This window comes from Medicago truncatula, chromosome 4, assembly GCF_003473485.1.
Source record: "Medicago truncatula cultivar Jemalong A17 chromosome 4, MtrunA17r5.0-ANR, whole genome shotgun sequence".
NCBI lineage: Eukaryota > Viridiplantae > Streptophyta > Magnoliopsida > Fabales > Fabaceae > Medicago > Medicago truncatula.
This window is the reverse complement of record NC_053045.1, coordinates 11,598,135-11,742,313: the sequence shown is the minus strand read 5'-3', so window position 1 is coordinate 11,742,313 and position 144,179 is coordinate 11,598,135. Positions and strand designations below refer to the sequence as shown.

Genomic DNA, 144,179 nt, shown 5'->3' with positions numbered 1-144,179 from the left:
CTTCCTTTAGCAAACTTGGTCCAGACTTGAGGGTCTGTTTTAATATTAGAGTGGATGCATAGACTATAATGCTAGTGTCTCACACATTTAAAAATCAAAATAATTGTTTACTCACATATGAGTAATGTCAACAATACACTCTGTTTTCCACACATTGTCTTCTAAAATTTCTAAAATACACTCCCTTTTCTACACATTGTCTTCTAACAATTGTCACTCAAATCAGTTTTGGGAATGAGTCCCACATTGTATTTCGGGACGAGTCCCGCATAATTTTGTAGGACACATTTCAATTTCAATAAATATATCAAATCCTATGCATAAAGATTTATATCAATCAAAACCCATACCCTCAAATTCTCTTATTTCTCCTTATTGTCCAATGATGTAATTAGAATCTGTTTGAATTGGATTGTATATTTTAGTTTATCCGCTGACATAAGCACTTGTGACACTGTTTGGGGGAACTCATGACATGGGGCCGTTTGGATTGACTTATTTTTTTAGCTTAGTTTATGAAAAACAGCTTATGAAGATACAATTTTAGTTAGCGAGAACTTATGAATTAACATAAAAGCTTATTTATTTGCATAAACTATTTTTCACAGATTACCCTAAAACAGTTTGACAATATTTAATTTTGTTTTATAAAAATACTTAAGTGATAAGTGCTTATGCCATAAGCTGCAAAATAAAAATGGTTTATCCAAACAGGGTCTTAACGAGTTTCCACATTTCTACCACGTACTCATAGTTTCAACACTCAGAAATCAAAATCAACAGAATGAATAATTAAGCAGAATTTGAAAGCGAATAATTGAAAAAAGAAGAGATAGGAGAGTGGGTTAGAACGTACTTTGGGATTGTTGGAGTTTGAGGGTGAGAGAGTGGTTGTTGAGATAGAGATGATGGGTAAAGAAGGAAATGAACTTGAAAATGAAAGCGACGATGGAGACGAAGAAGGTTGAAGTTTTAGTTGCCGAAGCTTATTATCGCAACAGAGCGATGCTGATGCTGATGCTGAAGGTGATGATGCCCAACCAACACAACTCGTTATCATTTCCACTTCTTTCTTCCCTGCTCCTTCCTCCTTCCTTAGCTGCTAGAGAAAAGTGAGAGAAGTAATATCTCCACTCTACTAAGATTTTACAACATTATTTTTATTTTTATTTTTTTTTTCAAAAATCGACCAAATTTGTTCATGAATTTGCGAAATATATTTATTTAGTCCTGAATTTTACCCATGTCCATCAAAAATAGTCCCTCCGTCCAAAAGGTGATGATGTGTCCTCTTACATGCTGTGTTGTCTTGTACACGTGTCAACAAGGCAGCCACGTGTACAAGGACTAAATTGATGGAAATTGTAAAAATTCGAGATTTAACTTTTCAGTGTAATTTTTCCTGTGTTTTCAATTATACCCCTCTATTACATGTGTTGTCCTGGATCGATTTGAGACTTACTTTCATAATTTGATGGATTTTGTTATAATTTAAGGGCTGATATGATTGATTTTATTTGCAGAGAATGAGTACAAGGAGATATGACATGAGAGGACCACTGATTTCAAATGACATGCATAAACAAACACCACTCAGGGGTCCTGCTCCACAAAATCCAACTGTTCATGGAGTTATTAGAGTTCCAAATTCAAATTACGGGTCATCAGCTTCTACTCAACCCCAATACATGGAGTTTATCCCAACTCCAGAATTTCCAAAGCATTGATGCATGTTTAAATTATGCTTTTGGACTAGTTTAATTAATGCTTTTTGGACTTGTTTAGTTTATACTTTTTTTGATATGTAATCACTTAAGAACATCAAATAATTTGATGACTTGATGGCTATGTAATGTTATTTTTTTTTGCCTATGTAATGACTTATGAACATCAAATATATGACTTATGATGGTATGCAAATATCTGTCTTTTTATAATCAAAGTGTCTGTCTTTTACTTTTTACTTTGCTCAGCAAATGTATGCACTAATGATCACAGTGATATCTGTTGTGAAAATTCAAGGACCTATTTGATGGTATTTTCACTAATTTGAGGATCGATATGATGGATATGTATATAATTCAACGATCAATTTGATTGAAATTTTTTGACATAAAGGTTTGATTCATTCATTGACAACCTCTTTTCATTACAACATTACATGGACTTGGCACAATATAATAGCATTTTAAACAACTCAATCAAACAAAATACTCCTATCAATATCTTAATCAACCTAAGCTCACTTCCTACACAATTAACTTTATCCAACAACCTTGCCCTCCAAACCTCTTCTCTCCCCCTATCCTTTGGCTTCTCCATCAACCTTGCATTTCTTCCATGACCAGCACCATTGTTTTTAAAATAGCATAGTTCTTCGGCTTCATCAACCACACAAAAAATTTACAATTTTCACCATCATCCTATACAATCAAAAGACAAAATCAGTACTATTTAAACAAATCATTCACACATCACATAATCATTGTTGACAGTGTTGGCTTTTCTTACAACACAAATTCTAGGACACCAACATTGAAGCTCTCTCACCTCATCATTGTACATAGAGCCTGAAGATGAAGACCGACTGTTGTAGTTGTTTCTGCCCATACGCCCACCACCCATCATTTTTGAACACTGAATCTTCAACAATGACCACTAATTTTTGAATTTCGAATTGAATCAAAAAAATTAGGGTTTTGAGTTTTTTGAATTGGGGAAGAACATTGACATCAATTAATGGAAGAATTTTGGGGGATTTTGAACTCTAGGTGACAAATTATAACATTAGGGTTTCAAATTTATATATTTGGGGAAGAAAGAGCTGTTAATGAGGAAGAGGAGAAAGAGCCGTTGACAATTTTATGAAAATCCATCAATTTGGTCCCTGCTTGCATGGCATCTGACGTGGTAAGCCTTGTAAGAGATAACGTTACACATCACCTCCGTTAACAAACCAACTTAACGGAGGGACTGATTTGATTGACATTTTGTAAATTCAAGGACAAAAGAGCTATTTCGCAAAATTTAGAGACGGATTTGGCCGATTTTTAAAAATTCAAGGACGAATTTGAGGTATTTGTCATTTTTTTTTATTCAAAGAAGATAACTTTTTCTTTTCTTTTAGGAAAGTAACAATCATACTATAAAAAAAGTATTTTTTTTGAAGGAAAATGAAAATAGTCTTTAAATGGATATCACTTGTACAAATAATTTATTTATAATTTTTTAATAAAAATATATAATAAGAATTCAATGTATTAAACAAAAAAAAATCTTTAAATATGTATATTTATATGCAATGGGGAATTTAACCATATTGTTGGAATGATTCAAATCACATTAAGTGTATGGAAGCAACATTGTCTTAGCATAACCCACTTGTGTTGGTCTGATGATGTTTACGTTAAGACCTTGAATTGTGTTTCTCTCTAGTTCATAAATCATGTCTGGTGAATTGGGATGCGTGTGTTCTTGCTAAGAAGGATGATACCCTTGGCATAATCAAAAGAGAATAGCAAAATTGAAAATGATAAATCGCAAATGAATCAGCGTATATGATTCTTTGAATCCCCTCTGTATATTAGTTGTTGGATAATACATAATCTAAATGTCGCGTTTATTTATCTTTTGGTGACTATAAAATTGATAAGGTCGTTGGGAGTTTCCTAAATACGTAGGGCACCATCTGACCCAATGGGTTCTAGCCATTGGGTACCTAATTAGGCCTTTCCCTCCGATGGCTAACTGCACCTGTTGATCACATGGTGATCCTTACGTGCGGGATCTTGCTAATTCAAAGGTAATTGAGACATAATCTTTATATTGGCTTTCGAGTGTTTCCCAAGGCAATGAAGGCCAAGGTTCCTGTAGGTCTGCCCATATATGAATCTTAGGACATTTATAACACACTATCTCTAAGCTTACTTAGTAGTTCTACAAACGGGAATCCCTAATCTATGTCTACCTTACTAAGGGGTTTCAAGAGAATGGTCTTACTAGGTTATAGCTTTAAGTCGGACAGCTAGGTGCTTGTTTCCCTAATTACGAACCAGTTAATTCTTAGCTTCGGTTATTGATAGAAATATCAAGATATAAGCATCTAGTTATTAGTAAAGGGATATAAATATCAAGATATAAACATCTAGTTATTGATAGAAATATTAGGTCATGTCACAACCTAAGTACCTAATATAGGGTTGCACCTATCATAGAAATAAAACTACTTCCTAATAAAACTCTATTGTGGACAAAAGCATAAATAAAATAAATAAACGACAAATTAAATTAAATAAATATCCAACAAAAATATACAGAGGTTCATCTTAGAACTCTAACCTAAAAATATTTAGTTACACATGGTAACTAAAAACAAATTACTAAAGATAAACACATACCCTAGAAAATTAAGGAGAAGATAGATTCTCTCTCGAAGCTCCAAAGTCACCTTCTTCTTGAACTACTACAGTTCTGAACGAGAAATTCTGAATGAGGAAGGCTAGTATTTATAGTGGAGATTTTCTAACTGGGTTTGGACTAAAAATGCAAGCTGTACCCAGAAAAACGAATAAAATGACGATTGCGACCCCGCATTTTCATATGCTTGGGGCGCATGACATATGCTTGGGGCGCATCTTGCATGCCATGGGGGCATAGTAGCATACTTCCATGCCCTAGGCGCATGCTCTTGTGCTTCCTGACCCAATTTCTTCGATCTTCGTCGCTTTTAGGTTTTCAGATTCAAATAATTTGTCTCGGAACTTGGAAATAGAATTCATTCCTATGTAAAGTCTCTTGAGGCCTCTTGTATATTCATTCTTTGTCTTCCCAAAGTCTTGACAATCTTCAGTTGCTCTTGATTTGCCGATTTGCATGATTTCTTCGTGAATTACTTCAAAACCCCCTAAAATTGCTATGTTTCGGAAAAACTAGAATCACAGACTCAAATATAGAAAATATTACAAAAGTCCCGAAATCATAGGCAATCGTTCTAATACTCCTTTTTTTTTTTGCTAAATCCTACTAAAATAAACTGAAAAACATGCTAAAAATAACGTAAGATGACCTGTCATCACCTGCCTATTTGTATGAATGAGTAGATGGTTTGCAGGATTAGTTGCTTTGCTTTACTTGTGAGTATGCTTGAGGACTGTCTTGGATGCTACCTCATTTCCTTTATGTTGGAGTTTTAGTCTAGGGCTCTGATTAGGATGTCGAACCTTTTGTCGTTTATTTATCATTTCATTATGAGATTATCACTCAGTATGTTGAGATTTGAAATTTATATTTAGTGATGTATCATGATACATGTGACATGGCTATGTTGGAGATTTTATTATCTGTTTATGAGTTGTTATGATGTTATTCCGCGGCGAGTTTTGAAAAATTATTTATGCATGTCTTGGATTTATTGAAGATGTAATATCTAAATCTTTATATGATTGTATCATTTGCATGATTTATCGCTTTAAGGGTTCAGGGTGTTACATTAACAACCGCCGGTTAGTTCCTTCGACAGTTAACTACCGAGACACATTTAGGTCTTTTACTGGTGTTTTCTATCCTTGTTTCAAGTGTGAACAACAATTTTCCGGTGGAGATGGAGTCTAGGCGTGCTCCAACGTTGTGATCCGCAATTGACTTTGCGTGCTCTTTCATAGTGCCTTACCTTGTTTGTCTTAAGTCTTAACTTAATGGGCCTTGCGATATTAAGCTTCTAGCCGGTCCAGATGTAACACCCCGTTTTCCCAATATGAAAATTTCAAAACTATTATCAGAGTAAACATCAATTAACGGGATATCACGTTCGAAACATAATCCAAAATCAGTTAAATAACAATTTAACTTCAACAAATATCTCAAACATTGCAGCGGAGTTTAATTCAAAATCAATAAATCGTTTTGGCACGTAGGCCCCATCTAAATATCTCAAATGAGTTAATCAATATCAGAAAATAACATATTGTTCACGTAAGAGAATGAAGCATGCATATCATAGACCCCATCCCGTTACGTATCAGAGCAACCTAGACGACACAGTGAGGCAAGGCCACTCACGACAGCAAACTGCACACTAAGCACGATCACCTGCAAGTTACTCATACGAAGAGCAACATTTTCAAGCAGAAGGGGTGAGATTTCATAACACAATAATATTAATCAATATAATTCAAAATCATAATTAACAACATAAACAATCTTAAGCATCATTGCATCTTCAATAAACAATTAGCAAGTAATCACATCGTTCAATCATCATCAACAACATAACATCTTTTAACTCGACAAATGCGACAATGCAAATCTAAACCTCTTTATGCATGTGGTACCAATCAGGGCATGAGCCCCCAACAATCATAGTATTAATATACTATTAAGGCATCGTGGTGAGGACAAAGCTCAATTCGTGGTGAGGACAAAACTCCAGGGCATGATCCCCCAACAAGTATGCTAATGCATGGAGTCAATCAATCTAAAACAATCTTAATCAACATCTCAATATGCATCCAATAATTTGGAGCTCAACAACATCTATTCATCTTATAATGACTCATGCAACTTAGTTAAATAACAGCAGCAACATAATCAGATCACAACAGCATTATAATTTCATAACAACAATTCATTTTCAACAACATCAAGTTTATTCAAGAATAATTCATGTAATGCATTTAATCGTTAAATCACATTACAAACAACTTAACAGTTCTTAACAACTTCATAGGTCTCAGTTAACATCTTAAATAGGTTTCATTACTACCTAATGTCCATTCCTAATCAATTCATTCAACTCAGGTCACGACATTATCAAAAGCACTCAGTTCTGGAAGTGCTCGCGAGGCGAGAGCATCTGCTCGCCATGGCGAGTACTTGCCAGATTTCCAACTAAGGTTGTTCCAGGTTCAATCTTGTTCTAAATCATCCTCTAATCTTTAGTAAACATCTAAAGGTACTCAAAAGCATCTAAGGTTCAACTCAAAAGTCCAAAATACGAAAATCAACATGCTCTCTGGTCATGCTCGCTATGGCGAGTAGGGTTGCTCGCTGTGGCGAGCTACGACTTGTAACTCGCGAGGCGAGGGGTATTGGCTCGCGTGGCGAGCGATGAACTTCATCACTCGCGAGGCGAGGATCATCGTTCGCCAGGGCGAGCGATGAATGTTGGCTCGGGCAGAATGCAGTTTTCTTCAAAAATTCATCTAAACTCATGGTTTTAAGCCTAATCTCGATTCCAGAATTCATCATAAACATATTCTAAGGTCAAGGGACGTTTTCTACAACAATCTAATCAATTTCTACTGTTTGATCATCAATTTTAGGGATTTGACCTAGTTTTCGATTTCTCCAATTCAATCCTAATTCTTGCTAACTAATCATCAGAATTATAAGAATTAACATTACTGAATTATTAGTCTCACCCTTACCTTAATGTGAAGAAATCGCAACACTCTCTTGGTGATTCTCCCTTCTATGGCTTTTTCCTCATTTCTCCAAAAACAGTCGTACGTACAAAACGTTTTCTAAACCTAGGTCTTTCCTTTTTATATCTCTTCCCAATTTCTTATCTTATCTCACTTTCTCCCTCAAAACTATCTAAAATCTCAAAACAGTCCTCAACTAAATATTTTATTTTATTTTCAAATCTTATTTTATTTAACAATAAAATAAGTCTCATAATCTCATCAAATCATCAAAACACATCAAAATCATCCAAATCATCTAAACCGTCATAAATCAACAAAATTCACACATATATTATATAAATATAATATAATCGTCTAAACTCGATTAAATAATTAATTAAACGAAAGTGGGCGTTACACAGAACAAATGGTATGCCAACAAAGTGTCATTTTACAGCTAAAAAATGGATGTTGTGTGTATATGTGTGTGTTTATATATTAAGAAAAAACAGTTTCTAAAGATAATATCAATAAAATAATCAAGCACCTAATAATTCTTGATAATATGATATAAATATAGTATATCATAAAACAAAAACTTTTTCTTTAATGAATAAAAATCCTTATTTATAATATCATAATATACTAATATAAATATATGATTTTAAAAATTAAAAGGCAAACAAATCCTATTGGAATATCTAGGTTCCTTACTACTATACTATTGAGAGTAAGATAGACCTCTTATTCTTATATCTATTGGAAAATCCTACTCCCTCCGTACCATATTGTATGTCACTTTAGAAAAAATATTTGTCCCAAATTGTATGTCACTTTAGAATACCAATGAAACATTAATGTTACTTTTCCTATTATATCCTTAACTATTTATTACTCTTTCTTTTTTCAATTCTTTCATTTATCTTTCCCATATCATTTATTAAGGATAATTTTGTAAAACAACTCATAATATCTCTTTCCCACACAATATTAATTACATTTCTTAATATGTGTGAAATGCCCAAAACGTCATACAATTTGGGACGGAGGGAGTATTAGTGATACATCATTTTTTTTGTTACACTTAGTGATACATCATCTCAAAAAGCAATAAAAAATTTATACATAAGGTAGCCCTCCAATACCAACTAATATATAATTAAAGGCCATAAATGCACTTGAATTTCTATCCTTCTTTGATGGTAAGCCAAAATAGGACATTTTACAACTAATTATGAGTAACACACAAAGTAGCATCTAGAACCAAACCTGGTATATCAAATTTGTCTATATAAAAAAATAGCAAAACATTATTCACAGCAAGAAAAACCACACCAATAAATATTTTTTCTCAATTCTCGTTTTCGTTTGTTATTTTCACAACAATGGGTAGGAAAAAGATGAAACTTGCTTTCATTGTCAATGATGCATCTAGGAAAGCAACATACAATAATAGGTGGAGGGGTCTACTGAAGAAGGTTTATGAACTAAGCACTCTGTGTGGAGTTGAAGCATGTGCCATAGTCTATGGACCATACGAGCCTCAACCTAAGATATGGCCATCATCACAAGGAGTTCAAACAGTGCTCTCAAAATTCAGAACAATGACTGAAAGGGATAAGAGCAAGAAAATGGTGAATCAAGAAACATATATGAAAGAAAGGGTTCTAAAGGCCAAAGAGAAACTGAAGATGCAAAGGCATGACAACAAAGAGAAAGAGATGGCAATGCTGATGTTTCAATATCTTTATGAAGGTAACTTTATGCAGAGTAATATGTCATTGGTTGATTCAAAACATCTTTGTTGGTTGATTGACCAGAAATTGAAGGAGGTTGGTAGAAGGTTGGGAGAAGAGGATAATAATGGTCAACATGAAATTCAATTCCAAATGGCACCACCATTGACATCCAGGAACGAAGAAATGGCAAGGATGGGTCATGGCCATGCTGGGATGACTGTGAATAATGGTGAAATCATTGAAAGTCAACTTTTGATGGGCTTGATGATGAATGGTAATGGAGATGAGACAGTTCCATTTGGCGAGGTCGATCCTAGATTTTTGCCCAATATAATGCCTTGAATGAAATCAGGTATTTGTTTTGCAAACCCTTTGAGGTGGATCTATCATAATTTATTTTTTATTTTGAATTTTATGATGATTTAACAAAAAAAATTAGGTATGTTAAACACAACCTCAAGTCATTATTCTTTGTCTAATCATTCCATCTTTGATTCATATGTGTGATTTAGTCATCATGTGTTATAACGACCCGATTTTTAGGATATTATTTATTCAATTGTTTTGTTATTTATTTAACTGTTGAGATAGTTCGTTTTTAGTAGAAACAGAGGAATTAAGGGTATTTTGGTAATTTTGGGAGTGAAGGGAATTTTAGTAATTTAGAGGTGAAGATTTTTTAATGAAGTGAGTAGTAACTTTAGAGAATTACTAGAATATAGGTAAATGGTAAAAATGTAGAATTACGTGAATTAGAACTAGTAGTGTTATTTGTTAGTAAGAATAAGACTAAGCTCAATATGAGTAAGTGAACTAAGCCCAATTGATGAGAGTATATAAGATTATTAGTAGTCATAACCCTAGTTTGTGCAATCATTTGTCAAGTTTACAAATTGGAGGCTAGAGAGAGAATAGAGAAAGGAAAAGAAGAAAGAAGAGCTCAAGGGGAGAAAAGAAGAAAAGCTTAAGAGAATCAAAGTAGAGGGGAAGATTGGAGTTAGGAAAGCTTAGATTTTGGAATTATAAAGTATGAGTGTGAGAATTATTCTTCTCTAGGAATGAGTGTTAATATGGGTAGAATCTTGGTTGTTGTGTTTAATGTGATTTCATCAATTAATGATGACTAAAGTTAATTGTCATGCTCCATTAGTTATGTTAATTTTGGGTATGATAAAAGTTGTGAAATTATGTCGTTGTTGTGCTAAAATTTATGTTTGGTTATATTGAATAAGTGCTTTTGAGATTTTAACTTAATTATGTGATATTCATGATGTTGTTAATGGCTAATGTTCAATTCACGTTCTATCTCTTTGATATGCTATTAGGTATGTATTTATGTTGAAGTTCATGAAGTTATCATTGCTAAATGTGGTGTTTGGATTAAATTGTTGTGTTGTGGTGAATTTTGTGAGAAATGGGTAATAATCATGGAAGTTGTTGTTTTGATGAATTGGAGTACATGATTGAATTGGTGAAGCTGTTGTTATGTTGAGGTGAATATGATATGGTGTTTTTGTTGTTAACTTGTTTAGGTGTGGGGCTGAATTGAATTCGTGGAAAATGGGTTTTTAAGCTATAAGTTTTTTAGGTGATTAATTGAGTTAATTGATGTTGAAGGGAGTTGAACTAAGTTGATTAAGGTGTGATTAAGGTGTAAGTAATTAGATAATGTTAGTTCGAGGTTTTGGGACAAATTTAGCGCGAATGGGATCAAAAACGGTTTTGAAAACGTAGTTTTATGCGCGAAAAAATAAATTTCATAAATTCTGTCCTGAGAGGTTGGTACGATCATGCACCTGCTTGGCACGGCTGTGCATGGATCGGCTGTTAAAATCTTGACTTTTTCAAATAGTCAAGCACGACCGTGCCTCTGAAGGGTACGACCGTACTTGACCCTCTAGTGTCAAAACCCCCATTTTTTGACTTTAAAGTGTATCCAAAGTGCATAGTTGGTTCCCAAACCTTCAAACTTGATTAATATATATGGATTAATTGAGGATGTGTGAGTATGATTAGCATGGTCTAGGTGAAATAGACGAACTTTGGAAATAGACAGACTTTGTGATATAATGAACCATGCCATGTTGATTTCTAATTGGATATAGGATAATGATTAGGTGATGAATATTAATTGAATCGGTTAATGATATGTGAAGGAAGTGTTGATTAATTAGGTGTAACTAGTAAATTGTCTAAAACGTAAATTGGCTAAATGAAGTAATATTATTTTATCGATGTGAATGATGAATGTTGGTGTGATAAATATGATAGTGTGGCATTATGATGATGATGATGATGATGAATTGTTGATGTGTGGTTGTAATGATTTGATAAAGCAATGGTGAGATGATAGTGCGATATTATATAATGGTGTGAAATATATACTGATGAGTTTTTGGTGATGTGCAATGCCTAGTTTATACTTGAAGTCCATGCATTCATAGTCTTGTAATCACGAAGATGAGGGATCACTCGGTAATAGAATTCCGATATCCAAAATGGTACCACATGTATGTAAAGTCGTGTCTAGAACATTACATGCATATGAATCTATGTGGGAGTCTTATATTTGATTAGGTGATCATATGTCAAGATGTGTATATGACTACGTGAATGTCCGATGATAATTGTGTACTTATAATGGTGGTAATTAATTGTGAATAATGTGGATTGAATTTTTGGTGAGAAGGTGAATATGTAAATGCTTGATATATCTCGAAATCATAGTTTGAGAATTGATATGTCTATTTATATGAGGATATTGTTTGATGAATTGAATTATGAGTATATGATATTTGTTGCCTTGAAACTTTATGTTCATGATTTTCTTTTGTTGAGTATTTCTCACCCTTTTGCGGGTTTCCGCCTATGCCACTTGTGGTATAGACATGCAGGTTGAGTACGCATGTTCAACGTGAGTACCTGAGGATAGCTTGAGGCTTCTTCGCTTTTATGCTTGCTTTTGGAGTCTAGTAGTAGGCTATGATTATGATTTGTCGGGAGTTTATTTATTTTATGAATTCTATGTTTTGATGAAACTTTGATGTCTTATGATGATGTATTTGAGATGTTGAGACAATGAGTTTATGTTGTTTTATGTTATGAATCCGCTGCAACCGTTTTATTACACTTCATGCTTATGATTAATTATGATCGTTTATGGATTTAAAAATGAAGTGGCACCTTGAACCTTAAGATTATATGTTGATTTATTATTAAATATTGCATGTGGGGTTTGAGGGTGTTACATGTGTGGTTTAGGTTTCACATATTTACTTATATGCTTCTAAATTACGTTGTTTAAAAAAATTACTTGTTTGATTGCATAGAAAAGTGTATTAGTGTGTGGCTTTCAATACTTTTTTGCATTAACAATTTGTCTTGACCACCATCAAACATAAAAGTCGTCCGAAGATTACAACCTTGATACTCGCTCGATGTTTGCAATCAATACAATGGTATCCCAAATATTCAGACCCTTCAAAGTCCTTAACTTGACCAACAGGCCATTTACTTGGGGGATACATTTTCGTACCTAGCGAAAGCCGCCAAGGAAAAAATTGACAACCCTAATTCTCCCAAACACACTTCGGCAAAGAAAATAGCACTAGAAGCTCCATCACTAAAAGAGGAATAGAGCAAGAAACATCTCAAACTGAAACAACTCAGAAATATGGGAACCACCTAAACCCCCCGCATAGGTTGAGTCCAACATTGACACTTATACTGAGCGCTATTGGTGCCAGCAGATCCGTTCATAACAGGAGCAGTGATGTCAATGGTGTATACTGAAGAACAACTTCCAAGAGAGGTATTAAATCATGTCTACTATTTGTAAAACCCAACTGTCTTTCTCACAAAAGTAAGATCATTTTGGGCCTTCAAGAGAGTCCACACAGTTGAATGCTAGATAAAAATAAGACTATTACTTTTTCCAACCTACTTATTTCTCACGTGTTCTATTTTTTTCAAAAATACCCTTGGTTCAAATTATATAATTCGAACTAGATTGCCAGAAATTTTTGAATTATATAATCTGAAATAATTCGAAGTAGATTGCCAGAAATTTTTGAATTATATAATCTGAAACTGTCTTTTACCAGAATTTTAATTTGACATTGGTTTAAAATCATAAAATAAATGCAAATATAAATAATAATAATAATAAAAGGACAAAATGAGAAAAAAAGGCTAAATTACATAAATGGTCCCTCAACTTATTTGTTGTTTTAGATTTGGTCCCTTAACTCTAAAATTTTCTTTTTCAATCATTCAAATATGTTATGTCAGTCAGTTTGATCCATGTTAGTTAACTTTAATCCCAAATGTCTTAGGTGGACCAACCTTGTAGGTGGTGGTCCACCATATAACTTATTAATTTTTTAATTTCAACCTTTTGATTTTTTTCTTTCAAAAAAGGAACGGCTAGATCATTTAGGTATATTGTATGTTAAAATGAATCATCAACACATAATTTTTTCTCATTTTCTTCCTCTTCCACCCTCCTTTCTTTGAATTTTGGAGCCAAGAAATTCGAATTCAAATTAAATTTGAATTTCGAATTTGTGTTTTTATTGTTGTTGCTGGAATTCACTATTCCCTTCATTATGGAATTCACTATTCCCTTCATTATGGAATTCACTTTGTGTTGTTGTTGTTGTGTTAATAATGTTGTTCTAGAAATCACTTTGTATTGATTGTATTTCAGGTAAAAGAAAGGGAAAGGGAAATCGAAGGAGGTGATACTGTTGTTATGGAATTTACTTTGTATTTATTGTGTTTTTTTTCTTGTGCGTTTGTTGTAATTTTCATTAATAAAAAGATTCAATTAATTTAAGAATTATTTTTCTGGTTGTGTTTGATTTCGAGAGATGTACTTTCTGAGTTTGAAAATGAAGAAATTGGAAATGATTTTTCACATTTATGAGTTTTAAAATGGAGGTGAAAAGATTAATTTTCTGGGTTGATGAATTTCTAAAATTTTTGCTGAGATTGTTTGTGAAAATGATGATTTTGTTGTTGATTGTTGTTGATGAATTTCTGGATTTGTTGTTGTTGTTATTGATGAATTTCTAGATTTAAGGATTGTTGTTGTTGATGAAGATGAAGAAGAACAAAAAAAATTGGTGTTGGTGGTTCACCATTACATATAATGGTCCTGCAATCTAATGGCTGAAATCATATCTGAGATATTAGACATTAAAAAAAAATGCTAAATTACATTTTTGGTCCCTTAACTATTTAGGTAGTATCACTTTGGTCCCTTGATTAAAATTCGATTTATTTTGGTCCCTTAATTTCTTTCCGTTATATATTTTGGTTATTTCCTTTTAATTCAAAAACGTTAGGTTTTCTTCATCTTGAATTTCTTGACTTGTCAAGAAACCGTTTCATTGATCGAATTCCTCATCTAGGTCAAATTGATCGCCTGTCCTTGTTGAATCTGTCTGGAAGAATTCCAATAGGCTGGCAGTTGCAGAGTTTCGACGCCTCAAGTTATGAAGGAAATGTTGATCTTTCTGGGAAACCACTTGACAACATATGTCAAGAAGATGAAGAAATTGCACCTCAAAAACCAGAAACTTTTGAAGAAAGTAGTCCAGAAGATATGAATTCAATTTATTTGAGTGTGGCATTAGGATTTATTACAGGATTTTGGGGCCTTTGGGGATCATTGCTGTTTATCCGGAATTGGAGACAATGTATGTGGGCAACAAATGTAGGCTTTACTTCAAATTATTGAATCATAAAATTACACATGATTGAAAGGTGAGTGGACAACAAACTGCACCGTTGAGTCTTTTTAGATGGCAAAACCAATCCACATATTGTAGTATTATTCTTTTATGCTGATTGAATTTTTACTTGCAAGGTATTAATGTTGTTCTCTATCATTTTGTGTAGATAAGAATACATGGATAACTTTGAATACATAGGAACCCTGCCAAGTTTTGTACAATATTACAGCGGTTAAGTATAGTTACCATATTCCAAGCTCTCATTTCCATCTGTAACTTCTTTATGTAGATGCTGTTGAATATGTGAAATTACTACATTCCATATGTTTTAATATCTTGAAATTACTACATTCCATAGTTTCTGCTTTTATATTCAAAACTTATTGATGACAGCGAAAGATATTTAACAGAGGACCAAAATCACAGATATGAAATATAACATATTATTAAACAGTGTTAATTGACATCGTAACTGTGTACCTTGAATAGTTGAATAAGAACGGTCCAACCCATCATGGTCGCTCACAATAAGCCCAATATAAATATCAAGTACAATAACATTAAATAGTTAATACTATATAATTCATTTATATTTTAATAATTAATTAGGCTTAATTGTACTTTTCCCCCTATCTTTTGCCAATTGTGGGATTTTGCACCCCATCTTTTTGCCCCCTTTCTGATTTTGCACCCCATCTTTGTGTTCAATTTCACTTTTGCCCCTTATCTTTTTGCTAATTGTGCGATTTTGCACCCTCACTTATAATTTTTGAGCGATTTTGCACCCTATCTTTTGCCCCTTTTCCCCTCTTTTAATGATGATTTTGAACAAAACACAGTTGGCAAAAGATAGGGTGCAAAATCGCTCAAAAAAAAGAGGGGATGCAAAATCGCACAATTAACAAAAGATAAGGAGGAAAAGTGCAATTAAGCCAATTAATTAAAGTAAATCCAAAATATTCAACAACTAGCATATGAATTGATAATGATTAGCAAGTTATATAGATTTATGTTTAGCAAGTTATATAGATTTATGTTGATACTGACATATCCAAAACTTACTCTCTGATTTCATTCAAATCTTTTTAAATTACATTAGTAATTACTTATACTTGGAATATGCAAGACTGATGACAAATCATCTTACATAATTCTCAACATGTTTTTCAGATATTTTTATTTAGTTTTAATCTAGAATGGAGGAGTATTAGAACAATTGTTTATGATTTTTGGGACATTTGTAATGTTTTCTATTTTGAGTCATGTAATTCTAGTTTTTCCCGAAACATAGAAATTCTAGGATGTTTTGAGGTAATTCAAGAAGAAATTATGCATTGGAATGCCATACTATCAAGCATTAAATTAATGTATCAACAACGACACTTTTAAAATTGAAGAGGTGGTGGCTTTGGAATCCCATACTATCAAGCATTTGATTGATGACGAGTGTGTCAACGACATTGGAATCAAAATACATTGTCAAGTGGGGGTTCCTTTGCGATCCCTCAAGGTGAAGTTTGAAAAATTTAGGATTAGAAATTATAGATTTCCAAGACTTGCATATCCACCTCATGTGCAATTCTTGAAAATCTATACCTCATGCATTTCTTGGAAATCTATAGTTTCAGATCCTAAATTCGTGAAACTTCACCTTAAGCAATCCACAAGAAATTTTCACTTTACACTGTATTTTGCTTAATTTAATTTTCTTTTTCTTTTTATTTTAGGCAAACTTACATTAATGGTCCTTTATTTCACTTATTTGTAACACTTTTTTTTTTTTTTTTTTTTTTTTGTTACAATAAGGCTAACAACAACAAAAGAAAAATAAGCAAGGAAAAAAAAACTTACAGAACCAGAAACAAAGAAAAAACAGACTGCTAGCTTCTAAGAAAGCAAGCTCCTATCGCATCAGCTCTAAGAAGAGGAATGAGGTCAGCTAGAGGCGAATGGTGAACGAGCATATGAGAATCTGAACTAGCACCTAATTTAGCAAAGTAATCCAAACATTGGTTCCCCTCTCTTAAGGTGTGATGGAGAGAGATGTTCCGATCAACTAACAAGTCTTTAATATTTTGAATGAGCACGACGTAGATGTGGAATCTCGGGGTATCATTCTTGATAAAATGAACAACAATCAGGGAATCCGAGTAGCACATGAGGTCAGTCACGTTCAATTCAATAGCCAAATTCAGATCTTGATGGATAATAGTTAGCTCAGCCAGCAGTATGTCCGTCGAGGTCAGAATGAAACTAGACAAACCTGAGATGAACAAACCTGCACTATTGCGGAGGACACAACCGTAACCAGCGCGGGGGGAACCAATGAAACTTCCATCAACATTAAGAATGTGGTCCTCATGATTTATGCTGTTCAATTTAACAAAGCGGTCGGGCTGATTCGAATTGTCCTCACTATCAAAAACCGAACTGATATCGGTGGCTGCTGAGATGATGTTGCTGCACAACCGGTTTAGAGACAAGTGTTTGTTACTAAGGCACATTAAGTTTCGATGTCTCTAAACCCACCAAAGACCAGCTAAAAATGTATTCGAACGAGGGCTAGACAATCCGAGCTTGATCCAGTCATAGGCTGAAGCGGCTGTGACGAAATCATTACAAGTAAAACCAATTTTCTGCCAGATGCTTATGGAAAAGCGACAGTCCCTGACACAGTGCAGGAAGGTTTCATCTTCCTCGCTGCAGCGAGCGCAAGTGGGAGAGTGAGTTTTGTTTCTATGGTGAAGCAGTGAGAGAGTAGGTACAACATTTTGACAGGCGAGCCAAATGAAGAACTTATACTTTTCCGGGACCTTTAACCTCCAAATCCAAGACCAAGAGTGATGAGGAATGGGATTAGCTGTCGGTTCTCTAACGGTGAGAAGCCATTTGAATCCGCTTTTTGTAGAATATGTGCCATTTATGTTTTGAGACTAGATTAAAGCATCCTCAATGTTATCATTAAACTGGATGTGAATGTTGTTGATGTGGTTCTCGACAGCTGATGGGAGATTAGTGTAGAGGACCTGAGTGTGGTTACCTGGAGCGGAAAGCACATCTCTAACAGATAAATGAAGGTCATGGATATCGATAATAGGAACATAGCTACCGATAGGACCGAGAGAGTTCCAATTACTGAACCAAAAGGAAGATGAACCCGAACCAATACGCCAAGTGTACCCTTCCTTGAGAATATTTTTAGCACGGATAATGGAAGACCAAGTCGGGGAGCTGTTGCTGCTGGCACTAGCGAGAAGGGTGTTGTGACCACCTGTGTATTTGTTTGAAAGGAGAGACACCCATAATTTATTAGTAGACTGAACCATGTCCTAGACAAGTTTACCAAGGAGACTAGTATTCGCTTCTCTAGCTGCCCGGATACCCAATCCACCAAGATTCTTAGGAAGAGAGATTTTCTTCCAATTAACCAAGTGGATTCCCTTATTATTAGTGCCACGCCATATGAATTTTCTTGTGGTTTGAACTATGCTATCACATATGCTTTGAGGCAGCCAATTAATTTGTAACACTCTGATCCTTATCTTTCTTTTTTTCCTGTTTAGGTCCTTTATCTCTCATAGAAGCACATATAAATCCTTTTTTTCTTCTTCTCATTTTTAATAAAAAAATACATAATTTTATTTTTTAAAATATATTTTTGTTATAAAAAAAAATAAAAAAATTAAGATGAACATGTTCATCATCTTATTCTTCTTCCTTTGAATCTTCATCATCTTCTTTAAATCAAAAAACTTTATACGCAAATATATCTCCAAATATCATGAATCTATGTTCCCTCCTTACTCCTCCATCTTCTTGTACCACAAATTTAGCTTTAGGAGTCTAATAGTTTGTTATAATAAACATTATGTTAATATAAATGTCTTATGAACTATTGATCAAATAATAAAATGTATTTAATTATTGATAATTTGAATCATATCTCTTTAGATATATGTCATTGTTTTTCATTTTCATTTATACAATTTTCATAATGTATGTAACTGTTTTGAAAAGTTGATTGAAAATATGAACCATATTATTGCTAAGACAATCTACGTGCCGCTGTTAGACCATAGAAACAACAAATTTTTTAACAACTAGATCGGCCACCCGTGCTGCCGCACGGGTCATATACATTTAACACGTAATATTGATCCAATATTATATAAATATTTTGGTGTACAAAAATTCATTTTTTCATCGTATCGGTGCATTAATTAATACACATTTCAAAAAACTTCTCTGTATAATACGTTGGAAGTCGTAGTCATGCAATCACCATTTTCATCTATTAAAAGAATCTTCAATCCCTTCCTTAATATAACCCTTGATACTACAACATATAGTTGATCATGAAAAAACACCGACTATGTTAAGTATAAGCCAACTTCACTAAGTGATTGTTCTTAACTTTTGTTTATAGTCAGGAAATTGTCTATGTTGAAAGTTTGATATTTCATTTTAAGCTAGTGCAAAGTTAATAAAACAAATATAAATATATTGTAAAAAAAAAAAAAAAGGTCTAAGTTCATACCTATTTTACTTATCGTTGTTGTTAACATTGTTTCTTTACACAACTTTTTTTGAACATGTTACAACCTCATTGGTTAACATGATGGTTCCCTACAACTAAGAATGAATTTTTAACAAAGTAAACTCACTTTGGGTCATAACTCAGTATTCCTATATGAGTTTCATTATATTAACATATTCCAGATTTAGTAATAACATTATGTTCGGCAATGCCGTATGGACATATAGATTAAAGCACAGGCTCATAACTCAGATATATTCATCAATTGATCTATCAAGAATTTTGTTGTTGCATATCTCCATAACTCATGAGATGTTTACAATCAGTAATTAAAGGATCAATGACAGCAATACATAAATTCAAATTCAGACAGTTTGTGACATTGACTACACCAGTTGAGATTGTTATTTTCTGCATGTTGAGCTCTAATTTATTTTAAGCATCTACATAAAGTCAATTGCGTTTTTTTAAGCATTTCAATATCTTGCATATACCTTGCGTTTACAATCAGTAATTAAAGGATAAAAAGAGTTGATTCTATTGACCCAAAAAAGGTTCACTCCAAAAAAAGAAAAAAAGATGCAGTAGATAGTTGATGCTGCCAGCAAAAGTGCACCAGACAAATGCAGAGGTTCGCTGTGCAACAACCTGAAACAAATAATTCGCGTTTGAAATTCAAGACATATGTGCTAGTATAGCTTCAGAGGCAAATAGTTCAGCATATGAAACTTGGTTAATCTATGTAAACATACCAGGTGGGATGACTTCATTTTCAAACCAGCAACATAATTTAGCTGCTATTAATGTATGGTAATAATGCAAAATGTAACCTGGAAAGTTGGATCAGATTCAGTACAAAAAAATCAGCTTAACTTTATGTTAGAGATATTCAAAATCTGTATTATGTTGAATATGATATAAACACAAACCTGACAGTCCTCTAATGCTACTATTTGAGAATCACTACCATGGTAAAACGTGGTGTTTGACAGATCACAAGTTGCGGAAAACTTCATGGAACACAACATTTGATGTAGTGCTGATACAATTGCTGTCTTCATCTGTCAATAGCAATTTCAATCCTTTCCTTGATGTTACTCTTGAGACCGCAACATATAATTGGCCGTGTGAAAACACAGGTTGAGGAAGGTATATCCCAACTTTTTGTAAAGATTGTCCTTGGCTCTTGTTTATAGTCATAGCGAACGAAACTGAAATTGGGAATTGTTTGCGTTGAAACTTGAATGGAATCCTTGTATCAGAAGGTGTCAATGACAATCTAGGGATGTATACTATATCCCCAATATTACTTCCTGTAATAACCTTGGCCTCAAGCACGTATCTGCCCATCTTAGTAACTATCAAACGCGTTCCATTGCATAGACCTGCTGTCGGGTCTAAATTCCTTAACAACATGATAGGGACTCCAACTTTCAGCTTAATTTTATGGTTTGGAATGCCAGATGCTGTTATTGTGTTTAAAAATTCAGGTGTGTGAATGTCATCGGGCCTAGTTGCTGATGAATTGGTTGAAAGTGGAGAATCACAACTCAGATAAGTTTTTTCCTCCCCAGGAATCAAAGACATAACATACTCATTAATTTCTTCGACGGTGGAATTTTTTGGAGTTAATATGGCTCTATCTTGGAAAAAAGATGGATCGTGCATTTCATCTAGAAGTGATGGATAAATCTCATTAACAATAGCAGCGATATGATCACCTGAGCTTCGAATAAGAAGGTCCTCTGGAATTTCTATATCAATATCTTCATCATTGGCAACACCAACAGTACCATCTCCGATACCCAACACCCATTCACTAAACTGCTTTCTTTCGTTAATATCAGAACTTGAAGAACCATGTAAAAGGCGCATGTTAGTTGACAATGTTAATACCTCGCAGAACTGCCATAAATATGAAGAGTTGATGCTTGCATTTACAACCTCTTGTCTATTTGCTTTAGGCATGACTGGGAGTACTTGACGGAAATCGCCACCAAGTACCACAACCTTACCTCCAAAAGGGATATCTGTTCGGCCGTTATTTTGGACACGAAGAATATCTCTCAAACTGCGGTCCAGCGCCTCAAAACAGTGTTTATGCATCATAGGTGCTTCATCCCATATAATAAGTTTTGCCTTAGAAACCAACTCAGCTAATGGGCTTTTTGGATGTATCCCACATGTTGATATTTCATCGACAATTATTGGTATACCAAACCTTGAATGTGCTGTTCTTCCACCAGGTATAAGCAAGGCAGCGATTCCGCTAGACGCAACTGTTAATACGATTTCCTTCCTAGAGCGTATTGCAGAAGACAATGCTCTCCAAATAAATGTCTTGCCTGTCCCACCGTAACCGTAAAGAAAGAAAATACCAGGAAGGTTAGCATCTACTCGGGAAATAATTTTGTCATACACACCTCTTTGTTCCGCCGTCATAGTAGACATTAGTTGATTATGTTCAATCTCAAGCATATTCTGGTTGTAGTTCATCTCATCATATATCAACCTGTTGCGGGACTCATGTATAAGGGATATGTCCGTCCGAGGCATGGTTGGGTAGTCTTCTTTCAAACTCTTTCCATGGCTGTGCAACAATCTTTCTATTTCAGCCAGTGTGTAACTTTTAAGTTGATCATCATCCAACACCAAATCTGGACGCAAGAATTAAAGAATAAGTAAAAAATAGAACGTGCATTTTGTTGAACAATTGTGTTTATTATATACAGCACAGTGGATCAAATGTATATGTATCAAAACATAAACTGCCAAAAAGTATGGTATCTTAAACAGGATGAATAAACAAAAATATTGGCTAAATCTATATTGGCATTCATCAAACGTTATAATGCACTATAACATGATAAAAACAAACACAAACAAATTAGGAGTATTATAGAATGCTAATCTAATCATCAAAGCTAAAAATTGCTTGAAACATAACTACCTGGAACACGCATTGCCCTTCTTTGTCGATGTAGCATATCATCACTCAAATTCTGCCATGTCTTGTTCCACACGACCTCTGGTTGAGAAAATTGGTTTGATACCAACAATTGGACAAATAAATGGCGCATGTAACTGGCAGTTCCCCAAATAGAAGCTTGGTTAATTGCGTCTATAAACTCTTTATCATCATCTATTAAGCCTAATGCAAAACATGCCTCCTTAAATGTGTTAAACTTTTTTCCATTGACCGTGTAAATGTCATTATAGCAACATGGACCCTTCACAAAGTTAAGTAAAAGCCGGAGATAAAATTTTTCGCCACTTCCTGGAGGGACAAAATGTATTCGTCCAACTGAAATTCCCCTTTGTCGCGGTGACCATCTACGCTCTGAAGCCTTCCAAACAAATTTCATCGGAAACTCACCATAAGTCAAATCCTTGGCTTCAGGATACTTTTTGTTTGCCTCAAACCATGCCAGGAATTTAGTGTCACGAATATGGGGTTTCTGTATGACATCTTCAAGATTTTCATGGTCTTCGAAAACAACAGGCTCTTCGCCTTCAAGATGGAAACTAAGGCGCTCAACGGAAGGCTCTCTATAATTAATATCGAATGAAAAAATCCTCCATGCAGCTTCACATGCTGAAAGGTATCTGCAATCGTAATACATTTTGATTTCGTCGTAGGTATCAACTCCTCCTTCATAAAAAGTAGCTGTAACACGATCATGACCCTTGTTTACATACTTAAACAAATATTTAATTGACCTAGACTGATTGCACCATTCAACATTTATGTGGGCATTATACTTCAGGAGTAAAAGACGGTTATAAGGCACTACATATCTGTTGTCAACAAATGACTCCCCCTTTTGGATAAAAACACCGTTGTTTCTCCTTCGGTAAACTGGGTAACCATCAGAATCAATAACGGTACTGTCAGTGTATTTTTTCGGAAAATGTTTGGTGCAAAATTTTTTATTAAGCATGCATGGTGATTTAGTGTTTTGTGGACCGCAAGGACCATGTATCATGAGGGATGCAACAATGTCGTACAACCTTGGGTCACGGTTTTTGTCTGGAATTTCTGCAGATATAATCTTGTCGATCTGATTAGGATGCTTGCATCGGGACTCAGGTCGCAAGAAAACTAATATGTGAGCATGTGGTATGCCGCGCTTCTGAAACTCAATGGTATATATTACTGCACATAAATATGCCTAGTAAGTGAACAAACATACAACAGCAAATATATATATATATATATATATATATATATATAATAATAATAATAATAATAATAATAATAATAATAATAATTCACAAAAAATAAGCACAATATACCTGCTTTAACCTTCCCAAAAATCTTCCCCTTTTTAATATACTTTATGAGATGATCCAACTTTATTTTGAAAAGACGACTGACCAAATCAGGTCGATCTTCCGGTTTAAGATTATGTTTCTTAAGAAAGTCAACTAACTCCGGCCATTTATGGTTGCACGTAAAAGTGATGAACAAATCAGGGTAACCAACCCAACCACATATTGCCATGGCATCTTGATAATTCTGTATCATGTAACGTGCCCCCCCGACAAATTTTGACGGCAATACCACTCGCTTCCCTGCACTGGCTGGACTGGTCTCACCTCTAAGAACAGCTTCTGCGAGTCCCTTGTACAAATCAGCTCTCACCTCTTTTTGATGATTTCGATACCACATCAATCGCCATGACTCTATCATGCTGAATGCATCGACTAAAAATTGTTGGAACAAACGCCTGGCATATAATAAATGTGATTGATATATATCTCTCTGTTGAATCTTGTAAGCAAACCACTCTTTCATCGAAACAAATATTCGCTTAATAGGTTTCTTTTTAGGTCTATCTGTAAACCTGATGTCTCTTCGAAACCCATCTTCTCCTCTTGGAAATATTAAAGGGTATTGCAATGGCAAATAAGACGTTTCAAAAACAGAAATACGCTTAAGAAGACCTGACCTCTCCTCAACAACTACATCCCTTTCGAAATCTGCGGCGTCATAATCACCTACGACCAATGCTGCAACTTCCGAAGCTGTAGGCAAGTTGTAACGCCTACCATCATAACCCCTCTTTCCCAGAATTCGTAATTTAATTTGAGGAGCATTGTCTTCTAATAACGTGTCCCTGACCATTCTATATGACTTTACAAACGAATTCGAGTTGTCTAAGATATGTCGTAGTTCTTTGACGATAGTTTTCTTAATCGATTTCTTGTCATCTTCCATTCTGCACATTCAATTACACAATATTAAATTCATCACAGCCAATATACGTTAAGGTACATCATTGTGCAACCTGATGCACAATTTAGTAATGACATAACTATATATAATATGATATGTACCTGACTGATAGCATACGGTTGGAAAGCTCGTTGTCCGTATCATAGATATACAACTGAGCGAACCTCGGTTGATCACCATGTTTGGGCAGTAGGCTCCCGATTTGGTGGTAATTCTCTCCATTCAAAACGAAAACAGGTGGTGCATTACCATTGTTGTTGGTGCTGTTAATATTGGCTCCCATAGATGTAAAAGCGAACATGCTATTGAATGACCTTATATTCTCCAGAAAAATTTTGCTTTTCTTGTCATTATTGTGGTATAAATCATACAATCCTCGAGGAAGACGTTTGAACGGTGCTATTTCTATTCGTCCTTGCATACAACACAATGAAAATTCAGGATTCGATGTATCAGTGCGTTTCGATACCCTTTCCTCGTACCACATAATTGCACCACACCATGGACAAATAAAACGCGGCTCTCCAACGCTATAGTAATCTGCAAGTAAATCACATTATTTTCCAACATGCCTTTACATAACTGAATAAAGATATTGGCATATTAGCATGCTGCACGACATTGGTGTTTAGTCTTTCGGTTGATATTAAATTTCTGCTAACCTGTGTCATTTGCACCATCCATCACATCTTCCTCTTCGTCATCATCTGTCAATAAGTCAATTGCATAGAAAGTTAGATCATGTTCAATTCAACAAAGTCTTGGTCAGTAGTAATAATACGCAATTAAAAGTGATTATAATACGCATACCCAACTCATTAAAGGGAACATCATCCCCTTCATTGTTCTGATAGCACTCTGTTTCGAAATCTTCATCCATGTTAGCACTTAATCCATTATCCACAGTTGCTGGTATATTGTCTTCTACGTCTGAAATTACATAATTGACATTCCTATCACAGTCTGGATATAACTGGTGCATATATTTTGTCACAAAATAAAATGTATTCATAGTTTAATATAATTTTTAAATCTTATATATTACCAGATGAATTCTCAGGTATCTCTGAAGCTTCCCCATTCTCATTGCACTCCATATCAAGGTCCATCTCTTGAATGGAAACACGTCTATCACGAAGTTCTCCATCTTTTATTACTCAAAAATTGATAGAAATAATTACAATTAGAAATTTGACTCAAAAACATATAACTGTGAAAAATTACACACAATATGCAACCCACTGATGTTTTAGCTTACCTTGCGTATTATGAGGAACTTCATTCTCTTTCCCACGTTCAGAGACATATTCCTTTAATACATTGTTTTCTTTTAGTAGTTCTGAATTTTCCTTACCATATAAACCACCTCCTTTATGTTTTAGAATGTGTTTCCCAGGTTTTACAGGCATGAGTTTCCGAAACGCAACACCACCTGAAATGTAATGTTAATCAGAGGATGAATGAAACTAAAAGAATTACAGTTAATAATAGTTAGCAAGTGATACCGTTTGTTATGTCAGACAAAGGGTTATGCCCATTGTTAACCTTGCGCCTCTTGTTGGAGTTCATTTTGATGCAGTCAGATAGCTGGGATAAACACAATGGAAATGAAGGAAACTTCAATGTTTTAGATCTAAACGAAAACGGTATCAGTTAGGCAGCTTAATATCTCAGGACGTGAGCAAACATACCTTTGCTACTCATTTAAAAAGTTAACTTAGTGTCTTCCAATGTGATAAAACTATATGGAAAGGTAAATAGACAAATAGCTATTGATGAAGACAACGATTGTTTTAATGTGAATTTCTACAATTAAATTTATTGCTCCACTAAATGCTCTATGTATCATGAGAAACTAAACAGACTCTTTATGACAGTGGCTGCTCCATAAGCACATCACGTTTACACATGCCATCTAAAATCTACCTTTTCATCTCCAATCAATTTTCAAAAAAACACTCACAAAAATTATTGATTAGTTTAAATGCTATATATATTTTTTTTATGTATTGACAAAAATATCAATTAAAATATCAAAGATTTGTTTCAATTATATATTTAAATTTATTAATTTCACAAACAGACACACACACACACACACACACACACACACATATATATATACACGATTTGTTTCATATATTAAGATTTGTTTCATATATATTTAAAGTTAAAATATGATTTTGGTCCTTAGATAATCTTTTAAGTTTCAAAAAGGTCCTTGCAAATTTTTCTTTTTTTATAGTTGATACAAATATGCCTCATTTTTTTTGGTTTTCGTCTCTGGCTCCACTTTTGTGATGATTTACACACGTGCACATGATGACTGAATTTATTTATTAGAGAAATAGTCACTGGATAATCTTTTAATTTTGAAAAAGGTCCTTGCAATGTTTTTTTTATAGTTGATACAAATATGCCTCATTTTGGTTTTGGTCCCTGACTCCACTTTTGCTTGAGATTTGCACACGTGACAAATGATGACTGGATCTATTTATTAGAGAAATAGTCCCTGGATAATCTTTTAATTTTGAAAAAGGTCCTTGCAATGTTTTTTTTTTTATAGTTGATACAAATATGTCTCCACTTTTGTGATGATTTGCACACGTGGGACATGATTTGCAAAAGTGTTTGACATTTCGAAGTTCATATGAATATCATATTCAACTATTTGCACACTCAACTTGCAATGCATTATAATTCCCACCATCGGAATTTGCATGAATGTTTCTGCTTCTTAAATTTTAAAACAGAAGAAAGATGTATATTTCAAGCAAAGTAATATCAGATAAAATAGATAATTTGATTAATCCATAATCACCACAAACCATTGTTCAAAACAGTAAAATCATTTGTAAACTAACAAAGTGTCTCGGTGAGACTTGATTTAAATAAAGTAGTTGATCCAGACAAAAGACTATAGCTGGATTCAATCTAAACATAAAAACGGCAACAGATCAAATGAGATTATGAGACATCAAATTAGGGATTCTTCTCAATTTTGACACTCTTCAGCTTCACAGGTTTGTTGATGGACCTTTCTCCCACTTCAGCAACGATGGCAACATCAGAAACATCTTGATCAGCAGATCTCTTCCCTCCAACTTTGCTACATGGTGTGAGCTCACCATCTTGTTGATTAACCAATGATTTGTTTGAGTCATCGCCCTCAATAGCTGGACCCTGTATATTATGAACAAATATTATGATTAGCAAATTTTTGAGATGGGAACAACATCATAAGTTACGGAAAGGACATACACATATAGTACTAACCTCTAGAGACTTAATCATGTTAGAGTCACCTCCCTCAATAGTTGGAACCTTCATATCACGATCAAAGAATTTGATTAGATATAGTATGAATTGGGAAAAGGATCATAATCAACGGAAAATTCTTAAATATAGTTGAAACCTCTTTTGCCAATGCAACTTCCTGTGTCACATGAACATCTATGGCAGCAGCTTCATCATCGTCTTCTATAACCTATGTTCATATGAACAATTAAGAATTGTTTAACTATTTCAACATCACATTTATGGGAGGAAACATTGAATCCAACGATCCGGATGCCATGATTACCTTCACATTGTGTTTCTTGATAAACATCTGAATTAGTTCAGCATCGTCGGAAGTTCGTTTCACACCATAATTTCTCCAATTGTGAAGCAAATTCCCATTTGTAATATCCACTTTGAACAACATCTTTTTCCCAACCAAAACTTCTAGATCAGCAGGGTATCCCAGAGAATTATCACCCTGTGTGACAGTTGTACAAATAGTCAATGCCATCGCAAACTGAAGAGCACAATCATTTACCACATGATGAAATGCACCACACTTGTTAATATACCTGTCCTTGAGCATCAATAAGATCCTGAACACTCCTCCCCACATAGTTGGAAACATTCCGATCAAAAAGAATAAAACTTGTTGACCCTGTAGTGTCCATTACCTGCACATGTAGCTTAAACCTGCAGATACCAGCAAACATTATTACTTGCCGATTACTAAGACAAAATTTTGTTCTTGGAGAAATTGCACATAGTGATTGTAGAAAAGGTACAAAATATTTACTAAACTTGCGTGTAGGCAACTAACCTAGGCACAGCATTTCTGCTCTGTTTGCACCTTGGACAGAACATTCTACCAGCAACAATCGTAATCCTTCCAGCACATTTGGTGCATGCATCATAATACCAACCATATTCTGGCTCAATCCCGCATATAGAGGCAAAAACAATAACATTACCCAACTGCACATTAACATATTCATATGGTATCAACATTAGAAACATTGTGGTATGGCCAATTGCAACATATTAGTGTTTATAAAAGTCAAACTAAAAAATCCGCAAGGTTCATCATACATCAGTAGACTCAATTAAATCCTCTATGGTCATATTCTTTGTATTCATCATGTCATCTGCCAGCGGCACGATCAAGGATCCAGACATTTGACTTACACCTTGTGTTAGTTCAATCTCTGCATCACCAAGCCTATTTGAAAAAATCAACAGATAAGAAAACTCAGAGCATGTTAACAACAAAGATGAATGTAAAAAAAAAATTAGACATGGTGACGCGCGTGGTATTTTTTATGTGTTTGGCTTTGAAATGAATTAAGGTAGATTGTAACATATAAGTAGCTCTTTATATAGAAAAAATGTGATCAGTTTACAAAGCTTGATAATGAGACTTTTGCAATTCCTCACATGCTAATCTACGATATTAAAAGCGCACACCACTCAGCTATATGGGAAAACATCAATTCACAATAAATTTAAAACAACAATTCACGATGCCACTACACTACTAATTATATGTGACCTTTCAATATAATAATAACACACTTTTTTGAAAACTACACGTTAAGCATTATTAGTAATACATATAGATCAAAAGAAGGTCTTGGTTTGTCAATTTTAACCTATCATTATCAGTTTAACTTGGGAGAGAACTTATGAATAACATACCTAATGATGGAGAAACATATATAAGTTAATCTTAAAATCATATTTTATTAACCTTTCAATAACATTGTAAGATTTCATTGTCACTATAAATTTGTTCAACGAATTACTGAAAGATTAAACACAACAAATGGCCCTAAATTTGTAAAAGTAGCATCAAACACTTCCATTAAACATAATACATAAAAAAAAAAAAAAAAAAGAGGCCTAACATATATAAGTTAATCTTAAAATCATATTTTATTAAATTTTTTTTAAACGATCTATTAAACATAGTACACCTAAAAAAGATGCACAACCACTTTCTTATTTAAATATTAACCAATTATTTGTTTTATCATCCAATTTTAAACTGATTTATCTACCATTTTAGTTCAATTTTATTGAATTATCACAATAACCAAAAACAAAAACTATTTATCTCTCAACAATTTACCACATTCACCCAAAGCATGCTAATGAACAATGAAGACTTAATCTTACTTAAATATCCAACATTTCTATTTGTTTTTTTTTTCTTTTCGGAAGATCAAATTATCCTTTATATTTAACTAAATTACTGAAATTTTCATTGTCAAAATTTTATTCATTAACATTGTAAGATTTCATTGTCACTATAAATTTGTTCAACAAATTACTGAAAGATTAAACACAACAAATGGTGCAAAATTTGTAAAAGTAGCATCAAATACTTCCATTAATAATGATCATTACAGCCAGTCTCATGATCCAGATGATTCACTACGATTTGTCATCCATAAAAATAAAATAAAAAAGGCCTAACATATGGCCAATGCAAATAACCATCAACAAACAAAATGATAAATTTTTAATTCAGCGAATCATCTTCCAATAAAGGGTCTCGTTGCTTCCAGCAATGGGTGCACCAATGACAACATGTGACCCCCTCTTAATTCTCCGCGCGTCAACCATTCGTTTCCATCCACCACCGATCTTAAAGTGCTCATATGTTTGTGTTCCATAAACCACAGTGCATAACCATGCATTACCATAGTCATCAACCAACTTGACTGAAGTAGAATCCTTATTCAAAATCATCTCACATACGCCTCCATAAGCAAGCATCTGTACCAACATTTAAAACGATAAATTAGATGTAAACTTTGAAACAAAATATCAGCATCAGGAAGAAGCAAATGAACTCACCATCCATCCAGAATCTATTTCATCTCCAGTCAACCTCTTTTCATATGTAAATTGAAATTTTAGTGGGTCATGAACATATGGCCTTGGCACAGCATCAACCATAAGAAAAGGAAGCATGTCATGATCAATTTCAAATCTAAGGGATGGGCTGAAGTTCGGTGTACGCACCTTCTTTCGAAACCTATTCTGAATGGTTATCTCAAACCTTCCTTCACCAACAAAAAACAAATAAACCCAAGCCCCCAATCCAATTTTATAAAAATCACGCAGCGCGTGCCACCCCCTGGTCAGATAGAGTCCGGTGTTGTTTCTCTCCACAAGCACCTCAAATTGGTTATTGTTATCATCAACCAAAGTTGCAAACCGTCCAATCTGGTCACCAAAGTCATGACCAAACATGGTTGGTAGTTGAACAACACCCTGCATAATGAACAAAAAGTCAGTGCAAAAACATCAGATCTTAATTCTAACAAACACAACTCCAAAAACATACATGTTCAATGTCGTAACCAACAACATAAGTTCTATATTTTCTGCGAAGGTCATTGACAAAGCGGTCCAATTCAGTCAAGGGGTTGGGATCCAGAGGTCCTGTAACGTGTAATCCAAATAAGTTACGTGCATCACCACCAGAAATAATTTCTGAAATGAATAGATATTTTAGAGTTTCATCATCACCAGTCATGCTATGATAAGAAATCAACGTCTGGAAATCTACATCTGCCATGTTGAACGAACTTACGGTATTAGGATGTTTTGAGTAATTACTGACTGATGGTTATTAACATCCTTATATAGGCATAATTAGCATGCAAAAACGTGTACATAGGTGCATGGAAAATATAACGTAATAAATAATTGTTGAGAAAGCAATTGATACTCCCCTTTGCCATTCCGAGGCATTGGCTCCAAAAAATAGAGGAGGGAGAATGAAGCAACATAGATTAATCTAACGGTTGCAATGATTTGGAGCCAAAAATTAGGATTAGGGTTAAGAAATTAGGGTAAGCATCACTGCTAGGATTAGATATAAATTGAGTTGATGCTTGCATTTACAACCTCTTGTCTATTTGCTTTAGGCATGACTAGGAGTACTTGACGGAAATCGCCACCAAGTACCACAACCTTACCTCCAAAAGGGATATCTGTTCGGCCGTTATTTTGGACACGAAGAATATCTCTCAAACTGCGGTCCAGCGCCTCAAAACAGTGTTTATGCATCATAGGTGCTTCATCTCATATAATAAGTTTTGCCTTAGAAACCAACTCAGCTAATGGGCTTTTTGGATGTATCCCACATGTTGATATTTCATCGACAATTATTGGTATACCAAACCTTGAATGTGCTGTTCTTCCACCAGGTATAAGCAAGGCAGCGATTCCGCTAGACGCAACCGTTAATACGATTTCCTTCCTAGAGCGTATTGCAGAAGACAATGCTCTACAAATAAATGTCTTGCCTGTCCCACCGTAACCGTAAAGAAAGAAAATACCAGGAAGGTTAGCATCTACTCGGGAAATAATTTTGTCATACACACCTCTTTGTTCCGCCGTCATAGTAGACATTAGTTGATTATGTTCAATCTCAAGCATATTCTGGTTGTAGTTCATCTCATCATATATCAACCTGTTGCGGGACTCATGTATAAGGGATATGTCCGTCCGAGGCATGGTTGGGTAGTCTTCTTTCAAACTCTTTCCATGGCTGTGCAACAATCTTTCTATTTCAGCCAGTGTGTAACTTTTAAGTTGATCATCATCCAACACCAAATCTGGACGCAAGAATTAAAGAATAAGTAAAAAATAGAACGTGCATTTTGTTGAACAATTGTGTTTATTATATACAGCACAGTGGATCAAATGTATATGTATCAAAACATAAACTGCCAAAAAGTATGGTATCTTAAACAGGATGAATAAACAAAAATATTGGCTAAATCTATATTGGCATTCATCAAACGTTATAATGCACTATAACATGATAAAAACAAACACAAACAAATTAGGAGTATTATAGAATGCTAATCTAATCATCAAAGCTAAAAATTGCTTGAAACATAACTACCTGGAACACGCATTGCCCTTCTTTGTCGATGTAGCATATCATCACTCAAATTCTGCCATGTCTTGTTCCACACGACCTCTGGTTGAGAAAATTGGTTTGATACCAACAATTGGACAAATAAACGGCGCATGTAACTGGCAGTTCCCCAAATAGAAGCTTGGTTAATTGCGTCTATAAACTCTTTATCATCATCTATTAAGCCTAATGCAAAACATGCCTCCTTAAATGTGTTAAACTTTTTTCCATTGACCGTGTAAATGTCATTATAGCAACATGGACCCTTCACAAAGTTAAGTAAAAGCCGGAGATAAAATTTTTCGCCACTTCCTGGAGGGACAAAATGTATTCGTCCAACTGAAATTCCCCTTTGTCGCGGTGACCATCTACGCTCTGAAGCCTTCCAAACAAATTTCATCGGAAACTCACCATAAGTCAAATCCTTGGCTTCAGGATACTTTTTGTTTGCCTCAAACCATGCCAGGAATTTAGTGTCACGAATATGGGGTTTCTGTATGACATCTTCAAGATTTTCATGGTCTTCGAAAACAACAGGCTCTTCGCCTTCAAGATGGAAACTAAGGCGCTCAACGGAAGGCTCTCTATAATTAATATCGAATGAAAAAATCCTCCATGCAGCTTCACATGCTGAAAGGTATCTGCAATCGTAATACATTTTGATTTCGTCGTAGGTATCAACTCCTCCTTCATAAAAAGTAGCTGTAACACGATCATGACCCTTGTTTACATACTTAAACAAATATTTAATTGACCTAGACTGATTGCACCATTCAACATTTATGTGGGCATTATACTTCAGGAGTAAAAGACGGTTATAAGGCACTACATATCTGTTGTCAACAAATGACTCCCCCTTTTGGATAAAAACACCGTTGTTTCTCCTTCGGTAAACTGGGTAACCATCAGAATCAATAACGGTACTGTCAGTGTATTTTTTCGGAAAATGTTTGGTGCAAAATTTTTTATTAAGCATGCATGGTGATTTAGTGTTTTGTGGACCGCAAGGACCATGTATCATGAGGGATGCAACAATGTCGTACAACCTTGGGTCACGGTTTTTGTCTGGAATTTCTGCAGATATAATCTTGTCGATCTGATTAGGATGCTTGCATCGGGACTCAGGTCGCAAGAAAACTAATATGTGAGCATGTGGTATGCCGCGCTTCTGAAACTCAATGGTATATATTACTGCACATAAATATGCCTAGTAAGTGAACAAACATACAACAGCAAATATATATATATATATATATATATATATATATATATATATAATAATAATAATAATAATAATAATAATAATAATAATAATAATAATTCACAAAAAATAAGCACAATATACCTGCTTTAACCTTCCCAAAAATCTTCCCCTTTTTAATATACTTTATGAGATGATCCAACTTTATTTTGAAAAGACGACTGACCAAATCAGGTCGATCTTCCGGTTTAAGATTATGTTTCTTAAGAAAGTCAACTAACTCCGGCCATTTATGGTTGCACGTAAAAGTGATGAACAAATCAGGGTAACCAACCCAACCACATATTGCCATGGCATCTTGATAATTCTGTATCATGTAACGTGCCCCCCCGACAAATTTTGACGGCAATACCACTCGCTTCCCTGCACTGGCTGGACTGGTCTCACCTCTAAGAACAGCTTCTGCGAGTCCCTTGTACAAATCAGCTCTCACCTCTTTTTGATGATTTCGATACCACATCAATCGCCATGACTCTATCATGCTGAATGCATCGACTAAAAATTGTTGGAACAAACGCCTGGCATATAATAAATGTGATTGATATATATCTCTCTGTTGAATCTTGTAAGCAAACCACTCTTTCATCGAAACAAATATTCGCTTAATAGGTTTCTTTTTAGGTCTGTCTGTAAACCTGATGTCTCTTCGAAACTCATCTTCTCCTCTTGAAAATATTAAAGGGTATTGCAATGGCAAATAAGACGTTTCAAAAACAGAAATACGCTTAAGAAGACCTGACCTCTCCTCAACAACTACATCCCTTTCGAAATCTGCGGCGTCATAATCACCTACGACCAATGCTGCAACTTCCGAAGCTGTAGGCAAGTTGTAACGCCTACCATCATAACCCCTCTTTCCCAGAATTCGTAATTTAATTTGAGGAGCATTGTCTTCTAATAACGTGTCCCTGACCATTCTATATGACTTTACAAACGAATTCGAGTTGTCTAAGATATGTCGTAGTTCTTTGACGATAGTTTTCTTAATCGATTTCTTGTCATCTTCCATTCTGCACATTCAATTACACAATATTAAATTCATCACAGCCAATATACGTTAAGGTACATCATTGTGCAACCTGATGCACAATTTAGTAATGACATAACTATATATAATATGATATGTACCTGACTGATAGCATACGGTTGGAAAGCTCGTTGTCCGTATCATAGATATACAACTGAGCGAACCTCGGTTGATCACCATGTTTGGGCAGTAGGCTCCCGATTTGGTGGTAATTCTCTCCATTCAAAACGAAAACAGGTGGTGCATTACCATTGTTGTTGGTGCTGTTAATATTGGCTCCCATAGATGTAAAAGCGAACATGCTATTGAATGACCTTATATTCTCCAGAAATATTTTGCTTTTCTTGTCATTATTGTGGTATAAATCATACAATCCTCGAGGAAGACGTTTGAACGGTGCTATTTCTATTCGTCCTTGCATACAACACAATGAAAATTCAGGATTCGATGTATCAGTGCGTTTCGATACCCTTTCCTCGTACCACATAATTGCACCACACCATGGACAAATAAAACGCGGCTCTCCAACGCTATAGTAATCTGCAAGTAAATCACATTATTTTCCAACATGCCTTTACATAACTGAATAAAGATATTGGCATATTAGCATGCTGCACGACATTGGTGTTTAGTCTTTCGGTTGATATTAAATTTCTGCTAACCTGTGTCATTTGCACCATCCATCACATCTTCCTCTTCGTCATCATCTGTCAATAAGTCAATTGCATAGAAAGTTAGATCATGTTCAATTCAACAAAGTCTTGGTCAGTAGTAATAATACGCAATTAAAAGTGATTATAATACGCATACCCAACTCATTAAAGGGAACATCATCCCCTTCATTGTTCTGATAGCACTCTGTTTCGAAATCTTCATCCATGTTAGCACTTAATCCATTATCCACAGTTGCTGGTATATTGTCTTCTACGTCTGAAATTACATAATTGACATTCCTATCACAGTCTGGATATAACTGGTGCATATATTTTGTCACAAAATAAAATGTATTCATAGTTTAATATAATTTTTAAATCTTATATATTACCAGATGAATTCTCAGGTATCTCTGAAGCTTCCCCATTCTCATTGCACTCCATATCAAGGTCCATCTCTTGAATGGAAACACGTCTATCACGAAGTTCTCCATCTTTTATTACTCAAAAATTGATAGAAATAATTACAATTAGAAATTTGACTCAAAAACATATAACTGTGAAAAATTACACACAATATGCAACCCACTGATGTTTTAGCTTACCTTGCGTATTATGAGGAACTTCATTCTCTTTCCCACGTTCAGAGACATATTCCCTTAATACATTGTTTTCTTTTAGTAGTTCTGAATTTTCCTTACCATATAAACCACCTCCTTTATGTTTTAGAATGTGTTTCCCAGGTTTTACATGCATGAGTTTCCGAAACGCAACACCACCTGAAATGTAATGTTAATCAGAGGATGAATGAAACTAAAAGAATTACAGTTAATAATAGTTAGCAAGTGATACCGTTTGTTATGTCAGACAAAGGGTTATGCCCATTGTTAACCTTGCGCCTCTTGTTGGAGTTCATTTTGATGCAGTCAGATAGCTGGGATAAACACAATGGAAATGAAGGAAACTTCAATGTTTTAGATCTAAACGAAAACGGTATCAGTTAGGCAGCTTAATATCTCAGGACGTGAGCAAACATACCTTTGCTACTCATTTAAAAAGTTAACTTAGTGTCTTCCAATGTGATAAAACTATATGGAAAGGTAAATAGACAAATAGCTATTGATGAAGACAACGATTGTTTTAATGTGAATTTCTACAATTAAATTTATTGCTCCACTAAATGCTCTATGTATCATGAGAAACTAAACAGACTCTTTATGACAGTGGCTGCTCCATAAGCACATCACGTTTACACATGCCATCTAAAATCTACCTTTTCATCTCCAATCAATTTTCAAAAAAACACTCACAAAAATTATTGATTAGTTTAAATGCTATATATATTTTTTTTATGTATTGACAAAAATATCAATTAAAATATCAAAGATTTGTTTCAATTATATATTTAAATTTATTAATTTCACAAACATACACACACACACACACACACACACACACACACACATATATATATATATATACACGATTTGTTTCATATATTAAGAGTTGTTTCATATATATTTAAAGCTAAAATATGATTTTGGTCCTTAGATAATCTTTTAAGTTTCAAAAAGGTCCTTGCAAATTTTTCTTTTTTTATAGTTGATACAAATATGCCTCATTTTTTTTGGTTTTCGTCTCTGGCTCCACTTTTGTGATGATTTACACACGTGCACATGATGACTGAATTTATTTATTAGAGAAATAGTCACTGGATAATCTTTTAATTTTGAAAAAGGTCCTTGCAATGTTTTTTTTATAGTTGATACAAATATGCCTCATTTTGGTTTTGGTCCCTGACTCCACTTTTGCTTGAGATTTGCACACGTGACAAATGATGACTGGATCTATTTATTAGAGAAATAGTCCCTGGATAATCTTTTAATTTTGAAAAAGGTCCTTGCAATGTTTTTTTTTTTATAGTTGATACAAATATGTCTCCACTTTTGTGATGATTTGCACACGTGGGACATGATTTGCAAAAGTGTTTGACATTTCGAAGTTCATATGAATATCATATTCAACTATTTGCACACTCAACTTGCAATGCATTATAATTCCCACCATCGGAATTTGCATGAATGTTTCTGCTTCTTAAATTTTAAAACAGAAGAAAGATGTATATTTCAAGCAAAGTAATATCAGATAAAATAGATAATTTGATTAATCCATAATCACCACAAACCATTGTTCAAAACAGTAAAATCATTTGTAAACTAACAAAGTGTCTCGGTGAGACTTGATTTAAATAAAGTAGTTGATCCAGACAAAAGACTATAGCTGGATTCAATCTAAACATAAAAACGGCAACAGATCAAATGAGATTATGAGACATCAAATTAGGGATTCTTCTCAATTTTGACACTCTTCAGCTTCACAGGTTTGTTGATGGACCTTTCTCCCACTTCAGCAACGATGGCAACATCAGAAACATCTTGATCAGCAGATCTCTTCCCTCCAACTTTGCTACATGGTGTGAGCTCACCATCTTGTTGATTAACCAATGATTTGTTTGAGTCATCGCCCTCAATAGCTGGACCCTGTATATTATGAACAAATATTATGATTAGCAAATTTTTGAGATGGGAACAACATCATAAGTTACGGAAAGGACATACACATATAGTACTAACCTCTAGAGACTTAATCATGTTAGAGTCACCTCCCTCAATAGTTGGAACCTTCATATCACGATCAAAGAATTTGATTAGATATAGTATGAATTGGGAAAAGGATCATAATCAACGGAAAATTCTTAAATATAGTTGAAACCTCTTTTGCCAATGCAGCTTCCTGTGTCACATGAACATCTATGGCAGCAGCTTCATCATCGTCTTCTATAACCTATGTTCATATGAACAATTAAGAATTGTTTAACTATTTCAACATCACATTTATGGGAGGAAACATTGAATCCAACGATCCGGATGCCATGATTACCTTCACATTGTGTTTCTTGATAAACATCTGAATTAGTTCAGCATCGTCGGAAGTTCGTTTCACACCATAATTTCTCCAATTGTGAAGCAAATTCCCATTTGTAATATCCACTTTGAACAACATCTTTTTCCCAACCAAAACTTCTAGATCAGCAGGGTATCCCAGAGAATTATCACCCTGTGTGACAGTTGTACAAATAGTCAATGCCATCGCAAACTGAAGAGCACAATCATTTACCACATGATGAAATGCACCACACTTGTTAATATACCTGTCCTTGAGCATCAATAAGATCCTGAACACTCCTCCCCACATAGTTGGAAACATTCCGATCAAAAAGAATAAAACTTGTTGACCCTGTAGTGTCCATTACCTGCACATGTAGCTTAAACCTGCAGATACCAGCAAACATTATTACTTGCCGATTACTAAGACAAAATTTTGTTCTTGGAGAAATTGCACATAGTGATTGTAGAAAAGGTACAAAATATTTACTAAACTTGCGTGTAGGCAACTAACCTAGGCACAACATTTCTGCTCTGTTTGCACCTTGGACAGAACATTCTACCAGCAACAATCGTAATCCTTCCAGCACATTTGGTGCATGCATCATAATACCAACCATATTCTGGCTCAATCCCGCATATAGAGGCAAAAACAATAACATTACCCAACTGCACATTAACATATTCATATGGTATCAACATTAGAAACATTGTGGTATGGCCAATTGCAACATATTAGTGTTTATAAAAGTCAAACTAAAAAATCCGCAAGGTTCATCATACATCAGTAGACTCAATTAAATCCTCTATGGTCATATTCTTTGTATTCATCATGTCATCTGCCAGCGGCACGATCAAGGATCCAGACATTTGACTTACACCTTGTGTTAGTTCAATCTCTGCATCACCAAGCCTATTTGAAAAAATCAACAGATAAGAAAACTCAGAGCATGTTAACAACAAAGATGAATGTAAAAAAAAAATTAGACATGGTGACGCGCATGGTATTTTTTATGTGTTTGGCTTTGAAATGAATTAAGGTAGATTGTAACATATAAGTAGCTCTTTATATAGAAAAAATGTGATCAGTTTACAAAGCTTGATAATGAGACTTTTGCAATTCCTCACATGCTAAACTACGATATTAAAAGCGCACACCACTCAGCTATATGGGAAAACATCAATTCACAATAAATTTAAAACAACAATTCACGATGCCACTACACTACTAATTATATGTGACCTTTCAATATAATAATAACACACTTTTTTGAAAACTACACGTTAAGCATTATTAGTAATACATATAGATCAAAAGAAGGTCTTGGTTTGTCAATTTTAACCTATCATTATCAGTTTAACTTGGGAGAGAACTTATGAATAACATACCTAATGATGGAGAAACATATATAAGTTAATCTTAAAATCATATTTTATTAACCTTTCAATAACATTGTAAGATTTCATTGTCACTATAAATTTGTTCAACGAATTACTGAAAGATTAAACACAACAAATGGCCCTAAATTTGTAAAAGTAGCATCAAACACTTCCATTAAACATAATACATAAAAAAAAAAAAAAAAAAGAGGCCTAACATATATAAGTTAATCTTAAAATCATATTTTATTAACTTTTTTTTTTTAAACGATCTATTAAACATAGTACACCTAAAAAAGATGCACAACCACTTTCTTATTTAAATATTAACCAATTATTTGTTTTATCATCCAATTTTAAACTGATTTATCTACCATTTTAGTTCAATTTTATTGAATTATCACAATAACCAAAAACAAAAACTATTTATCTCTCAACAATTTACCACATTCACCCAAAGCATGCTAATGAACAATGAAGACTTAATCTTACTTAAATATCCAACATTTCTATTTGTTTTTTTTTTTCTTTTCGGAAGATCAAATTATCCTTTATATTTAACTAAATTACTGAAATTTTCATTGTCAAAATTTTATTCATTAACATTGTAAGATTTCATTGTCACTATAAATTTGTTCAACAAATTACTGAAAGATTAAACACAACAAATGGTGCAAAATTTGTAAAAGTAGCATCAAATACTTCCATTAATAATGATCACTACAGCCAGTCTCATGATCCAGATGATTCACTACGATTTGTCATCCATAAAAATAAAATAAAAAAGGCCTAACATATGGCCAATGCAAATAACCATCAACAAACAAAATGATAAATTTTTAATTCAGCGAATCATCTTCCAATAAAGGGTCTCGTTGCTTCCAGCAATGGGTGCACCAATGACAACATGTGACCCCCTCTTAATTCTCCGCGCGTCAACCATTCGTTTCCATCCACCACCGATCTTAAAGTGCTCATATGTTTGTGTTCCATAAACCACAGTGCATAACCATGCATTACCATAGTCATCAACCAACTTGACTGAAGTAGAATCCTTATTCAAAATCATCTCACATACGCCTCCATAAGCAAGCATCTGTACCAACATTTAAAACGATAAATTAGATGTAAACTTTGAAACAAAATATCAGCATCAGGAAGAAGCGAATGAACTCACCATCCATCCAGAATCTATTTCATCTCCAGTCAACCTCTTTTCATATGTAAATTGAAATTTCAGTGGGTCATGAACATATGGCCTTGGCACAGCATCAACCATAAGAAAAGGAAGCATGTCACGATCAATTTCAAATCTAAGGGATGGGCTGAAGTTCGGTGTACGCACCTTCTTTCGAAACCTATTCTGAATGGTTATCTCAAACCTTCCTTCACCAACAAAAAACAAATAAACCCAAGCCCCCAATCCAATTTTATAAAAATCACGCAGCGCGTGCCACCCCCTGGTCAGATAGAGTCCGGTGTTGTTTCTCTCCACAAGCACCTCAAATTGGTTATTGTTATCATCAACCAAAGTTGCAAACCGTCCAATCTGGTCACCAAAGTCATGACCAAACATGGTTGGTAGTTGAACAACACCCTGCATAATGAACAAAAAGTCAGTGCAAAAACATCAGATCTTAATTCTAACAAACACAACTCCAAAAACATACATGTTCAATGTCGTAACCAACAACATAAGTTCTATATTTTCTGCGAAGGTCATTGACAAAGCGGTCCAATTCAGTCAAGGGGTTGGGATCCAGAGGTCCTGTAACGTGTAATCCAAATAAGTTACGTGCATCACCACCAGAAATAATTTCTGAAATGAATAGATATTTTAGAGTTTCATCATCACCAGTCATGCTATGATAAGAAATCAACGTCTGGAAATCTACATCTGCCATGTTGAACGAACTTACGGTATTAGGATGTTTTGAGTAATTACTGACTGATGGTTATTAACATCCTTATATAGGCATAATTAGCATGCAAAAACGTGTACATAGGTGCATGGAAAATATAACGTAATAAATAATTGTTGAGAAAGCAATTGATACTCCCCTTTGCCATTCCGAGGCATTGGCTCCAAAAAATAGAGGAGGGAGAATGAAGCAACATAGATTAATCTAACGGTTGCAATGATTTGGAGCCAAAAATTAGGATTAGGGTTAAGAAATTAGGGTAAGCATCACTGCTAGGATTAGATATAAAAAGATAAGGGAAAATAACAACGAATTTTTAAATTGAACAAAAAAGTTCTAAACAAATTTTTTAATTAAAAATAAAATATTCTAGATACAGACATTTTAATTGAAAATAAGATAATCTAGAAACCAATCTTTTTTATGAGAGGAGAAATAACTATTTCTATTGAAAATAAAGTACTATAAAAGCAAATATTTATGAGGGGAGAAACAAATCTTTATAATTGAAAATAAAATATTATAATTTTTTTTCATTGAAAATATAGTATTCTAGAAACAAATTTTTTTAATCAAAAATTCTATATTCTAGAATTTTCTTTTTTAATTAAAATATTTTTTGTAAGGGGAGAAACAAACATTTTTAATTGAAAATAAAATATTCTAGAGTCATTATTTTTAATTGAAAATAAGATATTCTAGAAATCATTTTTTTTGAGAGGAGAAATAATATATATTATTTTAGGTAAGCTATAGGAGAAATGAGATGCAAAGAGGAAACAACGACATTCCAATTAGGTTGGAACTCCGCAAAGCCTCCATCCTATGCCACTAAACTCAAAAGATTGTATTGAAAAAAGGAAAAAAAATATATACACGAGGGGGGACAAGACCAAAACCCTCAAAAGCTGAAAAACAAAGAGAAAAAAAAAGGCGACTATGGAAATCTGTAGTTAGGTGGACCAGACCGCGAACGAAATCAGAGTGTAGCTCCGGCGGTAAAGTATCAACCCAAACGGATTCTTGAACAAAATGACCCATATTGGCCAACCTCTCAGCACAACAGTTACCTTCGCGGTAAATGTTAAAAGAAATAACTTGAACACCAATATTACCGGCATTATGCCATCTGTTTCGAAGCATAATTGGGACTAAAGAAGCATTTCGAAAAAGCAACATAAGCCTGGCGAAGCGCTCAACCTTTTTTCTTTTTTGCACTGAAATTAGAAGCAAAATCCTAGTGAAGATGCCAAAACCACTTAAGGAATATTTCCTTTCTACCTGTCCAGATAAACTCAGCATGCACTAACTTTGCCTTATTGATATTCATATTCTTCTACCATTTTTTCAAGCAAAATGCCAACAACTCCTTTGATTCTAACTGCAGTTTGACCTAAGTTCTCGGTGGCTGCAAGTAACTTTCACACTCAGGGGAATGAACAAGCACCAAAAGCATCAGTAACCCTTCCGTGATATAAACTTCTGAGCGCAAACACTTCACACACATATTGGCTGCATTTGGTTGCATACAAATCCTGGTGCATTCTCTAGAGCAACAGTTCCTGTTAATCTTTTAGCGATGGTGTCTGCAAGTGTTATCTGGCCACCCGAGTCCTTGGAATCAAATAATGCCAATATTTTCTCATCCTCCGGAGTAATATCAGCAAATTCACCATCAACATGGCTTTGATTTTCATCAAATCCACCAAAATCATCAATAAAATTTGGAACCTCTTCGACGCCGCGAAAATCAAAGGTTCCGCAATAATAATCAACAATGATTTATGAGACAGAAATAAATTTTTTAAAGAAACTTTTGTGTCTGAGTTGCCAATACCTTGAGTATTCCAATATAGGACAATCATTGGGCACTTGGAGATGAATCACCCCTTGAACGGGTTCTATACCGCAGTTTCCCAAGGACACGTTGTCGCAATTTCTGTTTTTGCTTCTTGGATAAAACCGGTGTGATTGGATCTCCCGCTGCCTTTTGATCGTACTCCCGAATTCTATTCCACAATTCCATATCACGTTGAATATTTGGGTTGCTCTGATGAACTAAAATTTCACTTTCATGAGCATGCTATTGCCTTCGGACATGACAGAACCTGCGTTACCATCTACCGCATCTGCCAAAGAATCAGGCTGAACCGTGAGCATTCTACTGTTTTTGGACATGACAGAACCTGCATTACCATTATGGACTACCGCAGCTGCCAAAAAATCAGACTGAACCGCGAGCATGCTACTGCCTTCGGACATGACAGAACCTGCGTTACCATTAGCCTGCTGAACTACCAGAGCTGCCAGAATTTCAGACTGAATCGCGAGCTACTCAGAAGTAGCAATGGCCGAAACAGCAGAAACTTTGGCTTGTGAGTGCAGGTGGGGCGAACCTGTATGCACCTCAGATTGAGATTCATTGATCTGGGTTGGCGAGGGACTCATCTCCCTAACATAAGCGGAGAGAGCTAGCGTTCTCATGTGCGTCAACGCACTCTACTAAAAAGATAAGCGGAACAGCAGCTACAGAAGTCTCTAGAACGCTCACATTAAGAGAGTCCTGAAGCGTTTGCTCCACTGCATGTGAATGCATTATATAAATATCTTGTAAATAAGCACTTATAAGATAAATACTTGAGTTTCTTACATCATTGTGTTTTCAGATTGCCGTTTCTGGTTACCCTTTAAATGTATTACAAGGATTTATTCGTGATTTAGCTTGTCATATTGTTTTCTGATTGCAGTTTCTGGTGAACAATTTATTCGTTTGAGATGCACATTCAATTTATGTTATATATCAATTTGTTTGTAACTTCCTAGTCTTAATTATCTGTATGTTCTTCCACATCATAGAAATTTGTTCTTAACTTCGTGAATTATCTCTATGATCTTATGCATCACAGGATCTCTTGTTGTCTAATTGGACTGTAAGTATTTTAGGGGAAATTTTATGGTTTCAAGGATAGAGATATACGAAGGTACATACATGTGATGAGATCTATCCATTGGAGATTTTGTTTCTTTATGTTGTGAATATAAAACCGACTGTCCAATTTGCATTGCTATGACATTTTGGGGTAAACGATTAGTCGACTCAGCCATTTGTTTGTTAAGACCACTTGCTAGAACCAACTCAAATGCTTTGCTTTACCACCAAAATAATGCTGCTCCTAAAAAGAAAATTGCTTCAGATTGAAATTCAGCATATATGCCATCACCGGTCACCACTCTAACCACCACCAACCACTGCTCGGACAATTCCATCCACCTTCGATCACCAACGTGACCACCACCAACTACCACTCTGATACCCACTATCAAATGAATGGAGAATAAGGAAATTGTTTCAACATTACACAAATTGTGAAAGAGCCGAAAAATACACAAATTGTTTAAATAATAATTCCAAACAGAATAAGGAAAACTTCATATGCCTTCCTATGATCGAACATCAAATATACATATCAAAGAAACAGCAATACATCAATCTCTTTACAACTGACGGTTCATATCTTTGTCTATATAAATTATTATGTGTGATTCAAAAATATCTCAAAATCTGCATTAATATATGAACCATTCAATCTCAATATGTCAAAATCATTTTTCAAAGACTTACAAAAAAAAAAAAAAAACATATTTCAAAGCGTATCATAACAATGAATCATATATAATTATATACACAAAATAAACGCATACCATGAAACCCACATGACAGATTCTTATTTGATATTGTAAAATGTTAAAATATAGGTGACAACTAGGCTATCCATGAAAGATTAATCCCATAACATAAAATCTACATGACAGATCTTTAAACAATATCAATAATATAAGACTTTAGAGACTAAATTGACTACAGATTTAATCTATAATAATACTCATTCAAAAGCCCATTAATTTTCACTACGGATTTTCTCCTCTTCCTCCGGAGTGTAATTGCTCTTAATGTGCAACTTCTTACGGATTGCCTCCGGCGTCTTAGCCTCCAACATCATGTTTGCCACAGTCTTGCAAGTAAGATCCAAAAGAGTCTTGAAGTCCAAATAGTTAGCAGCCAACATGAGATCGAAGAGGGTATTTTGATCATCCTCTTGTTGGCTGCTAACTATCTGGACATCAAGAGTCTTTGATCGAACATTTCACCGTCTCTTCGCAGATGATTCAGGGAGATCTTCTTTGGTCGCTGATGATTCAGGGTGATGTTCTTTGGATTATGACATAATTTGGTCTTCTCTTTTTCCAAACCCTAAATTTTTGTCCAAGTGAGGGAGGGAGCGGGTGGAGTTTTTAATGAAAAAAAGAATAGATGTTTGTACTATTTATAATGCAAGCGACTAGGGTCTCCTACCCTCCTACTTGCCCAACAACTTTTTTCTAGAGGATTCCAAAAACAAAACATTTTTTTTTTGTTTTTTGAAAAAGGTATTATTACAATATTTGCCCAACAATATTTTTTAAAAGATTTTTTGAAATTGCGAACAATAGTTTTTTTAAATTTTGACGGGAAGTATTTTGATTTAGATCAAAATTATAGATATAGGTATTGGATAAAAATTGGGATAAATATTTGTCAATAATAAACAAAACATATCTCCCCTTTCTTCCTCTATCTCTTCTCTCCTTCACAAACCGTAGCTGTCACCTCTTTCTTCTTCTTCTTCTTCTTTGTAGAGGGGTGATTTAGGGTCAATTTTGCCCTAAAAATCACCCCTCCGAATTATTTTTCCTCCCATCATAATTGAATAAGTGATTTCACATATTTACTCTTTTCTTTCGTTTGTTTTTGTGATTTCGTCGTCTCTGAACGACTCTGTTTGTTTTGATTTTCCGTCTTTGTGCAGTGTGTTTTTGAGTTCCCGTCTTAGTGCGGTGTTTATTTGATTCAGGTTGAAAGATTAACTTTGATTGAGTGGAGATCCGATCAATGACAATGACTTTGGTGTCATCAACGTTGCAGATCCGGAGACATGAGTATTCCGGAGACATAAATATGGTCATATTAGTCATATTTGTAGGCATATGTACTTTGTCGTTTTATGCTATTATCATGGATGTTGTGAGTTTGTTCACAGATTCATCCTTTATGTTTTTAGTGAATTTGGATTTGCATTGTATTGATGTACTCTATCAATTTGAATGAATGAATATCTTTTATTTTTGTAAAAAAAAAGATATAAAGTATTGATAATAGATATTTTGAACTTCTATATTCTAAAAAACTATACTTATCTTTTTTAATTGTTGTGTTTTTAATTATTGATTGGCTACATTTAGTTAATACAATAGGCTCAAACAATATGTGAGACAAGATGTTATAGCATGTAGTTCATCGTCTAGGCTCTAGTTCGTGTGATGTATTTCTCGCGTGTTTCTAGAAGTGCAGTTTGTTCTCTTGTGCTTTAAGTAGGGATGAGAATAGGCAAGACCGCCTGACATGGGCCTATGACTTAGCTTATTTAAGGTTCAGCCCGACCTAGCCTTGTTAGTAAAAGATGTAGGCTTAAGCTTTTTAAAAAGGCTATACTTAAATAGGTTAGGCTTGGGTATAAAAATAAGCCTATGAAGCCTAAAAGGTAGGTTAGGCATGGGTATACAAATAAGCCTATCAAACCTAAAAGGCTGGCCTATATAGATATAGTTAATATTAATATTTTCAACTCTTATATGTTATTAATATTTTCAACCAAGATGAAATTTTATGTTGGCGAATGTAACACCCCGTTACCCAAAAGTAATTAAATAACAATTATTCATCAGAGTTGAGCACCAAACGGGCATGCTACATTGCAAATTTAAAATTCCTTAAATAGAAAATAAAACTATTTAAATCGACATCATTCATAACCTCAAAAATTATGCAGCGGAAAGTTTGCATTTCAAATAACCACAACAACGGTTAAAAACCTCCAACATAATATCTTGGCATAAGCCTAACAACAATATCAATCATCAAAGGGCCACATCATCAAGTTCCAAAAATTGATACATAGGAAGGAAAAACAACAATAATATAAATAGTAATTCCCATCCCACGTATCAGAGCCCTATGATTAATAGTTAAAACATACATTTCATTCCTCAACATCAATCAACAATCAACAGAGATTCAACTACCCAGAAAAATGCACAATTTATCTTAATCATGTTCATACATCAAGCTCCATTCAAAACGTTCAAACAGAATTCAACAACTCAAAGATATTAGTAATCAACAACATCAATTAGATTAGCTTAGATACATTGAGAGGCTATACCCTTATAGACAACTTCCATCCCTAACCCAAGGACTACTCATGAACTCATTAGACCCTTAAACAACGTTATATCTTTCCTAAAAACATCTCTATACGTTTAGGATAAAGTCCCTACACTTAGGAAGAAGTTTGGAAGCATTTGGAGTGAAGAAAATTGCATTTTAGGGTTTATGGTAAGACAACATCAGTTATACTAAAATTACACATTTTCTGTCAAAATCGCCTCATGATTTCTAGAATCGCCTCATGTTTCCGACAGCATCAGACATACTAAAATTACACATTTTCTGTCAAAATCGCCTCATGATTTCTAGAATCGCCTCATGATTTCGACAGCATCAGACATACTAAAATTACACATTTTCTGTCAAAATCGCCTCATGATTTCTAGAATCGCCTCATGATTTCGACAGTATCAGACATGCTGAAATCACAGATTTTCTGCGATTTTCTACCATGGGAACCTCCTTTGCTCCATCTCTTAACCCTAAACTCTCCAAAATCATCCATAAACATCACCATATGATTACCCTATCATTAAAACGTTAACCCATCACTAACCTACCTGATTAACCACTCTTTTCACCATTCAATTCTATGGTTTCTACACTTTTTCATCCAAAAATCAATAATCAAAACTTAATCCCAAATTCTCCAATTTCTACCAGAAACATGTTAAATCCAAAATCAGAATTACAATCTATACTATTGAAAGTAAACCTCACCCTTACCTTAGAAATTGCAGACAAATGCACAGCAAAAGTGGTTCCTTGGCCTAACTTGCTCTTCTCTCCCTTTCTCCCAAAACTGTCAGTTTCACGTAAAGTGTTTTCTGACTCTTTTCTTTCTTTATTAACTGCCTTCTCAACTCCCCTTTATTACACTAAACTCCCCATAAATTCTATTAACTCCCCAAACACCAAAATAATTATTATTTCACACTTATTCTAATTATTATTAAAATAAACTATGTAATAAAATAAACACATCACATAAATCACCAAAAATCATAAATCACATATAAGACTCTAATTAAATCAAAATAATTAAATATAACGACTAGGGCGTTACAACTCTCCCCAAATTACAGAATTTCGTCCTCGAAATCTTACCTCAAGCAAACAACTCCGGGTACGACTCCCGCATCTTACTCTCCAGCTCCCAAGTCAAACTTTCACCAGTCGCTCCACCCCAAACGACTCTCACAAGAGGTATCTCTTTACCCCTCAAGGACTTCACCTTTCTATCATCAATCCTCAACGGCATAGTCTCAACTGTCAGGTTGTCCCTAACCTGCACATCATCATCCCTCGGTATCACATGTGAAGGATCCGCAACATACTTCCGAAGCTGAGAAACATGAAACACATCGTGCAAGTTCGAAAGATGAGGTGGCAAACCAACTCTATATGCCACTGTACCAACTCTCTCTGAAATCTGATACGGACCAATGAACTTAGGAGTCAACTTTCTCGACTTCAAAGCACGTCCAACACCCGTCAAAGGAGTGACTCTCAGAAAAACATGATCACCCTCCTGAAACTCAAGATCCTTTCTTCGCTTGTCATGGTAACTCTTCTGTCGACTCTGCGAAGCTTTCATCTTTTCTCTTATCAACCTGACTTTCTCAGTAGTCTCATGAACCAAGTCCGGTCCCAACACAACACTCTCACCCGACTCAAACCAGCATAAAGGAGTCCTACACCTCCGACCATACAAGGCTTCGAACGGTGCCATACCAATACTCGAGTGATAGCTGTTGTTATAAGTGAACTCAACCAAAGGCAAGTGACTATCCCAAGCTCCACCTTGTTCAAGCACACACACCCTCAACAAATCTTCCAATGATTGAATTGTCCTCTCCGACTGACCATCTGTTTGAGGATGATAAGCCGAACTCAACCTCAACTTCGAACCCAAGGCGTCCTGTAAACTCTTCAAGAACCTAGAAGTGAACCTCAGATCTCTATCCGACACAATACTCGACGGAACACCATGAAGCTTCACCACACTGTGAATGTATATCTCTGCTAACTGCGCTACCGGATAACTGATATTAATAGGAATGAAGTGTGCCGACTTCGTCAATCGGTCGACAACAACCCAAATAGCGTCATGCCCTCTCGGAGTGTTCGGTAAACTCGTCACAAAATCCATAGAGATACTGTCCCACTTCCACTCCGGTACATCCAACGGTGTCAACAACCCTGCAGGCTTCTGATGCTCAACCTTGGACTTCTGACAAATCAAACAGGCATAAACAAACTGAGCAACATCTCTTTTCAAACCGGACCACCAAAACAGTTTCTTCAAATCATGGTACATTTTTGTAGCCCCCGGGTGAATACTCAACCTACTATTGTGACTCTCCTCAAGAATCAACTTCTTCAAATCATCATTGTCAGGAATACAAACCCTTCCTCTGAACCTCAGCACACCCTGATCATCAACCTTAAAATCACTATCCTCGGTGTCATTACCTGAAGTCATCAAATCAACAAACTTTAAATCCACTTTCTGAGCTTCTCAGATACTGTTCAAGAAATCACTATCAATCTTCAACATCCCCAACTGTATACTCTGAGATGACAATTCACAGACAAGACTCATGTCTCTGAACTGTTCTAACAATTCAAATTCTTTCACCATCAAAGCAGACATGTGCAAAGTTTTCCTGCTCAAAGCATCAGCAACAACATTGGCCTTACCAGGATGGTAATTCAAGCCAAAATCATAATCCTTCAGTAACTCTAACCACCTCCTCTACCTCATGTTCAGTTCCTTCTGGTCAAATAAATACTTCAAACTTTTATGATCACTGAACACCTCAAATCTGGAACCGTACAAAGAATGCCTCCAAATTTTCAAAACAAAAACCACTGCAGCCAATTCTAGATCATGTGTAGGATAATTTTTCTCATGAACACGCAATTGCCTAGAAGCATATGCTACCACCTTACCATCTTGCATCAGAACACCACCTAAGCCCAGCTTAGATGCATCACAGTACACAACAAACGGTTCTTCTGGTCTAGGCAAAATCAAAACAGGAGCAGTTGTCAATCTTCGCTTCAATTCATTGAAACTACTCTCACACTGAGCATCCCACACAAAAGATTTACCCTTACAGGTCAACTGTGTCAACGGAAGAGCCAATTTCGAAAACCCTTCTATGAACCTGCGGTAATAACCAGCCAAACCCAGAAAACTTCTGATCTCAGTTACCGACTTCGGAGTCTCCCATTGTGATACCACATCAACCTTTGAAGGATCCACTGCAATACCACTACCAGAAATAATGTGACCCAGAAAGCTTACTTCACTTAACCAGAACTCACATTTTAAAACCTTGTATACAACCTCTTTTCCTTCAACACTTGCAATACAATTCTCAGGTGTTCTGCATGCTCCTCTTCATTCTTGGAATAAATTAAGATATCATCAATAAACACCACAACAAACTTATCCAGAAAAGCATGGAAGATTCGGTTCATGTACTCCATAAACACACCAGGCGCGTTAGTAACACCGAAAGGCATCACTTTGTACTCGTAATGACCATAACGTGTCCTAAAGGCCGTCTTCTGCATATCCTCATCCTTCACCTTTATCTGATGATAACCAGACCTCAAGTCAATCTTGCTAAAGATCTTAGCACCAACCAATTGATCCATCAAGTCGTCAATTCTAGGAAGCGGATACCTGTTCTTTATCGTAACCTTGTTCAACTGACGGTAATCTATGCACAGTCTCATACTACCATCCTTCTTCTTAACCAACAACACCGGTGCTCCCCAAGGTGAAACACTGGGTCTTACAAATTTCTTATCTAACAGGTCCTCCAACTGCTTCTTTAATTCAGCTAACTCAGAAGCTGACATACGGTATGGTGCCATCGACACCGGCTTCGTTCCTGGAACAAGCTCAATTGAAAATTCAACCTCCCTCTCTGGTGGCACATCAGAAATCTCATCAGGAAATACTTCTGGAAATTCATTCACTACAGGTAACCTGTCCATCACAGCTTGATTTTCTAACGACAATTATGCCATTAGAGAATACATCAGAATTCCATCACGTTCAAACTGTTTCATCTGTTTTGTAGACAGAAGCTCAACCTCACCTTCTTCCTCAGCAGAAGAAAAATGCACCGTCTTACTATAGCAGTTGATATGAACTCGGTTATACTCTAACCAATTCATTCCAAAAATAACATCCATACCCGACAACGGCAGACAAACTAAATCAACCACAAAATCTCTACCAAACATAGATATAGGACACCCCAGACAAACAAGAGAAGTGGTTACTGAACCCTTAGCTGGAGTTTCAACAACCATTTCCCCTTTCATACCAGATACATCCAAACCTAACTTATAGGCACATTCAATAGCAATAAAACAATGAGTAGCACCAGTATCAATAATAGCAATTAAAGGAGTACTATTAAAGAAACAAGTACCTCTGATAAGTCGGTCCTCATTGGTAGTCTGCGTACCAGTCAAAGCAAACACCTTCCCACCAGTTCTAGCCTTCTTCGGCTCAGGACACTGTGAACTGATATGACCCTCTCCATTGCAATTGTAGCAGACAATATCCCCACGCTTGCATTCAGCTAGACTGTGACCCTTCTGACCACACCTGAAGCATTTTCTATCATCTCTACCACAAACATTGCTCTTGTGGCCTTTCTCACCACACTTATAACAAACAATCTCAGAAGGAGCATCTCTCCTCTTGGGTCTCCTATCATCATTCATCTTCTACTTTCCTTTGTCAGCAGGAGCACTATAAGGCTTAGGACGATTCTGCTGTCCCTTACCCCTCCTCTCACTCATTATCTTGTAATGAGCTTTGGTGTCTTCTTCATAAATTCTACATCTGTTTACCAACTCAGAGAAGACTCTGATCTGCTGATACCCAATAGCTCTTTTGATGTCAGCTCTCAACCCATTCTCAAATTTGATACACTTGGAGAACTCAGCTGTCTCCACACTATAGTGAGGGTAGAACTTAGCAAGTTCCACAAACCTAGCAGCATACTCCGTAACGGACATATCACCCTGTTTCAGCTCCAGAAACTCAATTTCTTTCTTACCTCTGACATCCTCCGGAAAGTACCTACTCATAAACTCCTTCCTGAACATAGCCCAAGTCACCACAGTATCACCCTGTTCCAGCACAGGCAACAAACTCACCCACCAGTCGTCAGCCTCTTCCGCTAACATGTGCGTCCCAAACCGCACCTTCTGTGTCTCAGAACACTGCATGACCCTGAAAATCCTTTCAACTTCCTTCAGCCATTTCTGAGCACCATCAGGATCATATCTACCTTTGAAGGTTGGTGGATGATTCCTCAAGAAGGTCTCCAACATTCTGGTTCCATCAATACCAGCTTCAGCTTTTGGTTGCTGTTGAACAGCTTGAGCTACAGCCTCAAGCGCAGCAACAAGAGCAGCATCACTACTTCCAGTCATCTCGAAATTCTACATGAGAAACAACAACTTAGAACAACAACAAAAAGCAACATAAAAGTTGACACTCTAACCTAGGTGGCTCAACACGACTCTACTACTTGGCCGGACGGACCAACCTGCTCTGATACCAAATTGTAACACCCCGTTACCCAAAAGTAATTAAATAACAATTATTCATCAGAGTTGAGCACCAAACGGGCATGCTACATTGCAAATTCAAAATTCCTTAAATAGAAAATAAAACTATTTAAATTGACATCATTCATAACCTCAAAAATTATGCAGCGGAAAGTTTGCATTTCAAATAACCACAACAACGGTTAAAAACCTCCAACATAATATCTTGGCATAAGCCTAACAACAATATCAATCATCAAAGGGCCACATCATCAAGTTCCAAAAATTGATACATAGGAAGGAAAAACAACAATAATATAAATAGTAATTCCCATCCCACGTATCAGAGCCCTAGACACGACATTGAGCCACCACCGACTACTCAGGATCACCTGCAAGTTACCCATAGGAAGGGCAACATTTTCAAGCAGAAGGGGTGAGATTCACAACAATAAATATAGATATCAAAATCTTCAATTGAATCTAACACCCTAACATCAAATACATCATCTTGCAAATATAACATAATAATTCACAAAGCAACAACAACAATCATCAATATCCACACATCACCATATGTATATAAATATTTACATATATTCATCAACGACATCAACAACATCTAGTGGCATCTACAACCAACAATTAAGACTCATGCAATGGACATGACAACACTGCTAAGACAACACCTTAGACTCCGCAAATATGCAAATATGCATGTGGTACCAAACAGGACCGAAGCCCTCACCGCTTTTGAATGGTTAAAGCATTCATCAGGACCGAAGCCCTCACCGCTGTTGAGCAACTAGTACTCCAGGACATGAGTCCTCACCGCTGTTTTATGCATATGCCATGGACCTACTTGTGTATATCTACATACAGCTGACCATGCAATGCAAACTCCATGTGACTCCACTTAAACAACATGTATGATTAATAGTTAAAACATACATTTCATTCCTCAACATCAATCAACAATCAACAGAGATTCAACTACCCAGAAAAATGCACAATTTATCTTAATCATGTTCATACATCAAGCTCCATTCAAAACGTTCAAACAGAATTCAACAACTCAAAGATATTAGTAATCAACAACATCAATTAGATTAGCTTAGATACATTGAGAGGCTATACCCTTATAGACAACTTCCATCCCTAACCCAAGGACTACTCATGAACTCATTAGACCCTTAAACAACGTTATATCTTTCCTAAAAACATCTCTATACGTTTAGGATAAAGTCCCTACACTTAGGAAGAAGTTTGGAAGCATTTGGAGTGAAGAAAATTGCATTTTAGGGTTTATGGTAAGACAACATCAGTTATACTAAAATTACACATTTTCTGTCAAAATCGCCTCATGATTTCTAGAATCGCCTCATGTTTCCGACAGCATCAGACATACTAAAATTACACATTTTCTGTCAAAATCGCCTCATGATTTCTAGAATCGCCTCATGATTTCGACAGCATCAGACATACTAAAATTACACATTTTCTGTCAAAATCGCCTCATGATTTCTAGAATCGCCTCATGATTTCGACAGTATCAGACATGCTGAAATCACAGATTTTCTGCGATTTTCTACCATGGGAACCTCCTTTGCTCCATCTCTTAACCCTAAACTCTCCAAAATCATCCATAAACATCACCATATGATTACCCTATCATTAAAACGTTAACCCATCACTAACCTACCTGATTAACCACTCTTTTCACCATTCAATTCTATGGTTTCTACACTTTTTCATCCAAAAATCAATAATCAAAACTTAATCCCAAATTCTCCAATTTCTACCAGAAACATGTTAAATCCAAAATCAGAATTACAATCTATACTATTGAAAGTAAACCTCACCCTTACCTTAGAAATTGCAGACAAATGCACAGCAAAAGTGGTTCCTTGGCCTAACTTGCTCTTCTCTCCCTTTCTCCCAAAACTGTCAGTTTCACGTAAAGTGTTTTCTGACTCTTTTCTTTCTTTATTAACTGCCTTCTCAACTCCCCTTTATTACACTAAACTCCCCATAAATTCTATTAAATTCTATTAACTCCCCAAACACCAAAATAATTATTATTTCACACTTATTCTAATTATTATTAAAATAAACTATGTAATAAAATAAACACATCACATAAATCACCAAAAATCATAAATCACATATAAGACTCTAATTAAATCAAAATAATTAAATATAACGACTAGGGCGTTACAGCGAAGATCGTCTATTGAACTTAATAAAAATGGCAAACTTAGGTATCGTTTGGCCAGACTTTTTTTCGGTCTAAAAGCTACTTTAAAACAAAGTTAAAATAAAGCTCTTTAAGAAAAAGGTTAAAGCTGTTTGGTTTCTTTATTTTTTTTTTAGTTCTAAAGTTATTTTTAAGTTAAAAGCTGTTTGGCAAAATATTGTACAAAATTTTGAATTTATTATTTTTTGGTGGTGTCTGTGGTTCGAACCCGGGACCTTGCAGATATTTATGCATTGTCTATAAATAAAAAAACTTTGAATTCATTATGAATTAACATAATAAATAAAAAAATGTCTAAAATATTTTTTGAAGGAAAAAAATGTTTAAAATATAAAAGATATATTTTTACCAATACTATATTTACTCAATGACGTTTATTTTGTGTAACATGAATACAAATTTGTATCATCATATAAACGACTTGTTAAATATTTGAATAGGATAAATAATTTAAGGAGGCTCAAATAATAACATGCATAAATAATATCAAATAGTTTGGAAAATTAAAAACAATAATCATTTTTTTTTAAAGACATAAATAATCACAAACTCAAATATTTCTACTCTCCATCAACGCAACTTCTATTTGATTTCTAACTTTATTCATGTAGCCTCCATCTTGCACTCTTCCTGGATTATATGAACGGATTTCTTCATTTATATTGTTTTCTTCGTCACGCTCAATCATATCTATAATATGTATATGTGTGTGTATATAATGAGAATAATTGATTTTTTCTTTTCCAATTATACTCTATAACAAATTTTGTTATAAGAATACCATATTTTTAGTGTTGGTCAAAAAGATAAGAATTTATATATATAATATTATATTTGTTACATTGCTGGTGTCATTGAAAAAGATATGTTTAGTTTTTTTAATAAGAAAAAGATATGCATAGTTTGTTACAATACAAATGTGTAAATTATATATAAGTATAATTTTTTTAGGCAACTACACTTGTACTTTTAATTAAAATCAAAATTTTATAAAAATAATTATACGCATTACACAACACTAACAAAAATTATACGCATTAGCATAACAAAAAAAAAACAGAAAGAGGAACATAAAGTATTACTCTAAACACTAATGTGTGTGTGTATTTCCGTGGTTGAAGAAAGGGAATAAAAATATTCGGTGTCATTCATTGACAGCGTGAATACAAATATTTGCGTGGTTGTGATGATCAAAAGATATTGAAATTAATATATAAGTGATAAAAAGATAATAAAATTCCTTAAAAAAATAGATAATAAACTTAAATGGAACCTCATTAAAAAATTAAATGGACCGGTTAAAAAAAATAAAATGGATGAAAAAAGCGTATTGAAAAAATAAAACAAAAGGTTGCCGGCGGGAGTTGAAGAGAGGTGCTTGTGAAATAAATTGGGGAGAAATAGTTTTTTGAAGTAGCATTCAACAACTTTTGGTTAAAGCTCATTCCATTCAATTTTATGCATTCTAAAAAAGGTACTCTTTTTCGAAGGTACTTTATTGATATTGTGTTTGGCCTAACTTCTCCTTAAAAACGTAGAAAAGCTGAAAAAAAAGCCGGACCAAACGGTACCTTAAAAGATTTGAGTTTAGACCTTAATATAAAGTAGGCTTTTAAATAAGCTTTAGAGCTTGATTGACCTTTAAATAGGCCAAGCCCAGACCTTGAAAATTGGCCTATTACAGGCCAAAAGCCAGGCTTGGGTTACAGTTTTTATAGTAGGCCAGGCTCATGCCTTATAAAGCCTGATCCGACCTGACCTATTTTCTCCCCTAGCTCCAGGTTACCTTATGCTTTTAGAAGATTATTTGCTGTCAGTTTATGTTTTTGTGCGCTTCAAGTTTTTTCGAAAGATAGATTTGTTTCAAATCCCTTAGTAGGTTTAGTTGATGAAGATGATGAAGAAAGATAATAAGAATTTGTAGAGCCAATGCAAAAATGTTACGTGTGCAACAATTAACGTTTTTTTTTTTGTTGAAACTAACATAAGGGACTAAAAGCGGTAACAAAGATGAAATTAAAGGGCTTAAATGGACGTTTTTATTACTTATGGGACCAAAGTGATACTAAAAAAAAAACTTAAGTGACGAAAATATCAATTAAACCTTTATTTTTTTTAAGTTAAAAAAACAAACAAACAATTATTCTCATTAATAAAAACAACAAGGTTTATTTTTTTTTTTGTTGGTGGCCGGGGTGTTCGAACCCCAGACCTTACATATTTTATGCATTCTCCATACCAACTGAGCTAAGCTCACGAGGACAAACAACAAGTTTTATAAATTGAAAACAAAATGTTCTAAAACAAAAAAAATTCTTCAAACTTTTTATTTTTTAATTAAAACACAAGATATTCTAGAAACAAATCTTTTCATGAGAAGAGAAACAAATATTTTTAATTGAAAATCAAATATTCTAGTTAAAAAAAATCTAATTGAAAATAAGATAATCTAGAAGCCAATCTTTTTTTTTTCGAGAACGAATAAATATTTTTAATTGAAAATAAAATACTCTAAAAACAAATATTTTTATGAGGGGAGAAAAAAATCTTTTTAATTGAAAAAAATCTAGAAACTAATTTTTTAATTGAAAATAAAATATTTCGGAAACATTTTTTTTTTTGTGGTGGCCGGGGTTTGAACCCCGGACCTTGCATATATTATGCCTTGTCCATTCTAACTGAGCTAAACTCATGTGGATTCAGAAACAATTTTCTTTTGTGAAAATAAAGTATTCTAAATAAATATTTTTAATTTTTTTCGGTTACAAAATAAATATTTTTAATTGAAAATACAATATTCTAGAATTTTTTTTCTTAATTAAAATATTGTTTTGAGAGGATAACCAAATGTTTTTAATTGAAAATAAAATATTCTATAATGAAAATTTTTAATTGAAGATATTATAGAAACCATTTTTTTATTGAAAATAATATGATAAAGTCAAATTTTTTAATTGGAAATACAATAATCAAGACACAATTTTTTTTTTTAAATAAAATATTTTTTTTTTGAGAGGAGAAAGAAATATATTGAATTTAAATTAAAATATTCTATAGACACGCATTTACGGTTTCAAAGTCATGGCATCATCATCGTCCTCAAAGAAGATCATCCTGAAGAGTTATGAGGGCGAGACCTTTGAAATGCAATCCTAGACGATCAAGCATTTGATCAACAATGAATGTGCCAACAAAAATGGAATCACTATTTCGAACACAACTGACAAGATCTTGGCTATGTTTATTGAGTATTGCAAGAAACATGTTAATGCTAAAAGTTATGATGGGCTTAGGAATTGGGACGCTGAATTCGTCCAGTTGATCAAGATACTATGTTCAGTCTCATCTCGACTTCTAACTATTTGGACATTAAGAGTCTTTTGGATCTTACATTGATGACTGCAGCAGGCAACATCAAGGACAATACATTGGCGGAGATTCACAAGATTTTCAACATTAAGAATGATTACACCACCGGGGAAGAGGAGGAAGTTTTCTATATGTTATGCTTGATTTTGTTCTTTCTCAAATGTGGTTTTTAATGATTATAGAATAAAGTTTTATTGATTATTATATTTTGACATCTTATAGTCTTAATCTTAGTCAAGGATCTGTCATGAATCTTGTTGGGGAGCGTTTGGAGCGGCAATGGGCTAAACACCTAGGACCAGCTAAGAGAGAGACACCACACTCTTACCCAAAACCCTAAGGCAATGGGTTTATGGGTCTCCTCTCTTATATATCCAACGTTTCCTCCATTTCTAGTCGATGTGAGGCATAATCACTCACACTTGGTTTTTAACAATCTCCCAATCAAGTGTTACTCACCCACATCACTAGGATGATCCACACCAGGATCCCGCTCCCACTCCCCCAGCAAGCCTAACTAGGCTCTGATACCAGTTTGTTTGGGAGTCTGGGGAGCGTTTGGAGCGGCAATGGGCTAAACACCTAGGACCAGCTAAGAGAGAGACACCTCACTCTTACCTAAAATCCTAAGGCAATGGGTTTAAGGGTCTCCTCTCTCTTATATATATCCAACGTTTCCTCCATTTCTAGTTGATGTGGGACATAATTACTCAAGCTTGATTTCTAACAAATCTATTGAGTCAAAATTCGATTGCCCATCAATTGGAGTTATATATGCTTAGTACTGTCTATGTCTGAGGATTATTATGTTTTAAGGTACTATCTATTAGATTTATATATTCGTAGTACTTGTTTATATCTATTGAGCACATATTTGATTGGTAGATTGAGATCAACTAATCAAATATTTGATTTGTTTTTGAATTCGGCACATATTTTAATGCAGATTTTGATTTCTTGGAGTAAAAACTACAATATCATTCAATTTCAATCCAGGTCAACTAAATTTCAATCCAGTGTTGAGTATAGTCATGAATCTCACTCTTTTTATCACAATCATAGTAGCAACACATTCTAACATTCTTAGAACATTTTGTAGGCATCCACAAGATAACTTCGAATTTCCAAGTTGTTTTTTCTTAGAATATTGGAAAGTTCAGTACATGTTGTAATAAAATAACCTACAAGCTATTTGTACAATATATGTTGTAGTGAACAAGTATAACTACCATATTTCAAGTTGTCATGCCTGCATCTTCTTTCTGCAGATTGTGTTGAATATGTGTTTTTACTACATTCCATATCTAAGATCTTATGAGGAATTCAAATCCATAATTGCTGGCTTTATATACAAAACTTATTGATGACACAAGCATATGAATTGCTTTTAATATTGAGGATATAAGTATAACTATTGTTGTTAGATATTAATGAGTAATGATGACACTCGTGGTATATGTAGCAAGTTATGTTAGATTTATGTTGATGTTCTAACATTGTCCATTCTTCTTGGGTCTCTGTGATTGAGATAATCATTAATTTGGTCCATCTGATCCTTCAAGTTAGACATTGTGATATCAATGTGGACTCTAAATAAATTAAGTTTCCTCTGGTTGTAGTGCATGATAGAAGTTTGACAAGTGTACCAAATACTATCGAAGTAGTAAAAATATCGTTCCCATAAGGACTGGTTTTAATCTCAATCATTCAATCACGTTGTAAGTTGTATAAAAGTTATTTTGATTTGCCACTAGGTAATTGATTGGTTTGTTTGCATAAAAATAACGACAAAAAGTAAAGTCGGTTTTAAGAATAAGAGAGAGATGAGTTTAGGTCTTTCGAATCATCTATGTTCCCCTAATTGGTATACTGCACATATTCTTATGAATGATTCACTAGTTCCACGATAGTTAACAAAACAGTCCTAATCAATCCCTTGAGTTAGGACCCTCTTCTAGGGTTAAAGCCCCTAATTTCTTAGGTGGTCTAATAACCTTTGAAGGTTTAGGCACGTTAACCTATTATCACTAATAAATGATTATTCATTCCTAAACTAACCATGTTTATTAGAACAATTCAAGTAGGTCTAAGTCGAAAGCTAGGGTCAGTAGTCATTCGTTCTCACTAAATCATGTTTATATTTGATCATGATATAAAAAGCATTAAGAACAATTGAATTGAATAAAAACCAGATTGTCACTCACAATAAATAGAGTTTTCACAGCAACATGGTTCAATTAGGGTTACAAAGAATCATCTCAGACCTAACGTCTAATGGATTTAGCTACTCATAATGGTGTTTACAAATAACATAATCATTAGAGGAATCAATACATACATTAACATGTAAAAGGATGAAGAACTCGCTCTCCTAGCCGTCTTGAGTCTCAAAATCGCACTTTGCTCTCTTCAAATCGTAACCCTTGTCTTTCAAATAGACTTCAACATAAATAGGCCTAGAATTTCGCCTAAAATCGTGTCACGTTTTAAGTAAATTGTGACACGTTTTCTTCTGAATAACGAACAGCTGAATTAGGGTTTCCTCAAATCGTGTCACGTTTTTGCCATCGTGACACGTTTTCCTCAATATCGAAAGCATGTTTTGGTCTCCTCAAATCGTGTCACGTTTTCTGCCAATCGTGACACATTTTGCTTCTTTGCATTTTCTTCAGTTTTTCTGCTCTTTTTGCTGCATAAGTTGCCTTGTGAACTCCAATTTATGATCAAAATACATATAAAATTACGTAATGACGAGATGTCATCAGTGCAATACAACAAGTTTGGTGTTAACATTTACTAGATAAATGTCCATAGTTATGTTGTGTGGTTTGAAAATAAGCCATACCCACCGATTTATAGAAGTTTCTATGCATCATGCATCATAGAAACTGCGATGTGGACCACACAAAAATCTTGTATTTCACTTGTTTGAATTATAAAATTTGAAATGTCATCAACCTTTCAAATTTCACGTTTTAACAATGTTTTGGATCGGTTCAGATTAAATAAGTTGAATAAATCTAGAGAAGGTTTCAAATTATATAATCTGAACCAGTCCATAATCTGAAAATTTCAACAAAAAATCGGTATTGTTCCAACAACTAAAGTCTCCCGAATATGGATCCTAATTTACATAACTGTTGTGCCATAGTCTCAAATTCCCGTTTCTTAGTAGTCCTCAAGACGTGTATCTATCAAGTCGGACACCATCTATAGTCACACATTAAGTAGGTTACTCGATAATATAAGCGAGGAATAAATAAAGGGACCAATAATGGTTAAACCTTGAAAAATCAATTTAAAAAACACATCTCTGCGCAAAATGTGCAAATTCAAAGAAAAGATGTGTTAAAAGGCTAACCGGTTTTCCTACCATGTGTGTGACAATAATATATATACTTAAGAGTCTTAATATCATTGTCTTGAATGAAAGAAGATGAACGAAATAAGGGTAAGAGACTAAATTACAACGACATGATTTGAATTTTTATTATGCTAGGAGGGATACTTTTGTCCACAAAATGTGGTATGGGTTGTTACAATACCCTTGGTGTTGATTCTAGTACATAGAGAATTAACCTTTGACCAATTCAACTTTGGAACCACGTATGAGTATTTGTGATGTTGCTTTTCCTTGAGTCCTTTTATGTTAAGTTGAGGCATTTAATTTTTCAATTTGCAAGCTCGGTTGCTTCAGAACAAGCAACAGTTCAAGTGTGGGGGAGTTTGTTAACATGCAAAATTCACCATCTAAAATGCTTGATTTTCATTTGTTTTAAAGTTGTTTGTCGTGTTTTGCACAGTTGATGTCGGTGTTTTTGCTTGTGTTACACGCGCTTGCGTGTTGGACGCGAAAACAGAGCAAAAAGAGGCTGAAATTATAACTTGTGATGGTAATACCCCCCAAGAGTGATGACTGTCATGCATCTCTGCTTGACGCTTGTCAACGCTTAAATCAAAACTCACTGTAGACATGAAATTAGTCAATGATGATTTGACCTTGAGGATAAGCGCAATCCCATGTCCCAAGCCAATACCATCAGGCAAACCCTAGTGTGTTGTATTTTAGTCAATTTAGCTTTCTTTTTCTTTTTTTTAGGCAAAATTACATTAGAGGTCATTTATCTTATTTATTTGTAACACTTTGGTCCTTTTATCTTATATAAACCAAACATAGGTATTTTCAGAATTTAGTAGGGGGTGTGAGAAGAGATTATGGTGGAGAATAATCAGGCCTGTATTGCTAACACAATCTACGCTCCATAGTTTCCATTTTTTTTTTTACTTACAAATGATCAATGTTGAAAAAAAAAATCTCATATTCAATTTGACTTTTGTCATTCGATCAATATTTACTATTGTTTTTTCTTTAAAAAAATAATACTATAGTTTTATTATAAAAAAATCTACTAAGTTTATTAATAAAAAAATACACTAGAATCAAATTTGTTAATTGAAAATAATATATTCTAAAAAGAAATTTTTTATTAGTGGAGAAACAATTCTTTTTAATTGAAAATAAATATTCCAGAAACAAAATTTTTTTATATTATTTTTTTGGGGAGAAACAAAAAATTTTAGTTGAAAATAAAATATTATAGAAACAATTTTATTATTGAAAATAGAATATTCTAGAAACAAATTTTTAAATTAAAAATACAACAATCTAGAAACAATTTTTTTTTTTTAATTCAAATATTTTTTTGAGAGCATAAATAAATAAATATATCAAATTGAAAATAAAATATTCTATAAACAATTATTTTTAATTTAAAACAACATATTCTAGTGGCTGGCTCTATATATATATATATATATATATATATATATATATAATACTCACTCACGCCTATTCTTTTCAAACTCAGAGATAGATACAAATTTAAGGTTTCAAAGACATGGCATCATTGTCGTCGAAGAAGATCATCCTTAAGAGTTATGAGGGCGAGACCTTTGAAATAGAAGAGGCGGTGGCAATGCAATCCCAGACGATCAAGCTTTTGATAGACGATGACTGTGCCAACGACACTGGAATCCCTATTTCGAACGTAACCAGCAAGATCTTGGCCATGGTTATTGAGTATTGCAAGAAACATGCTGATGATGTAAGTTCTGATGAGCTTAGGAAGTGGGACGCTGAGTTTGTCCAGGTTGATCAAGATACTCTCTTCAATCTCATCTCGGCTGCTAACTATCTAAACATCAAAAGTCTGTTGGATCTTACATGCATGACTGCAGCAGACAATATCAAGGACAAGACACCGGAGGAGATTCGCAAGATTTTCAACATTAAGAATGATGATTACACTCCCGAGGAAGAGGAGGCAGCTCGCTGTGAAAATAGTTGGGCTTTTGAATGATTATAAAATGAATATGTAGTTTATTTAATCTTCTATGTGTTAGTTAATTTCTCGGTTTTATTCATGAAGGAACTAAAATGTGCTTTTTTATGATTATCGAATAAAGTATAATGCATTATTATATTTTGACATATGTCATGAACCAATTGAGTCAAAATTCGATTTGCCATCACTTAGATTTATATATGCATAGTACTTATTTATATCTATTTAGTCGAAATTGGATTGCCCGCATTAATCAATTTGATGTGTTTTATGATTAAAATTATACTTGGAATGCATAAAACCATATATCATCTCCTACCACAAATCACCGCTACTACGATAAAGTGTTATATTGAATAACCTATCACGAGACAGTAAAGACTTGTCCAAATTCTGCTGCGGTATAGCTGCTAAATATTTGACAGTACTTATTTCATAAAGTTGACATGTTTATTTCACTTGTTTTTATACTATAGAATAATTCCCAAATCTTGAAGTACACTTTTGTGTTTCTCTTAAAAAAAATGTAATTATTTCCTTTGAATGTTTGGTTTATCTTTTAGTTCAGAGAAGCTGTTTCTGTTGAGACAGATTACACAGATGATTGTATAGAATGCACTCACTTTTCATTAAATTTGGTCTGAAGACTTAGATCCTGTTTAGATTGGCTTATTTGAGTTTATATCTTGTCATAAGCACTTGTGAGACTGTTTAAAAGGGCTTATAAAAATCTTATACATAAGCACTTATATAATAAATACTTGAGTTTCTTACATATCGTGATTTAGCTTGCCACATTGTTTTCTGATTGCAGTTTCTGGTGAACAATTTATTCGTTTGATTTGCACATTCAGTTTATGTAATGGGAGCAAAGTTATAAAACTTTAACCTATTATTATGTTGAGAATATAGAACCGAATGTCAATGATTGTTATAACGAAATGTTATGGAAGATTGCAATTTGTTGTTTTACGTGGAAGCGAAAACTTTAACCTATTATGGGAGCAAAGTTAGAAAACTGAGATACATTCTGCCAGCTTTCCTTAATCACTTGTTTTCATTGCAGTTCTTTCCAACAGAAGAGTTATTTCTAAATGCTGCTGAATTTTGTGTTAGTAGATGATTGCTTGAGATGCAAGAAAGTTAACAATTTGCATTACAATCGATCAGAAGCTCTGAAATCTTGGAACTCTAAATGCACTTGAATCATCAATTTGGCATAATATTGTATGATTATATTGTCCTATTGAACCCAAATTCGTCTTTTATACGTGTTTTTCAGCCTTATAACATGTGTATACAACAATTTTCTAACATGTTTTGTTTACTTTATTCGTCAACAAAATTAAGCACGTTTTTTTCTCTCATTCCTTTGACTCACCGTGACACTCTTTGGTAGCATTTCCCTTGTAAATATCCACACATTCGGCATAAATTCTCATTCCAACTCACATTTTCTCCTTTTCTTTTATAAATTTCTTCTAAGTAGTGTTGATGTTGCCAATTTTGAACTATTGGCCTTTCATGCAAAGGTTCCTATCATATTGTAGGGATATCATGAATGTTCAAATGGTGTTGGCCCAATCTTCAAATTTGCACCAAGGATCAGTCTGGATCTACGACTTGTCTAGAATTGAGGTTGATCATCAGAGTATACTCCCCCTTCTCCGGCATCTTGTATTCCCATCTTCTCCCTACTAAGGATGTGCGAGAGGATTGACAAACCTTTCTCTCCTTCCCCCTCCATCTTCTTGTACCATAAATTTAGTTTTAGGTGTCTAATAGTTTGTTGTAATAAGCATCATGTTAATAAAATATTAGAGAAACTAATTTTTTTAATTGAAAATAAAATTTTCTAGAAACAATTTTATTTAATTGAAAATACAATATTCTAGAAACATATTATTTTAATTCAAAATACAATATTCTAGAAACAAAATTTTTTCATTAAAATATTTTTTTGAGAGAAAACATTCTTTGACCAAATTTTTTTATTTAAAATAACATTCTTTGACCAATTTTTTATATTTAAAATAACATATTCCTAGGCGTGGGCTTTATAAATAGTACACACTCACGCCTATTCTTTTCAAACTCAGAGAAAGACACAAAAATTTAGGGTTTCTAATTCATGGCATCATCATCAATGAAGAAGATCATCCTGAAGAGTTCTGAAGGCGAGACCTTTGAAATCGAAGAGGCGGTGGCAGTTCAATCGCAGACGATCAAGCATTTGATCGGCGACCAGTGTGCCAATGACACTGAAATCCCTATTTCGAACGTAACAGGCAAGATCTTGGCCATGGTTATTGAGTATTGCAAGAAACATGTTGATGCTGTAAGTTCTGATGAGCTTAGGAAGTGGGACGCTGAATTTGTCCAGGTCGATCAAGATACTCTCTTGAAACTCATCTTGGCTGCAAGGTATTTGGACATCAAGAGTCTATATGATCTTGGATGTATGACTACAGCAAACAACATCAAGGACAAGACACCGGAGGAGATTTGCAAGATTTTCAACATTAAGGATGAGTACACCCCCGAGGAAAAGGAGGAAGTTCGTCGCGAAAATAGTTGGGCCTTTGAATGAATCTGTAGTCAATTTAATTTCCAGTGTTTAGTCAATTTCTCTGTGTTATGCTTCGTTTTAGTCATGAAAGAACTATATAGTGTACTTTTTAATGATTATATATGGAATAAAGTTTTATTTATTATTACATTTGACATCTTATATTCTCAATCTCAGTCAATTTAATCTCAATTTAGTCTCTAGTGTTGTAGTCAATTTCTCTTTGTTATGATTGCTTTTATTCATGAAGGAACTAGAATATGCTTTTTGACGACTATTATAATTTGACATCTTATAGTTTCAATCTCAGTCAAGGATCTGTCACGAATCTATTGAAAACTGTTTGGGACATTTTTTGTTGATGTGCCTCTAAAAATGTCTCAAAGAGCCACTTGTATGATTCAGCTGTTTCATCATACAACAATCCAGAGAATATTGCTAGTGGTCTATGTGAACTATTAGTGCAATATGTTGAATCAAGAGAGACCACATCACCAAAGTACCTATAATGATGAGAAATGTAGTCAACTCAACTTTAGATAATGAATCTTTATTTACAAGAACTAAATAAAACAATTAACGTTATAATGAAGTAATAGAAAATGAAACTAATCAATACCCGTAATCAATAAGCATCCTTGCATCTGTGTTCCTAAGAAAAAAAAATTTACATTTTTCGGGGTCTCGGGGGGGGTAGAAACACATAAGAACTTTTAGAATGGGAATGGAAAAATAACTCCAGTTACTTCGCAAATGGTAAGATCGTTGGCACAAGAAAGAAGGGTTCATCTGCCCAGAAGATGTTGGTTATTTGTTCCTCCGCATCCATTTGAAAGGCATTCTAGAAAGTTGGATTTTTAACCAACTTTTTCTGAAAGTATTGCAATAGATAACCAGCTTCCCCATGTGCCAAACTCCTTTGCCTTACTTTTCGAAGATAATTCTTTTGATCCACACGAATAAATCCCAAGTTAGTTCTACCACCCACTTCTTTACTCATTAAGTCAAATCTCCTTCGCTGTTGCAGGCCAGCATCATCTGGTAGATCAATTTGATGGCGTTGAAATTCTGAAACTTTTCTTTGAGATGACAATGTATGAGTTGTTTCTTGTGAATGTAAAATATGGTTGTGTTTCTCCACAAAGTCATGCACCAACAATTTTCCATCCACGTTCTTGAGTCCTAACCTTCGTTACAACAAACAAATCTGCAAGAAGTCGTTAAACCATCCGTCAATTTGTTCTGGTCTCTGGCCTTGGATTGATAGTTTTAAAATCTCGTTTGTCTGGCTTTCGCAAACCTTCGTTACAACAAACAAATCTGCAAGAAGTCGTTAAACCATCTTTTGTCTTATGTGAATATTGTTTCCTCACTCCAAATCCAACTCTTCCACCATAAGCAGTCCAAAATTTATAAGCATCCTCAGCATTAGTAAAAATCATATCAATCTTTGGCTTCCAATCTTCTTCCATTGAAAAGCAATACGTCAATTAAATAATCAACAATTGCAACTTTTTGGTATTATAAGATCGATAACAAAGGCAATCATGGAAACAACAATAAGATATAACCCTTGTTCAAAAAAAAAAAAACAATAAGATATAACCTAAATTATTACTATACCAAATAATATAGTTTTTTCATGAAACAAAATTAAATTTCTCAAACTTTTAAAATAACAGATAGCACATAATAGTAATGGTTAATTAAATAGCGAAAAAGTAATATAGATAGCACATTTTAAGACTTTTAGTACCTGGAAGAAGAAAATAGCAGAATGAGTGATGATTGTGGATAGCCCCCAATTCTCAATGTGATGATAGCAATCAACAGAATGGGTAGGGATGTGAGCATAAATAACCCGGGGAAAAAACCTGATATGCACCAACAATTTTCCCTGCCGGAGGTTTCTCCTTTCCGATGCTTTTCTCCGGTAAAGGTGCTGCCACCGCCACCGCAACCGCAACCACTGGTGCTGGTTCTCAACCGTTCAATGATCACCCTGCTTTTTTTACATCATCGCCGTCGATGTCACCGCCATCGCCTTCGCCTTTTGGAGAAGCTTTTAATCCTTATTGAAACCTATCTCCGTAACATGAATGCTGGTGGAGGAGGAGGAATTCAGTTCGTCATCAACGACGGCGATGAGCCAGGTCGGTTGTAAAAGAAATTGAACATTGTTTCTCTGATATGCATATTGAATGTTCTGTTTGGAATGAATATTGAAACAGGTTAATGTTGAATTAATTCTTATCAGGTATCAATGGTGTCCTGTATCATTTTGTAGGCATACATAGTTTTTTCTTGGAACTAATTTCAAGCTATTTATACAATATATGTTGTAGTGAATAAGTGTAAATACCATATTTCATGCTATCTTGCCAACTGCGAGTTCCTTCCGCAGATTCTGTTGAATATGTGTTTTTACTACATTCCATATTTTCATGCTATCTTGATTTTTTATAATTTGGTTATATAAATTATAAAATCTAGATCAACTTGTAATAAAATCTGAGAATAACAGGCAACATAAGGACTGATATTTATCTCATAAATCATTTCCTTGTTCATATTCATAGATGTTAAGCACTATGGTTGTATTCCAACAACATTCAAATGGTTCACTAGTGTCATTTGTAAGGTTATGTTAGCATGACTATCTTTACATCACTCACATGTTAGGTTTATCTTTTAGTTCAAAGAAGGTGGTAAACATGAAACACTATTTGTTCCAAGCAATCTGGAACATTACTCACTCATAAACTCAATTTTTTAAATTCCTATGCCTTTTTATCTCAGTTAATGATTACTTTTGAAAGATCTAATTTCAGGTAGGAGGGATGGCCGGAAGAACGAGTCAGATTACACAGACGATTGATTAAATTTGGTAGTTATCACTGCGTTCAGTTTTCATTAAATTTGGTTTGGATAATTTGAGTTTATCTAATGTCATAAGGAATTGTTAGACTATCGAAAGTTGAACATATTGTGATTTAGCTTCTTCTATTTATGCGAGGTGGACATTCAGTTTACGTTTTATCAGATTGTTTGTAATTTGTTAATTATCTCTATGCTATTCCAAATCATTGGAACTCTTGTTCTCTAATTGGTCAGAATGTATTTTATGGGAAATTTTATGGTTTCTATGAAAATAATAGAGGCTATGTATAGTGTTTTTGGAGTTGGGATATGAAGGTACATACATGCCAAGAATTATAGTAACTCCAACAAAAGAGTGATTGATAAATGCTGCTGAATTTTATGTTAGTAGTTGATTGCTTGAGATGCAAGAAAGAGAACAATTTGCATTCTTATCATTAGCTCTGAAGTCTCGGAACTGTAAATTCACTTGAATCATTGGCTTAAATTTATGTTACTAGTTGGATAATTTGCAATCTAAAAACAACTAATAGATTATCAACCATTTATCTTTTGAAACATGTTATGTTAAGTAAAATTCCATTGACGAAACATGAGAAAAAGAAGGTCTATATTTAATTTTAAGTCTAAATGGACCATGTTTTTTTATTCTTGCAAAACATAATTTTTTGGGTTTCAAAGAGACTATTTCATCTGCACATCAACGTCGACACAATCTTTAACCATCTCATCTCCAGTTCTGACTTCTATTTCGTGTGTTGGAGATTTAGGAATCGTAGCTATCTGTTTTGAGGTGGTTGGATGAGAGTAGTGCTCTTTCCGATAGAGTTTTACAACACGGCTTTTGTTTTTACGATTTGTTTGATGATGGTAAAGTAATTCATAATATGCTTGTCATCATTTGGTTTGCATGTGGATGGTCTATATGGAAAGCGCATAATAATGTGATTTTAAACCAAATCAAGAAATTGTTTTTCAGTTATTTGATAGGATTAAAATCGTGTATTGGTAGTGGTTAAAGTCGAAGAACAAAGGATGACATTTTGGGTTAAATGATTAGTCGACTCAGCCACTTGTTTGTTTAGGTCTCGTTTAGAGTGGTTTTCTGTTTTATGCCTTAAATTTGTAAAAACGAAAATCAAATTGAAATAGTTTTGATATGTTTCTCCTAAAAAATAATTGCTTCAGATTGAAATTCAACATATATACCACCAACGGTCACGACTCTAACCATCGCCACCCTAACATATATGTTTCTCCATTTAACGTCTTGTTGATTGTTCCTATTTGTACAGTATATGTTGTAGTGAATAATTATAATTACTACATTTTTCTTATTTTCTAGCATCTTGTGATGAATTCAAACTTATTCCAAAATCGCTGGATTTTTATTCCAAAACATCTCTACGACACTAGCATATGAATTACTATTAATATTGACGTTATGACTCCTAGGAAATTGCACTGTAGCTTATTCATAACACAGATTATATGGATAGCAACATTGGATCCAAAACTTATTACATTACTTATAATTATACTTGGCATACACAAAACAGTATATCATCCCCTGCTCAATTGTTTGCAAGCTTTATACTGTTACGTTAAAGTATCTGGTTCTGGCAAACTTGTTACATTACTTAGAATTATACTTGGAATACACAAAACCATATCTGGTTCTGGCAAGCTTGAGAAACTCCCCACATGATAAAAATAACTCTCCAACCCAGAAAACACTGCTACGTTAAAGTTTTATAGAACTTCTATATCTATTATTTGACAACACTTTATACAATAACCTATCACGCGACAATAACAATTTTTCCAAATTCTGCCGCGCCATAGCTGCTATTTGACGATACTTATTTCATAAATTTCACATGTTTATTTCAGTTGTTTCCTCGTTTTTATACTATAAATTCCAAAATATTGATGTATACTTTTGTGTTTCATTTCTCTTAAAAAAGTATAAGTAATTGTTTCTGTTGAATGTTATGTTTATCTTTTACTTCAGAGAAGCTGGTAAACATGAAAGACTATTTGTCGACAAATCCAAGTAAATTAGAAACATTAATTTCCCATCTTTCCTAAATCTTTCTCTTGATTTTATATTGATTCTGTAGTCTATTGAGTTACGTGGCATCAGGTGTATTGTTGGCATATGTTACATTTGTAATTGCAATTGTGGCTTCTTGTTGTCTGGTGCGTGTTGTTTCTATTGTTCAATATAGTGCTTGTTTCACGACTATCTTTATTTATCCCATTCCATCCTCACTTATGTTGGCTTCGTGCAGGTATTCGGATCGAAGCGAGTGCTTTGGTATTGGTTCAAACTCGGGTAGGACTTGTGCTCCGGTTTGAGCTGTGTTAATATTGAAACAGTTTGTGCAGTATCTTTTCATTTCTTCTTACGGGTAGGACTTGTGCTCCAGTTTGAGCTGTGTTAATATTGATGAATTTAAGTTACCCCATAGTTGCTGGATTTATATCCAAAACATATTGATGACACTAGCATATGAATTACTATAAATATTGGGGATTATATAGAATGCTATTGATAATAGCATATCCAAAACTTATTACCTTACTTCATTGGAATCTTTTTTAATTACATTAATCAGAATTATACTTTGAATGCACAAAACCATATATCATCTCCTACCATATCTCTGATATTTATCTCAGAATTCATAAACCGTTGATAATCTTGATTTTTTATAATTTGGTTATATGACTATAAAATCGGAGATCAACCTACAATAAATGATGGGGAGGTTGAAAGCGGTAAGGACTGAGAAAGGTGTTCGTATTCATATCGGTTAAGTGTGAGAAACTGTTCAAACAATGTATCTGCTGCTAGAAAGTGTTAGAAACTCCACCCAAGATAACAGTTAAAGTGTTATAGAACTGCTATAGCAGTTATTTGACAACACTTTATATTGATTAACCTATCACAAGACAGTAAAGATTTGTCCAAATTATGCGGTATAGCTGCTATATATTTGACAATACTTATTTCAAAAAGTTTACATGTTTAAATTCTAATGCGGTATAGCTGCTATATATTTGACAATTTATTCGTTTGAGTTCCATAACGAAATGTTATGGAAGATTGCAATTTGTTGTTTTACATGGAAGCGAAAAGTTAGATAACTGAGCTGCATTCTGCCAGCTTTCCTTAATCCAATTATAACCACTTGTTGCAATGTTAAATACTTGAGATGCAAGAAAGATAATCATTTGCGTTACTATCGATCAGAAGCTCAGAAGGCTTGGAACTCTAAATCCACCTGAATCATCAATTTGGCTTAACATCATATGATTATCGTGTCTTGCTTAAGAATCTTCTTTATCCAGAAAATGTACAAAAATCTCCATATTCACCTATTGAAACATTTCAGAACCTGGTCTGACTTCTTTTACGTGTGTTGGAGATTTAGGAATCATAGCTATCTGTTTTGAGGTTGTTGGACGCTAGTAGTGCTCTTTCCAATAGAGTTTTAGAACACGCCTTTTCTTTTTGCGATTTGTTTGATGATGGTAAAGTAATTCATAATATGCTTTTCATCATATGGTTTGCATGTGTATGGTATCGAAGAACAAGGGATGACATTTTGGGTTAAATGACTAATCGACTCAGCGAGTTGTTTGCTTAGGGTGGTTTTCGGTTTTATGCTTTAAATTTGTAAAAATCAAATGCTTCTGTGAGAAAGTCGTGGAGCACTTGCTAGAACCAACTCAAACTCTTTGCTTAACCAACTAAATAATGTTTCTCCTAAATAAAATTGCTTCAGATTGAAATTTAGCATATATGCCATCACCGGTCACCACTCTAACCACCACCAACTACTGTTCGGACAATTCGATCCACCTTCGATCGGCAATCCGACTACCACACTCTCATACCACAATATATCAAATGAAAACAGAATAAGGAAATGAAAAGTTAAAAAAAATTGTTTCAACATTACACAAATTGTGAAGGAGCTGAGAGATACAACAAAATTATAAGATACACAAACTGTTTAAATCTTCATATCGGGGAAAGAAGGTTAATGATAATCAATCTCTTTACAATATTGAAGGTTCATATCTTTGTCAATATAAATTTATTAAGTGGGATTCAAAAAAATCTCAAAATTTGCATTAAAATATGAACCTTTCAATCTCAATATGTCATAAATTTTATTTCAAAGTGTAACATAACAACGAAGCATATATACACAAAATTAAAAATAAGCATAACATAAAACCCACATGACAGATTCTTAATTGATATTGTAAAATGTTAAAATATAATAATCAAGGAAACATTAATCTCATAACATAAAATCCACATGACAGATCTTTAAATTATATAAATAAAAGGCTTTAGATACTAAATTGACTACGGATTTAATTAATCTATAATAATCATTCAAAAGCCCATTGATTTTCGCTACGAATTTTCTGCTCTTCCTCGGGACTGTAATCATTCTTAATGTTGAACTTCTCACGGATCGCCTCTGGCGTCTTAGCTTCCAACATCATGTCTGCCACGCTCTTACAAGTTAGATCCAAAAGACTCTTGATATCCAAATAGTTAGCAGCCAACAGGAGAAGGTATTTTGATCAACCTGGACGAATTCAGCGTCCCACTTCTTAAGTTCATCCTCTGGTGGTTTTTCATTGGATCTATTCAACATGTTTCTTGCAATACTCGATAACCTTAGCCAAGATCTTGCCAGTTACATTCGGAATAGGGATTCCAGTGTCGTCGGAAACATCATCGATCGAATGCTTGATCGTTTGAGATTCTACTGCCACTGCCTCTTCGATTTCAAAGGTTGCACCGTCAGTAGCAGTCCGGTTTTTGGGATCTCCCACACCGGGCACTGGTCCGGTTCCCGGTTCAACCGGTCGGTCCGGTCCGATTTTGACTACCTTGAATTTAATTATTCAATCAAATTTCTTCCTGGCCACAAATCAAGGAGGTGATCGGGCATATTTTAAGGAAAATTTAGAGACTTGTTATCTCGTGAAATTCTCGGGACAATAAGGATACATATATAGCAATATCCTAATGATTATTTTTTTAAAAAAAATGATGTCACTCACTATATTTAGCAAGTTATGTTAGATTTATGTTGAGGCTCTAACATTGTCCATCATTCTTGTGTCTTTGTGGTTGAGATGGCCGTTAGATTGGTTTGTCGAATCATTGAAGCTAGACATTGTGACATCAACGTGGACTCTAAATAGATTAGATTTTTGGTGTTAACATCAAATGTTCCTGTTTCTGTTATGTGGTTTGAAAATAAGTCATACAATTTATAGAAGTTTTTATGCGTCATGCATCATAGAAACTATTAGTGCGATGTGGACCATACAAAAATCTTGTACTTCACTAGTTCGAATTATAAAATTCAAAATGTTCCAAACCCTTCAAATTTCACGTTTTAACACAGTCTTGGATCAATTCAAATTAATTAAGCTGAATAAATTTGAAGATGGTTTCAAATTATATAATTTGAATCAGTCTATAACGAGGATGGTGGCTTGGTAAGCAAAACTAACTCATTTAACATGTTTTGTTTACTTTACTGGTCAATAAAAATTAACCACGTTTTTTTCTCATTCCTTTGACTCATCGTTACACCCTGTGGTAGCATTTCCCTTGTAAATACCCATCCATTCTTCACAAATTCTCATTCCTATCGTGAATGTTCAAAGAGTGTTGGCCCAATATGCAAATTTTCACCAAAGATTAGTTTGTATCCTATCATGATTTGAGGTTGCTCATCAAAGTATCCTCCGCCCACTCTGGCATCATGTATTTTCATCTTCTCCTTACTAAGGAAAAAGTTAAAGCTGTTTGGTTTCTTTATTTTTTTTAGTTCTAAAGTTATTTTTAAGTTAAAAGTTGTTTGGCAAAATATTGTACAAAACATTGAATTTATTATTTTTTTTGGTAGTGTCCGGGGTTCGAACCCGCGACCTTGCATATATTTATACATTGTCTATATCAACTGAGCTAAGCTAGAGAATAATTTGTTTTTTCTTTTCCAATTATACTGTATAACAAATTTTGTTATAAGAATATCATATTTTTTGTGTCATTTAAAAAGATAAGAATTTATATTATATGATATTATATTTGTTACATTGTTGGTGTCATTGAAAAAGATATGTTTAGTTTTTTTAATAAGAAAAAGATATGCATAGTTTTTTACAATATAAATGTGTAAAATATATATAAGTATAATTATTTTAGGCATCTATACTAGTACTTTTAATTAAAATCAAAATTTTAAAAAAATAATAATTGTACGCATTACGCAACACTAAAAAAATTATACGCATTAGCGTAACAAAAAAAAAAACAGACATACAAACATAAAATATTACTATAAACGCTAATGTGTGTGTATATTTGTGAGGTTGAAGAAAGAGAATAAAAATATTTGGTGTAATTCAATGACAACATGAATAAAAATATTTGTGAGGTTGTGATAACTAAACGATATTAAAATTAAATATATAAGTGATCAAAGATAATAAAATTCCTTCAAAAATAGATAATAAAATTAAATTGATCCTCCTTTAAAAAAAAATTATATGGACCGGTTCAAAAAAAAAACAAATTGAAATATAATATTAAAAAATAAAAGATAAGGTTGTCTGCGTGAGTTGAAGAGAAGTGCTTGTGAAATAAATTACAGATAAGTAATTTTTTGAAGTAGCATTCAACAATTTTTTGGTTAAATCTCATTCCATTCAATTTTATGCATTCTAAAAAAAGTACTTTTTTTCGAAGGTACTTTTATTGATATTGTGTTTGGCCTAACTTCTCTTTAAAATTGTAGAAAAATTGAAAAAAGCCGGGCCAAATAGTACCTAAGGATGTGCGAGAGGTGTCTAATATATTTCTTGTAATAAGCATTATGTTAATAAAATAAGCATATTCTTAATAAAATAAGCATATTCTCATATGTTACTTAGGTGTCTAATATTTTCTTGTAAAAAGCATTATGTTAATAAAATATTATATAGAAAAGTTTTTAATTGAAAATAAAATTTTCTAGAAACAAATTATTTTAATTGAAAATGCAATATTCTAGAAACAATTTTTTTTTATTAAAATATTTTTTTGAGACGAGAAACAATTTTTTTATTGAAAAAATATATTTTTAATTGAAAATAAAACATTCTTTAAACAATTTTTTTTTAATTTATAATAACATAGTCAAAGGTGCTTTGTTAAAAAAAAAACATAGTCAAAGGTGCAGGCTTTATATACACACACACTCACGCCTATTCTTTTCAAACTCAGAGAAAGAGAAAGACACAAAAATATAGAGTTTCGAAGTCATGGGATCATCACCGAAGATCATCTTGAAGAGTTCTGATGGCGAGACCTTTAAAATCGAAAAGGCGGTGGCAATGCAATCCCAGACGATCAAGCATTTGATCGACGAGGAGTGTGCCAACGACACTGGAATCCCTTTAACGAATGTAACTGGCAAGATCTTGGCTATGGTTATTGAGTATTGCAAGAAACATGTTGATGCTGCAAGTTCTGATGAGCTTGAGAAGTGGGACGCTGAATTTGTCAAGGTTGATCAAAATACTCTCTTCAATCTCATCATGGCTGCCAACTATTTAAACATCAAGAGCCTATTGGATCTTACCTGCATGACTACAATGGACAACATCAAGGACAAGACACCAGAGGAGATTCGCAAGATTTTCAACATTAAGAATGATTACACCCCAGAGGAAGAGGAGGAAGTTCGTCGCGAAAATAGTTGGGCTTTTGAATGATTATAGAATGAATCTGTAGTCTATTTCTCTTTGTTAAGCTTGGTTTTATTCATGAAAGAACTAAAATTTTCTTTTTAATGATTATGGAATAAAGTTTTATCGATTATTATATTTTTACATCTTATAGTTACAATCTCTGTCAAGGATCTGTCATGAATCTATTGAGTCGAAATTCAATTGCCCATCACTTAGATTAAATATGCTCAGCACTTTTTTATGTCTATTGATTATTATGTTTTAATGGACTATCTATTGAGTTGAACGAAATTGGGTTGTCGGCAGTCATAAATTTAATGTGTTTTTGAATTCGGCACATATTTGCCTTCTAGACTGAGATCATATAGTTCATATTTTAAGGCAGATTTTGATTTCATTTTGAGTAAAGAATTACAAAGCATCATTCAATTTCAATCCAAGTCAACTAAATTGAGATCCAAGTCCTTTTCAGTGTTGAGTCTGGTCATGAATCAGTAGCAACACATTCGAACATTCCTTTTATCACACACTCTAATATTCATATATGAGGTATCAATATGTTTTTTTTATCTTTTCATTTCCTAGTTCTGTTTTCATTCAAAATTATGGTATCAATCTTTCTTACTGATTTTGAAGTTTGTGTTTTTTTATCTATTATGTTGATTGAATTTATTATAATGAGGTATCAATGTTGTTCTCTGTCATTTTGTTTTCAAGTTGTTTTCTTCTTGGAATCGTGGCAAGTTCGGTACATGTTGTAATAAAATAACTCTAATTGATTTCAAGCTATTTGCACAATGCATGTTGCAGCGAATAAGTATAATTACCATATTTCAAGCTATCTTGCTAACTTTTCTGCAGATTCTGTTGAATATTTGCACAATGCATGTTGCACATGAATTGCTATTGATGTTGAGGATATAACCACTGCTGTTATATATTAATGATTAATGATGACAATGGCAGTGTGTTTAGCAAGTTTTATAGTTATATAAATTTCTCCCAAAGTTATATATATTTCTATTTATTAGATTACTTAGAATATACTTTGAATGCACTCGACCATATATCGCTAAGATTAATGATGACAATTTTACGCTTAATCTACTACCTGAGACTGATTAGAGTCTGTGTGAACATTGATAATCTTGGAAATTTATAATTCGGTTATGTAATATGAATGAAATATGAGATCAATTTGCAATAAATTTTGGGGGTTGAAACTGATATATAAGGACTGAGAAAGACGTTCTTAGAGACCAAGACTTATGCTCGTATTCCAAGAACATTCAAACGGTTTCCTGGTGTCATAAGGATGAGGAGGAGGAGGCAGTTTGTCACAAAAATGAATGGGCTTTTCAATGATTATAGAATTAGCCAATTTAGTTTAGTGTCTTTGTCGATTTAGATTTCTTTTTCTAGTTTTGGTATGTGGTAGTTTGATACAAGTTTATGAGTATGAAGCTTTATAATTAAGTTGAAATTTATTTATTATTGTTGGATTGATTCAAAGAAATTTTTTATTCCTCCACCCACAACATTAACACTAAATCTTTCTCTTGATTTTATATTGATTCTGTATTCTATTGAGTTACGTGGCATCAGGTGTATTGTTGGCATATGTTATGTTTGTAATTGCAATTGTGGCTTCGTGTTGTCTGGTGCGTGTTGTTTCTATTGTTCAATATAGTGCTTGTTTCACGACTATCGTTATTTATCCCGTTCCATCCTCACTTATATTGGCTTCGTGCAGGTATTCGGATTGAAGCGAGTGCTTTGGTATTGGTTCTAACTCGGGTAGGACTTGTGCTCCAGTTTGAGCTGTGTTAATATTGATGAATTTAAGTTACCCCATAGTTGCTGGATTTATATCCAAAACATGATGACACAAGTATCTGAATTACTATTAATATAGGTTATGACTACTGCTAATATTGAGGTTTAAAAAAGATTATGAATTACTGTTAGATGGGGATTATATAGAATGCTATTGATAGTAGCATATCCAAAACTTATTACCTTACTTCATTGGATTCTTTTTTAATTACATTAATCAGAATTATACTTTGAATGCACAAAACCATATATCATCTCCTACCATATCTCTGATATTTATCTCAGAATTCATAAACCATTGATAATCTTGATTTTTTATTATTTGGTTATATAAACTATAAAATCTGAGATCAGCATATAATAAATGAGAGGAGGTTGAAATCGGTAAGTGTAACGACCGAGAAAGGTGTTCGTATTCATAGAGGTTAAGCCCTATCTTCGTATGTCCTGCCTTGCTGTGGAACTGCTTCATACAATGTATCTGCTGCTGGAAAGCGTGAGAAACTCCACACAAGATAACTGTTACAGTGTTAAAGAAGTGCTATAGTAGTTATTTGACAACACTTTATATTGAATAACCTATCACGAGACAATAAAGATTTGTCCAAATTATGCTGCGCTATTTTACAATACATATTTCATAAAGTTGACATGTCCAAATTCTAATGCGGTATAGCTGCTATATATTTGACAATTTATTTGTTTGAGTTGCATATTCAGTTTATGTTGAGAATATAGAACCTAATGTCAATGAGTGTTATAGCGAAATGTTATGAAAGATTGCAATTTGTTGTTTTACGTGGAAGCGAAAACTGTAACCTATTTATGGGAGCAAAGTTAGAAAACTGAGCTGCATTCTGCAATGTTAAAAGAATTTGTTTTCAAAGCAGCTCTTCCAACAGAAATTTTATTTATAAATAATTGAGATGCAAGAAAGATAATAATTTGCATTACTATCGATCAGAAGCTCAGAAGTCTTACAACTCTAAATCCACCTGAATCATCAATTTGGCTTAAAATCATATGATTATCGTGTCCTGCTTAAGAATCTTCTTTATCCAGAAAATGTACAAAAATATATTCACTTAATGAACCATTTCGGATCCATTTCCGACTTCTATTACGTCTGTTGGAGATTGTGGAAAATAAGTCTGTTTTGAGGTGGTTGGACGTTAGTAGTGCTCTTTCCAATAGAGTTTTAGAACACGCCTTTTCTTTTTGCGATTTGTTTGATGATGGTAAAGTAATTCATAATATGCTTGTCATCATTTGGTTTGCATGTGTATGGAAAGCACATAATAATAACACGAGTTTAAACCAGATCAAGTAATTGTTTTTCAGTAATTAATAGAACTAATCTCTGATATTAATGGTGGTTGGTGTCGAAGAACAAGGGATGACATTTTGGGTTAAATGACTAATCGACTAAGCCAGTTGTTTGTTTATGCCTCGTTTAGGATGGTTTTTTGTTTTATGCTTTAAATTTGTAAAACTCAAAATCAGTTTATTTGGTTTTGATGTTTTTCTTTTGCTATCTGACAAAAGAGCAATGAAATTCCGAAAATCAAATGCTTCTGTGACAAAGTCGTGGGGCACTTGCTAGAACCAACTCAAATTCTTTGCTTAACCAACTAAATAATGTTTCTCCTAAATAAAATTGCTTCAGATTGAAATTCAGCATATATGCCATAACTGGTCACCAACTACTGCTCGGACAATTCCATCCACGTTCGATCGGCAATCCAACTACCACTCTCATACCACAATTTCAAATGAAAACAGAACAAGGAAATGAAAAGTTCAAAAAAATTGTGAAGGAGCTGAAAGATACAACCAAATTAAAAGGATACACTAACCGATTAAATAGTAAAACTTCATATCAGAGAAAGAAAGAACATCACTTATAATCAACCTCTTTACAATTGAAGGTTCATATCTTTTGTCGATATAAATTTATTATGTGGGATTCAAAAAAATCTCAAAATCTGCATTAAAATATGAACCATTCAATCTCAATATGTCAAAAATCCTATTTTAAAGCATAACATAACTATAAAGCATATATACACAAAATTAAAAATAAGCATAACGTAAAACCCATATGACAGATTCTTAATTGATATTGTAAAATGTTAAAATATAATAATCAAGGAAACATTAATCTCATAACATAAAATAGATCTTTAAATTATATAAATAAAAGGCTTTAGATACTAAATTGACTACGGATTTAATTAATCTATAATAATCATTCAAAAGCCCATTGATTTTCGCTACGAATTTTCTGCTCTTCCTCAGGACTGTAATCATTCTTAATGTTGAATGTCTCACGGATCGCCTCTGGCGTCTTAGCCGCCAACATCATGTCTGCCACACTCTTACAAGTAAGATCCAAAAGACTCTTGATGTTCAAATAGTTAGCAGCCAAGATGAGATCGAAGAGGGTTTCTTGATCAACCTGGACGAATTCAGCATCCCACTTCTTAAGTTCATCCTCCGGTGGTTTTTCATTGGATCTTGCATATTCAACATGTTTCTTGCAATACTCGATAACCTTAGCCAAGATCTTGCCAGTTACATTCGGAATAGGGATTCCAGTGTCGTCGGAAACATCATCGATCAAATGCTTGATAGTTTGAGATTCTAATGCCACTGCCTCTTCGATATCAAAGGTTTCACCGTCATAACTCTTGAGGGTGATCTTCTTCGCAGATGAGTCAAGGAGATCTTCTTTGGTCGCCAATGATTCAGGATGATGTTCTTTGGATGATGACATGATTTTTTTTCTTCTCTTTTTCGAAACCCTAAATTTTTGTCTTTCTCTGAGTTTGAAAACAAAGAGAGGGAGCGAGTGGAGTTTTTATTGAAAAATAATTTGATGTTAGTCAGTAGTACTATTTATAATGCAAGCGACTAGGGTCTTGCCCAACAAGTTTTGTTTTTGGAATCCTCTAGAAAAAAGTTGTTTTTTTTTATAATATTTGATTTTCAATTAAATAGATTTTTTCTTTTTTTCCCATTGAATTTTAAAAAAAAAAAAAATTTATTTTTGACTTATTTTTGGAATCCTCTAGAAAAAAGTTGTGTTTTTACAATAATTGATTTTCAATTAAATTACTTTTTTTCATTTTTTCCCAATGAATTTTTTTTTACTTGTTTTTGGAATCCTCTACAAAAAAGTTGTGCTTTTACAATATTTGATTTTCAGTTAAATATAATTTTTATTTATTACCAATGAAATTTATTTGACTTGTTTTTGGAATCCTCTAGAAAATAGTTGTGTTATTACAATATTTGATTTTAAATTCAATAGATTTTTTCTTTTTTCTCCCAATGAAAATATTTCTTAAAAGATTTTTTCCCAATGAATATTATTTGACTTGTTTTTGGAATCCTCTAGAAAAAAGTTGTGTTTTTACAATTTTTAATTTTCAATTAAATAGATTTTTTCTTTTTTTCCCAATGAAAATATTTGTTTAAGAGATTTTTTTTTACTTGTTTTGGGTATCCTCTAGAAAAAAGTTTTTACAATATTTGATTGTGTATGAGGTAGATTTTATCTATTTTTCCCAATAAAAATATTTTTTTGAGAGGTTTTTTTACTTGTTTTTGGAATCCTCTAGAAAAAGTTGTGTCTTTATAATATTTGATTTTCAATTAAATAGATTTTTTATTTTTTCGAATGAAAATTTTTTTTAAAGTTTTTTTTCCCAATAAATTTTTTTGACTTGTTTTTGGAATGCTCTAGGAAAAAGTGTTTTTTTTTTTACACTATTTGTGTAATATCTCACTCGTCAGCATTGGAATTATATCAGTTGAGAGTGCATCAAAGAACAATGTTCATGGAATTCACTACGATGAGGAATGCACTAGGATACAGTGTCAGTTAAACACGGGTTAATCATCAGTGTTAGCATAAATACGATTAAGACGTAGGGCATTTTAGTAATTGCATCAAGGGGGTATATAAGGATGTTTGGAATCAAAACCTTCATAACTTCATGTTACTTCTCTCTCTAGGTTGAGATTTTGGAACTCTCTCCTCCTTCTCTCTAGAATGGTGCCCCCTTCCCTCATGCTTCCAAATGCATGCATTTAGTGATTAAGCAAGAATTAGGCATGGCAACAAAACTCATGCATATGGGTACCCGCCCAAACCAACCCCGATTTGACTGGGTTTGGGTTTTCCCCGATTTCAAAATACGGGTACGGGACAGGTAATACGGGTACCCGCCCAAACCCACCCCGAACCCATACCCAAACCCTTCCCGAATGTAGAAAGGTCATATTTTAGTTTTTGTTAAGGAGGTTGATAATGATATGCCATGTTATTTGGTTTGATAATTGTCATGATATAAGAACTTTCACGGATAGTTAAAGGAGCAACCGAATTATTCGGTAACAAAATTTTAAAAATAAGTGCAAATTGTTGGATAATGCATTACAACATTACCATTGAAGCTTAAAAAAAAAACTTTTTTTTATTAAAAAAATTGATTCACTACGGGGACAGGGATGCGGTGGGAATACCCGAACCCATTGGGGACGGGGATGGGATTCAATTTCTCATCCCCGTTGGATATGGGTAGGGTAACAAGTAAGTATATGGAAGTAAGGATGGGGATGGGGAAGGCGAAACCCGTCCCCACCCCGCCCCATTGCCATGTAGGGCAAGAATCATAGAAGCTTCATGAACAAGAAACAAATAGAAGGATGGATTAAAGCTTGGTTTGGTTGGATGAGCTAAGAATCATGGATGTATCAAGAACTAGGGTTTTATGACTAGAGTTAGAGTTGGAATTGAAGCTTGAAGAATGCTGCAAATCATCATGTGAGTTCTTAGATTAGTTTACCACCTTTGAGTTAGAGTTGGAATTGAAGCCCGAAGAAATTCGCTAATAGCGAAATAATTTTACCTATAGCAAAATTCCCCAGAAGCAACTCGCCAATGGTGAAATGTTGTTGTCCCAGCCAACTTCTCTTTTGCTTGTTGGCTCATCTTAGGGCATGTAGTACAGTCTGAAGCTTTTCTTACGATGATTTCCAACTTTATAACCCCTAAACGACATCTAAACAATGCACATAACATCAAACGATTCTTGAAATGAAAATCATGGCCAATATTAATATATACATCATGAATGGCAAAAGAGAGCTTAACATGTTTTTTTCGGGTAGCGACTAACTAAGTATGGGGAAACATCATAGAGCCTCTGTAACACCCCGTTTCCCAAAATCAATTAAATAATAATAATTCAACATCAGAGTAAAACCCAAACGGGCATGTCACATCACATTTTCAAAATCAATTTAAATAGAATATAAAAATCTATTTAATTAAACATCCTTCGAAATTGTCATTAAATCTGCAGCGGAATATTCTCATCAAACAACAACAATAACTGTTTTAACCTCCATAATAAATTCTTGGCATGAAAGCCTTAACATCATAAAATCCAATATCAATAGGCTACATCAGCAATAATCCAAAAATGATACATAAGGAATGAAACATAATAAGTAAACCCATCCCAAATGTATCAGAGCTCTAGACACTTTGAGCCACCACCAACTACTCAGGATCACCTGCAAGTTACCCATAGGAAGGGCAACATTTTCAAGCAGAAGGGGTGAGATTGACAACAATAATATAGATAATGAATGCATCAATTGAATCTAACACCCTATCATAATAATTCATCAACATAAATAAATATCAAAGTCAACAACAATTGGTAATTAAAGCCCAACACAACGACTCATGCAACACACCACCACTCCACTAAGACTCCTCTAATAACAACCATGCATGTAGTACCATAATCAGGGTCGTAGCCCTCACCGCCGTAGAATGGTTAAAGCATTCATTTTCAGGACATAAGTCATCACCACTAAACACCACTTTGAGCAACTAGTGCTCCACCACTTTAAACGATAAGGCGTTCCAAAGCCGAAGCTCTCCCACTTTTATGTTTATGCAACTGACCCACTTGTGTATATATACATACCACTCAACCTATGCATATATATGTATATGACTCACCACTCCAAAATACAACATTCATGTATGCCTTAATTAAATGAAAGCATACATTCCAGCCAGCATCAATTCATTATAACCAATTTAGAACACCCAGAAAAATACACCATTATAATAGCCATGCTTAATCATCAAGATAAATTAACCTTCAACAAACAGAATCAACAAGCAAATACTGGGCAACTCGCCTCGCGAGCACATCTGCTCGCTATGGCGAGCTCAGAAAACGAGTTGCTCGCCATGGCGAGTTCAAGGCGAACTCGAGGCGAACTCGAGGCGAACGAAAATATGGTGCTCTCGGGAGTTTTGACATTTTTCTCACTAAATCATCAATTCTAAGCTCCCTATTCATCTTTTTAATCTAAAACTTGCTCCAGTCCTCTCTAAAATCATCTAGGTACATAAAACTAACCAAATTACGGTTTATAACAACATTTTAAAAATCCAGTTTTCCTCACAGGTACTCGCCATGGCGAGTTGTCTCACTCGCGAGGCGAGCCATGAAGTTGCTCACTCGCCTTGGCGAACAAGGCTACTCGCGAGGCGAGCGATGAACTTCTGTACGGGCAGAATGCAGGTTTTCCCCAAAAATCCAATTTTCCTCCAATTCACTCCCCAAATCAGTTTACAAATATGCAATGTAAGGTTATATGCATTCAGAACCCATTTCTAACATCAATGTAGCAATCCCTACTCTCAAAATCCATTAATTTAACAAAAACCTAATTTCTCCCAATTCTCTCATAAACCTGTTAAAATCAAAATCAGAATTTAGAATCTATACAATTGCGGTAAACCTCACCCTTACCTTAGAATTGCAGAAAGAAATGCACAGCAATTGACAAACTTGGATCTCCTTGCTCTTCTCTCCTTTTCTCCCAAAACTGACAGTTTCACGTAAAACGTATTTTGACTCTCTCTTTCTTTCTTTCTTAACTCCTTTCTTAACTTCTCTTTATTTTATTTACTCCCCCTTGATTCTAATAAATTCCAACATAACCCCCAAAACTCCAATTTAATACTAATTATCACTTATTCTAATTATTATTAAAATAAACTATATAATAAAATATAACACACCATAAAATCCACAAATATTATTTTAAAATCATAAAAAGACTCCACATAAATCCAAAATAATTAAAATAACGATTAGGGCGTTACAGCCTCGACGTAGATCGTCGAGAACTAGAATGATAACATGAATCCCTAAGTATTTCAAGATATGAATTGATGAGTTTAAGCTCTTCACTATGAACAAGAATGACTATGCAAGCATGTTACCGCTAATCGGGTCACGGACCCGTGGTAAATAAGTATTCAAGTAATAGTATAAGTTATCATGTATGAACAAGACTTTAAGCAAGATGTAGGTGTCGTGTCTCTTGCTATCCATGTCAGGGGGATACAAGAGGTTCACACCAGGGGAACGGGACAAGCTCCGCAAGGTGGGTCCGCACGACACTGAAGGAGTCCGATGTACCTTAGTTAGGTTTTCATAGGTCATGTATGGGATTGTACTCGGGGTTACTCTCCACCCGATACACTCCGTAAAATGAATCAAGATAACTATGTTTGTTCAACGCTAACCCCTAACATAATGAATGAACGTGTTTATGATACGATTACGTTTATGATATGATATAAGATATGTGTAGGCTTATGCATCAAGATAAGATTATGAAGATACACTGCCGACGATCTTAGTAACTCCCCGATCGTCCAGTTTAGGATGATGTCATGAATGGTTTATGTCTAGGTATTGTTGCGTTTATGGTATCTCGACATAGCGGTCTTAGGTTCCCCTGACCGCCATGACATGTAGAGTAAAACAAGCCTTATGAGTTATGATACGAAGAACCTACGACGGATCTAGTGTGCACAACTGTCTAGGTAAGCATGATCCACACACGTATAATCAACCGGCAGGTTGTATTGTAGACATGTGGTGACCCTATGTTTCCCCCGAGGTTACCTATAGATAATGCACATGCTAAACTTTCTAGATACGTTTAGTGTGGGCGTTATAATTTGATTATCAATTATATAGATTGTCATTTTTTACCAATGAATAGATTTTTTTTTTTACTTGTTTTTGGGATCCTTTAAAAAAAGTTGTGTTTTTACAATATTTGATTTTTAATGAAATAGATTTTTTCATATTTTCCCAATGAAAATATTTTTTAAAAGATTTTTTTCCCAATGAAATTTTTTTGACAATATAAAAATATTTGTTATTGATACTATCATTCAGATAGGCATTGTATACCCGTATATCCACTCTTTCTTTTGCGCAAATGTGTTAAATTGCGAACAACAGTTTTTTTGAAATTTTGATTTAGATCAAAATTATAAATATAGATATTGATAATAGATATTTTTCACTTCTATATTGTAACAAACTATACTTAGATTGGGCATGATGTAGTTATTTGTGAAAAAATATTGAGTGGATTTCACTACATCCTGGCCAATAATATGACAAAAAATATTGAGTGGATTTCACTACATCCTGGCCAATAATATGACAAAAAGTTTGATAAAAGTGATCAGGGTAGCCATCTAGGCCAGGTGCAGAATCCCCATTCAAATCAAATACAGCATGTTTGATTTCGTCGGTCAAAGGCAAGGCTGTGAGTCTGTCATTGTCTTCTCTAGTAAAAGAAGTTGATTATTATTTTTTTAATAATTCTTTTTCTACGGTTCTTTATTTTCTGTTCTACAATATATGTTGTAGTGAATTAATATAATTACCATATTTCATGCTATCTGCCAACTGCAACATCTTTATTTAGATTCAATTGAATATGTGTTTTTACTACATTCCATATTTTCCAACTTCCTATGAGGAACTCAAAGTTACTCCATAATTGCTGGCTGTATATACAAAACTTAATGATGACATAAGCTTATGATTTGCTATTGATATTAAGGTTATAACTACCGCTGGTAGATATTAATGATTAGAGCAATGTTATTTCTCGAGAGAAATGTTGTCCTCAATTGCAAGCGAGTTTAACTGTCCAATCAAATTTCTTTCTGACCACAAATCAAGGGAGGTGGTGGGGCATATTTTAAGGAAAATATAGAGACTTGTTATCTAGTGAAATTCTCGGGACAATAGGGATACATAGCAATATCCTAATGATTAATGATGACACTCACTATATTTAGCAAGTTATGTTAGATTCATGTTGAGGTGCGAACTTTGTCCATCCTTTTTGTGTCTTTAATTTGTGGTTGAGATAATCGTTAATATGGTCCTTCTGATCCTTTAAGCTAAACATTGTGACATCAACGTGAACTTTAAATAGATTAGGTTTCCTCCGGTTGTAGTGCAATACAACTAGTTTGGTATTAACATCTACGTGATAAATGTTCATGGTTATGTTATGTCTTTTGAAAATAAGTCATACACGTCAAAAATCTTAGAAACTATCAGTGCGATGTGGACCACACAAAAATCTTGTTCTTCACTAGTTCGAAAAATAAAATTCAAAATGTCCCAAACCCTTCAAATTTCACGTTTTAACACAGTCTTGGATCAGTTCAGATTAAATAAGCTGAATAAAACCAAAGATGGTTTCAAATTATAAAATCTGAATTAGTCCATAATGTGGACGGTGGCTTGGTAAGCAAATCTGAATCATTTAACATGTTTGGTTTAGCTTATTGGTAAGCATTTCCCTTGTGAATACCCACCCATTCTTCACAAATTATCATTCCAACTAATATTTTCTCCTTTTCTTTCATAAATTTCTACTGAGTAGTCATGATGCCAATGTTTCACTGTTGACCTTTGATACAAAGGTTCATGTCATATTGTAGGGATATCATGAATGTTCAAAGGTTTTTGGCCCAATCTGCAAATTTGCACCAAAGATTAGGCTGGAGCTGCGACCTGACAAGATTTGAGGTTGCTCATCAAAATATCCTCCGCCCACTCCGACATCTTGTATTCTCATCTTCTCCCTACTAAGGATGTGTTAGAGGGTTGACAAACCTTTCCATGGATGGCCCTATGCAAGTGCATCTAGGCCCTTGGCACAGGGCCTCAAACTTAAAGGGGCTTCAAAATTTGAAAAAGGGAAAAAAAAACATTTACCTACAGACAAAATCTGTCACTTAATGTCATTTTTTCGTAGTTGAAACTCCATTCAATTATTTTACTATCAAATATACATTGTTCGTAGGTAAATGTCCATTTATCCGTGGGTAAAATTCATGTTTGAACCATTGCTGATATATTTAACTAGAAATTAGATGTTAATCACTCTAAGCGTTGTTGAATTTTTTTCACTACTATTTAAATTAAAATCACACGAGTACAACAAAGCCTTAAATTTATCTTCTTAAATTTAAGAGAGACGGTCTTGAACCTTTCCCTCATTCCCCCTCCATCTTCTTGTACCATAAATTTATCTTTAGGTGTCTTTTTTTTTTGTGGTGTCCGGGGTTCGAACCTTAGACCTTGCATATATTATACATTGTCCTTACCAACTAAGATAAACTCACGGGTACTAGCTTTAGGTGTCTAATAGTTCAATGTAACAAGCATTATATTAATAAAAAAATATTATAGAAACTAATTTTTTAATCGAAAATCAATTTTTCTAGAAACAAATTATTTTAATTGTTTCCTTAAAAAAAAATTAATTGAAAATGCAATATGCAATATTTTAGAAACAAATTTTTTTTCATTAATTTTTTTTAGAGGAGAAACAGTTTTTTTTTATTCAATAAAATAATATTTTGAATTGAAAGTAAAACATTCTTTAAATAATTGCAAGAATTTGATCGAGCATTTGATCCACGACGGGTGTACCAACCACATTGGAATCCCTATTTCGAACGTAACCGGCAAGATCTTGGCTATGGTTATTGAGTATTGCAAGAAACATGTTGATGCTGCAAGTTCTGATGAACTTGAGAAGTGGGACGCTGAATTTGACAAGATTGATCAAGATACTCTCTTGAAACTCATCTTGGCTGCTAATTATCTTGCATGTTTGACTACAGCAAACAACATCAAGGACAAGACACCAGAGGAGATTCGCAAGATTTTCAACATTAAGAATGATTACACCTCCGCGGAAAAGGAGGAAGTTCGTCGCGAAAATAGTTGGGCCTTTGAATGAATCTGTAGTCAATTTAGTCTCCAGTGTTTCGTCAATTTCTCTGTGTTATGCTTTGTTTTATTCATGAAAGAACTATATAAAGTTTTATTGATTATTATATTTTGACATCTTATAATCTCATTCTCAGGCAATTTAGTCTCCAGTGATGTAGTCAATTTCTCTTTGTTGTGATTGCTTTTATTCATGAAAGAACTAGAATATGCTTTTTAACGATTATTGTATTTTGACATCTTATAGTTTCAATCTCAGTCGAGGACCCGTCATGAATCGATTGAGTCGAAATTCGATTGCCCATCAATAAGATTTATATATGCTTAGTACTTGTTTATGTCTATTGATTATTATTGTTTAAGGGACTATCTATTAGATATATATAATCTTAGTACTTGTTTATATCTATCGAATCGAAATTGGATTTTCCACGGTCATCAATTTGATGTGTTTTTGTGTTTGATGATAGGTCCACAAGTGCACGGAAATATCGGTTTTAGTATAAAAGATTGTCGAACCCACAGAGACCAATGTCAAGTACCGTAGTTAATTGTTACGTTGTTTATCTAAGGCGTTTGTAAATGACATGGGTGCAAAATTGGAAAAATAACTTGTTTTTAATTAATTTTTAAATGACGAGAGCCCGGAATGTAATTCGTGTCGTCCGTTGATGCTTGCTAAATTGTATTTTATTATTGTAACAGGATAATATTTTCGCGCGTAAGAAGAATTAAATTAAAGGGGTCGCTAGCTTTCGCGTGTACGACACCGAATTTTGACTTTGTAATTTATTCGACCACTTTCGCGTGTACGCCTTACAACTTCAAAACTCCGTTTGAAAACTAATCAATTTATGCGCGAAAAGTTATTTTTAGTAAAGATTTTAATTTAAAGGTACCGTCGGCTTTCGCGCGCCCGGTACCGTATTTTAAACTCACAAGCGTCAGCTTTCGCATGTACGACCACAAATTTAAAATAGCCTTTTTGAAAATTAGAAATTTCTAAATTAATTAAAGAAAACGTTTTCACTGTATTTCAAAATCAATTCCTAAAAATTCTACAGTCAGATACATGTTTCACTCTTTCGATATGAAACTGGTATCACTTTATTTCAGCTTTCGCCGTAAATATTCATCGTTAAAAATCAGAATTTTCAGACTTAAAAACAATTCCTGTTACAATTTCTAAACATACAACTTAACAGAGTATCATCAGTACGACATTCGTCACATTCCAGACCCTATGGAAATCTACTCAGACATGGTAATTATAATAAACACACTTTTATTCATAACATTCATCATCATTGAAAGAGAGAAATTAAAAGAACAAAATGAATGAGCAGAAACTAACCTGTTAATGATGGGTACTTTCAATTATAAGAAAAAGGCCACGGCAACAGAACAGAAGTGCAGCAACAATATGAAGTAACAGGACAGCAGCGAAGCACAACAATTACAAGCAATTGGAATTGAATGAAACTCCAATTCTCCAATTGAAAGTGAAATGAACGGACGGTGCAGCCAGGAATTTGAAGAAATACACACGGCACTATTGAATTCTTAGCAATGGAAATTCAATTAAATAGCCACACAACAATATAGACTCATGGCTTGAGTTAAAGCAAGGTAGGTAGCAACACGGCAATTGGAAAATATGGCAAGAAAAACTAAATTGGAATGAAAAAGGAATGATGAAAACAGGAACTAGAAATTGAAATAGTTACTTAATTCAAAATTGCAATTAAGAAAGGTTCTGAAATTGTAAAATTGTACGATAGCTAAACAAAAGCTTAAATTACGATAAGCAATAATCAGTTTCTAAATAACACAATTTCTCTCTAAAAAGCTTGGTGTCTTCAACTGAGTTCTTCAGGTCTATTTATAGGGAAAAATCTGCTCTGAAGTGCTTCTGATCATGTTCCTAGTAGTGGAGAAAATGGAGGAAGTGAGAAAACTGCTTTTCAAACGTGGGAAAGAATTGGTCTGTCTTTTGCTCTCCACCTGACTTCTGAGCTTTTAACCTTCTTTTCCTTTTTTACCCTTTCTTTCCTTTTTTCGCTGAATTTCATCATTTTGACGCGCGGAGACCTTTAACCGATAAATACCTGAAATAGACACACAATACCAGCATAAAAAAAATGTGTAAGACGAGTCAAAATAATAGTGCATTTTACGTGTTATCATTCGACACATATTTGGTTGGTAGATTGAGATCAATAAGTTCATATTTTAATGCCAATTTTGATTTCTTTTAGAATGCATGTCAACCTTGATATTTCCTACCATATATATGATATTTATTTAATAATTCATAAACCATTGATTACTTGATTTTTAATATTTTGGTTATATAGATTATAAAATCTAGATCAACAGGCAACATAAGGACTGATATTAATTTATCACATAAATCATTTCCAAGAACAGTCTTAAGAGGTTAAACACTATGGTTGTATTCCAAGAACATTCAAATGGTTCGCTAGTGTCACTTGTAAGTTTTACTTAGTTAAATATTTTGATTTGATTATGTTAGCACGACTATCTTTACTTCATTCGCATGTTAGGTTTATCTTTTAATTCAGAGAAGGTGAGAAACATTAAACACTATTTGTCAACAATTCCAAGCAATCTCGATTATTAATCACTCATAAGCTCAATTTTTAAATTCCTATGCCTTTTTATCTCAGTTGACGATTACTCTTGAAAGATCTAATTTCAGGTAGGAGGGATGGCCGAAAGAACGAGTCAGATTTCATTAAATTTGGTTGGGATAATTCGAGTTTATCTAATGTCATAAGAATTTGTGAGACATTGATGGAAAGTGGAACATATTGTGATTTAGCTTCTTCTATTTATGCGAGGTGAACATATTGAGGTCAAATCATTGGAACTCTTGTTCTCTAATTGGTCACACAGAGTATTTTATGGGAAATTTTATGGTTTCTACAAAAATAATAGAGGCCAAGAATAGAGTTTTTGGAGTTGGGATATGAAGGTACATACATGCCAAGAATTATAGTAACTCCAACAAAAGAGTGATTGAGATGCAAGAAAGACAACAATTTGCATTATTATCATTAGCTCTGAAGTCTTGGAATTGTAAATTCACTAGAATCATTGGCTTAAATTCATGTTACCAGTTGAATAATTGTTCTGCCTAAACTGGTTAATCGACATTGACGTTTGAATGCCGTATAAAAAATCTGAACTTTCATTTGTAGAAAAAACACGGGCAGCTTGAGAATGTTTAAGTTTTGAGACTGAAATGAAGGGACCAGCGCAGAATAACTAATTCCTCTTAATTTCAACCTTGATCGCGTTCAGCCGATAATTTGGGTGTAACCAAAATTATATGGGGTGTGACTAAAAAAATTTTCGACAATATAGTAGATCTTTTTTTTCAATCGAAATATAGTAGATTATGAAGGGAAAATAGCGATAATTAGATAGAACAACAAAGCAAATAATTTAAAATTTTCCTTTCATGGATCATTATGAATAGATATGAATCAGTGATTAGATATTATACCTCTTGTAGCGCAACCTCTACTTCACCACACAAACAACTCTTCTCCTCTGGCAGTTGCTAGCCAGAACGCTCAGAGCTTTTGAGAGAAGTGTTAGAGAATTTAGAGCGGCTAGGGTTTCTATTTCTTATGTTGATTAAAACTTGCACCCTAATTAGTCTTATTTATATACTCATTAGCACATACCATACCATATGGTGCACTATGTTTCATTAAAACGCACCGGAACCTACGGTGTTCTACGTTTCTCTAATTTCGCTAATTAAAATAATAAGTTTCACTTATTTATTCTCTCATATGTCTGTCCTATGTGTGTGACCTTCTTGTAACATTAGTAGTAATATTAATATTTAATACTACTATTATAAACAACGATTATCATCTAGCAATTAATATGTCGTTGCTGCCAACATCTTTGTCCATCGAAGAAGACCTTCTACAAACAAAAGCAGCTCTTCAAAGGGAAATCCCAACAGACGTAGACGAAGATGAGACCGCTTTGGTGCCTACTTCTCAACAAAGAAGTTTACAAATAGCCAAACCTCCGAATTATTCATGCTAAAATATCCGTAGAATAGTTAATCAGTTTAATGGAACACAAAGTGTGACTTAATTGTGAGACTCCATTAACTAAAAGACATGATTCTTAAAGTATCTCTAGTCAAATATTTTACTATAAAATGTGTTGGTATTAAAGTATAGAGACTATTATGTGGATAGGCCGACGACCCCATAACAAGTATTCACATAGGTATAAATATCACTTGTCCAATAACCTTTGTAACACCAGCCACTCACTGTCACTGATGCATTTGAAACTGGACTCTCTGCAGGGATGTTGCAACATGTCCCTTGCATGATATTTTCTAATTAAACTTTTTTTTTGACACAATTTTCTAATTAAACTTAACAACCTATGATTGTATGAGAGAATTAATAACCAAATATGTCCCTTGCTAATCCATTCGAAGTATAATTCTAAGTAATTAACAACGATTCTAGCGAAATCCATATAACCTGCTAAACACACTGTCACTGCCAGTGTCTCATGTATGCTTATCTACGCAAAAAGAATTGAACAACATTAATGCAATCTGCACAAAAGATTAAAACAGAACTCAACAATTTGGCATCATAAGTCGAATCTCTTTCACTAACTTTCAAATCAGTAAGAAAAACTAATACCACAACATTAATGTAAAACCAAATAAAAACCATATCTTAGATGATTCAATCAACAATACTGATATAAACTTATGATTGACAGTTCCATATCTTTGTTTGAAACACTATCTATATAAATTTTTAGAGTAAGATAAAAAAAAATGTAATATGTGTTGCTACTACAGTTAATATGCAGATTCGTGAACGAACTCAACCAACGTATATAAACCGAAAGAAAAAACAGTACTAATTGAGCATATATAAGTCTGCTAACAACGCATGAAGAAAACAAAGCATGACATGAAACCCTATTTTAAAATAAAATAACCAACAAAGCATTAGTCTCTTAACTATCTTTTAGTCTCAGCAAACAACGCTAGAGGCTAAACCCTAACCCTAGACTCTAATCATTCGTCAAAAGCCCATTGAGTTTCGCTACGGACTTCCTCCTCTTCCTCCGGAGTGTAATCATTAATAATGTTGAAAGTCTTACGAATCTCCTCCGGCGTCCTACCCTTGATCATGTCTGCTACAGTCTTGCATGTAAGATCCAGCAGACTTTTGATGTTTAGATAGTTTGCAGCCAAGATGAGATCGAAGAGGGTATCTTGGTCAACCTTGACGAATTCAGTGTCCCATTTGTTAATTTCATCTTCAGAGGGCTTTTCATCAGAACTGGTAGCGTCAACATGCTTCTTGCAATGCTCAATAACCATAGCCAAGATCTTGCCGGTAACGTTTGGAAGAGGGATTCCACTGTCGTCGGCACAATTGTCATCGATCAAATGCTTGATCGTTTGAGATTCTAATGCCACCGCCTTTTCAATTTCGAAGGTCTCGTTGTCGGAACTCTTCAGTGTGATCTTCTTCGTCGCCGTTGATGATTCAACACCGTCAGACATGATTTTGATTTGGATAAAAACCCTAAACACTATATTTCTTTCTCTGACTTGGACAATAGAATGAGTGAATTGAATTAAAAAGAAAAGGCGTGAGTGCTATTTATAAAGCAAGCAACTAGGGTCTAATTGGCAAATAAGTTTTTTTTTTTTATTTTGAGGAAAACTTGGCAAACAAGTTTTATATTCAGATTTGATTTTGAAGATTTTTTTTTTTTTTTATACTTGATTTTGAAAAAGATTTTTCCTTTTTTTATACGGTTTAGTTGTTATATCTTTTGAAGAAGATTTTAAAAAAAAATATAGTAGATATTTTTTATGACAAAAAAAATATAGAATATTGATTGATTGATATATCGAATATTTAACTATTTTTTTGAAAAAACCAAAATAGAATAATATATCAATATTAGCGTATGTTTGCTTTTTATACTGTGCTAATGCATTTAAAATATAAACAGTAATTTTATAAAATTTTAATTTTGATTAAAATTATAGGTACAAATATTTTTCACTTTAATATCGTAACAAACTATTGTTATCTTTTTCAATAACACCAACAATATAACAAATATATCCTTTCAAAAAAATTAATAAATCAGATATAATATAAATTTTTATATTTTTGAATGGCACCAAGCCACCAACAATTCTTATAACCATTCTTCAAAAAAAAAAAAATCTTATAACCAAATTTTTTAATATTTTATCGTAATACCAATATATCCCTTGGTCTTATATTAATGGCTTAATTGCACTTTTGGACCCCTATCTTTCCAAAAGTTGCGGTTATGGACCCCTAACTAATTTAAATACAAAATAGCCCCCTATGTTTTGATTCTTTGGCAGTTTTGACCCCCCAAGGCAAAATAAAAATAAAAAATAAAAAATTTGACACGTGGCACCACACTTAGGGTGCCACGTCAGCGTTGACCGAGTCAACACTGGACTAGGGGTTTAAAACTGTCAAAGAATCAAAACATAGGGGGCTGTTTTGTATTTAAATTAGTTAGGGGTCCAAAAGTACAATTAAGCCAATATTAATTTTACAAACCCAATATTTTTATCTCTCAATCTTACTCTTCATCTCTCTCGCAAAGACTACTCTTAAAAAAATCCCTCTCACAAAGATCCATTACCTTCGCGATAGCACAATAATAACAAAAATTGAGTAACATGGTCATCGAACTTGGGATTCTATCATCACCACAATTGCAGCAACACATTTCTCCTTGACAACATGCCTTACTGAAATCTACAATTCTTTTCATATCCTTTTAAAGAACCATATGATTTGATTAACATGCACTTTATTTATTTATGTGGTGAAAATTGAATCTAATGGTGAACATATTTTGGTGGTAAGCGTAAATCGTTACTGTTTACATGAAAAATGTATATTAAGTACGTGGATTTGAGATTTTGATCTGATAAATACACTACGGGAAGTTTATAGGGTGTAACTAGAAAAATATCCAACAAAATTGGTAGATCTCATTGCATGTATGTACCATCAATATACTCACTACAAGACCTTACTCTTGACCTCTATTATTTTCATAGAAACCATAAAATTTGTCATAAAATGCTTTTATACCAATTAGAGAACAAGAGTTTCTTTGATGTAGAAGAACATATAGATAATTTAGGAAGTTAAAAACAATCCTATGATGTAGAGCAACATAGAGATAATTTGGACTAGGAAGTTACAAAAACAAAACTGATATTACATAAGCTAAATGTGCAACTCGAACGAATATACTGTTCATCCAGCATAAATAGAAGAAGCTAAATCACAATATGTTCCACTTTCCCTCAATGGCATTAGTAATCCTTGTAATACAGTAAGCAGCACTTAAAGGGTAATCAGAAACTGCAATCAGAAAACACGGTGAAGTAAGAAACTCAAAAGTACTTTTTTCCATTGTGCGCAAATACATTAAGATCATATTCGGATAAACAGCTTAATCAAGCGCTTATCATATAGGTGTTTATGCATACGTTATTTCTATAGTAAAAGACAAAAAAAGTCAGATTGCCTTCATACAAGTTATAAGTTGTTTTCATAAGCTATCTTAGAGAGCTTGTGGAAATAAGCTGAAAACAGTTTATGGGATGTCAAAATTTGTTTTCATATGTTCTCCCAGTCTCACAAATTCTTATGACAATAGATGAACTCAAATTAGCAAATCCAAACAGGCTCTTGGTCTTCGGACCAAATTTAAGGAAAAGTGAATACAAGGATAACATACCAGCTATATAATCATCTGTGTAATCTGTCTCAACCTTTCCATGTGACATTGCTCCTACCTTAAATTAGATCATTCAAAAGTTAGTCATCAACTGAGATAAATAGGCAAAGGAATTTAAAAATTGAGTTAGGGAGTACCACAAAGACAAGGTCCTGATTGCTTGGAATTGTTGACAAATAGCTGTTCATGTCTACCAGCTTCTCTGAACTTTTAGATAAACCTAACATTCAAAGGAATCAACTTATATTTTTTTAAGAGAAGAGAAACACAACAGTGTACAAAAAGGAAGAAACAAATTGAATAGAAATCAGATCAATTTCCACTGTCTATCTAATCAAATGAAATAAACATGCGGCCTTCATGATATCAGTGTTGTCAAATAGCAGCTATAGCAGCGCTATTGCAAAGCGGAATTCGAACAATTCGCTATTGGTTTCCCACCAACTATTAGTGCAAGGTGTTGTTAAATAGTGGCTATAGCGCAGTTAATACTATCGCATTGTGGCGTAATAGAATATGACCGAACTGTTATTTTCTGCGATCAACAATTGACAACACTGAATGGAGTCATTTTTTAAACCATTGGACAACAACAACAATAACTAACCTGCTTTTCGAGAGTTGACGGGCAAATACTGGGTTACGGGGTTTTTGATCGTGCGGAGTAGTTTCTCACGTTTTCCAGCAGCAGTTATACTCAATTTCTGAAGCAGTTCCACTGCAAAACAGCAATGTTTAAAAGCAACAAATGAGAGATTATTAATTTTCCTCGCGAAAAGAAAATCATGCAGACACACAAGATAGTAGTCCTAAGTGTTAACACAGTCAAATAGCTAAAACTTACACATGACACCAGCGAACCGTTTGAATGTTCTTGGAATACGAACATAGGGCTTAACCTCTATAAGAACACCTTTTTCAGTCCTTATGTATACCATTTTCAACCTCCCAGCTTTATTTAGTGGGCTATCTAAAATAGATAGAAGTGCCTGAAAACAACATTTTATATAGAATGAGATTCAAAATTGTTATGCTCAATGTAGTCAGGAACGAGTTTCTACGTAGGTTCGATCGGCCGGTGAAGGGACGTAAAGTCGGGGAACGTAACACGGTTCATAAGAACCCACTCAAGGGCAAAATTGTAACTTCACATATACATACACACTCAAAAACATAAAAATAAAAAAACTTATAAAACTTAAGTGCATTAAACTACACATTAATGAGTCATAATCATCATCATTATTCAAAATCATAACAGAGACTAGAGATAAGGGAGGAAAAAACGCAGAGAGTCATGGATAATGTGAAAAACTGAGTTTTAGTGGATGAAAGTGAACGAAAACAAGGTTCGGTGATGGAAGAGAGTGAACGATGGCGAAAACTTCACCGAAAAAGGGAGATGCAATCGCAGCCGCCGCTTGGCTAGGGTTTAGCAAAGTTGAAGATGAAAGAAACGCGTTTCGTTTTTACATATAAAACCGGGTTTTATTTTTGACCCGACCCGGTTCGCGAAACCCAGCCCAAATTGGCCAGCGCAGCACATTTTTTCTTGCGTTTCTATCCTGACCAAAAAAATGGCAAAAACAACCCAGATCAAGGTCGCAGCTCGTTTGGGTGGGGAAAGCACATAAGATCATGCGATCCTACGTGCTGGAACTCGATCCTGGCTACCTTGGTTATGCTTAAATGTTTTTGAAGTTTTTGAAGTGTCCTTAATTTTGACTAAAAATTAAGGACAAAAACGAGACAGTTTTGGGGGTTCAAAAGCAAATTGTTACTAAGCATGCTTGTTCTTCAAATAAACTAAACTATAATTTGATTCACTCACAGTATTTGTTTTTGTCGGTTAATGCAGTCGAATGGAGCTTGCAGTAATTATCATATTTAGCGTGAGGCAAACCATGTAGATTCGTTAGCAAAGTTTGATTTATCTTTAGTGTTTTCCTAGTGGTATCTAGCAGCATAAACATCAAACTAGGTAACAGAAAGTAGTAAGAATACAATCGATAAAAACATTTTGGAACCAACCTGATGACAAATGTCAGGTCTGTAATCAGCAGGATCCTTGCTATGTTTGCGGAGGAAATTAGAATGCTCATCAGAGTTCAACAGTTGATATGTCTGTAGAAACAGTTCAAAATCATTATTACTCGCAATACCGAAGCATCACAACATCTTTGCTAGTAAAAAACAATATTAATACAAGTGTTTACTTTGGATACATTATCATTGTAAACCTTAGAGACTATGTGAATGAAGGCCTTGTTTGGATAACCGTTTAATAAAGCGGTTATAGCATTGACGATTATCATATAAGTGTGTACGTAACAGAATATTACACCTCTCGTAAACAATTATCATATAAATGTGTACGTAAGAATCGGTTGACATTATAAAAATTCTTTACAGAGACTATATGAATAAAGGCTTTGATTGGGTAAACAGTTCAAGTGCTTATACAAAATCAATTATAATAAAAGGGCATATGTATAACCTGTTTCTAATACAAAAGATGAAGAAAAAAAATCAAATTGTTTTCATTTTAGCTATCCTCCAGGGCTCAAGTAAACAAGTTGAAAACAACTTATAAACATGTCATAAGCCCTTTATTTTCATAAGAACTCCCAGATTAGCCTTGTTTGGATAAACAACTTACTTTGCAGCTTATATAGCATAAACTCTCATCATATAAGCGCTTAAGAATAAGCTATTTCTGTACCACAAATAAAATAAAGTCAAATCATTTTCGTATAATCTAAAATTTGTATTAATAAGCTACACTGAAAATCTTATAGAAATAATCTGAAAACAACTTTGCATGTGTTTAAGAGCCTTGGAATGTGAAAATACAGAGCCTACAAATTGTAGCATCTATCCAAATACACATATCCACCACCAAAACAAACAGACACTTATGTACTAATTGTTTTCTTATAAGCAGTTTTGGAGAGCAAACAGCTTTTAGACATGTCATAAGCCCTTTTCGTAAGTTCTCCCATATAGGTTATGATCGGATAAACAGCTTATAAGGAATTACAAGCTGTTTTCTGCCGTAAATAAACTCAAATAAGTCAATCCAAACAATTATGTAGTCTCACAAGTGTATATATGAATAGATAAGGTCAAATAATTGAATAAAAGCGCGATAAAAACGTACCTTGCCAACTTTAGCGACTTCTAAAGAAGCTTTTTCGAGAATGAATATAACACTTTGTTTCTCGTTATTCTTTTCACTTAAAGGAGCAATTGGAATACCAGGAAGTTCAGATTCCTCTGTTGTTGTTGTTGCTATTGGAGCACTTTGTTCATCGTTCTGAAGATTTGGTTTCTTTGGTGCTGCTTGAATTTGTTGTTCTTCTTCTTCTTCTTCTTCATGGTTTTGATTTGTGGCTGCGTCTTTGTTCTTTCGCTTTTTCCCCTTTACTGTGTAAGCTCTCGTCATTTCTCACAATACGGCTCCACGATACTCTCTTGCGATTATTTTGTAGGGTTTTTCAGGGAGTGGTTTTTACTTTTAGCCTTAAATATGTAAAAGGTTATGTAAGTTAGCGCGGTTTTAGTCCTTAATATTTTTTTTTGTTGTGAAATAACTCTTGTATTTTCTTATCTTTTTGAAATTGATCATCGCCGTCAAATTTTGAAATTTTAAACCTAATTTTTCCACTTTCCTGTCTTTGTTTTTTTCTATCTTCTTCATTTCTTCCGTGCCCAGTCTCCCATAGCTTGCGCCCTAACAGCAAAAACTCATTTTCTTATACCAAATGGCATCTCATTCAATTTGTCAGGGTGTTGTTTGTAACACCCCGATTTTTAATATTAGTTTATTAATATTATTTTTAGATAATATTAGTATTAATGTTAGTATTAGTATATGTTTTTAGGTAGTATTAATTAAATATTCATATTTATTGGAAGAATATGCAAGGAGAAAGTAAATGGGTTGGTTAGTCAGTGAAAGGGTGAGAGAAAATAATGTTTAGGAAGAAAATAGAGTTTTTAAAGAGAATAAGAAAGTAGAGTGTCAACGGAGGTGAATTAGTAAAATGGGTAGAAAAGAGGTGTAGTTAGTGAGTTGAGTAGTGTTTTAATTATTTTAGTAGAGGGGAGTGTGAATAGCAAGGCGGTGTAATTACTGAAAGAATAATAACAAAATATAGAGGTGCAGATAATAATCTGAAAAGATTGGTAACAAACCTATATACTAATCTAAAAAGATTGGTAACAAACTCAATTAGAGCTTATAAAATAGAGGAAAGAAAGAGAGAAACAAAGCGGCAAAAGAAAAACTAGGGTTGTGGAGAAAAGAGTCAAGAGGCACACCGAGAAGAATCTAGAGAGATTTCACCGTATGAATTCATCAAATTCTTCGAACTAGAGGTAATGGGGGAGTCTCTATTCATCATAAGGGTTGTGTACTCATGTGGGTAGTGAAAAATTGTTAATTTTTATTGTTTTCTTAATCCTTTGATAAATCTATGATTAAATTCGTGTTCTTTTATGTTGTTGCAATTACGTGTTTGATTTTTTTTTTGGCTTAATTACACTTTTGGTCCTCGTGTTTTGGCCTACTCACGAAACTGGTCCTGCCATTTTAAAACAGAACAAAACGTTCCTTCAATTATCATTTTTGTTGCATTTTTCGTCCTACCCTCCATTTTATTCTCCAAAAACGCAGAGAAATAACAGTTTTAGACTTACCCCCTATGCTCAACCATGAAATAAACAAGGAATAAAGCATGTGGGTACAAAGAATCCACTTTATTCAACACACTAACAAAAAAAAACCTAATTTCTAAGATATGTTTCAAATTAGGGTTTTTTTTTGTTAGTGTGCTGAATAGAATAGATTCCTAGTGCCCACATGTTTTATTCCTTGTTGATTTCATGGTTGAGCATAGGGGTAGGTCTAAAACCGCCTAAAACTGTCATTTCTCTGCGTTTCTGGGGTTTGAAAATAGGAGGTAGGACGAAAAATGCAACAAAAATGATAATTGAAGGACCGTTTTATTCTATTTTAAAAGGGCATGACCAATTTTGTGAGTAGGCCAAAACACGAGGACCAAAAGTATAATTAAGCCTTTTTTTCTGAAATATAATGTTTTCATTCTAAATTTGTGATTTAAAATATGATTATGTTTTGTTTTGAAAAATATAAATAAAAGTGATCGAGTTTGTATCTCTTTGAAGTTTCAATTATTATTAATACTGTCATTTAAGAATATAGGGGTTGTTATAGAATATTTGATTCGGCTTGACCTCCATGTTGCTATTAGAATTTTGGGTTAATTAAGTTTTTTGTCCCTATAAATATTTGCAGTTTTGTTTTTAGTCCCTATAAAAATAAATCACACTTTTTAGTCCCTACAAAATTTTCTGCTAGTGTTTTTAGTCCCTGTTAAATTAAAATTTGTTTAATTATGCTTAAACTTCTAAATTTTTAAAGATTTTTTACATACATGTTCATAACATCGTAAGACACTTTTTTATAAAAAAAAAAAAAAAAAAATTTTAACATGTAATGAATTAAATATGAATTTTTCTAAAAGTTAAAATTTCAAGATTATATCAATAATAAAATTTTAAGTTACTTTTTTGCGGAGGAATTTTGTATAATATTCTAAGTAAGTATGTGAAAAATATGTTACAAATTTAAAAGTTTAAGCACAATTAAGCAAATTTTAATTTTACAAGGACTAAAAGTATGTGTTGGTCCCTATTAAATTGAAATTTGTTTAATTATACTTAAACTTTTATATTTTTAAATAATTTTTAACAGACATGTTAAGAACATTATAATAATCTCTTTTATAAAAAATTAGAATTTTTTAACATGTAATGAATTAAATATAATTTTTTTAAAACGCCAAAAATTCAAGATAAAACTAACGAAAATTTGGACCTAAAAAAAAATTTGACCTAATTTATTGTGGTAGAACCTTTTATAATGTTTTAAACAAGTATGTAAAAAACTGATTAAAAAATTTAAAATTTTAAGCATAATTAAACAAATTTTAATTTAACAGGGACTAAAAACACTAACGGAAAATTTTGTAGGGACTAAAAAGTATGATTTATTTTTATAGGGACTAAAAACAAAACTGCAGATATTTAGGGTCTGTTTGGGAAACTAAAAAAAGAGCTTTTAGCTTATAGCTTATAAGCTCGTTTGACAAAAAAAGCTCTGTTTGGTAACACTTTTTCACCATGAGCTTATAGCTTATTTCACGAGCTTATAAGCTATTTTTCAGAAGCTATTCCAAGTAGCGTTTGAGCTTATAGCTTATAGCTTCTCACTTTTTCTTTCAATTTTACCCTTATTATTTCATTTAAATTGTATTTTTATCCATTATAATTTTTATAATAAGTTACGTAATAAAGACTACTATCCCTTTATTCCAATTTTTGTATATATATCAGCTGGCCTTTTTTTTTTTTTTTTTGAAAAAATATATACCTTCGTTTTATTTTTTACGAAACAAAATACTATTATTCTATTAGTGTTACTTTTTATTTTTATTTTTTTGAGGTAAGTGTTATTTTCTTTATTCTCTGTTATTAGTGTTACTCTATTAGTGCTACCTTTTTTTTTTTGTTTTTGAGGTAAATGTTATTTTCTTTATAAAGTAGAAACACTTAAATAATAATAAATATAAGATAAAATTTTAGTGAATAAAATTTAATTTAATTTATAATACATAGGATATATTAAATTAATAAATTTAAAGTATTTTTTTAAAGAAAAATTAGTTTACAAAATTACAAATACTTAAATTAATGATATAATTTTTATTATGAATTAAGAATACCCTTTATGTCATTTTACATTTATCAGCTAGTTGAACCGCTATTTTTACCAAACACTTTAGTTAGCTTATCAGCTAAAAGCTACCAGCTAGCTTATAAGCTAAAAGCTATCAGCTAGCTTATCAGCTATCCGCTATTTTTACCAAACAGAGCCTTATAGGGACCAAAAACTTAATTAACCCTAGAATTTTTGAATTTTGCTTGTGTTGGTTATAATATCATTTCGGAACCCCTTTAATTGTTTAACCCTTGATTACATTATTCTAACTTGTATTCTTTGATTCTTCTATGTCAGTGTTGCTTAAACCATTTACAAATTGGTTCAGTTGGCCAAATGATAGGACAATTAGTTCTATAAAAAAAATTGTGAAACTATAGATATTAAGCCGTAGCTTGTTGCCTCCATATGCATGTACCTTCGTATACTTATTTCCCTATTTATATGCGTACCTGACTAGAGTCTTAATCTAATGGATTATGAGTTTCATAGCTAATACTTGACTAGAACTTCCTAAAGGGAATAAACGTAATATAACTTAGAAACATAAGCTTTGTTATATATAATTATGCATAGTTGACTGTTCTTTGTGATTTTACCATTTAAATTCTCCTCTTTGTAGAATTATTTGACTATGTATTGACGATGATTTATTTGACGATATTAATGATTTATGCATTGACGTGTTATTTGACGATCTATTATATAAAGATGTTTCATTCAAAAATGTGCTATATAAAGATGTGATATTTGAATGTGTTATATAAAAATGTGTTATTTGAAGATGTGTGATTTAAAGATGTGTTATATAAAGATGTGATATTTGACGATGATGCTACTTAATGATGTGTATTTGTCGAGTCATTTAAAGATGAGCATTGTCGAGTCATTACTTGGTGTTCATGCATTCATGGTCAGTCCGATTTAAAGATGTGTTTAAAGATGGGGGATAAATCAGTAACATAACTCTGATATCCAAAACCGGTACAACATGCATATAGAGTCGAGTTAGAGACATTGCATACATAACTGTAGGTCTATTTGAAGATGTGTAATTAAAAGATGTGATATTTTAAGATGTGTACCTATTTAAATATGTGATATTCAATGACATGCTGATATAAGATTATGTGTGAATGATTTGTATTTTCTTAGCGTCTACTTGATATTCTTAAATGTTGTTGATCGTATATGTTATTAATAGATGTTGATTGATGCCTATTTGATGTTTTATTAAATGAAATTTTATATTTAAATGTGAATGTTATCTAACTATGATGCATATATGTCTAAATGTAATTGTTGTGTTCTTTTATCTGAATCTATACATGTGTTTATGCATCTCTTATGTTGAATATATTCTCACCCTCTAGTGGCGGGTTGGGCGCCTACACCCTTGTGGTGTAGATTTGCAGGAAGAAGATCTTAGAAGCAGTGAGTCTCGGAGGACGGCGTTGGAGCCTTCTCCTTTTTGTGTATCGCTTTTGGAAGTCTTTATTGAGTCGATGCTCTGATCTATGACACTAGGGATTGGAGATTTATTTTATTTTAGACTAGGCTTTAAAAATCTTTTGAACTCAGTTTTGAATTGGAACTATAAATGTGAAAAATCACTTTGATGTTACGAGAACTTTTCCGCTGCGATGTTTTTAATTTAAATGAAGTATTTTTATTGAAAAAGATGTGTGACACCCTTGCATGTTTAATTTTTTTTTATGTATTTTTATTATAAAATAATATGTGGGTTTTTAGGGTGTTACATTGTTTGCTTGAGTAGCAGCTTGAACTTAAGTATCATGAATTTGGGATGCCTCGGGGTTGGGTAACGGTTTTTGAGCAAAATATTCATCTTCATCATCGTCATCATCATCGTATCTATGTATTACTTTAACTATATATACTAACCCAAGCGAAAGCACAAGTTACGACAAAATGAGATAGAAATTGTGGCACGTTGATTTCCTTATTGTTGCCATTTTTCTTCCATTGATTCAGCACATATTTTTTCATCCCCTCAATTTCTTCTTTTCCAAAAACAATAATTGCCTTAACAAAATCTTCATGTTCTTTGGTGATTTCAGTTTCAGCAATGAGTCTATTCTTCCATGATTTTCTCATTGCAAAATAGTCACTGAAGAAAATATTCTCAAGTCCTTTTGGTCCCTCAAAACTTCTCTATCAAAACAAGGTAGTGTCTTCAATTCAACTACATTTCCTCCTTGATGGATAAAAGACCAAGATTTCATGAAATGATTGCAACTATTATCATCCATCATGTGGCAATATGTGATGCCAATGCAAATACCATGGTCAGGAAAAACTGTGACTTGCAAAGCTAACAACGGAAGGATGAATGTGTCATTTTCAATGTTATCATTAAACTTATTTTTGTGTGTTAATTTTGGAATAAGGTGATTAGTTTATTTGAGATTTTTTAGGTGTTGTTTGGTGTAGAGAATAAACGATTTTTGTCGTGGTGGTAGAGAAATGAGATTTCCAGCAAAAGGGAAGAAATGTTGAACAGTAAGAGAAAGAGATTTTTTTGAGAGATGGAAGTGTTGTTTTGCAAAAATGGTTGGTTGAATAAGTAAAAGGGTCGAAGAATATGCATTTAACGTAGACTGGACCAACAAAATGCAAGTCAAAAAATGTGAGAGGAAGATAAGTTGTTGTTGCTCGAAAAACAAGAGTTTGCTCAATAAGAAAATGGGTTTTTGATGAGCTTTGAGAGGGTGGACATGGAAGGAATGAAGAAGAGAGATAGAACTGAGCAAGGAAAAAGGTGGAAATAATGAATTTAAATTCCAAAATTTGATGATTATGTTTTTTTAATTTCGTCCCTATGTAAAAATGTGTTTTTGGTTTTAGTCCCTCTACTAAGATCAGTTGCCAACTCATCATGTGCCACGTTTGTGTCTGTTAGCCAGCAATGCGTTTTTTTGACGGAAATAGACGGCAGGGACCAATTTCAAAAGGTTAAGTAAATACAAGGGTTGTTTCGCAACAAAAAAAGATATAGCGACTAAAACCAAAAACGCGCTAACTTACAGGGACCTTTTACTTATTTAAGCCTACTTTTTATTGTTCAAGAATAATATTTATTTATTTTTTTTAAATCAAAATATGTCATCAAAATTTACACCAAAGATAAAGAGTGGCCAACACTATTATGCTTTTTTAATGACTGAATAGGCAAAACCCTCCTGAAATTGTAACTTTCTTAAAAAAATAAAATATAAAACCTGACTTTTAAGAAACTTCAAAAACCCTTATGAAATTGTCAAATGTTAGTCAATTACCCCCTCCGTTTGTTTTGGTTGTTAAACCATATGATGATGATGTTGTTGATAGGTTGTTGTTTCTTAAAACAAATTCTGCATTTTTTATGGACATTGATGAAAGTGATGTTGAATATGATGAAGAAGTGGAAGGAAGAAGGTGAAGAAAGCAATAAAAAAAAAGTCATTTACCCCCTATGACGTGACATAAAATTCAACCAATGTGGAGGTGCCACATGTACATTTACTTGCCATGTCTATGGTTTAACAGCCAAAACAAACGGAGGGGGGTAATTGACTAACGTTTGACAATTTCAAGGGAATTTTTGAAGTTTCTTAAAAGTCAGATTTATTTTTGACGAATGCTACAATTTGGAGGGGGGTTGCCTCTTTACTCCTTTTTAATAAATAAGTTAAATATATTGATTTAACTCAATAAATATATTGATGTTAATAAATAAAGATTAGGCCAAGATCCTCTCAAAAAGGAATAAACATAAAGTTAGGCCATCCTAACTTGTTGTTAGAAAAATTGTTTAAATTATAATTTGTCTAAATGTTAAGTGTTAAGTGTAATGGACTAGAATGTTCTTGTTTATGCATCGATCACACGATTGGAATTCTAGATGTGAACTTTACTCTCAACCTCTAAATTTTCTAAAACAACATACCCAACTTCGGTGCATAGCTTCGGTTTCTCTGTGTTTCGGGTAAATCTTAGGTTGGAAAAGCTTACTTTGCTGAGATCCATTTTAGCGTTAAAAAACATATTGCAGAATCTAATTCATTATTTTTTTTTTGTACCAATGACCATATGAATATGAATACTAAATAAAAGACAGCATATATATATAAGAAAAATTCTTATGTAGAAACGAATCTAACTATTATTCTTACAAACAATAAATTAAAATATGACATGTCATTTTTTTTTTCTTTCTTTTAACCATGATTGGTGGTGGTGAATACTAACAGCAAATAATGGTTGAGAGAGAGGAGGAGCATTTATTTTTCCTTTCTTAAATTATTTCCAAATTATTTTAAAATAAAACAATGACAAGACGTGTCATGTTTTAATTTGTTGTTTGTAAGAATGATATATTAGGTTCGTTCCTACACAAGAATTTCTCTATATATAAATAGAAAAATGCTAGGGACACACTCCCTAACACACTCCAATTAAAATTTGCCGCATCACCCACTCTTTATATTTCTTTAACCTGGAACCGGTTGTCCAGGTGAACTCACTGTGTTATTTTGTTTAAATTTTTTTCACCGTCTTTCTCACAATGAAATTGGAGATCGCAACATTGCCAACAAAAAGATGAGCCAAATCAAACACAGAAAACAAATCAGAGAAGAAAAGAAAGGAAACAGATCTGTCAATATTTGTGTTCAATAAAAAATTATGTCATGCTTGATCTTCATCCCCATATCTTCTTGGTAGATTCATCATACGAGTGGGCTTCGAGATACTCTTGTACCTTGAGTGTTTTCAGTATGCGAGAAACATGAATTGGCTCCTTCAAGAAAACCTAAATCCCGAAATTCATTTTTTATTAAGTCTTTTTTATTAAAACAATTCTTTTAAAATGAAAGAGAATTATAAGACCAGTAAGAATTGAAAGAGAATAAATTGGTGCAGAACTGTACAAAAGAGAATGATGGTGAAGAACTGTGAGACACAATTAGAAAGACCGTGAAAAAAATAATAGTGCTAGTTTTGTTTGAATGTTTAGTAACTTGAACAACCTGTTACAGGTTAAATGAATACAAAGAATGGGTGATGTGGCAAATTTTAATTGAAGTGTGTTAAAAGAGTGTGTTAGGGAGTGTGTTCCTAGCATTTCTCATATAAATATTAGTTTTTTCCTTAAAAAAATAAAAATAAATATTAGTTTTTTTATTTTTATTTTTAAATTAGTTTCTATTAATCTAAAACAAATAGCGAATGTTTTTTCATAAAACTGTAAAGCATTGAAATATAAAAAGAGAATAAAACAAACTAAAAATGTAGGTTTAGGATCAGACTGACGTGCAAATATTTTTGTTTCAGAACAGCTAGTGCCTCTGTCAGCATTATTATCATCATATCCCAAAAATTCACAGATCTTTGAAAACAACGAATAAAAATCAATAAATCTCACAAGCTTTTGAAAACAATCTACGCTTTGCTACACCTTTGTTTCCAATTTTCTAACAAAGCAATGGAAAACGGGAAACAAAAGGTTGCAACAAAGGTAGTTTTGCAAGAGCAGAGAGGTGAGCGGCTAGGGTTAACAGTTGATGCGAGTTTTATGTGTGAGAATGTGGCAAACTGACCCCTTAAATAAGGGCTTGCGGTGCAGGTAGTAATAGTGGGGTGTGAGCTTTTCACTCAAAAAGAAATTTTAACAAGAAATTTCTTTTCACACCCTATTTATTTATTGTGTGCCGTCCCTATTTCTTTGTATTTCTCATGCGAATGAAATAATACCCCATCCAGTCACTATTATAAGCAAAATTTGACTTTTTAAGTTAATTCAATAAATATAAAAAGTGAATTGATGCTTATAATAGTGATCGGAGGGAGTGTAAGTTTGTTATTTAAAAAAAAACAGTTTGTATTCTATCGACAGAATTTTGATCTACTACATTTCAATTGCACAAATTAAATCTCAAAAAGCATCCAATTGTCACACCTCAAAACTTATTGATATGTCATTTAACAATCTAATTTTTAACTTCAAAAGAGTAGATGGCCAACATGGATCTAAATTGACATTTATTTAGGCGTAATAAAATTTGTAAAAGATGAAGATCTATTTTACAAGAATTGCCAAAATCCTGCTGTTAAGTAGATTTCATTTTGTCGTTTATAACAAAAAAATTGAACGAGGTTATTATGAAAATCAAACAGAGTTTGGGTGATTTTTTCATCTTACCCAAACACAGGCCATAAAATACTGATATATAAATTCCAATGTAATATATACACCCAAAATTGAAGACTTACTTAACAAAAAGTACATCAGATAGTAAATTGAACGACTTCCTCAAAAAAAAAAAAAAAAAGTAACTTTTCCCTAAAGAACAATTGTGAAATATATAAATTATTATCAATAAAAATAAAAAATTGTCATAATCTAATCTGCATCAACATCATGCCTGTCGCATCAAAAGGTTCCCTTGATGTACAAAAGCTCAAGCATTCCGTAGTATAAACATACCACATTAGAGGATATCATCACAGATCTTCAGCAAATATTGTATCAAACAAAGATTGAACTGCAGGCAAAAGTCAGACAACAAAAATGAGCTTAGTATACCAATTTAATTTTGAGCAATAATTGGTGTACCATGTTGTACATTAAAGAATATAAAAGACAATATTATTAAAATACACAATTGTACTAGTGCCTCCTTCAGTCGTCCTCATGAACTTACCTCAGTTGATAAAGACAATGCATAATATATGCAAGGTCTGGGGTTTGAACCCCGGACACCACCAAAAAAAGTGCCTCCTTCAGTCATGCAGTCAATGTTTTAGAGACTGTTTGATTGAAATTCGATGATCTAAATTTAAAGCTTGATAAATTAATCAAAAAGATCATAAATCACTGATCAAAATCAGATGGTTGGGAACTTCCTACGGTCACTATTTTACTGCAGAGAACCTATTTCCTCCTTCTTTCTCCATCATCCCTCCACTCAAAAAATCAGGTCCAGTAATTAACATGTAATTATGGTTGTGAACTTTGTTAAAAATTACAATTATACTTGCAGTTCTAATTATGCTTACCAATTCAAACTATCTTGAAAATTTTACCAAATCTAATGCTATTCAATGCAGTTGAATCAAAGTTGGCATCCTAAGCAATCGAGATTTATCAAATAATGCAATGCTTAATAGAAGATTTATTCATTTACAACAACTTAAATGTGAACTTCAAATTCAAGAAATTAACATTATTGATATAAGGATCCTATAGGAATTTGAAGAAACATAAAGACGTTTTAAGTGAAGCATTCTTTATGATTAACATACCACAGACTCTAATGATAGCAATAAAGCACTTTATGATTTACCTTCCTCGGTAAGGATATTGGGTTGATCAACTAAGAGCTGCTGTAGTGCACCAAGATCACTAGCATTGCTGTAGTTCATGCAAAGTGAACAGAGTCAAAACCCATACAGCACAGAATTAAGATATTGAACACAACCACTCAAAATGTTACGTTATGAGAGAAATAACGAGATCTTGAATATTATTGATAATAGCTTGATGCTAACTTGATACAAACTAGACACTAACCCCTATATACAGAGATACGAGACTCTAATAATGAAGAGGGAAATTAAGACCAGACATTTGAAGGAGAACAAGGTTTGAAAGACTAGACATTTGAAGGTTGATCAAACCTCGTGATGGGATAGGCTTTGAAACATTAGAATTAAAATAAAGAACAAACTGGACCTAACTCAACGCGAGAATCTAACTCCAAGGGAGGAAGATTGCCAAAGTTGATCTACTGAGTATTTTGAAAGCCCATATGGGGTACTCTCTTCCCAGGGCTACAATTTAACATCTGACATATCCTGGCCAATGTGGGAGGATTTGCCAAGCCATTTATATGAAGAGTGCCTATAGTATTGCTTGTCGATTATAGTCCACCCACACCACCCATTTTCTTTAATTTGGTTTTGGGTCCTTACTAGGTCCCCGTTTTCCATGACAAATCAGTACATATTATAGTTTAACTATTTAAGGTACTGGTTCCTAAACAACCCAAACCTAAATGATATGAAGCTATACCCAAGAAAAAAAAGTTATAGGGACCAAAACAGAAGCGCGTGAAAACTCTAAGGCCCAAAGTCTGCCATAAATTAAAATAGACTAAAATTAAAACAAAAGAGTCGTATAAAAAGGAAGCATCCATATACACAATTAGAGCTTTTGAATGGCTGGACCATATAGCATTGGCATCTTCATACCTGGGTATTAAGGCCATTGATGATAGTGCTGATACAATTGATGTTTTTAATAAATACCTGTTTAAAAAAATATTAACTGTTCAAAAAAAGAAGAGAAAACTAAAACTTCAACTGAAATGGTTTTTATCTGAAGAAAAATCATTTAAAACTATCAATATATCGTTATTAAAGCAGAAAATAAAAATTCTATTGCATGATGAAACAATGCCTTAAGGTGCTTTGAAGTATATTCCAAATCTATATATTGATTGGCTCTTGAAAAGTACCACCTAAACACAATAGGAAATTTAAAGAAAATGTGATTTGTGTTTACCAAGTTCAGTAAAATTTCTGCCAATCTTTCAAGTTCTTGCAATGCATCATATGATTTGATGTAGAAAAATTCTCACATTAATGCATTTCCAGAGAGTCTAAAAGCAAAAAATAGTAGGCATAAATAAAGTACACTGCTCAATAAAGTATTCAACGTTGTTCCTTACTCTGAGTAGTATATTTCATGTAGAAACGACAGGCCATCCAAGCAATCAATAAGTGTAGGTTTGACACCAACACGCTGCTGCAGTTGTTTCATGGTTGGGCGAGAAGAACTGCCTTTAACTAGTTGTCTACCATCACGATGCATTTTTTCAAGAGATAAGACAATACAGTGAAATTCCTCTCTGAAAATTCAAATTAAAATAAAAAAAATGTCAATAAATCGAAATCAAACAAGGGTCATGCTAACTTGTTAGGGTACAAGTTAAGGAACTAAAAAAGGAGTGAAATGATACGTTTTGTATTGAAAAGATAAATTTTAAGCATTCAAGATAATGAATACACAATTTTCAAGGTTATCTCTATATTTTGCATCTATCATGTCACCATAACTTCTGCACATAATATGCAACCGATATCAAGGCATGTGCAAGTTGTTGTGGCTAAAAATCATCTTAGATGACTTGAAAGTCAACTTGTAATAACATTTTGGGTAGTTTACACAATGCATAAGAGACAAGTAGTTTCTTAAAGAAATACTTCAATACAACACGTAGTTCCTAAAAAGCAGCTAGAGGAATGGACCCATAACTTGGTACTTCTCTTTTGTCCTAATCAAAAGCAAAAGCCACTCGCAAAATCAGAACAATTCCAAACTGCGGGATAGTAGTGATTTAGCTAGAAACTTGAAAATTATAAATATTAATTTAAATCCTTTGTAAAGACATGTTGGAAAAAAAGATAAAGTAATGACAAAATTGTTTAATTCGTCAACCATTCCCAAGTTGAAAAGATTGGAGATCAAAATAGAAACTTACAATGTCTTTCTCATGGAAAACGAAATGGTATTCAAAGAATCAATCTGCTTTTGCAAAAGAACATCACTCACAGCTCCGACACAATTTAGAATACCATAATTGCTGGATTTTTGAAGCACCTGCTTGTAACCACACCAGTTACTTCAAGATCCCAAGTAATTTTAGAACTATAAGACTGTTTATATCAAGGTCAAAGCATCAAATAGGATGAAAAAATTAATATACAGGAAGAAGTCAAATTACCTGCAACCTATCCACAATATGGGAAGCATTCCTAAACTGTGAAATTAAGCGAGATTGAAGCTCATCCCACTGATTCATTTCTTCCCTAACTTTATTGAATTTTGACTGAAACTTTTTCACCATCATTTCCATTTTCAAGGCCTTAAAAACCAATCAGATGCCAGCAACAAGCCTCAGATGTTATACATAGGAAAAAGTAATTATTAGTTATAGCTACAGACATGTTTTTTTTCAAAGTTCCTGAACAAACATCATAAAGAACTGAGACGGTTTTGGTAAACAGAATGCAGAAAGTCAGCAGTAGCAAAGACAAATAAACCATATGAATTTTGAAAACGACCTGTCAAACCAATCACTAGTTCAAAGTGGTTGGTTTGAGTAGCAGTTTGATCCAATGAAACGTACTTGGTCACAATTCAGTTAAACAAGAAAAAACTGAATTTACATCTAATGTTGGTTCATCATACAATATGGTGCATTATATGGAAAGTTTATTCATAGTTTTTATTTTTCTATCTTAAATTTGAGCTAGTTGATGTGGGTTCTCAACACACACCCTCACACTCTGCATAATGAATACTTGGCTTGAGGCTTTAACAACTGCTCCCACGAGTGGCTATTTAACCTTTTCAAAACAGTATCTATAAACAATTTCACAAGCAAATAAACCGATATGTCAAAGGGAAATTATATACCGTGCTGAACAGTTTGACTAATTTCAAACAATCACCACGTTTAAGTAGCTATAACAATTTATCCAAAGAATACCATTTAAGACTAAAATGTGAAACAGTTGGTGCAATTCACCAATGCAGAAATAAAGTCCTTGACAAGGAAAGACAATAGATAACTCAATCAATATAAAAATAAAATTATTATGGATAAACAACTTGTTGCCGGTAAAACAATGATTATGTAACTTACTATTGGTTTAGTGACCAACACGTACTCAAATAAACACAGACGCACACGGGGAGGGGAAATGTGGTGATCTGGGTTAGAATTCGGGGTTCCACATAAAACATCCTCAAAGTCAAACCACTAGGTTGTAACAGTACACGCAACTACGGAGACTAATCTCTCGATCCCTAAGAGTTTTAAAGCTGCTGCATGCCCAAGGCTGGATTCGAAACCAGGACCTTGGTTAAGCTAGAAGATAGCCGTGTTATCTTATCTAAGCGCTCTTGGGTGTAATAACTAGATTCTACTGTAAAGCAAACAAAGTATGTATTGATTGGCAGTGAGTTCAGCAGAATCACAGTGAACCACATTAATTTCATCAAAAGCCACACCTTGGAGCTTCAACAAAATTACGATGTCACCATGATTTCGTCAAATTCAATATCATTCCAAACACGCACTAAGACAATAGTTATACATAGTCAGATAAATTCAACAACGCATAATTCAGTGAAATTGAAGAAAACCTAACAAAATGGTTTAACTAGAATCAAAATGAAATTAATGGTTGAATGAAAACTAAGTGAGTGCAAGAGGGTAAAGAAATACCTTGGGACTTGAAATTTGAGCTTGAACGAGTAATGGTGGGAGAATGGTTATTGCGGTTTGAGAAGAAGCATTAGCCTCAGTAAACCCGCGAACCCGATCCCCAAACGAACATTTAACCCAACCCAATTAAGTCGGATTCAACCCGAACCAGATAAGCTAAGTTAGTAGAATCGATACGAGAATCTTTTATTTCACATCATTTTCGATTTTTATCAATTTTCACATGGATTTTAGATTTCATGTTTGAAAATTCACATGTAAACAGGAAAAATATATATATATATATATATATATATATATATATATATATATTTGTTTTGTGGTTGAGGTTTGAAACCAGACATCGTATATATTTATTATGCATTATTTTTACCAACTGAGTTAAGAATAGATAAAATAACCTCTATTATAATAATGTAATTGTTATATGAAATTAAGCTAAAAGATGATAAATGTAATCTTACCTTTATTTTTTTATATATTGTCTAAAGGATTATGCTTGTTACCACGAAATGTTAGTCAACGAAAACAAAGAATAACACAACACCACCCATGATTTCTGCCAAACACTCAATTTTTTTTTTTGTTGTAAAAAAAAAGAAAGAAATTAATAGGAAGCACCGCTATTTCGTTGAATTCGTAGAAATTCCTTCGTGGGATATAGCATTATAACCTCTATTATATTTTTTTTCCTTCAAAAATAAAAATCTTTTATTTTTTTTCACTTTTCTAAGTGGACTTGTACCCCTACCATAAATCTTTTTTTTTTAATTTCAAATATAGTTGTATTAATTGTAAAAACTAAAACAATTTTTTTTAATGGTAAATATTTTTACTCACTCCGTCCCAAATTATAAGGCGTATTGGAAAAAAAAATTGTCCTAAATTATCAGTCCTTTTATTATTTATTACTCTTCTTTTTTCAATTCTTTAATTTACCTTTTTGAATGTTTAAGTAACAAAAAAAGTAGCAAAAATATGCTAATTGAATTATTATTTTTTTATTAAGTTAATTGTTTTTTTTTTCTCCATGACTGCGAATCCATCCCATTGATGATGTTAATTGAATTATTATTTTTTATTAAGTTAATTGTTTTTTTTTCTTCTCCATGATTACGAATACATCTCATTGATGATTAAAGTTGGTTTGGTTTTATTGATGTTGAAGGACCGTTTGATGGTTAGTATAGGATAAAAACAAGATAAGATATGAAGCTGAATAAAAACATGATATGATAGAGATATCATCACTATTACTCATATTATGTGTTTGATGCACACATGATAATAAACATTATATCATTATTTTAAAAATGACAACATTTTAAAAATGAAAGAATATCATGATAATAAACAAGAAATGAATTGTTAATCCTATCAAGATAGTTTCTAATCTAGTAAAAGTGGTTTATTTTATCCTATCACTTTGATGTATCAAACATGATATTTAAATAACATATGATATATTAATATATTATATGTCTCTCAATCTTAACCATCAAACGACCCTTAAAGTTCGGATTGGAGTTGGACGCTTGATCCAAAGCAAAGACAAATGATTGGTTTGGTTAATGGATTTGATCAAATTTATCACCTTATCAAAAATATTGAAGTATAAAGAGAAAAAGAGCATTATAGAAAATGATATTGATCAAAAGATGAATAGACGATAAATGAGTATATGAGATGCTCTATATTATATATAGAGCTTGTGAGACATTAACAAACAAACTAACCTAATAAAAAACTCTAACTAACCAAATTTTAATTAACTCTATATATCTAATACACCCCACGAGCCCCTATAAACAAAAAGTGGAGGTAGGTTGTCTAACAAAAAGGAAGAATCAAGAAAGATTACTTCAATTTCATTGTTAAAAATTGACTTGCTATGGTAAGATTATTTCAGTCTAACACCTCCCTCTATGGTAAGTTTATTTGAGATGTTATGCAACATAAGTCTAACAAATTGTGGATCCAAATGTTCATTCACAAACAAGTATGCAAGAAAACCAAATTTCATGGACACAGAGAGTGTTGCAGGATCCTGTTTTTGGAACTCAAGTTTCAAAGTCAAAGAAGTTTCTAAAACATGGTTTCAATACATAAGCATTGGCTCGGGAAATTTCTCATTTTGGTTCATAAATTGGAGTAATATTTGCACTCTTTGCTCGAGAAGTTACTTGTTACTCTGATTCAACTGCTATTGCTCTGATTATTGATTTGCCTCCTCCTTTCCACCATTGTGCTTCTATATAGAGCGCGACTATTTTTCATCTCTTGAAAGAGGACAACAATAGTATTGATTTTAGGCTTTTTATTTCTACACTTAGGGTGTCGAAGTGGTTGTAGGCCGTAGCATTGTCCTTATTTGATTCTCATTCGTTCTCCTGCTTGAAAAGCGATCTAAGATTATAATGTTTTCCAAGTTTTTATAAAGGCCAGAAACTAACTTCAATGTAACTAGTTTACAAACTTTGCTTCAGAAAGGAATTTTTTATGATTGTTAGTTAGATTAATATAAGTTTCGTGACGTTCCACAATCATAGTTAATTTGATTTCGTAATGAAATGATGAGTATAGCCTCACGAATTCAATCTTTATTCTCAACTTATCAACTATAAACTACTTCGATATTTATTAGATTCTCTAAATTTGAAGTTCCTGAATTTCCCAACATTTTAGTCAAAGAAAAAGTTTCCCAACATTTTGAGTCAAAAAACAGTTTCCCAACATTTACTCAATCATGAAAAAGACATGGTCGAAAACGTTGCTACAAATGCATCACAATTAACCTGATACTGAGAAATTAAAACTACTGCAAATTCGAAGAATGTGAATCCAAAACGAGCTTTGAATTCAAGTCCTTGTGAGAGATCATTCGTCCAAACTTATACTTAATCGAAGTTTTTTCAGCTGTCTACTGTCTTCTTTCTATATTAGTATTCATTATGCAAAAATTGCATCTTATAGACAGAAAAATAACTATATATAAGGCAGCAATATAAAGAAAGATCAAAATAGAGGTCAACCCGAAAAAATCATTTGAGGCAATCAACTCCTTATAAATCCAAAATAAAAGTGCAGAAACTTTATAAACTAGATAAAAACTATTGTCTATAACGGCTTGTTAAAACATATTTTCATTGCCATAAAAAATAAAAACTTAATTCCATTCTACTTCAATTTGGAGGAGGGAAGAAAATGGCATCGGCAGTCCTCTTTGAACGGAAGAGTTTCTCAACTTCTGGATCGACATTGAAAGCAGCTTGTAGAACTGTAGGTGATAGCGCCTTCCACACCGAAGAGCTTCCAGCCATGTGTGTAAATACAGGACTGCGAAAAACAACAATAATAATCACATTAAGAAAGAACTTATAAGCATAATCAAAATAAGGTTACAAGGTAAGAAAAACTCACTTAGGGGTAGTGATGATAGAAAACCACTCCATTCCATCATTGTCAGCAATTTTCGAGACAACGAAAAACCTCGGCACAATGAACAAATCTCCAGCCTTCAAAGTTGTCTCCAAAACTCTCTTACCATCAACACCAACAACTTGAACACGGCCACTTCCCCTAACAATGTAAGTAACCTGTAAAGCAGAATCACAAGAGAATCCGGGCGAGCACATGGATCTTCCATCGATCCTCACAAGGTCGGCTCCTAAACCAACCTCACCGACCAAAGGAAGGTTCTTAGTGTTCAATACAACAACCCTTCCACCATTCTTAATATCAACATCCAATGGTGCCTCCAGACAGTTCAAAGCCATGCCTTTCTTGTGTTCCTCTATAGGTTGAGGAAGGCTTATTTTACCGTCAAGCTTCACAATCCCTTTAGCGGACTGCTTTCCAACGAGTGTCTTCACATTGTTCTCGTCCAAGTCCCAAGCCCTTCCGACAAACTCAGTTGAAAATCCAGTAAAGATTCCATTAGGACCGGTCAGGAAAAAATCAGTAAACTCACCGGCTTTGTGTGCTTTTGAAGTGTCGCCGAGGAACAGAACAACCAACTCAGTGTCCTCTTTGTTGTACCACCACGTCACAACACCGAAGGGAAGTGCTAATGCATCACCCTCCTTAATTGCAACAACCTTCTCTTTAGATTCAGGTAGCACAATTCCAGCAACTCCACTTCCTGTTTCATCAAATCTTCACCATTAAGTATCTCAACAATACTGTACTCAATATTGGTAATCACAAAAGCAGTATCCAATACAAATTAAAATTTTCAAAACACAAAAAATAAGTTAAAATTGAAACCATGATGTATGAAACAACGTTTTTTTAACCATACCAGAAAAACAAAATCAAACAACATTTTTTAAAATAATCAGTTTTAGAAAATTCAATCTGTTTGTTACAAATTTCTAAAAGATAATAATGTATTACTTCAAATTAGAAGTGTTTTTAATAGCTTCTCATAAAATCATTGCTTTTTTTTTTAAGTGATTTTTATTCTGGTATACAAACATAACAACTTCTACTTCTTACAAAAAAAACTCAATAAATTAATCTCTAACTTACAAGTATCTTAATGGCTTTTTTTATAATCCAAAAATGATACAAAAATAATAAATATGACACATCCTGCCAAATAAAAACTTTAATAAAATTATTTTTTATGTTGTGTCGTGTGAGACCTAATATGTCTTCCATCAGAAGTGTTCACCCCAAATTGATATCATTACTCCAATTGAGGGAACCTATGAAGCACGGATAGGACACCGGACATTGTCTGACAAATATTGACACCGACATCGCTAATAGTTTGAGAAAATTACATAATTCAATATAATTACATGTGTCACTGTCAGACACATATGCAATCGTGTCAGTGTGTATGCATGTCAGTGTCGATGAGAGTGTTCGTGCTTCATAGTAGGGAACAACATATTTTTTTTTTTTTTGTAGGATAGTAGGGAACAACATAAAAACAATTAAAAACACTTAATCATAATTGAAAAACAAATAATTATCATCAATCCAAATCAAAATAAAATAAAAAGATGAATTAAATCATGAAACTTTGGTTACCTTGAAGAACATAAGCAACCTTAGAAGAATCAGAATACCTTGGAACAGCAAAACCATTCTTCTCAAGAGCTAACTTGGCAGCACCAATGTTACCTTCACGTAACATAGGAAGCTCAGAAGGAGACCAAGCATAGTACGATCCACCATCACCACCGTACACTTTCTTTGCCAATTGAGGAGAAAGATTAATATCCATAGCAACCAAAACAAAATTGAACGATCACACGAAAAAACAAAGCAAAGGAAAAAACTTGGAGAGAAAAAATTGATGTGTTTCTGAGTGCATGTGGTTTGGTGTATTTATAGGTAAAGTGTAACAAACTGCATGTGTGTGTAGGTTGTGTTAATCAGCTGTTAAAACTTGTTATCATCCAATAATTTACGATAGGCTTAAACTAAATAATATTTTTGAAAGATAATAACAAGTAAAGGGGTAAATTTAAATTTGGATTAGGATGTTTTCATGTGACTCTTATCTTTTTTCCGTTTTATTTTTGTTACATTTTATCGTTCTTTTTAATATAGACATAAGTGATGTGACACTTCAACTTTTGCTAAGGAAAAAAGAGAGTAATAGATTTGCATTGGATTCAATAATTTTTTTTTTTTTTTTAATTCATGTACTTGCTGTGAGTACAATAATCGTATATAGGGTTATACTATTTATGTGATGCCTTGAGACTGATTCCAAAGGTGGTATTTATAGCCTGTTGTGGGCTTACTTTAGTGTGACTTAAGCCCCAAGTAAGCTGGGTTTTAGGTCTTTTGCCTGACTTCTAGATGCTTCTAGAAGCCAGCTAAGGCGTCACCAACTGAAGGGTGCGCTTATGGTTCAGGGAACCTTCTGGAGGGCGCGCTGGTCCTTTTGGAGGACTCCTAGGTCCTTAGGAAAGTATTGACGGTCCAATTCATCATTTTTCAATGCAATATTTTTATTTTTATCCTTTTAACCAATATCCTAAAGGCATTCTATAACATTTCTTTATTAATTATTACAACTCTACAAAAATGATTAATTCAGAATGTGTGCATAGATAACCCTAACCAAGTCGAGCCTTTGGGAAGTGGAGTGATTAGCGACAGAAACGAATAATGCGTCGAGATCGTGGAGGAGGAAATCTTTGACTGCGAAGAAAGTGGAATGTTGGGATGGTGTAAGATCAAATTGAAAGATGAAAAAGGGGAAAAAAATGAGGAAGAGGAGAAGTGGATTGTTGGGATGGTGTTAGATCAAATTGAAAGATGAAAAAGGGGAAAAAAATGAGGAAGTGGAGAAGAACCAGAGTAGATGTGGCTTGGGAAGCACAAATTTTCTTCCGATGCCGCCAACTCCTGAGAAGGAATCCGCGGAAAATTCGATACTACGTAGAGTTATACGCAATTTTGGTCCCCTATTTTAACTTAATCAAAATTTTAATCCTCATAATTTTAAAATCATCATTTTAGTTCCCATGTTTTGTATTTCTTTGTTTTTTTAGTCCCCGTCTTATTTGGTGATTTATCACTCTCATTAATGATGTTTTAGTGACGTGTCAGTGTTGACTAATGGAAAAGTCTTTCATAGACACAACACCGAATAAATATTATTTAGACACACTCACATAAAACTAATAAATAAAATAAAAAATATTTAATCACATCAATTGATTTATTGTAATTTTTTTCTTTAATTTTTTCTTAGTTTTGTGAATGTGACTGAATATTTTTATTTGAGTGTGGCCAACCATGTGTGCCTCGGTGGCTAATTCAATTTTCACGTGACATTATGCTAATTATATAAACAAAGTAATTACATTGTTAATATCGTCAAATGTTTAAAAATATTAAATCAAAATTATCAACATTAATATAATGTTTTTATTGAATATTTTTTTTCTTATATATAGTAAAATATGTTAATATTTGAATTTTGTATCTTATGGATTTTATTTTCTAATGTATATGAAAAGAAATTTTTATATACATATTTGAGAAAGTTATATTTGAAAATTCATGATTATTTTTAAAATATCAAAATTAATGTAATGTTTCTATTAGATAACTTTTTATTTTATATGCGAAACATAGTTCAACTTTTGCATCACATAGGTTGCAGATTTAATGTGTTATATCTGCATAAATAAATTTTTACATAAATATATGAGAAAATTGATATGATAAAATTGTGGAAACTCATTAATATTGTCTAAATATAAACATTAATATAGTGTTTATATTGAATACATTTTTATTTTACATGCAAAACACCGTTTAATGTTTGCACCGCACCCGTTGCAAATTTTATGTGCTTATATATGCATAAATAATTTTTTATGTACCTATATGAAAAAATCAATATTATAAAATTTTGAAAACTCGTGACTATTTTCAAAATATCAACATCAATGTAAGTTTTTTGAATAACTTTTTATTTTATATGTAAAACATCGGTCAATGTTTGCACCGCAACCGTTGCAGATTATGTGTTTATGTGAAGAAACAAATTTTTATCTAAATATATAAGAAAGTTGATATCATAATATCGTGGAAATTCATTAATATTGTCAAAATATAAACATTAATATTGTGTTTTTATTGAATAACTTTTTATTTTATATGCAAAACACCGTTCAATGTTTGCACCGAACCCGTTGTAGATTTTATGTGCTTATATATGAATACATAAATTTTTTACTTACATATATGAGCAAATCGATATGATAAAGTTTTGAAAACTCGTGACTATTTTCAAAATGATAAAATTTTGAAAACTCATGACTATTTTCAAAATATCAACATCAAGGTAGTGTTTCTTTTAAATAGCATTCTATTTTATATTTAAAACACTGATAAATATTTGCGCCGCACTCGTTGAGGATTTTATAAACTTATATATGAAGAAGATATTTTTTATTTAACGATATGTGATAGTCGATATGATAAAATTTGAAAAACTGGTGACCATTTTCAAAATATCAACTAATGTTTAGGCTTGAAAGTGATAAATCAAAAGAATTAGTTATGCTTGGAAGTGCTAAATCTAAAAAATTACGATATAGAGGCTCCGAAGTTATAAATATACAAAATGACGATATAGAAAATTAGTTAGGTTCGGAAGTAATAAATCTGAAAAATGACGATACATAAGGAATAAGTTCGGCTAGGAAGATAAACAAAAATATATACAATGATTTTTTAAAGATGAATAAATTAAATTTTATTTTGTAAAATGACAATTGAACCCATAAAAGTAAGAAGATTATTAGTTTAATTGAGGATAATTATGGATTTTTATTGGAGTAAGATTTTCTTATTTTCTTATTATAGTAGTAGTAGTAGTAGATTAGTAGTAAAAGTAGATATTTAAATTTGTTGTGTGGATTTGAAAAAATAATCGTACGTAATTATCATGATAATATATTGGCTTTTAAAACAGAAAATTACGAAGTTTTGTTGGATTTCGATTTTTATATATTAATTTTTTTTTGAAAGAATTTTCTTATGTACTGTTAGTAGATTAAAAAAAACATAAAATTTTAAAATTAAAAATATTTCGAAGACATATTGATTTTGCTACCAAAAAAGAAATATGCTTGAAAAATTGTTATATCCGTGGATAGTTCCATACTATTTGTTTTTATGTCATTTTTTAAAAAACAAATAATATCAACAGTTTAGTTCCTTATGTGGTGCCTCTAAGACGAAGCAATCTATTCTTCAGGTGATTTGGTTTGCGACTATGTGGGAGATTTGGAAGGAAAGGAATAATAGGATCTTTAATGCCAAGGTTACCTCTATTCTACAGGTGGTAGATAGGATTAAGTTGCTATCTTTTCAGTGGTTGAAGGTGAAGTTTGTCACTCTTCCCTTTAATTATCATGGTTGGTGGCTTAGTCCTTTTACTTTATTAGGAATAGGTTAACCGGTGGCTGGAGTTAAGCTGTTTTGTGGTGTTTGCTTTTGTTTCTTTGTAAATTTCGTACTTTGTTTCATTTGTTAAAGGTTTTTATTCCTTTGCACACCTTGTGCTAGGAAGACCTTTATTGTGGTAACATATTTCATTTTAGCTTCTTCAAAAAAAAAAAAAACAAATAAATTAATTTCATAGTTATCCAGAAAAATTTGTTAGACTTGTGATGATCATTATCCGTATTTTTTTAACAAATTAATTAACTTCATATTTATCCGTGAAAATTTGTTGCATTTGAGATGACCATTATCTATAATTAATTTGTTTTCTTTTTTAAAAACAATTAAATTAAATTTTGCAAATTGACCATTATGCACATAAAATCAAGGAGATCATGAGTTTTAAAGAGGACGATTATGAAATTTTGCTGTACTTAAACTTTTATATACTGTTAGTAGATGATATAAATTATAAAAACTAATATCAATAATTTCATTCATCCTCCTCCATCTTCAAGAAGAAAATGAATTCGAAACATTATGAATTCCCATTCGTTTTTGTTTTCGTACAAGCGGGTAAAAACTATTAACCTTTTTTTAATAAACTATAGACATAAGCGGAAAGCTAAGAAGCATAAATACAACTTCTGTGTGTTGGTCACTTTGATCGTCAAAAGACAAAATGAAAATTATTGTAGTCAAGAAATTTATTGAGGGTTTTGAGTTATTTACTCATGTAATTAGTTGTTATTTCTTTTGAGCCACTAGCCTAGCTTAACCTATAAAGAGATTAATGACTAAGCTTCTAGATTAATCTACTTGTTAGGGAACTTTGTATAACGATCTTGAGGTTTGATTTTGATGTTTAATTTGTTTGTGTTTCTATTTCTTTTTCCTTCTTATTTCATCTGTTAGATCTATATTTTCACAATGTACTTATAATGAAAGTAAATATATAACAGAAACTTATTGAAAATACTAGAGCCATAAAATCCAAATTTAAAAAGATCTCTAATCTCATGATGTCAACACAAAATAACAATAAATAATCATATCCAGAAGAAAAACTAAACGATCTCATTGCAAGTTTGAAGTAGCTACTAGTATCAGAGAATGGCACAACGATCTTCTGGAACTCGCCTGCGAAGTTCTTCTTGTGCCTGCTCAAAATGTCTTATGAGTTTCTTAAATGATGTATCTTGAGCTCGCAGGCGAAGTTCTTCATGTGCCCGCTCAAGATTTCTTCGGAGTTTCAGAATTTCTTCATCTGATTTCATTTGAGCAGCATGTGCATACTTTTCTGCTTCTAGTCTTGCAGCTTGTTCTTTTGCCAATTGTTCCTCCAACCTCGTAGTTGCTGCCCTCAACTTTGACTCTACCTACAAAATCATAGAACAATTGTTCAAAACCAAAATCAATCTTAGATTATGCGACATGATCAATACCATTAAGACCACAGAGTTCATGTTTAAAACACCTAAATAGAATGCAAGCCAAACATTAATACATATATAAAGCTTCTATAAAAAATTCTTTCAAAATTTAGGTCGGGAGTTACTCAAATTTACAAAACCGACTTGTAATGTGAGTGGTTCTCACACACTTTTTCCGACCATAATGTAACTAAGATAGAATTGAAACGTACCATCTCAGTTATGCGATGCAGCTGGTCATTATATGCTTGCTCACTTTGCTTTTTATGCTCCAATATATCTTCTTTTGTACATCCTTTCAATGCATCAGCCTCTCTTTGTTGTTTTTGCAGCTCCATTTCTCGTTTCTGAAGCGAAATGATGAATTCATTGATATCAATAATAATTTTTTTCAAGATATAAGAAACAAAACGTGAAATTCGCAAAACCTATACCTTTAGTTCTTTAAACAACTCATCTGTATAAGGCCGTCCACCATTCTGTGAAATTACCACATTCACAAAAGAGAGAAGTTGTTGAACTTGTTCAGATTGCTTCTTTTCATCCTTAGTCTTGTTATCGAAAAGCACACATCGATTCCCACACAAAGAAAGGATTGCCTGCATTAATATTAACATCAACTCAAGGTCAATAATTTATCAATTTTCTATTAGAGATTCAGCAATGGATTTTCAAAAACTAGGAAATGCTACATTAAATTGTTTACTAGCATGCAAATAGGGCAAGTAAAACATTACTAGCTACTCAATTATCCCTTTTTTTTTTTTCCCACAATATAACAAGAAAGTTTATAACAAATACAAGACCAAAAAGTAAATATGAAGATATATACAATGAATTTTAGTACTTTCCCCAAAAGTTGGAGAAACAGGTTTACTAGAAAAAAACCATAGAATAGCTAGACAACAAATGTTACCTAGCGGCTAGAAATTCACCTTTAAAATGAATAAATGGGAAGTTCGGGGTTCGAACCCCTACCCCTGCATAAATTATACATTGTCTTGCAAATTAAGCTAAACTAACGGGGACAACTTGACAACAAATGTTAAAAACCAATGGACAAAAAAAAAAAAAGGATAGTAATAAGAACCTTTAAAGGCTCTGGACAATCGCGGCCTAAATACTGGTCCAGTGTCTCATTGGTTGCTTCCAATTCATCTCCTCCGGTAAACACGATAATCATGTAATCAACAATTTTGCTTCCAAATAATTTCTGCACGCTACGCAGAGCACTCTCTTCTTCCTCAGTAAATCGTGTTCTAACAGAGAATACTACAATCAAGGCATGGATTCCATCCTTTGCCAAATCAATGCACTTGACTATTTCTTTCCCAAGTAGTTCAATTCCAACCGAAAAATCAAATAATCCTGTAAAGGTTGAAGTTTGAAAGAATTTGAAGAAAACAATATTTAAACAATTAGTAATCACGATTCATACCCAATCCGTAACACTCAAGGTTAACATTGAGACACGAAACAGGCTATAAGTTAAAATATCTTTACCTGGAGTATCAATAACATTCACAATTTGTCCATCATTCAGCTCAGTTGTTTTCATTTCGCATGAAGTGGTGACACCGGAAGAGCTAGTCCTCGACTTGAAGACCTTTTTTCCAAGAATACTATTACCGGTTGCACTCTTCCCATTCCCAGTACGACCAAACAAAACCAAAGTCTTAGCCTCAGTCGACATGGAAGAACAAGAAGCAAACTCCCAATTATCAGCACCAAGACCTGAATTTTCCCCCATGGCAGATTACTATCACTAAAAACGAAAACACTAAAAAAAAAAACTTAAGGCATTGATTGTGATGGCACTAAACATAGTAATCTTAAAAGAGTAATCCTATCAACACTCTTTTTGAACACCCTCTCTAATACTCACTTTGAAAATTGAACCAATACAAAGTGGTGGACATACATTGATTTCATCCCATAAAAGAGTGAATAAAAGAGTGAGTGTTGCTAGCATTTCTAAATCTTAAATACTTATTATAAAGCTGAAATAGTAACCTAACTTTTTTTTTTTATCAAAAAAGATTGAGTGTGAAGGAAATTATTATTATTTGTTGATATGATCTATTTAGCACCGAAACTTCTGATCAAGAGTGTCGGTGTCAATGCTTTATAGATCAAAATATAACCGACATCGGATGATTTGAAATCTGTAGTACGCTATCAAACTTGTATGACTGAACGAAAACCCTAATCTTAAAACCCTAAATTAATACCTACCTTATAGATTATTAGCAATCATGTCAATAAAAAAACCTTACCTTGTTGATGAATTGAGACTGAAAGAATAAAAAAGCTATTAACGAAAAAACGATACCTTGTTTATGGAGAGAGAGCCTCTTTTCAAAGCAACGAAAACGTAGGAAATAAGTAAACAGAAAACCTAAGTAACACGATAACCTAGTAATGGTGGAACTATATATATAGCGATGCTGAAGTGAAGTGATCGTATCTTGGCCGTTACACTTATGCCCACTTTTATCGTAGAACAGTTTTAAAGAACTCAATTAATATTTTTATTTATTTTTTTGTCTTGAAAATCTGAATTTAATTTTTAATGGAATTTTTTTTTTTTTTTTTTAACGGAAACAAGATTTTATTCAATAACCAAATCGGCTGCAACAGAGGAAGAAATATGACAATATTCCTTAATACAAACAATATTAGAGAAAGATAAAACAAATTTAGCTAAAAAGTGAGCCACTATATTAGCATGACGTTTAACATGACTCAAGGAAAAAAAAAATTAAAACCGAAACTAATATGATTACAATCACTAAGCACCATATCAAAGTAAGATTGATTATTTGAAAGATGTGAAAACCTTGAACCACGTTAAGAGAGTCACCTTCAAACATCACCTGAAAAACTCCATATCTAAATCAAACTGAATCGCTAGCCTTCTATCCAATGTCTCGCCAATATCAGAATCTGGAAAAGCATCAACAGACCAAATAGCCGCTGCTGCAATATATCCTTCTAATTCTCTAATAACAACACCAATATCCCACATATTGTTAGTCAGGGCCAGCATCATGGACATTAATTTTATAACAACACCAAGAAATGGGGGAATTGGAAAGCTCTGGATTATAGTCACCCACTACAGTCCACAGCCTTACGAATAATATCCCCCACAAGAATTTGTTTCCCCTCAAAACTTATACGAGAAAACCAAATACGATAACATAAAAAAAGAACATATGAAACGACATCTAATGGTGAATGAGGATGACATGTTCAAGCCATGATATGAAAGAGAGTGGAGTATCCCCTAATCGAAAAACCAAAAGAGAGTGAAACCATACATTTTTCGTCCAGGTGCACCCACTTAAAGACATGGTCTAAATCTAACGCAAAAAGAAAAAAAAAAAAAAATGGTCCAAATTTTCGTCAACATTACCACAATGAAAAAAAAAAAGGTCAATCACCTTTTAAAAGAATCTTTGAATTTCAATTTAAATAAACATTTTCAATTTTTTTTAAAAATAAAAATAAATTATTCTACATTAAAAAATATAATTAAATAAAATATTCTCTGAAAAGAGTTCTGCATCCCTTTGTTTTAGCTTTTTAAAAAAATCAAAATCTAAAAAAAAAATCTAAAAACAGCTTCAAATGAGAAGCTGTTAAGAGCATCTTCTCAAAAAAATAGATTTTTTTAGAGGAGAGAGATAATATTTTTTAAAAGATTGAACTAATTTTGTAAAAAAAATCTCTTTTATGTAGTTGTATTCAAACAAACTAAATTATTTATTTAAAAAAAATGATTTTTATTAATGTAAACAAACGCAAAATAGATTCTAATTTTTTATTAATATCTTGTAAAAAAAAAAAACTCAATATTTTGTCACTCTAAGTCACTCTTATCATTTCAATTCATATTCTTTTAGCCCATCATTCAATTTAACATATTTTTTTAAGATTCTCAATAACAATTAGATCATTCATTTTCATATCAATATGTTTTTTTTTCAGGGGTTCATATCAACATGTTATCAAATTGGATTATCAAAATCATAAGTTCGTCAAAATGAGGATAAAAATTTCGCAACTAAAAACAGGGGACCAAAATTGAGATTCTCCCAAATAAGGTGACTAAAACTGTTTTTTTTTTGGTACAAAAAAGAGGGCAGAGCCCCGACTAAAACTGCTTTTAAGCACAATTTTAAAGGTTATCGTTTGTTATAGATTTTTTAAGAAAATAATCAATTTTTTTTTTTAAATAATCACTTAAAAAAATAACTTTTAAGAGTATTCCATCCGTTTGTTACAACTTTATAAAGAAAACAATAATCTAAAAAAAATCTAAAAACAATTTCAAATAGGAAGTTGTTAGGAGTAGCTTCACAATTTTATTTTATTTTTTTTAGAGGAGAGAAAATAAGGGTTAAAAGATTGAACTAATTTTGTTACTAAAAATCCCTTTTATATAGTTGTATCCAAACAAATTGAAATATTTAAAAAAAAAAAAAAAAAAAGATTTTTAGTATGGTAAACAAACACAAAATAGATTTTGATTTTATAAAAAATCTCTAAATTATTTAATGTCAAAATTACTTTTATTTTAATTCAGAACAAATGAGTCCTATATATGGTTCTTGGCTCTATAAATTTCAAAATTTTATTTTTATCCATACAAATTTTTTCTTCGACTTTTAGCTCTCAAAATACTTCATTTAGCAGTTTTAATTTTTTATAAAAAATCAAAATAAATTAAAGTCTTATCAAAATACTCCTGAACTTCGAAAATATATTGTGTTTAAGATAAATTAAGTCTGTAAAAGTTGAACTTAGGATTTGATTTCTTGATCTAGATTTCCATTATTTTGTTTTATTGAGCTTTTGACGTTTAAATATTGTTTGGTGGATAGAAACTATTGATCCTATTCACTGGATAACAAGGCACCAAAGAAATTGATAACATAATTGACTAGACTTCAAAAAAAAAATTATGTATGTAGGTTTAATGGAAGGAAAGCACATTGCATGGATAAAAGGGGAGAAAATTTGTATTCCAAAAATCTTCAACTATTCAATGTTTCTTTGATCGCTAAATGGCATTGGAGGTGCTTGACTAAGAATAGTGGCGTATGGTATGATATGTTGAAACTTAAATACGGTCAAGGGTACTGTTGAAAGAATTTTCTACAAGGGATGAACTATTTAGAGGAGGTATTTTAGTTTCAAGCCAAGACAGAGTTTGTGTCTTTTGCTCTCACTATGATGTTGGATGAGAATTCAAGGGGTGTATCGTGAGACCTAGCCAATAATTTCATTCAACACAGAGGAATGCTTCAATAGAAAAATCACAAGGTTCATCATCTTTACGACTGAAACTCGTTAACTACTAATTTTTTTACTAATTCAAGATCCAAAAAAGCAATAGATTTATATTTCCGCATTGTACTTATAGCAAAAGTAAATCTATAACAGAAACATATTAAAATGACCAGAAGCATGAAAACGAAATTAAAAAATATCCCTAATTTCATCATAATGTAAGATGTCAACAGAAACTAACAAAAATAATCCAAAAGATAAACTAAAAGAACTGTTTGAAGTAGCTGCTAGTATCAGAGAATGGCACAACTAGTCTCTGCATCTCGCTTGCGGAGTTCTTGGTGTGCCTGCTCGAGATGTCTTCTTAGTTCCTCAATTTCATATTTTGATTTCATTTGAGCAGCATTTGCATACTTTTCTGCCTCTAGTCTTGCAGCTTGCTCTTTTGCCAATTGTAGCTCCAGTCTTGTAGTTGCTTCCCTCAACTTTGACTCAACCTACAAAACCTAACTTATTATTTAAGCATATATTACCTTTCCTTTATTATTTAATTAATGAACTTTTTAAAAAACTTAAACCTAACTTATTTACTAAATGAGTTAGACCGAGTCAAACTTTAAATATGTCAGACCATAGATGACGAAGGGTCTGACCTATTCCCCACCTATTCACAATTCTTGAACGAAAGTTAGATCCATTATTAAATGTTTACATTGACTTGGGAGTCTTGTGTGAAAGATAGAACCGGACTGTGGCACATTAACTGCTGGTTGGTTTCCTTTTCATTCTCAAAATATTGTTAATTTCATGATCTCTACTTTATATTTTTGGTTTGTTAACAAATGTCCTAAATACACTTATTAAAGATTTAAAATGGAAACAATTAATAATTTCTATGTAGAAAAGATTGATTTTTGATGTTTTAATATGTTGAATACACAAATTCTATGATAAAATTTTCACTTTAAACTTCTTATCAAGTATCGTAAAAATACTTGTTAGCATTTCGCACAAGTTCTCCCATTAAGAACGCCAAAGATTAATGAAAAGCAAAAACAAAAAAACAAAAAAACAAAATATCCACAAGACATTGCGATTAGGCATGGCAATGGGGCGGGGTGGGGACGGGTTTTACCTTCCCCGTTCCCATACCCGATTCTCATATACTTACCTGTTACCCTACCCATATCCAACGGAGATGATAAATTGAATCACATCCCCGTCCCCGACGGGTTCGGGTATCCCCGCCCCATCCTCGACCCGCATTGAATAATTTTTTTAATAAAAATATAAGTTTTTTTGCATCCCCAAGAGCAACGCTGTAATACATTATTCAACAATAAACTCACTTTCACATTTGTTAGACAAAATTATTTAGTTGATCCTTTAAATATCAATGGTACTTTTTATTAACATGACAATTATAAAACAAAATAACAAAACATATCAACATAAAGTAGTTTTTTACATTTGGGACGGGTTTGAGTATGGGTTCGGGGTGGGTACCTATATACCCGTTACCCGTCCCATACCCGTGTTTCGAGATCGGAGAAAACCCATACCCATACCCAAACTCAGTCAAAACGGAAAAAATCCGTCAAATTGAGTTTGGTTCGGGCGGGTAACCACGGGTATGAGTTTTGTTGCCATGCCTAATTGCGATCACTCAAATGCATACATGGATTATTGCATTTGAATTTACAGCCCCAAATTTATTTCCTGCTGTATCAAAATGTGCCAATCATTGACTAATGGCTTGAACAATTAATAAACCGATGCTCGGTTGAAAAAGTCACATATTGAGAAGCCATAAATTGTCCTCTCTACGCCAAAGCAAATTCATAGTACAAATTGAGAAGCCATAAATTGTTGCTCCAAGTTGAAGTCATGTTCAAAGAAATTTCACACCAAAAACAAATAATAACCCTAGTAATTAACGATCAGCACCTAATCTCGGGTACGAAGTCAAATATTTATGGTGGATAATACTTGGCATGCTATGGACAGTTAATAACGACCTACTACATTAACAATATGGTTGAAGTTAATATTATCGCGACTAAGTTCAAAGGGTCTTGCTCATAGGAGAATATTGTTTTACTACCTAAAACAACCTCTTGTCACTATTTTAAATATAAAAAAAAATATTGTTTAGATTTATTGAGAATAATTAATGTATTTGATTTTTATATAGTCTATCGTATTGTTTTTATAAACTAGTATATTTATCCGGCGTTATCCGAGTTAGACATATAACTTTGTATACTCATAAATTGTAGATGTACAGACAAATATAATTAACTGGATTTAGTAAATTTTTTAACATATATAGAATAAAATAAACATTTTAAGTATTCGGACTTGCAAAAATTTAGAAACGACTGTGTGTTCCTATAGACTATTGGGTTCACGATGTCCGCTATAATGACATGCATCAATTATGAATGTCCACTATAGTGGGTTCACGCACAATAACATTAAAGAAAATAATAATAATAATAATAACAAATAAAAATAAAACAAAATAGGAATGGATGCCACAAACTCAATTATCAATTATGAATAAGACTGGAGAGAAGAGCAGTACTGTTGAATCTGGGGAAAAAACAATAGTATAGGTGTTAGTTCAAGGACCTGAAACTCGTAGGTGTTTGTAATGGATGCCAGGAAACAATAGTTCAAGGACCTGAAAGGAAATAAAATCAGTAAACTCACTCGTAGGTGTTAATTCCATCTTATATTGTATATATAAAAATAAAAATCTAAGCATAGGTAGAAGAAACAATAGTATAGATGTTTGTCAAACCCGAAGAAAATAAAGCTTAGATCAAAAGAAGGTTTGAGTTTCGGTTTCTTCTTAAAATATGTGATTATGGTGATTAACAAAATCTCATTTATTTATAGTTTAAAAAAAAACAAACTGAAACCTTTTTTTCCTCAATAAGAAAACTAATTGAATAATATGGTGTTAAAAGATTAGATAGTAACTAATTGAAACTTCTTTTCCTAAAAAAAAAAAAAGAAAAGAAAAAAAAATGGAAGATTTAATGGATAGTATTGAAAGTATTATATATATTATGTTGAGATATTTTGGCTACATAAAATACTAGAAATTAAATATAAAATTAAATAAAATATTTAGTGGATAAAATCAAAAGTTTGTTGAAATATTTATGTCAAATAAAAAATATAGACAAAATAATAAAAATATTGAGGACACGTGGCATAAAAAACCTTACTTTATATATACTATTGATATTGATTTACCCTTAAGATAGAGAGTTATTTTATGTTTTCAATACAGTATTTATTGATTGAAAATGATGCAAAAATAAATAAAGGTATGTCGGTAAATAAATAATTAATGTGATTAGAGATATTAAAAGGGTCTTATAAAAAAAGACAAAAATAAAATTTTCAAAAAGATCTTATAAGTAGGGAGTTAGTAGTATAAAAAAAAATGTCAAAAAATGGTAGTATTAAATTAGAACGCTACTAATTATCCTCATGAGCTGGTATAAACAATGCATAATATATGCAATATCCGGAGTTCAAATCTAGACCACTACAAAAAAAAAAAAAAAAATGCTACTAACTTGACTCACCACCTTTAAAGAATTTAATTTCCCATTCACTAAGCAGAGACCATCAAAATTAAAGTTTGCCTTTGAAAATTTGTGCTATAAATATTTTCTTGTGTTCCTTACCATTTCATCCACACTTATTTTTCTATAGCTTTTCTTCTTTCATTTAAACCATATACAGTTTCTACAAAATCATTCATGGCATGGTTTCTTCTGTTTTTGCATCTTTTTCTCTTTCATTTTCCATTATTCTCTTCTTCTTTCAATTTTTCATGCCATCACGATGAGAGCTTTGCTTTGCTTCAGTTCGAGTCCTCCTTCACGTTATTATCTTCTACCTCTTTTGATTATTGCACCGGTAATGAACCTTCAACAACAACATGGAAAAATGGGACTGATTGCTGCTCATGGAATGGTGTCACGTGCGACACCATCTCTGGTCGCGTGATTGGCCTCAATCTTGGCTGTGAAGGTCTTCAAGGCATATTACATCCGAATAGTACCCTTTTCCATCTTGTTCATCTCCAAACACTCAACCTTGTATACAATAATTTCTCCGGCTCTCGTTTTCATTCTAAGTTTGGTGGGTTTCAGAGTCTTACACATCTTTACTTGTCTTATAGTAACATTTATGGTGAAATTCCAACTCAAATCTCATATCTTTCCAAATTACAATCCCTTTATCTCTCTGGGAATGAGTTAGTTTTGAAAGAGATCACCTTGAACAGACTGCTGCAAAATGCAACAGATTTACAAGAGCTGTTTTTGTATAGAACTAATATGTCTTCAATAAGACCAAACTCCTTTCCTTTGCTCTTCAACCAATCTTCCTCTTTGGTTATACTTAGTCTTAAAGCAACTGAATTAAGTGGGAACTTGAAAAATAACTTTCTTTGTTTACCAAGTATTCAAGAGCTATATATGTCGGATAATCCCAACTTTGAAGGCCAACTTCCAGAATTGAGTTGCAGCATTTCTCTTAGAATCTTAGATCTGTCAGTTTGTCAATTCCAAGGGAAAATTCCTATTTCTTTTTCTAACCTCGCACATCTTACCTCTTTAATTCTCTCAAGTAACCGCCTAAACGGTTCAATCCCATCCTCACTTTTAACACTTCCACGTCTAACTTTCTTGGATCTCGGTTACAACCAACTCAGTGGTCGAATTCCAAATGCATTTCAGATGTCAAACAAATTTCAAAAATTAGATTTGAGTCATAACAAAATTGAAGGTGTGGTTCCAACATCAATTTCAAACCTTCAACAACTCATTCACTTGGATCTTGGATGGAATTCATTTAGTGATCAAATACCATCCTCACTTTCAAATCTTCAACAACTTATTCACTTGGATCTTGGATCGAATTCATTTAGTGGTCAAATACTATCCTCATTTTCAAACCTTCAACAACTCATTCACTTGGATCTTGGATGGAATTCATTTAGTGGTCAAATACCATTCTCACTTTCAAACCTTCAACAACTTATTCACTTGGATATTTCTTCCAATGCATTTAGCGGTCCAATACCAGATGTGTTTGGTGGGATGACAAAACTGCAAGAACTCGACTTAGATTATAACAAGTTAGAAGGACAAATTCCATCATCATTATTTAACTTGACTCAACTTGTTGCATTAGGTTGTTCTAATAATAAATTAGATGGTCCCCTGCCCAACAAAATTACAGGGTTCCAAAAGCTAACAAATTTGAGATTAAATGACAACTTGATAAATGGAACAATTCCTTCCTCCTTGTTATCATATTCCTTAGACACACTAGTTCTAAGCAACAACCGGCTACAAGGCAATATTCCAGAATGCATTTTCAGCCTAACAAAGCTAGATGAACTAGATCTATCATCAAACAACTTGAGTGGTGTTGTCAATTTTAAACTCTTCTCCAAATTTGCTGACCTGGAAATTTTATCCCTTTCAAGGAATAGTCAGTTGTCACTAAAATTCGAATCCAATGTCACTTATAGTTTTACTAACCTACAAATACTCAAATTATCTTCTGTCAACTTGATCGAATTTCACAACTTACAAGGAGAATTTCCAAGTTTGTCACATCTGGATCTTTCCAAAAACAAACTTAATGGAAGAATGCCCAATTGGTTTCTTGGAAATATTTATTGGCAATCTGTGGACCTCTCTCATAACTTGTTCACGTCAATAGATCAATTTATTAACCTCAATGCATCCGAAATCTCTGTCCTTGATCTTAGTTTTAATTTACTGAATGGTGAAATCCCTTTGGCAGTTTGCGATATCAGTTCACTTGAATTTTTGAACTTGGGAAACAACAATTTGACTGGTGTCATTCCACAATGTCTTGCTGAATCACCATTCCTTTATGTTTTGAATCTACAAATGAACAAATTTCATGGCACTTTGCCTAGTAACTTTTCAAAGGAAAGTCGTATTGTGTCTCTGAACCTCTATGGCAACCAGTTAGAAGGCCATTTTCCAAAATCCTTGTCTCGGTGTAAAAAGTTGGCGTTTCTAAACCTCGGCAGCAACAGAATAGAAGACAGTTTTCCTGATTGGCTTCAAACATTGCCAGATTTGAAAGTATTGGTTTTGCGAGACAATAAGTTGCATGGTCCCATTGAAAATTTAAAGATCGAGCATCTATTTCCAAGCTTAATCATTTTTGATATCTCGGGCAACAGCTTTAGTGGTTTTCTACCAAAAGCCTATTTAAAAAACTATGAAGCTATGAAGAATGTTACTCAACTGATTGGGGATAGCAACTTGCAATACATGGACAAGCCGTTTGATATGTCCTACACAGAATACTCAGATTCTGTGACTGTGGAAATAAAAGGGAACAAAATGACACTGGTGAAAATTCCAATAAAGTTAGTAAGTATTGATTTGTCAAGAAACAAATTTGAAGGAGAGATTACAAATGCTATTGGAGAGCTTCATGCACTCAAAGGGCTTAATCTTTCCCGTAACAGACTTACTGGTCATATTCCCAACTCCATAGGAAACTTGGCATACTTGGAATCTTTGGATCTTTCATCAAATATGTTAACCAGTGTGATTCCTGCAGAATTAACCAATTTGGGCTTTCTTGAAGTCTTAGATATTTCAAATAACCATCTAGTGGGAGAAATACCTCAAGGAAAGCAATTCAATACATTTACAAATGATTCCTATGAAGGAAATTCAGGGTTATGTGGATTACCCTTGTCAAAGAAATGTGGACCTGAACAACATTCTCCACCTTCAGCCAACAACTCTTCCTCTTGGAATGAAGAGAAATTTGGATTTGGATGGAAAGCAGTGGCAATTGGATATGCATGTGGATTTGTGATTGGAATAAGCATTGGATATTATATGTTTTTAATTGGAAAGCCTAGATGGCTTGTCATGATATTTGGTGGTCAGCCTAAGAGAAGAGTGACAAGGAGAACAAGAGTGAGGAGCGCACATGGTTCAAACATGAATCAGAATCAGATGGTGCAAATGTCATAGTTTTATTGTCGTAGTTACTTTCTCCGTTGGGTGTTGGTTTTTTACTTTCTGTTTAAAATAAGCTTGATTTTGAGTGTGATTTTGGATTGTAAAGATTATACTCTGAATGTACTGTGTTTATGTATATCTGGTGAACCAGGTTGTACATTTAATTTCCACAAAGAGAATTGAATTAATGCTTACCTCCTGATTTTTTACAGAAGAAGGTTCCCAGGACTATGATGGGACTACTTGGTTTCAGAGTCCTCAAAATACCACAGTTGATGTGAAAGTGAAACTTGTCGAGAAAAACACCCGAAGGATCTGTCCAGAGAAACGCCAGACTGCTTCTAATTCTTTCTTACTTTTCATCACCAGAGTCTGGCATAATCCTCAGCTGTGTCTTGTTTTTCTTCTTGTGTGGAATTATCATGACTACCGAACTGTTATACTAGAGATCTTAAAAAACAAGAGTGTATATACCATCTACAGCTCAAGGTTTAAAGTAGTCCACAACACAAGTGGCCCCATATGAAGGTCCCAAGCTTTGCCACAATCTAGCCATGTGAACACTAAAGAAAAGTCGACCAATCGGTACTTGCATTAGAACTAAAACGGACGTTGTGGAAAAAACACCGAGAAAATATGGGTTGTGTTGGATGATCGGTCATATTTGAAGGAATTGTCATCATGTTAATCATTGGCGGTTAATTTTTTTATTGTTGTATTTTATTCCAAATTATCGTTGTATAATTACTACTCTCTCCGTCCCAAATTACAAGTTACTTAAGAAAAAAATTGTCCTAAATTATAGATCGTTTATTATGAATGAAACATTAATGTTACTTGTCTTATTATACCCTTAACTATTTATTACTATCTCTTCTTTCAATTCTTTGATTTATCTTTGTTAAACAACTCATAATATCTCTTTCCTATACAAAATTAATTACATTTTTGAATACGTGTGAAATGTCTAAAATATCTTCTAATTTGGGACGGATGGAGTATTAACTTTTGACTTGTCTCTCTTTTTATTGATTTTTCTGAAAGGAAATAGCTTATAGCTTTTCATTAAATATCAAATTTGAAATACAAAAAGGCACATCATTAAAATTATGGGGACTAGCTAAGGACGTGGCCTCTTGTGCAAGAGTGTGAGCGACCTCGTTCGCTTGTCTCCGACTAAACTCTACCTTAGAGTTTGCAAAATAGAAATTATGGCTTCTCCGGCACTCCTCCACTATTGAGCCAAACTCGGAAATATCATTACTACCGTTATTAAAATAATCTACAACCTTTTTTGCATCCAACTCAAAATTAATATTTAAAAGTTGTAGCTCATGCACCCAACGGATAGCGTTTGATAAACCCAAAGCTTCTCCAACATCTGAAGCGAAAACTGGATTGGACCACATTGTTTTTGCTTTGATAAGGTTTCCAAACTCATTCCGAATACAAAATCCAAATCCTACGCAGTTTAAGGCTTCCGAAAATGACACGTCGACATTACATTTTAATCTACAATGGGCTGGTTTCTGCCAGAAGCTCTGCACTGCCTGTGCTCTACTTGTCGCAGTTTCTGTTTGCTGCACTGCTGTGCTCTAGGCAGTAGACATAGCAGTCCCTCCTCCCTGCTGTCGCTTTCTGTTTGCTGTCCTCCAGTTAGCCAAAATCTGTTTTGCACATTCCAAAATGGCTTGCGAGGTTTCTCTTACATTCTGCCATAGTCTCAAATTACGGCTTTTCCACAAGCTCCATAACACCGAAGCAAACAGCTCAGCTTGGTCGTGGGACAGTTCTTGCAACAACGCGAAAATGAACTCAGCTGCTGTGTTATTACACCACATTACCGAATTCACTTTGCTAAGAAGCAAGCTGTCCTGCCAAACCTTCCTCGCTCGCGGACAATCAAACAACACGTGACTCGCATCCTCATAACTTTCTTCACACATAACACATAAAGATGAACAATTAACCCCTTTATCTAATAGCCGTGCTCGTGTCGGTATGCATCCCCTACAGACCCTCCACACCAAGTTCTTTACTTTCAGAGGGACTTTAAGATTCAAAATATTAAGCCAGTTACCTGAACGGTGCAAATGAGAGTTATCTTCTATAGTTTCCATGCATAATCTATACACGCTTCTGACAGAATAATTTCCACTCTTCTCAATGTTCTAAATTAACCTATCTTCTTCAACTTGACGGATAAGAGGAGTGTTGAGAATTTCCTGGACAGTAACTTGATCAAAATAATAATAAATTAATTGGCTTAATACATCATTTGGTCCCTTAACTTATTTTCAGTTTTCATTTTGGTCCCCTAACTATAAAGTATCTCAATTTGGTCCCATAACTCTTCTGTCGTTTACCATTTTGGACCTCTCCGTTAGTTTTTAACCTTAAATGTCTAAGCTGAACCAACTTTGTAGGTGGTCTACCATAGACTTTATTAAATGTTTTAATTTTAACTGTTAGATCTTTTTTTCAAATGAAGATTGTTGGATCATGGAGGGTCTATTGTAGCTTATAATGAAAAACATATTTTCATCATCATCTTCAACAAAATTATAATCTTTCCCAACATCTTTCCACTCTCAATTTTTTTTCAATTCCCCAACAACAACAATCATCACCGTCACTCACAAACCAAACCAAAACCCAGTTTATTTTGTCTCTCAATTCTCACATATCTTGTCTTTCACATTCTTCCTCCATAATTCCCAAACCTAACCCTAATCTAGATCTCATTTCGGCCCTCTTTCTTGTGATGATTGAACTACAAGCCCTGAGAAATTTCAGCCACTTCAGATTCAACCAAAAACACAAGAAACTACATAGAATATAATCAAAAACAAAATAGCATCCGTGAGAGTTTAATTGAAGCTTGAAGAGAAAAAAAGGCTCTATTTCCAGCACAAATAACTCTAACCAGAACCTGAATTTAAGGTTATTACAAAGCAAAAATGGAATTTTCCAACACCCATTCTTCTTCATAACAAGAGCTTCACATGTTGTTATGCTGGTGTTTTTTTATGTTTCAGGAGGATTTTGGAGCTGTCAAGATGAGGAATTTCAAGGTTTTGTGAAATGGGTTGCTGGGCAAGTACTATGGAAGATGAAAACCTTTTATTGTGAATGGTTTCAGTTTTGAAGAGAGGGAGCAGAATACAAGATTTGGGTAGTGGTTTTGTGAAATGGGTTGTTGTGCAAGTGCTATGGAAGATAAAAATCTGAATTTATTAGTGTTGTTAATGGTAGTGACTTAGTGATGAGAAGAAGAATATGATGATGATGATGATGTTAAATTCATGTGATTTTTGTTTTTCTGGGTTAATTTTTTATTATGATTGTTAGTTTGAAGATGATGAAGAAGTGGGAGGAAGAAGATGAAGGAAAAGGGAAAAATAGGGAAGGAGAAGATTAGATATGGGTGGTTCACCATAATATACTATGGACCTGCAATCGAACGGTTATAATTATATTAAAAATATTAGACATCTAAAAACTAACGGAAATGACCAAAATGGTAAACGGCAGAAGAGTTATGAGACCAAATTGAGACACTTTATAGTTAAGGGACTAAAATGAAAACCGAAAATAAGTTAAGTGACCAAATGATGTATTAAGCCTAAATTAATTACAGGAAAATTCCAACTGTGATTATTATGATCAATTAGAGAGTGAACTCTTGCTTGCTGGATTACCTCACTAGATTGGCCTAAACCAGAAATACAACCTCCATTTCTCAACCAAGGAGCTTCGAAAATTGGAATATTCATACCATTACCAATCTTCCACTCTTTGTTATTGATTTTTATTATGTTAATTAAACGGATTTTAATATGCGAGGTAAAATAAACGTGAAATGTTGTTTCATTGAAAATAAAACTTAATACAACATTAAAACAATGCTGAAGAAATAAAATTACATTAACTTTGATAAAAAAAACATAACATAAGGATCGAGTATCACCATTAACTACTTAAACATACTGTTGACATATATCGAAACGTCTCCACTTTCTTTGTACAAAAACATCTCTCGAACATCAACATTATTCTCGAGAAACTATATTTAATGAGAATTATAAATTTGTTTATCAAAGATCCTTATGACTGAAAATTTTAAATATAATTCTCATTAAGTAGTTAATGAGTTTCTTTTTAAATATAATTCTTTTTAAACATCTCTTCAACCAAGATTCAAACTTGAGTCTTCCTTCCAAGATCCTTATGACTGAAACTCATTAACTACTAGAGGCCATTAAAATTTTACTAATTCAAGATCCAAAAAAGCAATAGATTTATATTTCCGCATTGTACTTGTAGCAAAAGTAAATCTATAACAGAAACATATTAAAATGACCAGAAGCATGAAAACGAAATTAAAAAATATCCC

General features: G+C 33.3%; 16 protein-coding genes, 1 non-coding gene and 2 pseudogenes across 19 annotated transcripts in view; 6 read left to right on the top strand and 13 right to left on the bottom strand.

The window, feature by feature from the left end:
* Positions 1-1,133, bottom strand: part of LOC11429855 (50S ribosomal protein L18) — a 4,087-nt gene extending 2,954 nt beyond the window's left edge. Inside the window, exon 1 of the mRNA XM_003605480.4 lies at positions 857-1,133. Coding sequence (XP_003605528.1) covers positions 857-1,060 — 204 coding nt within the window. The 5' untranslated portion in view covers positions 1,061-1,133. The remainder of the gene's footprint in view (positions 1-856) is intronic.
* A 7,532-nt stretch (positions 1,134-8,665) lies between these two features.
* On the top strand, positions 8,666-12,271 carry LOC11434260 (agamous-like MADS-box protein AGL80). The gene is made up of 2 exons (XM_003605477.2): positions 8,666-9,494; positions 12,029-12,271. The coding sequence occupies exon 1, from the start codon at positions 8,789-8,791 to the stop codon at positions 9,482-9,484; it is 696 nt and encodes a 231-aa protein (XP_003605525.1). The 5' UTR covers positions 8,666-8,788; the 3' UTR covers positions 9,485-9,494; positions 12,029-12,271.
* An 8,139-nt stretch (positions 12,272-20,410) lies between these two features.
* On the bottom strand, positions 20,411-26,225 carry LOC112420768 (uncharacterized). Its single transcript, XM_024780444.2, has 9 exons — positions 26,162-26,225; positions 25,915-26,088; positions 25,702-25,803; positions 25,467-25,586; positions 25,319-25,363; positions 24,758-25,196; positions 23,714-24,639; positions 22,368-23,573; positions 20,411-22,074 (listed from the first exon to the last, which is right to left on the bottom strand). The coding sequence occupies exons 1-9, from the start codon at positions 26,223-26,225 to the stop codon at positions 20,411-20,413; spliced, it is 4,740 nt and encodes a 1,579-aa protein (XP_024636212.2).
* Positions 26,226-32,033: 5,808 nt separating this feature from the next.
* Positions 32,034-36,734, bottom strand: LOC112420767 (uncharacterized). The gene is made up of 9 exons (XM_024780443.2): positions 36,671-36,734; positions 36,424-36,597; positions 36,211-36,312; positions 35,976-36,095; positions 35,828-35,872; positions 35,267-35,705; positions 34,223-35,148; positions 32,863-34,068; positions 32,034-32,569 (listed from the first exon to the last, which is right to left on the bottom strand). The coding sequence occupies exons 1-9, from the start codon at positions 36,732-36,734 to the stop codon at positions 32,034-32,036; spliced, it is 3,612 nt and encodes a 1,203-aa protein (XP_024636211.2).
* A 27,709-nt stretch (positions 36,735-64,443) lies between these two features.
* Positions 64,444-64,905, top strand: LOC11425732 (SKP1-like protein 1A). The gene has a single exon (XM_003605468.3). The coding sequence runs from the start codon at positions 64,444-64,446 to the stop codon at positions 64,903-64,905; it is 462 nt and encodes a 153-aa protein (XP_003605516.1).
* Positions 64,906-66,996: 2,091 nt separating this feature from the next.
* Positions 66,997-67,609, top strand: LOC11423233 (SKP1-like protein 1A). Its single transcript, XM_003605467.4, has one exon. It carries the CDS (start codon positions 67,022-67,024, stop codon positions 67,478-67,480), a length of 459 nt encoding a protein of 152 aa, XP_003605515.1. The 5' UTR covers positions 66,997-67,021; the 3' UTR covers positions 67,481-67,609.
* A 7,143-nt stretch (positions 67,610-74,752) lies between these two features.
* Positions 74,753-75,553, bottom strand: LOC11429854 (SKP1-like protein 1A; annotated as a pseudogene).
* Positions 75,554-77,689: 2,136 nt separating this feature from the next.
* Positions 77,690-78,142, top strand: LOC11433393 (SKP1-like protein 1A). The gene has a single exon (XM_003605463.3). The coding sequence runs from the start codon at positions 77,690-77,692 to the stop codon at positions 78,140-78,142; it is 453 nt and encodes a 150-aa protein (XP_003605511.1).
* A 4,060-nt stretch (positions 78,143-82,202) lies between these two features.
* On the bottom strand, positions 82,203-82,778 carry LOC11432881 (SKP1-like protein 1A). The gene has a single exon (XM_003605462.2). It carries the CDS (start codon positions 82,728-82,730, stop codon positions 82,203-82,205), a length of 528 nt encoding a protein of 175 aa, XP_003605510.1. The 5' UTR covers positions 82,731-82,778.
* Positions 82,779-90,791: 8,013 nt separating this feature from the next.
* Positions 90,792-91,262, top strand: LOC11434250 (SKP1-like protein 1A). Its single transcript, XM_024780441.2, has one exon. It carries the CDS (start codon positions 90,869-90,871, stop codon positions 91,130-91,132), a length of 264 nt encoding a protein of 87 aa, XP_024636209.2. The 5' UTR covers positions 90,792-90,868; the 3' UTR covers positions 91,133-91,262.
* A 4,961-nt stretch (positions 91,263-96,223) lies between these two features.
* On the bottom strand, positions 96,224-96,718 carry LOC11429668 (SKP1-like protein 1A). Its single transcript, XM_003605457.1, has one exon. It carries the CDS (start codon positions 96,716-96,718, stop codon positions 96,224-96,226), a length of 495 nt encoding a protein of 164 aa, XP_003605505.1.
* Positions 96,719-98,289: 1,571 nt separating this feature from the next.
* Positions 98,290-102,472, bottom strand: LOC11430617 (ribosomal RNA small subunit methyltransferase nep-1). Its single transcript, XM_003605456.4, has 7 exons — positions 102,128-102,472; positions 100,999-101,091; positions 99,812-99,956; positions 99,575-99,685; positions 99,105-99,187; positions 98,968-99,025; positions 98,290-98,588 (listed from the first exon to the last, which is right to left on the bottom strand). The coding sequence occupies exons 1-7, from the start codon at positions 102,410-102,412 to the stop codon at positions 98,509-98,511; spliced, it is 855 nt and encodes a 284-aa protein (XP_003605504.1). The 5' UTR covers positions 102,413-102,472; the 3' UTR covers positions 98,290-98,508.
* A 5,087-nt stretch (positions 102,473-107,559) lies between these two features.
* LOC11431383 (malonyl-coenzyme A:anthocyanin 3-O-glucoside-6''-O-malonyltransferase-like) lies at positions 107,560-109,801 on the bottom strand (annotated as a pseudogene).
* A 1,267-nt stretch (positions 109,802-111,068) lies between these two features.
* LOC112421507 (small nucleolar RNA Z122) lies at positions 111,069-111,150 on the bottom strand. Its single transcript, XR_003011833.1, has one exon. It is a non-coding gene; the product is annotated as a small nucleolar RNA Z122 (small nucleolar RNA).
* Positions 111,151-111,993: 843 nt separating this feature from the next.
* On the bottom strand, positions 111,994-117,148 carry LOC11424535 (uncharacterized protein At5g43822). Of its 3 annotated transcripts, none has more exons than XM_003605454.3 (7): positions 117,070-117,148; positions 115,561-115,701; positions 115,318-115,436; positions 114,505-114,684; positions 114,026-114,082; positions 113,119-113,186; positions 111,994-112,317 (listed from the first exon to the last, which is right to left on the bottom strand). In XM_003605454.3, the coding sequence occupies exons 2-7, from the start codon at positions 115,690-115,692 to the stop codon at positions 112,277-112,279; spliced, it is 597 nt and encodes a 198-aa protein (XP_003605502.1). In that variant the 5' UTR covers positions 115,693-115,701; positions 117,070-117,148; the 3' UTR covers positions 111,994-112,276. The 3 variants fall into 3 exon arrangements, with proteins under 3 accessions (XP_003605502.1, XP_024636836.1, XP_039689650.1); XM_024781068.2 differs by having other exon boundaries at positions 115,561-115,732; positions 117,070-117,147; XM_039833716.1 differs by lacking the exon at positions 117,070-117,148 and having other exon boundaries at positions 111,994-112,189; positions 112,238-112,317; positions 115,561-117,037.
* A 3,103-nt stretch (positions 117,149-120,251) lies between these two features.
* On the bottom strand, positions 120,252-122,305 carry LOC11432880 (glutelin type-D 1). The gene is made up of 3 exons (XM_003605453.1): positions 122,110-122,305; positions 120,490-121,210; positions 120,252-120,405 (listed from the first exon to the last, which is right to left on the bottom strand). Exons 1-3 carry the CDS (start codon positions 122,303-122,305, stop codon positions 120,252-120,254), a joined length of 1,071 nt encoding a protein of 356 aa, XP_003605501.1.
* Positions 122,306-127,064: 4,759 nt separating this feature from the next.
* Positions 127,065-129,180, bottom strand: LOC11432307 (immune-associated nucleotide-binding protein 9). Its single transcript, XM_039833866.1, has 5 exons — positions 128,934-129,180; positions 128,521-128,798; positions 127,865-128,029; positions 127,643-127,777; positions 127,065-127,376 (listed from the first exon to the last, which is right to left on the bottom strand). The coding sequence occupies exons 1-5, from the start codon at positions 129,178-129,180 to the stop codon at positions 127,104-127,106; spliced, it is 1,098 nt and encodes a 365-aa protein (XP_039689800.1). The 3' UTR covers positions 127,065-127,103.
* A 7,178-nt stretch (positions 129,181-136,358) lies between these two features.
* Positions 136,359-139,898, top strand: LOC11433383 (receptor-like protein 9DC3). The gene has a single exon (XM_003605449.4). The coding sequence runs from the start codon at positions 136,511-136,513 to the stop codon at positions 139,793-139,795; it is 3,285 nt and encodes a 1,094-aa protein (XP_003605497.4). The 5' UTR covers positions 136,359-136,510; the 3' UTR covers positions 139,796-139,898.
* A 4,203-nt stretch (positions 139,899-144,101) lies between these two features.
* The window catches only part of LOC11421433 (immune-associated nucleotide-binding protein 9), a 3,016-nt gene continuing 2,938 nt past the window's right edge, over positions 144,102-144,179 (bottom strand). Inside the window, exon 6 of the mRNA XM_003605447.2 lies at positions 144,102-144,179. This exon is cut by the window's right edge and continues 294 nt beyond it. The gene's annotated coding sequence lies outside the window, so the exon portion shown is untranslated.

What these genes read in the sequence shown, in the direction of transcription:
- LOC11433383 (XM_003605449.4), top strand. Translation starts at nt 136,511, where the DNA reads ATGGCATGGTTTCTTCTGTTTTTGCATCTTTTTCTCTTTCATTTTCCA.
- LOC11423233 (XM_003605467.4), top strand. Translation starts at nt 67,022, where the DNA reads ATGGCATCATCATCAATGAAGAAGATCATCCTGAAGAGTTCTGAAGGC.
- LOC11434260 (XM_003605477.2), top strand. Translation starts at nt 8,789, where the DNA reads ATGGGTAGGAAAAAGATGAAACTTGCTTTCATTGTCAATGATGCATCT.
- LOC11430617 (XM_003605456.4), bottom strand. Translation starts at nt 102,412, where the DNA reads ATGACGAGAGCTTACACAGTAAAGGGGAAAAAGCGAAAGAACAAAGAC. An exon ending in CGTCAACTCTCGAAAAGCAG is followed by an intron (nt 99,188 to 99,574) that starts GTTAGTTATTGT and finishes TTTGAATGTTAG; the next exon opens with GTTTATCTAAAAGTTCAGAG. An exon ending in ATCAGGACCTTGTCTTTGTG is followed by an intron (nt 99,026 to 99,104) that starts GTACTCCCTAAC and finishes ATCTAATTTAAG; the next exon opens with GTAGGAGCAATGTCACATGG.
- LOC11432881 (XM_003605462.2), bottom strand. Translation starts at nt 82,730, where the DNA reads ATGTCATCATCCAAAGAACATCATCCTGAATCATTGGCGACCAAAGAA.
- LOC11432880 (XM_003605453.1), bottom strand. Translation starts at nt 122,305, where the DNA reads ATGGATATTAATCTTTCTCCTCAATTGGCAAAGAAAGTGTACGGTGGT. An exon ending in GGTTGCTTATGTTCTTCAAG is followed by an intron (nt 121,211 to 122,109) that starts GTAACCAAAGTT and finishes TTGATGAAACAG; the next exon opens with GAAGTGGAGTTGCTGGAATT. An exon ending in TCTATCATCACTACCCCTAA is followed by an intron (nt 120,406 to 120,489) that starts GTGAGTTTTTCT and finishes TGTTTTTCGCAG; the next exon opens with TCCTGTATTTACACACATGG.
- LOC11433393 (XM_003605463.3), top strand. Translation starts at nt 77,690, where the DNA reads ATGGGATCATCACCGAAGATCATCTTGAAGAGTTCTGATGGCGAGACC.
- LOC112420768 (XM_024780444.2), bottom strand. Translation starts at nt 26,225, where the DNA reads ATGAACTCCAACAAGAGGCGCAAGGTTAACAATGGGCATAACCCTTTG. An exon ending in AACCGTATGCTATCAGTCAG is followed by an intron (nt 24,640 to 24,757) that starts GTACATATCATA and finishes TTGAATGTGCAG; the next exon opens with AATGGAAGATGACAAGAAAT. An exon ending in TTTTGGGAAGGTTAAAGCAG is followed by an intron (nt 23,574 to 23,713) that starts GTATATTGTGCT and finishes ATTTATGTGCAG; the next exon opens with TAATATATACCATTGAGTTT.
- LOC11425732 (XM_003605468.3), top strand. Translation starts at nt 64,444, where the DNA reads ATGGCATCATTGTCGTCGAAGAAGATCATCCTTAAGAGTTATGAGGGC.
- LOC11432307 (XM_039833866.1), bottom strand. Translation starts at nt 129,180, where the DNA reads ATGGGGGAAAATTCAGGTCTTGGTGCTGATAATTGGGAGTTTGCTTCT. An exon ending in AGTTGTTTAAAGAACTAAAG is followed by an intron (nt 127,778 to 127,864) that starts GTATAGGTTTTG and finishes ATTTCGCTTCAG; the next exon opens with AAACGAGAAATGGAGCTGCA. An exon ending in TGCATCGCATAACTGAGATG is followed by an intron (nt 127,377 to 127,642) that starts GTACGTTTCAAT and finishes ATGATTTTGTAG; the next exon opens with GTAGAGTCAAAGTTGAGGGC.
- LOC11424535 (XM_003605454.3), bottom strand. Translation starts at nt 115,692, where the DNA reads ATGGAAATGATGGTGAAAAAGTTTCAGTCAAAATTCAATAAAGTTAGG. An exon ending in TTTTCCATGAGAAAGACATT is followed by an intron (nt 114,685 to 115,317) that starts GTAAGTTTCTAT and finishes TTGAATTTTCAG; the next exon opens with AGAGGAATTTCACTGTATTG. An exon ending in TCAATGGCCTTAATACCCAG is followed by an intron (nt 113,187 to 114,025) that starts GTATGAAGATGC and finishes CATGAACTACAG; the next exon opens with CAATGCTAGTGATCTTGGTG.
- LOC112420767 (XM_024780443.2), bottom strand. Translation starts at nt 36,734, where the DNA reads ATGAACTCCAACAAGAGGCGCAAGGTTAACAATGGGCATAACCCTTTG. An exon ending in TTTGTCTGACATAACAAACG is followed by an intron (nt 36,598 to 36,670) that starts GTATCACTTGCT and finishes ATTACATTTCAG; the next exon opens with GTGGTGTTGCGTTTCGGAAA. An exon ending in TTTTGGGAAGGTTAAAGCAG is followed by an intron (nt 34,069 to 34,222) that starts GTATATTGTGCT and finishes ATTTATGTGCAG; the next exon opens with TAATATATACCATTGAGTTT.
- LOC11434250 (XM_024780441.2), top strand. Translation starts at nt 90,869, where the DNA reads ATGGTTATTGAGTATTGCAAGAAACATGTTGATGCTGCAAGTTCTGAT.
- LOC11429668 (XM_003605457.1), bottom strand. Translation starts at nt 96,718, where the DNA reads ATGTCTGACGGTGTTGAATCATCAACGGCGACGAAGAAGATCACACTG.